Source organism: Pinus tabuliformis, chromosome 9 (assembly GCF_031772625.1).
Source record: "Pinus tabuliformis cultivar Carrire ecotype Pingquan chromosome 9, CPIR1, whole genome shotgun sequence".
Classification (NCBI taxonomy): Eukaryota; Viridiplantae; Streptophyta; class Pinopsida; order Pinales; family Pinaceae; genus Pinus; species Pinus tabuliformis.
This window is the reverse complement of record NC_142307.1, coordinates 246185907-246330085: the sequence shown is the minus strand read 5'-3', so window position 1 is coordinate 246330085 and position 144179 is coordinate 246185907. Positions and strand designations below refer to the sequence as shown.

At 39.2% G+C, this 144179-nt stretch overlaps 1 protein-coding gene, 1 non-coding gene and 1 pseudogene across 3 annotated transcripts; 1 reads left to right on the top strand and 2 right to left on the bottom strand.

Annotated features, from left to right (window-relative positions):
- Window positions 1–27400: 27400 nt before the first annotated feature.
- LOC149148109 (uncharacterized protein At2g34160 pseudogene) lies at window positions 27401–27823 on the top strand (annotated as a pseudogene).
- Window positions 27824–82031: 54208 nt separating this feature from the next.
- Window positions 82032–126491, bottom strand: LOC149148107 (signal peptide peptidase-like 1). 2 transcript variants are annotated; one of them, XM_089440077.1, is made up of 4 exons: window positions 126165–126491; window positions 124852–125713; window positions 108151–108351; window positions 82032–82539 (listed from the first exon to the last, which is right to left on the bottom strand). In XM_089440077.1, the coding sequence occupies exons 2-4, from the start codon at window positions 125647–125649 to the stop codon at window positions 82423–82425; spliced, it is 1116 nt and encodes a 371-aa protein (XP_089296203.1). In that variant the 5' UTR covers window positions 125650–125713; window positions 126165–126491; the 3' UTR covers window positions 82032–82422. The 2 variants fall into 2 exon arrangements, with proteins under 2 accessions (XP_089296203.1, XP_089296202.1); XM_089440076.1 differs by lacking the exon at window positions 126165–126491 and having other exon boundaries at window positions 124852–126146.
- TRNAT-GGU (transfer RNA threonine (anticodon GGU)) lies at window positions 122746–122817 on the bottom strand. The gene has a single exon. It is a non-coding gene; the product is annotated as a tRNA-Thr (tRNA).
- Window positions 126492–144179: the final 17688 nt, after the last annotated feature.

Below are 144179 nucleotides of genomic sequence, written 5' to 3'. Positions count from 1 at the left end.
TCATGAGTGAAGTTGAATGTACTTGTTTTACCTGCAAATATTCAATAATTTTCCTGAGCCACACAATTTATTTTGTTGCCTTAGCTGCTGCCACATATTTTGCCTTTGTTGTGGAATCTATTATAACTGATTGTTTGCATGATCTCCATGAGACAGCTCCTGAACCAAGACTCATAGCATAACCAGAAGTAGATACCCCAGTTTATTTTTCTTCATCGAAGTATGAATCAGAGTATCCAATCAAGCTGAAGTCACCCACCTGTGTATACTTGAGTCCAAAGTCTTGAGTTCCCTTCAAGCACTTTAGAACTCTTTTTGCAGTAGACCAATGTCCTTCACAAAGCTTTTGCATAAACCTGGAGAGGATTCCAACAACAAATGAAATGTTTGGTCTGGTAGTAGTTAGGTAGTTGAGACTTCCTACAAGTTGTATATACTTTGTTGCATCCTCAAATTATTTTCCTTCAATGGATGTGAGATTTAATTTTTGTTCCATTGGAGTAGTTGGAGGATTTCACTCAGTGATGCCAAACATGTTCAACAGATCTCCAATGTACTTATTTGAGAAAGGAATATAGACTTCGGATGTTGAGTTACTTCAATACCAAGATAGTAGTGAACATACCCCAAGTCAGTAATTTCACAACCTTTCCTCAATTCCTTCTTTATGGATGCAATGTAGCTCTCATTGTTCCCTATCATCAAAAGATCATCTACATATACCACAATATATACAATTGTTTTGCCAACTTTCTTGACAAACAAAGTTGCATCATCAAGATCATAATGTTTGAAGTTGAGTTTCAGAAGATGCTCAGTTAACTTTTCATACCAGGCTTGTGGTGCTTGCCTGAAGCCATACAAGGATTTCACAAGTTTTCATACTTTATTTTCATGTCCCTTCACAACAAATCCTTAAGGTTGGGACATAAAAACATTATCTTTCAAATCTCCATTCAAGAAAGCAATTTTTACATCCATTTGATGGAATTTCTAGCCATTCTGAGCTGCTAAGGAAAAGAGTGTCTCGATGGTAGCCCATTTTTTTGTGGGGGGAAATTATTCCTCATAATCGACCCCTTCCTTCTGTGCAAAACATTTTTCCACAAGCTTGGATTTGTTCTTGTCAATTAAGTCATTAGCTTTTGTTCTTGTAGACCCACTTGTAGCCAATTGGTTTGGTTCCCAATGGAGGATCAACCAGCTTTGAAGTTCCATTATTTATCAAGGCATCATACTCCTTTTGTATCTCTTCTTTCCATTCATCATGAGAAGTGGCTTCTTTGAAGGAAGTTGGTTCAAAATCTGTAACAGCCTTAGTGAAAATTCCATGTAATAAATGTTAAAAACAATAACCACAGATGACTGGGACACGTATTTCAAGATGAATGGTGGGCAGGACATCCTAGTGGGTGTTCATTTGGTTTTTTATGGCTAAGTAAATTGGCAAAGGCTATGGCTAAGACATTAAATAGGCAAAAATGTGTTTTGGCACATTTATTTATGAAAATAATGGAAATTAGGAGAAAAGGAAGGTGAAAGGTCACATGTTGCATGTGAGGATGAAATTGAAGGAAAATAATGAAAAGTGAAGAAAATAGAGGCATCATTAATAAAAAGGATTCTGAGGATCAGTTGGCTGTAAGAATTTACAGGGTAAGTTCCTCAGACAGAACACCAAAGGACACCGCTCACAACCAGATCGCAGATCAATACACCAGTATTTTTGACGTGGTTAAACCCCTCAAAGAGGGAAACAGTCCACGGCCTTAGCCAACGCGGCCACTTCAGGTAATTTATTAATAAAAGAATGAAAATTTACATAAGCTTCTCTCATAGACAGATTACCCTACAAATTACCCTCCATGCGCTTTAAATAGAAATCATGGACCAATCGGGTGTCAAGCCACGGATCAAGTGTCGGTAATACCGAGGAGAGAATGAACCGTCGGATCACTACATATCGTGACCGTCGGATTGTAAGTTACAAAATTTACAAGGTAAAGAAACACACTTTACCTAACTCTATACTAGACCAAGTTGTAATTAACTATTTCCTATGTGTCGGAATATCCTAACATCCCCCCTTAATAACAACTTGGGATAGGATTGAAGGATTTACAAATATGACACAATAGGAGAAGGAAGGAGGCACTAGAGCCTATCCCCCCTTAGTGACAACTTCCTGAACTCCGACCATAAATCGAAGTTTAGTGAACTTCGCCTCTTGTGAGAGCCTTTGTGAAGATTTCTGCAACTTGATCATCTGTTGAACAATATTGCACTTCAAGAACATGGTCGTGAATGAGCTTTCTGATGAAGTTCATGTGCAGTTCAATGTGTTTTTTGTGCTGATGTTGGACTGGATCTTTGCATAGTTGAATGGCACTTTCATTATCACACCAAAGTGTAGTCGGATGCTGCTGCTGAAAGCCAAACTCTGACAGGATCTGACGAAGCCACAAGGCTTCCTTACTAGCTTCTACGACACCACGATACTCTGCTTCTACTGATGAAAGAGAAATGACACCTTGTTTCTTGCAAGCCCATGTAATAGGTCCTGAACCAAGAGTGAACACATAACCAGCAGTAGACTTCCGATCATCAGGGTCACCAGCCCAATTGGAATCAGTGAAACCAACCAATAGAGGAGATGCTTCGGCACTGTAATGAATCCCAAACTGAATTGTACCTCAAACATAACAAAGTATTCTTTAGCTGCTTTCCAATTACTTTCACGTGGGTTTTGCGTAAACCGAGAAACAAGGCCAATGGCAAAGGAAAGGTCAGGATACCATGTAGGAATTTACAGGGTAAGTTCCTCAGACAGAACACCAAAGGACACCGCTCACAACCAGATCGCAGATCAATACACCAGTATTATTGACATGGTTAAAACCCTCAAAGAAGGAAACAGTCCACGGCCTTAGCCAACGCGGCCACTTCAGGCAATTTATTAATAAGAGAATGAAAATTTACATAAGCTTCTCTCATAGACAGATTACCCTAAAAATGACCCTCCATGCGCTTTAAATAGAAATCATGGACCAATCGGATGCAAAGCCACGGATCAAGTGTCGGTAATACCGAGGAGAGAATGAACCGTCGGATCACTACATATCGTGACCGTCGAATTGTAAGTTACAAAATGTACAAGGTAAAGAAACACACTTTACCTAACTCTGTACTAGACCAAGTTGTACTTAACTATTTCCTATGTGTCGGAATATCCTAACATTGGCAAGCTTCTTCCTTTAAATGTGAACCTTTGGTCAGTTCAGTTTTGGAGCTCTCTCATTATTCTCTCTCTCTCTTACTCTTGGTTACTTAGATTTTTCTTGAAGCACTCTTGGAGGGTGTGGCATACTTGGATTCTTGGAGAAAGAAGGCAAAGGAAGAGCAGGAAAGTGCAAGAAGGCATCGGCATTAGTAGCTACATCATATTTTCTTGCAAGTATCAAGTTGCATGTAGGATTTCTTCACTAGTTTTGGCATGCATGGCACATACATGTGGTTTCTTGGTTATGATTTGTCATTGGCATGGAGGATGGCCGAGATTGACAGTGGATTACCTAGCCTTGCCATTTCCTAAATAGCCATGGTGATTTTGGGTTTACTTTCATTGCTTTGTTTTGGTTGGTTCTCGTGTTTCCATAGCTTGGGTTCACTTACTAGTCCTGGAAGCCCTAATTGAACAAATGCTCTGGAAGCCCTGTAATAGCTTGGGTTGATTTACTAGTCCTGGAAACCCTGGTTGGACAAACACTCTGGAATCCCTTGGTGGGTTGAGTTACTAGTCCTGGAAGCCTTTGGTTGGAAAAACGCTCTGGAAACCCTATATAATCTATGGGTTGAGTTACTAGTTCTGGAATCCTTGGTTAGACAAATGCTCTTGAAGCCCTAGAAGACTTGGATGGAGACCAATCTGATGTTGGTTTTGGTGATTTCTGACCATGAGGTGGAATCACTATTTGATGGGTTGAGGTGGATGGCCTCTGGAAGCCCTATATGAGTTTTGATTGATGTGTTCTATGAGATCCCACATTCATGCTTGGAATATGGCACGGGGGTGAATGGCTGAAGAGATATTTGGCTCAGCCATTCAACGGTCAAGTGAAACGTGGTAGTCCCATCTCTGGTTGGTTCATTGCATTCATTAGTCATAAATCCATTCCCCTGATTTTCATGTGTAAAGGTACTAACATATTTATGGATTTGATGGCTAACATGTTTATTGTATTTATGTTCCTATTATGCTAGTTATATGCACATTTCATGACAGCAGCTACGTATGGCTCTCAGAATGTTTTTACCTGTATATTCATAGATAATGTGTTTATGAGTTAATGGAGGATAATGTAGCAAATGGCATGAGGGAGCAATGGTTCATAGTGATTCTCAGATAAGTATGAGATCCCTACACTTAATTTTGTTATTTACACGTGTAGGTTACATGTCGATGATATGTTTAACGAAATTCCTGTCATGGCTAGTAGGGGTCTCGTGATGATATTGTTCATATTATTGCTTTTGCATCATTGTTTCCTTGCATCCTTACTAATCCTAAGTGATCTTTCCATTCTGCGCAGTGTCTTGGGCTCTGGACCGAAAAAGGTGACTCAAATCCCGGAATGTTAGCATTAGTGTTGAGACTAACTCACCTGGGCAGTTTCTGGGAAGAATTATAAATCACCTGGGAAGTGTCTGGGGAGCGTTATTCTTGAAACTAACTCGCGTGGGCAGTTTCTAGGGAGACTTACCCTACCCTTAAGTCTCTCAAACAACAGTGGGACCCAAGGATAGGCAGTCTGAGTGGCTGACTTGTCTCCTGAATGTTATTTGGATGAAGTTGGATGACTGTATATGATGTTCCTTTGATTTCATTTCCTTAAAGTCACCAAGGAGGTTGAATCTTATCATAGTGGCCTCTCGTCGCATGTTTACCCTAGTTGGCCAGTCACTTGGGTAGATGTGGGAGGAGGGTGTTACAGAGTGGTATCAAAGCGTGCTTTCACTCTCCTTGGGCTATGTGTTGGTCATGCATTCATGTTGGTTGCATGTGTGTCTCTTGTGTTTCATTCAATGTTCTTGTTTCCCTTAGATGGTGTTCATCATGGTTGTAGTGATGTAATCATGTGAAGGTTGAAGGTGTTGTCGTGGAGTATGTCTTCATGTGTGTATGGTTGATTATGCAGTATTAGGCACATCAGTTTTCACATGCTATCAAGTTCATGTGAGGTGGTTTTTGTTGTCATGTATGAGTTCATGGTTTGTGTTGTTGATATCATCATGCATTGATGACTACACCATAGCTAGAATGATGTGTATATGGTTTTGTACTCATGTTTTATATGTATATATGCATTTTTTATGCATCTATGGTCTTGGTTATAGCTATGCATGAATAATAGGTCAAATATGACTTGTGAAGTCATTGTATGCAATTTAGGTCATCATGGTGCTATTGGCTATTATGATGCTAATGTGTTGGCTGAGATAGAGCAGGAAATGTAGATCATCATAATGATGTTGCAGCATTAGACCTTGGGAAAGAGAAGATTGTCATACAGGTATTGTATGTTGGCATGCAGGTATGTAAGTTAATGATTATTATATGCATTAGGGTTATATACATTAGGTTTATGAGCATGTATTTGATGTTATGGTTACATCCATGATAGATGTTAGATGATTAGTGTGGTTATATGCACATGTGTCAAATAGTCATGAATGATAGTAACATGCGGTTATATGCATTGCTATTTTTGTTTATGTTAGATAACTTGATGATCATGTTATATGTTGTTGATGAGTATGTTATAGGTTAACTTTTTGTTGTTAAATGATAGTTAGCTTGATGATTAGGGTTATAGAATTTATACCTTGATGTTATATGTATCGTGCTAAATTGGATTTACCTATGCAGATGGTTAGGGTTACGACTGTTGACACCTAATCCTTGTGATTGGGTAAATATATGTAAATAAATAAATGTGAAATTTGAACAGTCATCAGGAGATGAACTGAACAGTGTCTCCCTCATGTATATAATAGTCCTACCTGATTGAATGAAAATATGAATCAGTTTTATGCCTAATGGAGTTACTCCTGGCCTGACATGGTATCAGAGCCAAGTTCCCAAAATAGTTGTAACTCCCTTCACTGTTGCTGCTGTGGGTTGTACGCCTGTCTGTCATATGCTTTTATTTCTGAACGTTGTACGCCTATCTGTCATATGCTTTTTATTTCTGAACGTTGTACGCCTGTCTGTCATATGCGTTTTTTCTGAACGCTGGCCCTATCACAAGCGTTAGTCCTTTGTGTATGAAGCTATGTTGGTTTCAGTTCCTGAAAGAAGTGAAAAATAATTATTATTGGCAATCTTGCGTACGCTGGAACCTCTGTTGAGCATTGTTTAATGTATTCATTGTGTGTGAGTTCCATTCCCGTAAATGTCAGCCATTGCATTTTCCCACAGAACTAGACCATCCTTGCGCATATTGGCCATTTTGTTTTGAGATGTTGCTTCAAAAGCTAGGTATGTTTTTAGAATTTTGTGCAAGCTAAGACTTTGTAAGAAGTGGCGAGAAAAGAACAATTGTAATGTTGCAGATTTGTTATCTAGTATCATTTACAGCCGACTGTATAGAGTAAATGAAAGGCATCTTGAGCTATAATCCAATAGTTTGAATGGGTTCGTTATTCTGTTGGGTGATTAGCATGGAAGATTCTGTTTTCCTAGCTATGGAGTTATAAATACCTATTGATAATTAAATATGAGCATTTTGTTTTGTTGACTGCGCCTGGAAGTGTAGAATCAGGGACCTCTATTTGAATGATTGGCTCCAGAAAGATGTATGCGTTGGCTCAGAAATGTTGTCACTATGTTTTGAACATTGTACATGTTGGCTCCAGAAACGCTGTCACATGGTATATTCCTTTAAATAGTTGAACGTTGGCCTGAATACGTTCTCAGATCCGAAAGCGGTTCAGTCCATCGGAGGTTACAGCGATTCGAAGGCCTGAAAACTATTTTCCCTATTCGAAGGCCTGAAAACTATTTTCTACCTTTGTCTTTGAATGGCAGAGAACTATTGGCGCCACCCGGACGGGTACATTTGAATGGTGTTAAAAATTTAAAACAGTATATGCGTGTTAGTCTTTTTTTTCACATTGATGGACATGGCATATAATAGATTAAAAAGTTATATGCGGTGAATATTTTTATGACAGTGGTAGCATGATTATCAGCATTCCTTTCAATGGTCAATGATATATAAATGACGTAGCAGAATTCTATTCCTGCTCAGATTTTGGATGGTTTTGAATACACTTTCATATCAGAATCATTTTTTTAGCAGCAGAAGCTTTTTTTCTCCAGAAAAGCACATTTTTTTTGCCATCAGAAGTATTATTCTATCAACAAAAGTTTTTTTTTTTTACAGAATGCATTCAATCATATCCATGGTGGGAATAGTTCTCACTGGCAAGGAGAACTATCCTGAATGGTCCCGGATGATAAAACACACCCTCATTTTCAATGAGTTGTGGAAAGGAGTGTGTATCGGAGAAGGAGACAATGACCCAGTATAGCCTACCTTAGACAAAGAGCTCATCATTTGGGAAAACAAGAACAACAAAGCCTATGCATTAATCACAGCATCTGTAAATGAAGAGGTGAGTCGCCATATTTCGTCATATTCAACTGCCTTTGAAGCCTTACAAAAGCTGAAAGAACTCTATGACTCACATTCTGCACTTGAAGTTGTTCAACTCATGATTAAACTCTTCACTCTTGAACTACAAAATAATGATCCTCTTGCTCTTGCATCTGAAGTAAAGTCTATAATGCATGATATCAATTCCACTAAGGTTGAGCTGGATATCCCTCTTATTGCTTTTCTCAAGGCACTTTATCCTACTTACTCCAATTATCTTGAGTCTTTGCAAATAAATGGAAATCTCAAAGATATAACCTTTGACTCTCTTGTGAAAAAGTTTGCTGAAAGAGAGAAAGCTTTTGGAAAGAAGACAGCCCCTGAATCTTTTGAAGAGACTGTGTGCCTTGCTCATAAAGAAAATCATCCTGCTCATGATTATACAAGAGGAAGAGGTGGACGAAGAGGAAGAGGAAGATATTTCAGAGGCAAGGGGGCAGACATTCTCAAGGAGAAAAGACAGATTTTCACTGCATTCGCTGCAAAAGAAATGGACCATGGGACAAAATTGAGCAGAAAAGAAATCAACAGAAAGGTAAAACTAATGATACAGACAAAGGTAAAGCACCTGAATCTACTCACTATATTGAGGCACAATGTAACATTGGAGTAAATGAAGATTTGTTTGATGCTTCACTTGCTTCTTGGAAAATGATTGGTTGCTTGATTCAGGAGCAACCTGTCACATTACTCATAGAAAATATTTTTTTGAAGATTTCACTGACAATGTTGATGGAGCAGTATAGTTTGTAGATCAATCAAAAATCAAGCCATCAGGGCTTGGCACAATCAGGCTTAAATTGCCTGGTCTTCCAGACTTTCTTCTGGATCATGTTCTATATCTCCCACAACTCAAGAGAAAATTGTTGTCCTTGGTCCACATCGGCCAGCAAGGTCACTCCATTCATATGTTTGATGGCAAGCTTGAGGTAAGAAAAACATCTGACCACTCACTTGTCATGAGGGGAATAGAAGAAGAAAGGATTCTCAAACTGCAAGGAACCTCTGCTCATGCACAACATTTCTCATACAATTCTCATCATGAGGAAGGTACACTTCCATCAAGTTTATTATGGCATGCTAGATTTGGACATTTGAACTATGACAGTCTTCGCTTATTGAAGAAAAATGGTGTTGCTGGTTTGCCTACAATTCCTAGAAAACTTAAGAAATCTGATGCTTGCATTCTAGGAAAGCATAGCAAACAGTCTTTTCATGATTCACATTCAAGAGCAGATAGGAAGCTTGAACTTATTCATTCAAATTTATGTGGTCCAATGCCTGTTTCTTCTGCAAATGGAAATAAATATATCATGAAGTTTATTGATGACTACACCAGAATGTGTTGGGTTTATTTATTGAAGAACAAATCTGATGCTTTTCAAACATTCATGAATTTTCATAAATGGATAGAAAATGATGCACAATCTCACATTGGGTCTATTCGCACTGATAATGGAAAAGAATACACATCAAATGAATTTGAAAATTATCTTTTCCAACATGGGATCAAACATCAAACAATTGTGCCTTATAATCCCCAACAGAATGGTGTAGTTGAAAGAATGAATAGAACAATCTTGAATATGGTACGATCCATGCTTTTCTTCAAAAATGTAAAGATAATGTTTTGGGTTGATGTTGTTCTATGTGCTGCATATATAAAGAATAGATGTCCATCTAATGCTATAAGAAACAAGACTCCTTATGAATTGTGGTATGGACATGTTCCTTCGGTAAAACATCTCAGGGTCTTTGGTTCCACCTGTTATGCTTTGATACCAAAGGTACATAGAAACAAACTTGGTGCTAGAAGTCGTAAGTGTATCTTCCTGGGGTATTCAAACACCTCCTAAGCATACCGCCTCTATGATGAAGTAAATAAAAAGTTTGTTGTATCTAGAGATGTAATTTTTCTTGAATCATCCAAATCTGACAATGTTGTTGAACGACAACTTGATCGCTTGGATAGATTCACAAAAACAAAATCATTTCAAGAATTTGATAATCAGATTTCACATCTTGAAGGGGGGATTCCTATACTAGATCAACATGTGGAATCTTCTTCTGAAGAACACTCTCCCCCGCATGAAACTCCAACAACGGATGATGCTTTAAGTGACGTAATTGATAGAACTAGGAGACTCAATCTTGATTCAGTCCCAACTCAATCAACAGAGCAGCCTGGACCATCTCAGAAAGGTCCCCCAAAGTGGCTGACGAAGACACTTGAAAGTGTTCATCCTGATGAAATTGGAAAAACAGGAACCAGAAATTCAAACCGACAAAATGGAGGTGATGTAGATGACTCTAATTCACCTGTTGATATGGATGTTTCTTATGATTTTGAATTGAACTTGTCTACAGATTTTGAACCAACTTCCTTCAAAGAAGATGCTTCTCATTATGAATGGAAAGAAGCAATGCAAAAGGAGTATGATGCCCTCATAAAGAACGGCACTTGGAAGCTGGTTGATCCTCCATTTGGAACCAAACCAATTTGCTGCAAGTGGGTCTACAAGAACAAGTACAAAGCTGATGGCACACTTGACAAGCACAAAGTTAGGCTTGTAGCAAAAGGTTTTACACAGAAGGAAGGGGTCGATTATGAGGAGACTTTTTCCCCCACAGCAAAATGGGCTACCATCCGGACACTCTTTGCACTAGCAGCTCAGAACAGTTGGAAAGTCCATCAAATGGATGTAAAAACTGCTTTCTTGAATGGAGATCTAAAAGAGAATGTTTTTATGTCCCAACCAGAAGGTTTTGTTGTGAAAGGACATGAACATAAAGTATGCAAACTTGCGAAGTCCTTGTATTGCCTCAAACAAGAACCGCGAGCCTGGTATGAAAAACTAACTGAGCATCTTCTGAAACTCAATTTCAAACATTTTGATCTTGATGATGCAACTTTATTTGTCAAGAAAGTTGGCAAAACAGTTGTATATCTTGTGGTATATGTAGATGATCTTTTAATGACAGGTAACAATGAAAGCTAAATTGCATCCATAAAGAAGGAATTGGGGAAAAGTTTTGAGATGACTGATTTGGGCTATGTTCATTACTATCTTGGCATTGAAGTAACCCAACATCCAAAGTCCATATTTCTTTCTCAAAAGAAATACATTGGAGATTTGTTGAACAGGTTTGGCATGACAGAGTGCAATCCTCTTACTACTCCAATGGAACAAAACTTAAAGCTCACATCTATTGAAGGAAAGGAATTTGAGGATGCAACAAAGTATAGACAGCTTGTAGGAAGTCTCAACTACCTAATTACTACCAGACCAAACATTTCATTTGTTGTTGGAATCCTCTCCAGGTTTATGCAAAAGCCTTGTGAGGGACATTGGTCTGCTGCAAAAAGAGTTCTAAAGTACTTGAAGGGAACTCAAGACTTTGGAATCAAGTACACACAGGTGGATGACTTCAGCTTGATCAGATACTCTGATTTAGACTTCGATGGAGACAAATAAACTGGGGTATCTACTTTAGGATATGTTATGAGTCTTGGATCAGGAGATGTCTCCTGGAGATCATGTAAACAATCAGTTCCAGCAGATTCCACAACAGAAGCAGAATACGTGGCAGCAGCTGAAGCAACAAAAGAAATTGTGTGGCTCAGGAAAATTCTTGAAGATTTGCAGGTAAAACAAGTACAATCAACTCCACTCATGATTGACAACACCTCTGCAATAAAGTTGGCCAAGAACCCAAAGTTCCATGATCGAACAAAGCACATCAATACTAAATATCATCTGATTCGACATCATGTTGAGGCCAAAACAATCCATCTCCGTCATTGTTCCACAAATGAGCAAATTGCAGACATCTTCACCAAAGTGCTTGGAAGAGAAAAGCTTGAACACTTCAGAACGATGCTTGGACTCACCAACATCCCTTCAGATTAAGGGGGGGAATGTTGACACCTAATCCTTGTGATTGGGTAAATATCTGTAAATAAATAAATGTGAAATGTGAACAATCATCGGGAGATGAACTGAATAGTCTCTCCCTCATGTATATAATAGTCCTACCTGATTGAATGAAAATATGAATCAATTTTATGCCTAATGGAGTTACTCATGGCCTGACAACGACATTCAGGTATGAGTCGATTTATCATGTTGCATTGTGTTGTACTAATCTAGACCGATCATACATATGTGATTGCTATGCATAAATTATAATTGTGTATGAGTTATGATGTAAACATATTAGTTAATGACTTTTTGGATATCATGATCTTATTTATGTTCAGGTTAATATATTGTGAAGATATATCGTGCTAATATGGATTGATTGTGTAGAAAATATTTCCCCCTCTGAGATACATTAAGGTATGAACTTGTTTATGGCATCTACCTTGTGCTTGATTGTTTGATTATGACATCCATTTGGTGTTTGAGTGTTTGGTGCCTATTATGTCGTCTAGTTGATTTATTTAACATGGTATGCTTTTAAGTTGTTTGAATGTTTTATGAATTGCATAATATAAGTATGTGTTTCAATGATCTTGTTTTAAGATGATTGTACTAACACATAGGTGTCGAGATAGTTGATATGTACTTAAGTGTAGTAGGTGATAGTTGTAGCATTATGTCTGATGACTATGAGTTGACTATGGATTATGACATGATTGTTAATCTTGCCAAATGTTGATTTCAAATTGGTAAATATGATTGTCTTGATATTTGGAACATGTGGTTGACATGTGTGAGAAGTTGCATGAAACATTCTTGGTATTAGCATGACAAGGTAATAGTTGATGTGATGACATAACTAACAGTTGGATGATGTGATAGCGCATAATAAGACTTAATTGCAGCAAGGTAAAAAAGGTAAATAAAAGGAATTGGGAAAGAATTCCTTTGACTATGTTTGGAAACCCTAATTCCAAACGAATGAGTGCTTGGCATACAGGAAGCATTCTTAAAATTGATTTTATCTAACATTATGTGGATATATGGTAGATTCATGAACATGTACTTAACACATATATTAGCTAGTCTTTATCTACAGGTGGATCTGTTAAACGATTAGAGTCCCTTGAGAGATGGCGTGGATGTGTTTAGTTGCAAGAAGTGTGCTTGGCACAATAAGATGAGGTAACTGGTGTATTATTATGCTTAATTATACATTGACAGTTATGTGTTTATGGCAGCATGATGCAGGGAGTTGCATGGAAAGAGAGGTTTCCATGAAATCTTGAAGATGGCTCAGGTTGAGCTTTCCTTAGGAACAATGGGGATTGAGTCATGGTGTTTGTTTTTAGTCTTGTAATTTTGGTCTTTTGTTATTTGGTTGCACTTGATTTTCAGTTTTGTTATGTCTAGTGCATGATCATGCCACTTTGTTGTGGAGTCGTGTAGTTATTTGTTTTCATGGTTTGTTTCTTGTCTTGCCTTTTATGTTTTGAGCCCTGGGAATTGTTTGGGGAAAGAGGAAATTTGTTGGAGCTTGGGGGGAGCTATGTGGCACCCAACAAGTAATGCAAGATTCAGATGAAACTCTTTGCATGAGTAAGTGCGGTGGAAGGTAAGACTATGACAGTCGATTGGACTTGCTGGGTCCATTGTGGTAAATGGACAATGGCAGTACAATCATGAGAAAGGTAACTAGAAAAGGTAAAGTAAATGGATTTGAGGCGTCATATGCCTTGGCTATGTTGGCAATTGTTGTTCTCAATGTTGCACATGTGTTGCATGAAGAAAGGAAGTTCTCTCAACCTTGACCTTGGTATTTAGTAATTAGTTATGACCATGATTATGTTGATGTTTATACATGTAGGTGTGTATGTATGTCATGTTTTACAGGGTTGTCATGGATCATGATTATTAATGCTAACATTTATATGTATACATGTATGAGTGTATGTAGTTGACTGAATAGATCATTAGTATTCTATGTTGATATTTATGTATATAGGTGTGTATGTATGTCATGTTTTATAGGGTTGTCATGGATCATGATTATTGATGTTAACATTAATATGTATACATGTATGAGTGTATGTAGTTGACTGAATAGATCATTAGTATTCTATGTTGATGTTTATGTATATGTATGTATGAATCCATGTATCTATGTCATTGTCCGACAGGTTATTAAGAATAATTCTCGTAGAGGAATGATTGCTTATGCAGGAGGATGTCATGACGAGGTTCGTGGTCTTACGAGGAATCAATTGGGAAGAGTAGTCATGAAAAATATATGAGGTTAGTATCATGTGGTTATGAGTTGATATTATGTGATTATATTATGTCTATGTTATGGACAGGTTATACCAAGGGATACATCAGCAAAGTGAAAGAAGTGTGGTATGTGACATGCTAAGATAAGCATGAATAAGACACTGGAAGCAAGGTTTCTTGGTAAGGAAAGTGTGGTTTCCTATGTGTGGTACTATTGTTATGAATATGTTGTATATGTTGTACATGTTGCATTTGTGATGTTGTGCGCATGCAGTGTGGTGTATATTCAGTGTGTGTGCATGTTGTTTATGCAGTGTTATGTACAGGATGGTATAGATAGTGTTATATGAATGCTGCATATTCAATACTGGGTATAGATGGTGCTATGTACATGTTGGATATGTGGTATTATGTACATATTGTATTGTATGCATAATGGATATGTGATGTTGTGTGCATATGGTGTTATGTGCATGTTGGATATGCGTTGGTGTGTACAGATGATGCTATGTACATGTTGGATATGCAGTGCTATGTACAAGTGGTGTTGCGTTCATGTGGTACATTGGTACTATGTACATATGGTGTGGTGTGCATGATTGTACAAGTGGTGTCGTGTGAGTATGGTGTTGTGTACATGTTGTACAAGGGGCGTTGTGTGCATGTGGTGCTATGGACATGTCGTATATGTGGCACTATGTACATGTCGTGTCACGTTCATGTCGTGCACGTGGCACTGTGTACATGTGGTGATGTGTATGCATTGTATACTGGTGCAATGTACATGTGGAATTGTGTACACGTTGTGTAGGTGGTGTCATGTACATGTGATGTTGTGCACATGTTGTGCAGGTGGTGCGGTGTACCGATGGTACTGTGTACATGTTGTGCATATGGTACTAGTGTATGTGTGGTATTGTGTGCATGTCATCCACGTTGTGTTATGGGCATGTGTTATTATGTATGTGCATTGTGTAGTCATGGTATCATGACATATGCATTCATTGTTTTGTACCCTAGACACGTATTTATGTTAGGTTGTACATCAGGTGTAGGTGCATGTATTGTGTTATACACAAGATGTAGATATATGTATTGTGTTGTGTTGTACACTGGGTGTAGGTGTATGTGTTGTGTGTCAGGTGTAGATGCATGTGTTGCATGGAGTTGTATGTCATATTTGGTCATACGTGTGTGATGCACACTATGTGTATGTGCACATGGTTGTGGAGAAGACACTGGATGTTTGTCAGGTGTGGCAACCAATCCAATGTGTGTACAGAAAGAACAAAGGTAGAAGTAAGGATCAATGAAGGATAAGTATCAGTATTGTATTTCGGTTTTAGTATGCATGTGATTTATGGTTTTGGTCCATGATGATTACTTGTGATCTATGATTTTGATTTATGATGGTTACATGTCATTTATGATTTTGATGGTTATGTTTTGAGCTAACCTGATGTGATATTTTTATACATGTTGATTTGGTCAAATATGCTAGTTTGACTTGTTGTGACAGAAAGCGAACATGATTTCAAATGTACCTTATAGACGAGCTACCAATGAGGTATGATGTGAATTTATTTTAATTTATTTTAAAACTGATGGAAGCTATGTGTGTGGTATAGGAATCATGAACATGCCCGGTTGGGTAGTTGAAATCAACTACAAGAATTAGCAGCTTGATATGGTGGTTTGGTAGTTGATTTATGATGGTTTAGTATTTTCTTTATGTTGGTTTAGTATATGCTTTATGGTGATTGATATATGCTTTATGATGGTTGATATATGCTTTATGATGATTTGATATATGATTTATGTTGTTTGATACATGCTATATGATGTTTTGATATATGCCTTATGATTTTTTGATATACACTATATGATGTTAGATTCCCGTGTATGGATGTAAATACGTAACGAGTTGTGTTATAAAGCTCTCGACTATGCAGTATGGGTGTTATGTTATTATTCTATCATGTGATTATATTATCATGATGTTATGATTTCATATGAGTTTCTTAAGCAGGATGATCATTGTAAATACCGTAATGAGCTATGTTATAAAGCTCCACTATGCGGTATGTTGTCATATTGTCATGATGTTTTGATTTGAGCAGATCTTTCATTGTAAATACTACAACGAGCTATGTTATAAAGTTCCATGGGAAGTAAGTTTTGTTTTCAGTAGTCATGTTGTTTATAGGTGTCATTGACCACCAAGGATGGTGTCCCCCAAGGGGGAGGGTTCTGTAACAGCCCTAGTGAAAATTCCATGTAATAAATGTTAAAAACAATAACCACGGATGACTGGGACATGTATTCCAAGCTGAATGGTGGGCATGACATCTTAGTGGGTGTTCATTTGGTTTTTTATGGCTAAGTAAATTGGAAAAGGCTATGGCTAAAGCATTAAAGAGGTAAAAAGGTATTTTGGCACATTTATTTATGAAAATAATGTAAATTAGGAGAAAAGGAAAGTGAAAGGTCACATGTTGCATGTGAGAATGAAATTGAACAAAAATAATGGAAAATGAAGAAAATAGAGGCCTCATTAATAAAAAGGATTATGAGGATCAATTGGCAAGATTCTTCCTTTGAATGTGAACCTTTGGTCAGTTCAGTTTTGGATCTCTCTCATTATTCTCTCTCTCTCTCATACTCTTGGTTACTTAGACCTTTCTTGGAGCACTCTTGGAAAGTGTGGCATACTTGGATTCTTGGAGCAAGAAGGCAAAGGAAGAGTAGGAAAGCGCAAGAAGGCATCGGCATCAACAACTACATCAGATTTTCTTTCAGGTACCGAGTTGCATGTGTGATTTCTTCACAGGTTTTGGCATGCATGGCACATGCATGTGGTTTCTTGGTTATGATCTATCATTGGCATGGAGGATGCCCGGGATTGACAGTGGATTTCCTAGCCTTGCCATTTCTTGGATAACCATGGTGATTGTGAGTTTATTTTCATTGCTTTGTTTTGGTTGGTTCTCATGCTTCCATAGCTTGGGTTGAGTTACTAATCTGGAAGCCCTGATTGAACAAACGCTCTGGAAGCCCTGTAACAGCTTCGGTTGAGTTACTAGTCCTGGAAGCCCTGGTTAGACAAATGCTCTGGAAGCCCTTAGTGGGTTGAGTTACTAGTCCTGGAAGCCTTGGTTAGACAAACGCTCTGGAAGCCCTGTATAAGTTGTGGGTTGAGTTACTAGTTCTGGAAGCCTTGGTTGTACAAACGCTCTAGAAGCCCTGGAAGCCTTGGATGGAGACCAATCTGATTACGGTTTTGGTGATGTCCAACCGTGAGGTGGAATCACTATTTGATTATTTGAGGTGGATGGCCTCTGGAAGTCCTGGATGAGTTTTCATTGATGTGTTCTATGAGATCCCACATTCATGCTTGGAATATGGCACGGGGGTGAATGGATGAAGAGAGATTTGGCTCAGCCATTCTACGACCGGGTGGAACATGGTAGTCCCATCTCCGGTTGGTTCATTGCATTCATTAATGAGACATCCATTCCCTTTATTTTCATGTGTAAAGGTATTGGTGTATTTATGGATTTGATGGCTAATATGTTTATTGTATTTATGTTCCTATTATGTTGGTTCTATGCACATTTCGTGACAACAGCTATGTATGGCTCTCAGCATGTTTTTACTTGTATATGAATGGATAATGTGTTTATGAGTTAATGGAGAATAATGCAGCAAATGGCATGAGGGAACAATGGTTCATAGTGATTCTAAGATAAGTATGAGATCCCTACACTTAATTATGTTATTTACACTTGTAAGTTACATGTTGATGATATGTTTAACGAAATGCCTGGCATGGCTAGTAGGGGTCTGGTGATGATCTTGTTCATATTATTGCTTTTGAAACATTGTTTCCTTGAATCCTTACTAATTCTAAGTGATCAATCCATTCTGGGCAGTGTCCCGAGCTCTGGGCCAAAAAAAGTGGCTCAAATCCCGAAATGCTAGCGTTAGTGTTGAGACTAACTCGCATGGGCAATGTCTGGGAAGCATTATAAAGCACCTGGGCAGTGTTTGGGGAGCGTTAATCCTGAAACTAACTCTCCTGGGTAGTGTCTAGGGAGATTTACCCTGCCCTTAAGTCTCTCAAACAACAGTGGGACCCAGGGATAAGGATTCTGAGTGGTTGACTTTTCTCCTGAAGGTTATTTGGATGAAGCTGGATGACTGTATGTGATGTTCCATCGATTCCATTTCCTAAAAGTCACCAAGGAGGTTGAATATTATCATAGTGGCCTCTCGTCGCATGTTTACCCCAGCTGGTCGGTTGCTTGGGTAGATGTGGAAGGAGGGTGCTTGCTTGAGGCCATACAAGGATTTCAAAAGTTTGCATACTTTATGTTCATGTTCCTTCAAAACAAATCCTTAAGGTTGGGACATAAAAACATTCTCTTTTAGATCTCCATTCAAGAAAGAAATTTTTACATCCATTGGATGGAATTTCCAACCATTATGAGATGCTAGGGCATCGAGTGTCTAGATGGTAGCCCATTTTTCTTGGGGGGGGGGGTGAATTTTCCTCATAATCGACCCCTTCCTTCTGTGCAAAACATTTTTCCACAAGCTTGGATTTGTGCTTGTCAAGTGAGCCATTAGCTTTATTCTTGTTCTTGTAGACCCACTTGCAGTCAATTGGTTTGGTTCCCAACGGAGGATCAACCAGCTTCAAAGTGCCATTGTTTATCAAGGCATCACACTCCTTTTGCATCACTTCTTTCCATTCATCATGCGAAGTGACTTATTTGAAGGAAATTGGTTCAAAATATGTAGATAGATTCAGTTCATAATCATAAGAAACATCCATATCAACAGGTGAATCAAAATCATCTACATCACCTCCATTTTTGCCTGGTTGAATTTCTTGTTCTTGTCTTTCCAACCTCATCAAGATGAACAACTTCAAGTGTCTTTGTCAGCCACTTTGGGGGACCTTTCTGAGATGGTCCAGGATGCTCAGTTACTTGAGTCGGTATTGAATCAAGAATGAGTCTCCAAAGCTTTTCAATCAAATCACTCAAAGTATTATCAGTGGTTGGAGTTTCATGTGGGGGAGAGAGTGCTTCAGAAGAAGATTACACAGATTGATCCAGTATAGGAATCCCCCCTTCAAGATGTGGTATCTGATTATCAAATTCTTTAAATGATTTTTCATGTCTGAATCTATCTAAGCAATCAAGTTGCCTCTCAACAACATTATCAGCTTTGGAAGATTCAAGAAATATTACATCTCTTGATACAACAAACTTTTTATTAACTTCATCATAGAGACAATATTCTGTGGAGTTATTTGAATACCCCAGGAAGACACACTTATGACTCCTTGCACCAGTTTGTTTCTATGTACTTTTGGTATCAAGGCATAATAGGTGGAACCAAAGACCCTGAGATGTTTTACCGAATGAATGTGGCCATACCAAATTTCATAAGGAGTCTTGTTTCTAATAGCATTAGATGGACACATATTCTTTACATATACAACACATAGAACTACATCAACCAAAATATCAATTTTACATTCTTGAAAAACATCATGGAACATACCATATTTCATATTATCCTATTCATTCTTTCAACTACTCTGTTCTGTTGGGGATTATAAGGCACGATTGTTTGATGTTTGATCCCATGTTGGCGAAGATAGTTTCCAAATTCATTTGATGTGTATTATTTTCCATTATCAGTGCGAATAGAGCCAATATGAGATTGCGCATCATTTTCAATCCATGTATGAAAGTTCTTGAATGCTTGAAAAGCATCATATTTGTTCTTCAATAAATAAACCCAACACATTCTGGTGTAGTCATCAATAAATGTCATCATATATTTATTTCTATTTGCAGAAGGAATAGGCATTGGACCACATAAAACTAAGTGAATGAGTTCAAGTTTTCTATGTGCTCTGGAATGTGAATCATGAAAACACTGTTTTCTATGCTTTCCTAGAATGAAAGCATCAAATTACTTAAGTTTCCTAGGAATTGTAGGCAAACCAGTAACACCATTTTCTTCAACAAGTGAAGGTTTTCATAGTTCAAGTGTCCAAATCTAGCATGCCATAATAGACTTGATGGAAATGTACCTTCATTATAATGAGAATTGTATGAGAAATTTTGTGCACGAGCAGAGGTAACTTGCAGTGTGATCTGATGCTTTTCTCACCTCAACCTTGCCATCAAACATATGAATGGAGTGTCCTTGTTAGCGGATTTGAACCAAGGAAAACAAGTTTATCTTCAAATGTGGGAGATATAAAACATCATGCAGAAGAAAGTCTGGAAGACTAGGCATTTTGAGCCTGATTGTGCCAAGCCCTGATGGCTTGAGTTTTGATTGTCTACAAAGTATACTGCTCCATCAACACTGTCAGTAAATTATTCAAAAAAATATCTTCTGAAATTCATGTGGCAAGTTGCTCCTGAATCAAGCAACCAATCATTTTTCTAGGAAGCAAGTGAAGCATTAAACAATTCTTCATTTACTCCAGTATTACAATATGCCACAACATAGTGAGCAGATTCAGGTGCTTTACCTTTTTCTTTGGCATTGGTTTTACCTTGGGTTGATTTATTTCCTTCTCAATTCTATCCGAAGGCAACTTGAATGTGGATGCATCATGTGATCCATCTCTATTGCAACATATGCAACGAAGATTAGACTTTTCTCCTTGAGAGTGTCTACCCCCCCAGCCTCTGAAATTTATTCTTCCTCCTCCTCTTTTACCACCTCTTCCTCTGGAAGAATCTTGAACATAATTCTTCTCTCTATGTGCAAGACATACAACTTCTTCAAAATACTGAGGAGATGTCTTCTTTCCAAAATCTTTCTCTCTCTCGTAAAATTTATTCACAAGGGAGTCAAAGGTAATCTCTTTGAGGTTTCCATTTGCTTGTAATGATTGAAGATAATTTGAATAAGTGGGGTAAAGTGACTTGACAAAAGCTATCAAAGGAATTTATAGTTCAACATTAGTGACTTTGATATCATGCATAATAGATTTTACTTCTGATGCAAGAGCAAGAGGATCATCATTTTGTAATTCAAGATTGAACAATTTAATCATCAGTTTGACAACTTCAAGCGCAACATGTGAGTCATAGAGTTCCTTCAACTTTTGTATGGATTCAAAATCATTTGAAAATGGTGAAATATGGAAACTCACCTCTTCATTTACAGATGTTGCAATCAAGGCATAGGCCTTGTTGTTCTTGTTTTCAAAAATGGTGAATTCCTTGTCTGAGGTAGGATTTGCTGGTTCATTGTCTCCTTCTTCTACAAAAACTCCTTTCCACCGATCATAAAAAATGAGAATGTGTTTGATCTTCGAAGACCATTCAAGATAGTTGTCCTTCCCGTTGATAACCACTCTAACAATAGATGTAAATGAGTGAATTTTAAAATATGTGTACTGTAAAAATTATACTTTGTTGCCAATATAAACATTTGCACTCCTAAGATTAAAAAAAAATCAATTCAGGTGTAAGATAAAAATAATTCACTCTGATATATTAAAACAAGGGTATTATTTAAGGGAGGTGATATATGGGGGAGGGAGTATTTAGGGAGGGTTCATATGACAATGTTCACAAGGGGGAGGGTGTATATGGCAGGATTTATATGAGGGAGTATTCAAGTGATGTCGGCCAAGTTTTTAATACAACGACGAGGGGAGGATAGAGGGGCGACTGTGCAGGAGGGAGGGAGGGTTGTTCCGGTCGGGTTTTGTTCCAATCAAGGACCAAGGGTCGAGAAGCGTAGTGTGGAGGACCGAGGGTCTTAAGCTCAGTGCATATCATTTCATTGTGGCATGGGTTTCAAGAATCATATGGCATTAGATCAACTTGTTGGATTTCAACTATGGGAGGAGAAGCATTGGTATTACCAGTAGCTTTAGCAGTGGTAGAAAAAAGAAGACGGGGCATATAAAGAATATTACCAGTAGCTTTACCAGTGGCAAATAAAAAATATGGGGCATCTAAACAGGCATTTGGAGCAGATGAAAGAAGGGTATTATCCCCCGAAAAGAAGAAACCCTAGCTGCTGCTTTTCTTTTCCATGACGCATCATAGAAAACCTGCAACCTCACTGAGTGGTGCCGAATGAAATTTGAAAACTTGTGAACCTCAATGGGGTATTGTTTAAAAAACAACATTGATTCTCACCCAACTAACTACAACATGTATGAAATGATTCAAATTTCATTTAGGAACAACACACAAATAATTCCAGCAGAGGACACGGTCGTAGCCTTCACATTATACAATTCAACGCACAACTGCAACACATTAAAAATACCAAGTGATACCACCAAAAAAATACTAGGAATGCCAGAGTAGCCGACTGTGTAACGGAGGGCCGAACCAAGTGGGTCTTGGGACCTGTGGGTCGACTATGCAAAGGAGGAAGGCCAATGGAATGGTATGTGTTACAGCTTATGCATGAATGCAACACAATAATACTGCAACAAAACCTCCACCAACCTCCAAGAGAGGGACATAATATGTAAGAGAAATATGACAGGAGTTACACTATAGAAAACTAATTTCGAACTTGTCCTCTCATACCATGTCAAGCCAGGAGGTAACTCCTCAAATCAATTTTGTTTATTCATTAAGATTACTCATGGTTATATACATGAGGCAGTGACTCTTGGGTTTCACCTCCTGATGACTCTTCATTTTCCATTATTTATTATTTACATTATTTATAAGAGTTCACCCAATCCCCATGATTAGGTGTCAACAAATAGTTTTCCAATTTAACACAAATCTAAGCCAAATTTGAAAATTTATTCATGTATATTTTGATACTCTCTTTGAATAACATAAGGTGAATGTTAAATGTGAATGATGAATTAATTCTCAATGTTATTGTGACATTAATGTTGCTTGATTCATTCATTTGCATTTAACATAGATAAATTTATATTGCACCGAGATTTACATCTACACAAGTATTTTATTCAATGGTTGTTGTGAATTCTTCATGTCATTTTATTTTCTTGTGACACCTTATAGGAGAAAATAAAGCGCATGAACTTTGAACCTCATTTACAAATATGTACTTGAATTACACAGTTATTTTACCACAACACACTTAAGAGGACAATTTAAATATACGGTCTTATTTGCATGCATTTTGAGTCATCTACACCTTTGACCATTCTTATGCTAAGAACTATGAACTAGAACACTAAAGTCAAAGGGTTATGAAAACACATTGAATAATACTAGATACCAATAGATGGCCATATACACGTATTTAAATAGAATATCTTAAGGAAATAACAACAAGTAATATTGCACTAAGACATTCACAGGATCTCCATTACAACACAACGTAGTGTGACTCTGGGGACCCAACATGATCTATGGACCATGGATGCATGATCTGTTATTGAATGTTAGTTTTTTTGTGCTAATTTGAACTTCGGATTTATAAACAAATGCTTGTCAATTGCTTCATGTGCATAGGTTCCCTTATGGTGTTTGTGATTGAAAACAAGTAGATTTATCAAGTTTTATGTTAAGTTTATGAGAAAAATAGCAGGAAAAATAAGTGTTGAACAACATCAAGTAAATGTACAACAAACCATCAAATAGAACACTTAACATGGTTTTTTGATGGAGTTCACCCCTCCTTGGCTACATCTCCTTAGTCCAACTTCCATGGCTTGGGCCTCTGTATTAGCTCAATAATGGAAAAAGTGTTGTTTACAATGCTCTACTACTCCTGAAACCTGGTTCAATGTGCTCAGAATGCCCAAATAAGCTAGGAACACCTTTTCTTAATCTCAATTTGGTTGAATTCTTCTCTAGTTATGGTCAATATTGTTTTCCCTAGTAAACCTCCTCTAAAACTGGAGGAACTCCAGTTAATCCTGCTAAAACTGAAGGAATCTCTGAAATTGGTGAAATTGCCAAAGTCCGCTGAATTAAATGCAGTTTAATTAATTATTAAGCATTATTACTTAGCATTTAAATGTGGATTAGCACAACTACCACGCAGTTAGGCTAACTATCGGCTTGCAGTTTTCGTGGAGTGTACACATGTCATGGAATTAACTGTGAGCTGTTATGTTGGCCATCGGTTCTGCTAATTGTTGGCTTGTGGTTATTGAAACTGTTCACATGGAGGGGACTGGCCCATGGTTTGGCTCCCTCCCAACCCCCAAACCTCAAACTGTTACACAAAAAATACATGTGATATCCATAGTAGGTTAAGATCCAATGTTGTGGTGTAGTGGCAATACGTTGTGTTTGTTCGGTGCAGGTCACGGGTTCGACTCCACCGACCTGCGATAAATTTTACTGCGCACTGATAGACCAATCTGACCTTTGGGGAGGGACACATGGCAGCCTCCGGGCTTGCCACTTTTCCCCTCCTCATTGCTCCATTCTAAACCAATCAAAACATGCCATGTCACTGCATCTGATAACCAACCACGGGATGCCAGTTGTCAAACTCTAATTGAGTGTTGGGGAAACAAAGTGTAGGAAGGAGGAAGGACTTGAATTGTGCTTGGAGGATATTCTGGTCAAGGGTCTAGGGTTTGGCATTGATCAATAAGAAGCTTCAATAAGAGAAATTTACAGAAGGGTTTTCCTCTTAAAAGAAGAGAGGATTTGGCCCTGACAGAGAGCCAATATCTTGTGTTCTTGTTCTGATGTTTTCAGTAGCAGTTTGATGAAGTACACACAGTATTAATAAAAAGAAGAAGAATATTAAGCTAACAAGTCAAATTGTAAAAAGACTTCACAAATTGTTATCAAGTCAAGAAGAATCGTACTACACCTAATTTACCTAGATTCTTCAACAAAGGAGGCCTATTTGACTCGATTTGAATCACAATATTTTTTCTTTCTTGATATACAAAGCCCAAGAAGGGTCTATTAAATTATGACAAGGACAAGGACTCTTGACATAAACCCTAGAAGTGCACAATGAAGGCTTTGACCTAAAAATAAAATAATAAAGCATGAAACCCATGCTATTAAATAATTTTATAATAAAATGTATTTTTCATTCTTTTGACAAATATAATACATCTTGACTCAAATATAATTATAAAGGCCTACACTAGTTACATTCTTCAACACTTTTTCATCTTTTAACTTGTATTTAATTATATTCATTACCTTCATTTTTGTATCCATAATCCATTATTTTAGAAGAGTCTTCAAAGAAAAACTATATGACATTTTATCTATTATCCTTGTCAATACTCGCCCACCAGTCATAAGCTTCACCAATAGTACTTTCTCCAAAACAAGTCTTAAGAGATTCCTTTACCATCCTCAACTATTCCTTGGGATTGATTTCAATTTTGGATTCATCTCCAGTAAATTTAGGTATTGCCATAATTCTTGCTTAAGGTCACACCCAAACCCTCAACTTGAAACTTCAATATATTAATAATGATGATATCAAATAGTTATGATCATTTTCCAAATATATTGTTTTTTCTTTCCAATGGCTTTTGAGTCTCCTAAATCAGACATCCAAAGCAAAGGTATGATAGTTTTAAATTAACATACCATTTAAAACTCGATTCTAGAGTCTATCTTTCTCGTTGACTTGTTGCATCTTTGCAATTTTAGCTCTTATAAGTTTACAATTTATTTATATAATCCTCTAATATGTCTAAGTTTCTATCAGTGTTCCTATTCAATCCAAACCTCAAATTTGGTGCTCTTACCATATGGCAGACACTAATTAAACCAAGAATTATCATACTTTAAGGAATATCAGTGATATGGTATTTATTTGAAGATGTTTAATCTAATTTCCATTGTATTTTCAATACTACTCAATGTAACCTCCCTCTTAACATGAATATTCAATCAATTTAGTGTCCCTTTCTCTTCCAACTCACCCATTACCTAACCTACTAAGGCAATCTCTCTTCCCATCTATCTTGGCTTCTCTTTTCCTTATTTTGTCCTTTCTTCATATCTTTCCATTTTTCTCAAGACACCTATGGAAAGCCTCACATTTCCTTTCTTTCCTACATTGATGGTTTGTTCCCTCTAGGTTGTTACTCAAGCATAGTCTAACTTGAGATAAATGATCCATAGTTGGAATATTCCACTTGTCCCTTTAGTTTTGGTTGCCTCTCTAAGATTTTGGTTGTGGAAATCTCATTTTATAGCTTGCAACTATGATATCACATTCTCAACCATTCCTCCAATGTCCCCTTCCTCTCCCATCTTGCTTTCGCTAGCATATCCATGATATTTTCACTTATTACCTCTTGGTTTTCTTGGTTCAACCCTAGCATTACTACCTCTCACTTATTTCTTTCTTAATTAAATCCTTACATTATTTCCTCTTTATTATTTCCTTCATTATTTCATCCCTAGCATGACCACATCATATGCATTCCCATGTATGCTACTTGAATGTTGGCATTGTTGGGTATGTATTATATTCTTGCATGACTATCCCACAAGATGAAAAAATGCACGATGTGTAGCAGGGGGGTCATGGGGGGGTGATGTCCCTCCCCCCCGCTTCAAGGGATTCACAAGTGGGAGAACGCTGTTGGACACAGATTATCATTGATGTCAATATGGCAATATTTGAGGAGAAGATAGAGACGAGAGGAGCAGACAGAGCCGAAGAAGAGGAACTACGTCGAGAGGAGCTCCTAAGAGAGGAACTGCACAGAGAGGAACTGCACAGAGAGGAACTGCGCAGAGAGGAATTACGTAGAGAGGAATTGCGTCGAGAAGAAATGCGCCGAGAGGAATTGCTGAGAGAAGAAATATGCAGAGAGGAACTACGCAGATAGGAACTGCGCAGAGAGGAATTACGAAGAGAGGAACTGCGTCGAGAAGAAATGCGTCGAGGAATTGCTGAGAGAAGATATGCTACACTATTAGGAGGAAACAAGACGTGCAGCACGTACTGATTATCCTCAGGCTCCTTTAATTGGATATGGTGTTGATCCTGCTATAGCTGAGAGGTGAATGTGAGCCGTCGGATCAAAGAGCAGTGGATCCAACGGTCGTCACACGTGAAAGATGCGTGGACGATAATGTGCAAGAGACGTACAGGTAGGCGGTAAGCGGTATTCCCCGCACCGCCCACTGAGGTTCGGTGGTATACGTACAAGGGCCAGTGATCCCATCAAAATGCAACATGTGGAAGATGAAAACCATCACCCCTGCAGGTTAGCGCGTATGCAGGTTTCGGCGAGGAAAGGTGCGACTATCGTCCGATCGTGGCGTGGTTTGATCGAACAGTGAAGAGATGCATGAGGTTTAATGTGAAAGCAAAAGGTCGTAGCGACACGGGAACCGTTGGATGAGGGTGATCAACGGCTGAAATTACGAATGCGACAGAGGCTAATATGGGCGCGATTACGTGGGTTTTTGGAATAAAACAGTGGAGGCGGAGAAGTAACGCAGAGGTATTACGAGAGGAAAATTTCCTGAAGAGCAAAGCACAGGAACGATGGTCGTGGAAGAAATCACTAAGCGAGTTGGAAACATGGATCTGAATGATGTTCACAAGAAAAACAGGATTCAAGTCTCCAATACCAAGAAGCCGCTCTTCTTCTATGTCAACCTCGCCAAGAGGTATATGCAGCAACATGAAGAAGTGGAGCTATATGCTTTAGGAATGGCCATTGCCACAGTGGTTACTATTGCTGAGATATTGAACAACAATGGTCTAGCTGTAGAAAAGAAAATCTCAACATCTACCATTGATATGAGAGATGAATCAGGAGGTCGTCCCATCCAGAAAGCAAAGGTTGCAATAATACTGGGAAAATCAAAGCAGTTCAATGATTTGATGGCTATTGTTGCTGAAGAGAGGGAAGTTGAAAGATCAAGCAAGTCAGAGGAAACGACAGCGACTGAGGAGGAAGCCTAAGAGAAGATGTAAGCGGAAACGAATGGACAAAGGCATGGGAATGTATAAAATAGTAGAAACAGAGAATTGTTGGTGCGGTTATGGTGGTGAAGAACCTGAGGGTGAGATAGTAGAAGCAGCAGGGGGCAAAAGAGGCAGAAAAAGCAGCGAAGGTTGTAGAGGTAGCAGAAGCAGCAGAGGCATGAAAGCAGGAGCGAGACAACCTCAGCTGAATAGAGTGCAATAGCATACCTATTTATACGAAGGTTGGGTTGGAGCCCAAGAGGTTGGAGCCTCAGAACTGAAAAGGACTAAAGTCATTGGGTTAGGTGCTCCTAAGTGCAGAACCACTGCAAAACAGAGTTGGTGCTCTGGAGGTTGGAGCCTCACTGAAGTCCAAGTTGGAGCTTGGCAACTATTCACAATCAGATTTATACTTATATTGTTTTATTTCTTTGCACTATCTTGAGTTTTAATAAAAGCATTAAATTCAGTTGTTGATTTATGTGTTCTGTGTATACATATACATATCTATATAGGTTGTTGGCAATCACTAGAACAATTAAAAAAAATAGTAAGAAATATTGATTCACCCCCCCCCCAGTATTTCCAACAATTGGTATCAAAGCAGGCTTCTTCATACTAGCCTAACAGCGTAAAGAAGGATCTGCAGCCATGATGAGAAACCACGAAGCATCAAGAAGACCTCCTTTGTTCGATGGCACTAACTTTGGTTTCTGGAAGAAGAGAATGACTTACTACTTAATGTCCCTTGGACCTGAAGTCTGGCATTTTGTTCAAAATGAATACAAAACTACTTCCACTCTTCCAACAGACCAAGACGAGAGGAAATCCTACATCGCAAATGCAAAGGCCATGAACTCCATCACTAGCGGAATCACTGATTCTGAGTTTACAAAAATCATGCACTGTACCTCGGCCAAAGAAATGTGGGAGAAGCTAGTTGGCTTGTACGATGGAGACTCAAAAGTCAAAAAGGCAAAGCTTCAAACTCACAGAAGACAATTTGAAAGGATGGAAGATGAAGAAGATATTGCAGCATACCTCCTCTGAGTAGCTGAAGTGGTAAATTCCCTGAAAGGATTGGAAGAAAAATTTGAAGAAAGTACCATTGTTCAAAAGGTATTAAGGTCTCTTCCAGACAGGTTTGACTCCAAAATAAGCGCTATAGAAGAAGCAAAGGATCTAGATACCCTCAAAATGGATGAACTCTATGGAATTCTCACTGCCTATGAAATGAGGAAAGGTGGCCCAAGCTCCAAAGATGCAGCATTCAAGGCCTCAAGGTCAAAGAAGTGGAAAGAAAGGAATGACTGTAGTGATGAGTCAGATGTGGAATTCGAATTGACTCAATTTGTACGAAAGTTGAAGAAAGGATCTAAGCTTAAAGGAAAGTATCCTCTTATCTGTTTTAAATGTGGTAAAATAGGCCATTATGCAGCAAAATGTCCTCATAAACATGACAGTGATGATGAAGGAAATTATAAAAGAATGGCACATAAAAAGAAAGGGTTCAATAAGAAAAACTTCTTCTCCAAGCAAGATGAGTCTGATGAGGATGAGTTTATGGTCATCAAAAGGAAATCAGATGAGGAAAGCGATCATGATGAAAGCCAAGAATCATTATTCATGGCAATCGCAGATGATGATGACTCAGGGCTGGAAAGAAATGTAGATGAACTGTTAATAAGTGTCATTGAAGAAAATGAGAAACTACGGAACAAAATCATTTCTCTCAAAGTGGAAAACGAGGAAATAAGAAGGAGAGAAGACCTCTTGGAAGCAAAGCTTAAAGAAAAGGAAGAGACTTGTGAAGAACGCGAGACCGAAATAGTGTCTCTGAGAAAGGAGTTGGAGCAAATTAAAAAGGGCTGTAAAAGCTCTCAAATACTTGAGACTATTCTGAAAATCAAAAACCTCAACATGACAAGTCTGGAATAGGTTTCAAAGGAGAATCCTCAAGCACTAAGAATAATGCGAAACACTATGCCGATGCACTTTCCTGCAATCCAAAAGATGAAAAGTGCACCCCAGATCCCAAGAATGAAGAGAAAATTACTCCAAAGAAGAATGTGGAGTCGAATCATGGACACTACAGTAAATACAAACCTGTACTCCACCAGGGGCCCATCGCAAATCCAAAGAACGAGGGAGGAGTAATTCCCAGGAATGAACTTGACTCAAAACGTGGTTGCTTCAACAAGTACAAAACCATCTTTCTTGGACACTGCTTTCACTATAAAACCTTCGGTCATCAAGCCAGACATTGTATGGCTTGCAGAAGTGAAAAGACAAAGCTAAAGGATAGAATAATCAACTCATATGCCCCCAAAAGGCAAGTAAAAATCAAAATATTTAATTCATTTGATCCCTTGACCAAATTTGATCTGATTTTCTCTTTTTGATACAATAATGGACACTATGAACAAGACTGCCCACTCAAAGGAAGAAAGACGAGTAGCAAGAACTCCAGCATGGACAAATGCGGCATGGCTCTATATGCTCAAAATAATGGAAACCAGTGGTTTATAGATAGTGGGTGCTCTAGACACATGACAGGAGACAGAAGGAAGTTTGTCTCACTGAGAAAAAAGGAAGGGAATGTGTCCTTTGGAAGCGAATCTGGCAGAATTTCAGGAAAAGGAACAGTTACTCTAATCAATGGAAAAGGAAAAGCTCAAGATGCTCTGCTGGTTGATGGACTCAAACACAACCTCTTGAGTGTCAGCCAAATCTGTGATCAAGGACATAAGGTTGTTTTCAGCACCAAAGACTGTGAAATAAGGAACTCTGCCTCAGGGAAACTTGTGGCAAAAGGAGTGAGGAAACCAAACAACATTTACATTCTGAACAAGATTCAAGAAAATAAATGCTACCTAAGTCAGACAGATGAGAGTTAGTTGTGGCACAAGCGACTTGGACATACAAGATTTGAAAATCTGATCAATATCAGCAAGATCAAAGTTGTACAAGACATCCCAAGGCTGTTCAAACCAAATCAAGCAGTATGTGGTTCATTTCAACATGGAAAGCAGACCAGAATCAGCCACAAGACAAAGGAACACTCTAGATCGAAGCCCTTAGAGATCATCCATGCTGATGTATGTGGGCCAACTAGAAATCAAGCACTCCAAGGAGAAAGGTACTTTGTGTTATTTGTTGATGATTATACTAGAATGATGTGGATATATTTCATAAAGTATAAATCTGAAACTTTTGAGTGTTTCAAGAATCTAAAAGCCCTTGTAGAAAATGAAAGAGATTCAAAAATTAAGTGCCTCAGAATAGACAAAGGAGGATAATTCACATCAAACTAGTTTAGTGAGTTCTGTAATATTCATGGAATTAAAAGGGAATTCTCAGCTGCCAGAACACCTCAGAAAAATGGGGTAGTTGAAAGAAGAAACCGAACAGTCCAAGAAATGGCAAGAACTATGCTATTAGCAGTAGACTTACAGCCTAAATTTGGAGAGAAGCAGTAGGGACAGCTATCTACACACTGAATTGAACTCAATTAAGACCAAATTGTGATAAAACTCCTTATGAGCTATGGAAAGGAAGACCTGCTTCGGTGAAGTACTTCAAGATCTTTGGAAGCAAGTGCTTCATAAAAATAAATGATGGTTCACCAGGAAAGTTTGATTCTCGGGTTGATGAAGGGATATTTCTTGGATACTCTACACGAAGCAAGGCTTACAAGTGCTACAATTATTGACTGAAGAAAATAGTGGAAAGCATTGATGTAAAGGTTGATGAAGATCTTCTAGTAAAGGAAACTGAATAACATGAAGATGAATCTCTCATTGAAGAAGAAGAACCTAAAGAAGAAGAAATAGATGAGGAAGAAGAAGAAGAAGAAGAGGAAAGAGAACCACCTAATACCCCTTCTAAGACGAAGTATGTCCAAAGACACCATCCAGAAGAGCAGATCATTGGCGATAAAGATGAAGGTGTGCATACCCGAAGAAGGATAACAATTACACCCAAGAGAAAATTCATTGCCATCCTATCTATGATGGAACCAGAAACATTTTCAGAAGCAAGTAAGGATCCTCATTGGGTAAAAGCCATGGAAGAAGAAATGACCCAAATTGAGAAGAACAAGATATGGGAGCTGGTACCTCGTCAAAAGGACAAAAACATATTAGGAACCAAATGGGTGTTCAAAAATAAAATGAATGAGGAAGGACAGGTTATCAGAAACAAGGCAAGACTTGTCTGCAAAGGCTATTCACAAATTGAAGGAATTGACTTTGAAGAGACATTTGCACCAGTGGCCCGTATGGAAGCTATCAGGATGTTCTTGGCATTTTCTTGCTCAAAAGGATTCAAAATCTATCAAATGGACGTGAAATCAACATTTCTAAATGGGGAACTCAAGGAGGAAGTCTACATGGAGCAGCCAGAAGGTTTTGATCTAACAGCAGGAAAGGACTTAGTTTGTAAGTTGAAAAAGGCTTTATATGGGTTGAAACAAGCTCCTAGAGCTTGGTATGCAAGACTGGATCACTATCTACAACAACAAGGCTTCAAAAAGGGAGTGGCTGGAAGCAATCTATACATAAAGACAGATCAAGGTAAGTTACTAGTTGCTCTTGTTTATGTCGATGATCTGATTTTTGCTAGTAATAATGATGAAATGAGCCATGAATTTTCTCAAAACATGTCAAAAGAGTTTGAGATGTCAATGATAGGAGAGTTGTCCCACTTCCTTGGACTTCAAATATCTCAAACTAGAGCAGGATTGTGTATATCTCAAACCCAATATATAAAAGACATGCTCAAGAAATATGGAATGGAGGATTGTGCACCCATGAGCACATCTATGACCACAAACTGAAAACTGAGCAAAGATGATGACTCCCTCTAGTATATGCAACTCATTACAGGTCAATGATTGGAGCCCTTCTATACTTAACAGCTACACGACCAAACATAATGCAAGCAGTAGGAATGGTGGGAAAATTTCAATCTACTCCCACACAATCCCATTTATTAGCTGTAAAAAGAATTCTCAGATATCTGAAGGGAACTTCTGATTTCGGTCTTTGGTACCCAAAGGACTCAACACTAACTGTAACTGCATACACAGATGCTGATTGGGCTGGAAGTATAGATGATCAAAAAAGCACTAGTGGAAATGCATTCTTCCTAGGAGACTGTTTGGTATCCTGGCTCAGCAAAAAACAGTCATTCATATCATTATCCACAGCAGAAGCTGAGTATATTGCTGTAGCAGACTATTGTTCTCAGATACTATGAATGAAGGAAACTCTAAAAGATCTCAACATATGTACAGATCAACCAATTTCCGTCTATTGTGACAACACAAGTGCTATCAGTCTCAGCAAAAATCTTGTGATGCACTCAAGAACCAAACACATACCAATCAAGTATCATTTCCTCCGTGAACAAGTAGATGAAAAAAACATCTTCCTGGAATATATCAGTACTAAGGAGCAGATAGCTGATATTTTCACAAAACCTCTTCCTCGAGAAGAATTCAAACATCTGCATCAAAAGATGGGGGTTATTTCTTTATCATCACTCAAGTTCATTCATAAAGATGTAGCAGGACGGGGGGAGTCCATATGCATCCCTTTACCATTAATGTCAAAGAGGGAGAAAGCAGAAGAATATTGCCATCAATAACAAAGGGGAGATTGTTGGACACAAATTGTCATTGATGCCAATATGGCAATATTCGAGGAGGAAATAGAGATGAGAGGAGCAGATAGAGCCAAAGAAGAGGAACTACGTCGAGAGGAGCTCCTAAGAGAGGAACTGCATAGAGAGGAACTGCGCAGAGAGGAATTACGCAGAGAGGAACTGTGTCAAGAAGAAATGCGCCGAGAGGAATTGCTGAGAGAAGAAATGCGCAGAGAGGAATTACGCAAAGAGGAATTGCGTCGAGAAGAAATGCACCGAGAGGAATTGCTGAGAGAAGATATGCTACGCTATCATGAGGAAGCAAGATGTGCAGCAAGTACTGATTATCCTCAGGCTCCTTTAACTGGATATGGTGTTGATCATGCTATAGCTGAGAGGTGAATGTGAGCCGTCGGATCAAAGAGCAGTGGATCCAACAGTCATCGCACACGAAAGATGCGTGGACGATAATGCGTGAGAGACGTACAAGTAAGTGGTAAGCGGTATTCCCCGCACTGCCCACCGGGGTTCGGTGGTATACGTACAAGGGCCAACTATCCAATCAAAATACGACATGTGGCAGATGAAAACCGTCGCCCCCTCAGGTTAACGCGTATGCAGGTTTCGGCGAGGAAAGGTGCGATTGTCGTTCGATCGCAGCGAGGTTTGATCAAACGATGAGGAGATGCACGAGGTTGAATGTGCAAGAAAAAGGCCGTAGCGACGCGGGAACCGTTGGATGAGGGTGATCAACGGTTGTGATTGTGAATGTAGCAGAGGCTAATATGGGCGTGATTACGTGGGTTTTTGGAATAAAACATTGGAGGTGGAGAAGTAATGCAGAGATATTAAGAGGGGAAAAATTACTGAAGATCAAAGCACAGGAACGATGGCCGTGGAATAAATCACTAAGCAAGTTGGAAACATGGATCTGAATGATGTTCACAAGAAAAACAGGATTCAAGTCTCCAATACCAAGAATTCGCTCTTCTTCTATGTCAACCTCGCCAAGAGGTATATGTAGCAACATGAAGAAGTGGAGCTATCTGCTTTAGGAATGGCCATTGCCACAGTGGTTACTATTGCTGAGATATTGAAGAACAATGGTCTAGTTGTAGAAAAGAAAATCTCAACATCTACCATTGATATGAGAGATGAATCAAGAGGTCGTCCCATGCAGAAAGCGAAGGTTGAAATAATACTGGAAAATTAGAGCAGTGCAATGATTTGATGGCTACTTTTGCTGAAGAGAGGGAAGTTGAAAGATCAAGCGAGTCAGAGGAAACGATAGCGACTAAGGAGGAAGCCTAAGAGATGGTGTAAGCGGAAATGAATGGACAAAGGCATGGGAATGTATAAAACAGTAGAAACAGAGAACTGTTGGTGCGGTTATGGTGGTGAAGAACCCGAGGGTGAGATAGTAGAAGCAGCAGGGGGAAAAAGAGGCAGAAAAAGCAGCAAAGGTTGTAGAGGCAGCAGAAGCAGCAGAGGCAGGAGAGCAGGAGTGAGACAACCTCATCTGAATAGAGTGCAGCAACATACCTATTTATACCAAGGTTGGGTTGGAGCCTAAGAGGTTGGAGCCTCAAAACTGAACAAGACTGAAGTCATTGGGGTAGGTGCTCCTAAGTGCAGAACCACTGCAAAACAGAGTTGGTGCTCTGGAGGTTGGAGCCTCACTGAAGTCCAAGTTGGAGCTTGGCAACTATTCACAATCAGATTTATACTTATATTTTTTTATTTCTTTGCATTGTCTTGAGTTTTAATAAAATCATTAAATTCAGTTGTTGATTTCTATGTTCTGTGTATACGTATACATATCTATATAGGTTGTTGGCAATCACTAGAACAATTAAAAAAAAAAAAGTAAGAAATATTGATTCACTCCCCCCCCTCAGTATTTCCAACAAAAGCTCCCTTGCACAAGGGTTCAAGGGCAATGCCCTACAAAAAAATTGGGTGGTTTTTTGCTTATGTTTTTGGGGATTTTTAGTACATGATTTCTATATAAGCGGTTTTGTGGTGCATGGTGATTTTTCCCGTGATTTTGTAGTTTCAAGTAAGGATTTGTGGTTGTGTTCTCACCTAAGGTAAATGGATCGGAATTTCATGAATATCGCGGGATAAGTTTTTTAATAATGTACAAAAGAATACATATTGAAAAATATTTTTGGTTTTCTTGGTTTTGGGTTTCCAAGATGAAATATGTGTTAGTGCGTGTGTTTTCCATTTCATATTTTATAATTTAATAACGAATATGTTTGCAACAATTAATTATACAGGGTTAAAACCTACATTTGGTATCAAAGCAATTTTGGCTTCAAGGGGACACCTTTGGGGCTAAGGGGTTTGGCCTAGGCCTGTGGTAGACCTTATTATAGTGGGAGATCCATGAAAGTAATTCTTTTGGTAAAAAGGAACTGGTGAGTAGTTCAAAGATAGAGATTGAGAAATTCAATGGGAAGAGTTTTGAGTTGTGAAAACTCTAAAAAAAGGAATTGTTGGTGGACAAAGATTAGTGGATCGCTGTTGATCCACATGTTGCAACAACATGGATTTCAACAGAATATCGGAGCAAATTCAATCAAAAGGAAAAAATCACAATACAATTATGTCTGTCAAATTTAGTATTATTGAATGTTTTAGGGGAATCTACAACAAAGGCTTTGTGGGACAAGTTAGGGGCCTTGTATCATTCTAAGTACTTAGTGAACGAATTGTTCGTGTGGAAGAAATTTTATAACTAGAGGATAAAGGATGGAAACTTAGTGAAAGAGAATATGAATGCCTTCAATACAATGTTAAGTCAATTATTATCTATTGATATTAAGATTTCAAATGAAGATAAGTGCATCAGTTTGTTATGTTCTCTACTAGACCCATTGGAAAGTATAGTTATTTTCGTAGGTACTAATGCAACTGCTTTAAATTTCGATGAAATAGTCTCATCCTTGTTATCAGAGGAAGTGAGACAAAAAAAGGTTAGTTTATGTAGTAACAGACAAGTGTTCTAGTCTCAGATATGTCTAAGAGGCTAAGGACCATGATATCTCCAAAAGTAGAAAAGGTTTCACTAAATAAGACTTGGAGATGCCTTAATTGAATTAATTAACCATAATCTAATTATTTCCTAAGTCTAACTTAGGAAAATTTGTTAATTAAAGTTAATTAATTAAGGTAATCCAATTTTTCTCTAGAGAATTTATTGATAGAGTCAAAAAGATCTAAGCCATTGATCGAGATTAGATCTTGGCCATTGGTTACCAAACAAACATTATAAGAGCAAGTTGAGGGCTTGGAGAAGAGGTATTAGAGAAGATCAAAGTCGAGTAGTTCGACTACCCAGTTGCAAGTATTCAACAAGGGTGCAGTTGAAGCTAGGAAAAGCATCAGAGTGAGGGATCGACAAATATTCTAAAGGAAGATTTCCTCAGTATTTTCAATGTCTAGGACACAAAAAGAGGGAATTTGAATTATCTACAGAAGAGGCCCAATAAAGCATTGTGAATTAGCCAAAAACCCAGTGCAAGTTGTTGGAAGAGATCATTTTAATTGTCAGTTTCCATATCAATATCCTAGAGGTAGAGTGAATTGATACCATAGGAAGAGGGATGCTAGATGTCTCACCTAGAGGCAGTGTCAGGGTTGTACAAATTTATCTGTGTAGGCATTGTGCATTTCTCGACTGCAGAGTGAGCAACAGGGAAGTGTTAGTTTTCCAGAGAGGGTCGGATCATTTGCAGAGGGAGACAAGGGTGTTTTCTAGTTAATTTTTCCAGTAGAAGATTTCCGGAGCCTTGCCATATCTCATGCGCCCCAACCTCTCCACCAAATTTCATGGCTAGAGCACATCCGATGCTACCCCAAATCAACACTCCCTGTTAGTGAGGAGGGTGCTCTAGCAACACTCCTCATTGAGTATTACTCTGATCATATGGCATCGGTACTTGTGCTACTGTTAGGCCTTCCTGCCCAACATCCTCTGCATTGCTGCCTCATGTATTGTTGCCCATGGTTCTACCACTGCCACTACTGCATCTGTACGACAGCTCCCTCTGCATTCGTGCTATTGCTGGTCCTTTCTCCCAACACTGCATCTGCACTATGCCTCCTCTCATCGTGCTGCATCGTGCTGCCCACTGATGCCTTGCAACTCAGTTACTAAGAAGTAAGTAACTAATCTCCCAACTGACCTCCTTGTTGGGCTAGAAACACCCACTGATGTTGAAGCTCCCTCTGCCACTGACAAGTGCTCCCTCTCTCTGACCTCTGCACTACTACAAAAACTCCCTGCATCTCGCACAGTTGCACACCTGTCTGTGCCTTCATGCACTGGTGCAACACTCTTGTGCCTCTCGCACTGCTTCAGCTTGCTAGCTCTGCGGTGTCTCAGGACTCCTACATTGTAGCTCTCTCTGCCACTCCATTCGCATCAATCTCTACCTACTCAGCCAGCCCTGCTACACCTCGTCGAGGCTCCCGTAGCAAGGTCTAATCCAAGAGGTTGGGTACCTCAAGGATCCTTCCCCTCATCGCCTATAGTCCACTTGACTACAACTCGATGTCTCCCCACTTCCGCTCAAGTGGTGCGTGTGCACTCATGGCACAGTCATCATTTGTCAAAACTTCCTTCTTTGCCCATGTTGGCGCTGCCTTAGTCTTGGAAGACTCTCCCTTACTCTTCTTCTTTGGGCACTGGGTCACATAATGACCCATCTCCCCACAATGGAAGCACTTGATCTTGTAAAAATATTTCTTCTTCCGCTTCTCCTGCTTTCCCTCAGATGCTAAGGCCACATCATCCTCCTCCTGCTTGACCTTGATCCCTTTGCTTCTGCTACCTGTCTTTGACTTTCATCTAATCTCTTCCTGGCGAAGAGCTGCCCACATCTCGTCTCAAGGTAGGAGAGTCCCTTTGCCCAGGAAACTCTAGACAAATACTTCCCACTCTTCTGAGACAGCATTCAGGGTTGTCCTCACCATAAGCTCTTGATCCAGATTCGCTCCTATAGCAATCAACTGGTCTCAAATCTCATTTAGTCCTCCAAGGAAGTTGTCAATCAATTGACCCTTCTTCATCTGATACGACCTCAACTGATTCTCAAGTAGCATTCTTCTCTGCACAAAAGTATGTTGGTACAGGTTCTTGAGAGCCTCCCACATCTCAACTATCATTTCCTTCTCGGTTATATGTGGTACCACATGATCCTTGACCCCATCAAGAATAATTCACTTGGCCCTCGCCATTGCCTACTCATACTTATGGTTATCATTGGGGTCGACTAGGATAGCTATAACCTTCAAGGTGAAGTTCTTGACACAATTCCTGTCAAGCACTGATAAGATTTTTTCCTTCCAGACTGCGAAGTTCGATGCTCCGTCTAGTCTATCCTGGCCTCTTACCCTGTGTAGTGCCATGAGGCTCCTCTACTTCCTTCATGGAAGTTCTCTGTCTGACTCCTATGAGTCTCTACTTCCTATCTGGAAGTTCTCTTCTGGACTCCCTCTGAGTCCTAATTTCCCTCCTGGAAATCCTTCTACCACTTGTCGAGATGCCCCCTACTCTTATCGTCTTGTGCAACTACACTAGTGATCTGTGTTCCTTGGCTAGAAACCTCAATAACAACTCCTCTAGTCTTGCTTTGTCAGGTATTGTTCTGACTACAGTGCCTCACCAACTCCACTCTACAATATTCCTGCAGCCTTCTAGACCCCAGCAACTGCCTCTTTGTGAACTGTGGTAGCCCCTCTCTACCTCACGTTGGATCTGTGTCACCCTAGATGGGTCTGTGTCAGCCCTGGGATGCCCTACGTCAGCGCTCTGGCCCTCTGTGTCAACGGTTCTGGCCTCTCTGAGGCTCTGCGAAGTTCCTGACTTCTTATGCGTGGCTCTGGCTGGCTCTACGTCACACTTCCTTGGCTTCTGTGTTGCTAGAAACAACTTATGTCACCTCGGGGCAGTTGTTTTCTGCTGCTATTGCTTCAATTGGCTGATGTCTTTTAGTCCTCCTGTGATCTACAATCACGCTCTGATACCATGTTGAAGTTTCTAAGTTTACTTAATTTAGAAACCCTTCATGCATGTTTTCTGATTTATTCCTACCTACTTGTTATTTTTCTTTAACAGGTTATTTACAAAGTAAATACTGAAAATAAACACCAGTGCATTCTCAACATATTACAGATTAGCAACTAAAAGAAACAAGAACAAACACACCACATGACACCATTATTTTTGGACCAATGTCCCCGAAAAAACCCAATGTGTGAAAATCGGTGTAGTGATCTGAGGGTTTTCTTACTAAGCAATATCAAAGTACAATCTGGGTGTCGTAATTGGCCTACCCAACAGAGAATTTCCTTAGCATCGATACCTCACAGTTTGAGAGAAATATTCTGGCTAAAACCTTGGAAAACCCTTCCAGCAACTCCTCAGCACAAAACTGCTCCTGCAACCCCAGCGTCTGCACAATCTAGACTGCGTCAGCCCCTCTCTGTTTCGTGTTGGACCTACGTCAGCCTTTCTTGGCCTGCGTCAGCCCCAGGAGGCCCTACGTAATCTCTGGGAGCCTCTGCGTCAGCTACGCTGGCCCCTCTAGTGCTCTGCGCAGCACTTGGCTGCCTCTGCGTGAGCCCTTGTTGGCTCTGTGTCACCCACCTTCGTCGTTACGCTACTCTCCCGACGCAATCTCTGCCTTCTTTGTTTCTCTTTACTCAATTCCCCTCAGCGTCTTTCACGATCACTTATTCTATCGCTCTTAGCAAAACCCGCTCTAGATAATAAAATAATTGATCATCTGGTGTGTTCTCCAACTGACCCTCAAGCCTCCTCCTATACTTTTCCTGTTGACATCTCAAGGGCTGAGATTAAGTCCCTAATCAACGGCTAAGATTAGATCTGGCTTGATCCATGTCTTTTGGACCACTCTAACATAGATTCATATTAATACTCATTAATATTTATTTTCCCTAAGTTTAGACTTAGGGACTCCATTAAAAATATTAATTATTTTAATATCTCATGATCTGTTTAGAATCTGCCCAAACCCTTTCTAGGTATTGGAGATCTCATGTGCCCCAACCTCTCCACAAAATTTCATGGCTAGAGCACATCCAATGCTACCTCAAATAAACAGTACATTCATCCAAGTAACTTATGGGTGAGACACACTTCCTAGTTCAGAGCGTCTATGGAGTGACTTCACTTAGGAGGTGCTAAGGATCAATCTCGTAAATAGTACCACCAGCAGCAGTGGCAATGGACCGAAGGTAGAGAAGGAAGAATAAAATGTCGCTCTTGCAAGAAAGGAAAAATAGAATAAGGATCCCAACTAGGGATAGGACACTAAAGGAGAGAAGAAGAATAAGAAGAAACACGTGTCGAAGATCAATTGTTTCGGATGTGGTGAACTTGGTCACTATGTCAACTAGTGTCCAAAGAGGAAGAAGGAAAAGTTGGAGAAGTAGACAACAGCTTCGGAATATATTGATGACTTGTCCACCAAGCTAGACGATGAGTTCCCTATGTTTGCATCATTATCCTCAAATGGAGGAGTATGATATTCCAGTATCCCAGATTGGGCAGGGTCTGAGGGAGAAGCAGCAAGGAGGTCTAGATCTAGTCAACGAGGGATTGATCAGTAGATCAAATCCAGTTGTTTTGTATTATTCACATGGATCAATATCGTTGTGAAAGGAGCCCACAATAGTAGAGTAGCAGGGGGATTGAAGTGTAAGCAAGGCGCAGTTGGATACTTGAGAGAGAGTGCAGAGCTAGGGAGGCGTAGTCAAACACTCAAGGGATAGTTGCAGAGCCAGTTGCAGTGACATCGTAGATCAGTGAGAATTTGAGACTCAGAGGCAATCTAGCCTCAGAGGGAGCAACCTTATGGAAGCTTGATCTTTAGGTTCTGAGAGATCAGTGCACGCAGGTGCAATAATGACTTCATTACATAAGCACTTGCAGTGTGAGATCATAGTATAAGCAGTAACATGGTGGACAATGACAGATCGTGTAGTTTCTTCATAGTGATTTCCAATGGCAGGGAGTCAAATCATCTTGAAGATATGAAGGACAGAAGTATCACAGATGTCAGCACCAGCAATGTGGATTAGTTCCACTACACCATGTTCCCATAGAATAGTAAGTGGTTGTGTTATCACCCAGGTTGTTCCCTTTGACTCCTGAGGGAATACGGCCGAGGTAACCACTAACCAATCTTTGGATTACAGGTTCTAGCCAACCTGTAATCAGAGAGGGCTCTCTCTTTTAGTTTTAACTTTGTTCTTTGAGGATTTTAGGCTAGTTATGAGGTAGGAGTTTTGATTTAAATTTTGGTTGAATGATGTCTTCCAGTAGCTAGAATGAGATCTTCAGAGATTTTCAGTCCATTGGGCGATGGAGTCTGTGATTATGGGTTGTTTGGGGTATTGAGTAAGATTTGCTAAAACTGCAGGGCCATTTAAATATATCATGAAACAAACTTAAAATTGTGAAAATGAGATATGTCTAGCCAGTGAAAGGCAACTAAGAGTTTTTCACTAAGCTGGTGATGTGAGAAAGAGATATATCACCCAGGAGCAGATTTGAATTCCTGAATAATAGTCACTGTGAAGTTTTAGTCTGAAGGTGAAGCAATTAAGAATTACACTTCCATAACTAAGACTGGAGGAAAACATTCATAACAGCATAGACTGAGTTCAGGTTATTTAATGAACAAATCCTGAAACTATTCTTTTTCTGTGCTATTTAACTGTGAAGTATAGAGCATGAACGGATTATGATAGAATGAAACACATAACAAGAAGGTTAAAGAAACTTATTGTGCCATGAAATATGCAGGAATCCTGTAGCAGTAAGCAATCATACTACAACGCATCAAAACAACTCAGAACTTTGGAAATTCCATCAGCTCCCTGTATTAAAACTCTGAAATTTTTAGCATAGGTTCTTTAGAAGAGAAAATCAACAACCCCTGCAAGCTTATGCGAGGGGAAATATATACAATCAGTTTTTACAAAATATCTGAACGCTGAGTCATTTACTCAATAACTGCGTTCACCAACTTTCAGAATAGCAGATAAGAAAGTTATTGATGTCTTAAATTTACAATGAATACCCTTCAGTTCTGTCAGAAACCTTTTTTACTTTTGGAGGCCACTGAGTCGGTCGAGCGCTCTGCATTAATTCTGAATGATATGCCTTTATGGCTTTGTCGTGTTGTAGCTTTCTCGGCCCTGTCATCCACATCTGTCAGTGTTGCTTTAGTGGTCGAATGGGTTTGCTGAGTTGGCTCAGTCCACTCTTCTCCAGTGATAGTAAATATGTCAACTATCTGAACCTGTTTATTCGTATTTTGATGTAAAAATTTGATGAAGACCTGTTTGTTCATAGCAATGTCTGTATCATGCTGGTCCACCATTCCTGTGTAGGCAACTGATGTCTCAAAATTGTGCCTAGTGTTTCATCTGCCTCAGTATATTTGTAGTAATTAGGAGGCACTTCAAACAAATGTCTGATTTCATTCATGATAAAAAATAAATTTTCTATTTTCTCATAGAGGCTCTGCCCAGATGTAGCCCTGCTTCCTCTGGGGTACTTGATCCTGCAGTGATCTGGTTAGTGGCAAATGTATTTACCCTTTTTGCATAGTTTTCATGGGACAGCAACCTACCTGCACTGTTTAGTAGGCTGGGAAGGCCTCTGCTATGCAATGCTGTGAATTTATCTGTGAACTTGTTTACTTCTGTTTGCATTTCCTGGCACCTTTTATCCAATGTCTGCACCAGATTTCTCAAAGTGAGGACCCTCTTTATCAGTAAGATGGTGTCAGTTCTATTGGTGATTCCTATTGCTGCCAGCTGAGGGCCTGTGCAGTTATTGAGGACATTGATCATTCTATTGGCTATCTCAGGCATAGTGCCTAGAGATGCCCTTGCCCTTTGGCTTTCCTTGTGTGCCATGCCTATGAGCTCCATGTGCTCATGAATGGTTTATATGTACTTCCATTGATCTGTTATAGATTGACCAATATTGGCCCACAAAACTTTCTTGATCTCAGCCACAACCTTGTCAAGGGAGAGCTCTTTCTCCAGTTCTTTTATCTTCTTCTCCGGAGCTCTAACTTCCCTTGTTCTTTCAGCGACAGTTTGCTTCGATTTGTCGTATTTTTCATTAACTGTGGCCAATTTCTCCTTGGCTTCATTTAGCTCTGCCATCTGGGCCTCTAGAACTTGAATCTCCTTCATCATTTTCTGCATATCAAGGCTCGGAGCTTGTTCTGAGGTTGTTGCTGGTGCTGATGTTGATGGACCTGTTTCAGTTGTCTGTCCTGTGGGAGGAGTGATGATTTGAGGAGGCTCCTCAAGGTTAATGACTTGCTGAGGGGGTTGAGATGGCTGGCCTCCCTCTTTCTGCTTCAGGGCTTCCTGTAGTGCAGCCTCTATTTCTACTAATTTCCCTTCTGTTTGCACAAACTGTTTGTGTAGTGTTAGCAGCATGGCTGCTACATCTTGGTCCTTCCTCTGTTGAGCAACATCTTCTGTTTGAGGGTGAAGGGTTGCTGGGATGTTTACCATCTTCCTCAAAGCTGCTATGTCTACCTCTTTTTCTTTTAGCAATGCCTGTATAGCTTTGGGATCCTTGGGATCATGCCCAAGCTCTATAATAATATCTTCCAAAGACCTGATCCTGTTTTCTTTGGCCTGAGAGGATGCCTTCTCCAATTCAAGTTGGGCAGTTGTATTATGCAGACTGTTTTGCAATTTGTGTGCAAGGAAGGTCTTGTCTGCAAGAGTTGAATAAACCATCTCACCCGTTTACTTGTGAAGCTCTATCTGGTACATTGGGTGGATATCTTTTGCAAGAACCTCAAGGTTGGTCCTTATATAATCTGCAGCTAACTGTGGCTGCAGCATAGTAGGCATGAAATGACTCATAGTCATTTTCCCCTCTGTTATGTCATATGCTGACATAAGCCTCTGCTGGTTTTTGGGAGCCATTTTGAGCAAGTGATTATACAGCTGAAGTCTAACTCGCTCATTTCTCTTCTTGATATCAATGAATTGATGTTTTATGCCAGATTCATCCCTCCTTTGCTGACTTGAGGAGCTGACCTCTCCTCCAATTGTTCTTTCTTGTTCCTGCTGAAAGGAACTAGCAGATGCTTCCATACTAGGGGGGCCCTCTTTCCATCCTAACAGATTGGCATATTTTTCAATGTGGGGCAGCCTGACATGATCATAGCTAGCCAATTTATACTTAACCCTTCTAAGGCTAATAAAGTGATTTGGATCATAGGGTATCCAGAGGAAACTAGTTTGCAATCCAAGGCGTTGCAGGATCTTGTCTGCTTCTTGCCATGCCTCTTCTCTTTTATTATAAATGAATGGGCCTAGCTGATTTCTAACCTTTATTTGTACCTTCTTGTTTTTGTTGTGGAAATGGACCATGTCTGCATTTCCAAACTACCTGAAATACTCTAAGGCAAAGAGTCTCATAGGGACATATCTTGGAAGCCTATATGGGGCTAGCTCACAGCCATATATTCTAATCACTGTATGGTTTTGGTAAAAGTACCAATCCCCAATGTTGTAGGCTTTTGAGAGCTAGAGAATCCTTTGCATCTCATCTGTTAATATTGGAGGAGGGGCACTCAACAGCAAGGACATGGCTGGATGGATGAACAGGTCAATGAATTCACAATAGTTTTATGGTGAAAAACATATCAGATGGAAAACTGAGGACCAAAACACTACAGACCTTGGGTTCCCTTGTGCATCAAGCCTCTTGAGAGTAATAGGGAAGCTATGAGGCTGTTAGAATAGAAACAGGTGATAGATATAAGAAGTATACCTAAATATCCTCTCCCTCTCTAGATTCATCAATTTCTCATGAATCTTATTGGAAATGTAGGCAGCATAATCATAATGAACAGCAGGAGGCTTTCCAGGGGAAAAGATGGACAGCATGGCCAGAATGGTTTCATCAACATGCTCAGATGTTCTGTATCCCAGGACATAACTGATCATATCCACAAGCAGTTTGCCCAACTCATTTAGGTATGCATTTTCAATAGGGGGATACCTCACAGTTTTAGAGCCTGATTGAATGAACAATTGATTGATTTTTACAATTTGGGCACTGGACAGCTTACCTCCTTCCTTTATCAAATCCATGATGGAGAGGGGAGTCAATGGCCTTAAAGAATGAAAGTGTAGCATTTCATTTATAGCCTCAGGGGTGACATGGAACAAAACTGAGCCTGAGGAATTGAGGACAGCTCTCTGACAGGGGTCATAGTTGGCACTGCATCTGTGTATCAAGTCTGGGAGGATATTGACTTGAGGAAGATTGAAAATGGGCAAATTGGAGTCCCAAATCCCTAGGATATCATTACCACTGAGATGCTTGGCTTTAAGGTCATTGATTACATGAATGTTATATTTGGTGTCCATTGAGAGCATTTTTGCCATTTGGTAATCTCTGTCAGCCAGGGCCTGCCACTCTAGCTCTCTTTGTGGGGCATTAAGAGGTGCAACATTCAATGCAACTGGTGTTTCCATGGTTTTGGTGCTTTGAATTGTGTTTGAACTTGTTCTTCTGGGCACAATGATACAGAGCAATGAATTCTGCAGAAGCAAGGCAATTTACAGAGGAAACAGGGTGAATTATGGTAAAAACAAGTTGGAAGGCTCCTGAGAAAAGTTTAATGAGCAAGTACTGGGATTTAAGAGTGGTTTTCCCGGTGAGCTAGTGCAGCAGAGGTTTTAGTTTGCGAATGCGCAAACTGACTGTAAATTGATGGAAATTTGGCTCAATGTGGACTTCTGTAGGTGAATTCGACCTTATAGCTGAAGATAGATGGTGGTCACCGAGGATTTGCTGGTAATTACAGTGATTTCTCTCTCTTTTCTCACTTGTTTTGGTGAATTATACAAAAAACCAGGCGCGGAGGGGAAACTTGGATAAATACCTGGTGAACTCTGGCAATGGTGGCAAATGCAGGTGAATTGAGGGCGCCCACGGTCTTTAAATCGATTTCTGCAGGTTGGTGACGAAATGGTCGTAAATTTCATGCAGAGAGCACAATAGTTCTTTTGGTGAAAATATGAGAAAAATGCAAATTTTGGCGAAAATATGGACATTTTGGGCTTTTGGCGCGTTTTTTGGATGACGTCAGCATGACGTCATCGGGTGGGGTCGGGTACGGCAGGGTGACGTGGCGGCCTGTGAGTGGTCCACGGGGACTGGTGAGGTGGCAGACAGAGTGGAGCAGTGGCAGGCTTGGCGCTGATGCGGGGCCGACTTGGCATGACGTGGGCGTGACGCGAGCAGGCGTTAAACCAAAGCGGTAAGTGGTTCCATCGGACCGCTTATGGTACGAGGGCGGTATTGGTAGGCGGCCTCCTGATACAATTTGGGAGCGACGCGTGGCCGAGCCCTAACGTCACCCTCTGACATTTTTTGGGTGCTATCATCCGGACATCGGGGGCGGCCCGATATTGATATGGGCCGTCGGATGGGAAAGCCCAGATCCGACGATTGACGGGTTACAAACATGGTAGGACGATATGGCAGCGGGGCGAGCAATAAATTATTATATTTCTGGAAATGCGCGCCAGGGCGGAACTTTAGACTTCGGCGGATTTTTGGGTTTTTCAGTGTTTGTTTATTGTGAAATGCGCTTTGTAGCCAAAACTTTGGATAGGCGGCAAAAGTGGGTTTTTGATATTTTTTGCAAAAGTGGGGTTAGGGTTATAAATCAAGCGGATCTTGATTTAATCCCAAGACACTATATTAGCGCAGTTTTGCCTTAGCGCTTTGATTTCTTTGTATTTCAACCCTTTAGGACTATTAGGCTATATTGCCTATGGGAAAGGGAATATACATATTTTTTGGGGTTTTTATACACAATAGTGCTATAGTAATAGGGAAAGGGGAACATATGGAATTAAGCATAGATAGAGTTAGTAGTTAATGTGAGATGGAAGATATGGAGAAGAGGGAGCAAAGACTAAGTTTTATAGGAAATAAACTTAGTTAGGAGAGTAGATCAAAATGAAAAGATTTTTACACAGGAAATGTGGCTCTTTATGGAACAAGGATCAATCAATGAGTTTGTTTCCTCTCATGAACAAAGGTGGTATTGGGATGTTAGCAAAGAGTGTGATGGGGAATGGTTGGGAAGTTAGATATGCTTCATTTTGCTGCTACAAAACTGCTGAATAGGAGGATTTGCACTGGCCACCATGTGTTTCCTTTGCTTAGGCCAGTGATATGGAAGAAATCATGCTTCTGCAACCCCGTCTACCTACCCTTTCTAGTTCCTAGCATTTTTTGTTACTTCAAGGAGGGTGCACTTAGACTTGCAAACCCTCATGTGACTTTTCTTTTCCTTTTGATTTTCTTTTGATTTTCTATCTAAAGCTAGCCTTATTACTTCCAAGGCCCCAGATTAAACAGTTGAGAACCTTCATTCTCTACCTAACTACTTATCTGCCAAGATTGAACAGTTTGGACAGATTTCTTTCTCTAGTCTACAACAATAAATTGAAATATGGCATGACCCAGCCTAAACTGTTGGATCATCCATTCAAAAGTAGGACAGCATCAACCACCTGCAGATATGTGTTTTCCACAAAAATATGAGATCTTTGCATCACCAAAGTAGATCATATTGGCACTTCCCCTGCCAATCATGAAAAATGAAACCTATTGGTATAGGTAGCTAACAGTGGCTCCACTTGGGGATGGTTTTTCTACTTGAAAGACCAAGAACAGTAGGTCAGAATGCCTTGGCTTTTGACTTTTTCTCAAAACTTGCAAACTTGTCTCTTTGGACCTCAAAACTGGAATCTGTCACCATTGTGGAACTTGCTGAAATAAAAGCCTTTTCCTGCTTATTTACAAAGCTTCTTAAACTGAACTATTTATAGGCTGAAATAAAATAGTATATACAACTGATTATGTACAGGGGGAAAGCCATGCTATATACATGGAAAGTAATCAAAGTAGTGCTTTAACATCCAGCCATTTACAGGGCCCTCCTCAGCTTCAGTGCCATCCAAATTCTTCAAGAAATAAGTGTTATTTCCTTGTATTGCTTGAATAACAAAAGGCCCCCTCCAAAGGGAGTCAAATTTGCCATGCTTTCCCTTGTCTTCTCTTCTTGAATCCCATTTAAGCACTTTATCACCCATAAAGAAATCTTCAGCCTTGGTTCTTCTATCAAAGGCTTTTTTCAGTTTTTCTTGTAGGACCTGAACTCTGCTGTACACTTGATCTCTAGTTTGCTGTAAACAGATAATCTGATTGATTCTTCTTTGCATGTCATTTGGTTCAGCTTGACTTTCTTGAAGTAGCTTCATGACAGGGACCCCTAAGGATGAAGGGAATTTGGCTTCCATTCCATAAACCAACTCATATGGGCTGACCCCAATAGATCTCTTGGTTGATAGCCTGCCTGCCCACAAAGCATTTACAAGCTTCTTATGCCAATTTTTCTTATTCTCTTCTAGTATCTTCTTAATGATGTTGATAAGACTTTTGTTGGATGATTCAGCTAGACCGTTTCCCTGAGGGTAATATGCAGTAGAATGGCCCAAAGTAATGTGGAATTTGTGACAAAAGTTCACCATCTTCTTGGATCTGAAAGCAGCAGCATTGTCTGTTATAATCTTGTCAGGACAACCAAATCTGGAGAGAATATTGGTTTCAAGGAACTGAATGATAGTAGAATCATTTGCTTGTCTGCATGGAACAGCCTCAATCCATTTAGTAAAGTAATCTGTGGCTGTTAGAATCCATCTATGTTGGCCTGAGGATGAAGGATGAATTTCCCCAATGAAATCCAAACCCCATTGCTGAAAGGGCCTTTCTGTTGCAATAGGCTTTAAGGGAAGTGGTAGTAACTTTCTTTTTCCCTCAAACACTTGACACTTGTGACATGAAGTGGTAAATTTTTTAACATCAGAGAAGAGAGTGGGCCAATAGTAACCTGCCCTCAATATCTTATCCACAGTGGACTTCCAGTACAAATGTCCACCACAATCCCCTGCATGAAATTCTTTCATAACATTGCTTGTTTCATCCATAGTTAGACAATTCAACAATATACCTTCATGATTTTTCCATAATAAATTACCATCTATAACACAGAATCTTGAAGCTTTCATTTTTAGAAATCTAGATTTGGTTCTGGACAACCCTGTGGGAGCACACAGGTTTTGCAATATATAACAGATATCAGAATACCACAGGGATTGTTCAAAGGCTGCATTGATCTTTGGAATCACCAGCTCCGGTTCATTGTCCAGTTGGTTAATGTCCAAGGCTTGGAAGTTTGCTTCAGACATTAATTTAGCCAAACCTTGCCCTTTTATCAGTTTTGTAGGTCTTATTTCAATGTCAAATTCTAAAATGTTAGCAATCCATTTTCATCTTCTGCCCTATAAGTTTTCTTGAGTCAGTATGTCTTTCACAATGGGATTTGGTACATAAGCAATAACATGGGAGTATAGGATGTAGATCATGAAGTCTTTAATGGCTTTGACCAAAGCATAAGCTTGCTTTTCCATGATATGATATTTCATAGGTGCATCTCTAAGGGCTCTACTAAATAAAGCAATGGGTTTTTCATTCCCTTGATCATCTTTCTGCAATAAGACAGCAGCAATGGTATGTTGGGAGGCAAAAGAGAAAATGATAAATTCTCTGTCAAATTGAGGATTTGTTAAGACTAGGGTTTGAGTAAGGGCCAATTTAATACCTTCAAAAGCTTGATTTGCTTCTACTGTCCACTTCACTTTTGAATCCTTCTTTAGCATGGTGTTTATTAATCTGATCAGTTCTGCTAAGTTTGGGATAAATCTCCTTAAAAAATTGATCTTTCCCAGGAAGGCTTGTAATTCTTTAATGTTTCTTGGATGGGGCATTTGCAAGATGGCCTGTATTCTGTCTGGGTCAATTCTAATGCCATCCTTTGAAATGATATGACCCAATAGCTTACCTTCTTCCAAACCAAATAGAGATTTCTTAGGATTTAAGGAAATTCCATATTTCCTACATGTTATGAATATTTGTCTCAAGTGTTTTAGATGTTCTTGGTCAGACTTTGAGAAAGGTGTGAGATCATCTAGGTAAATAAAAAGGAAGTCACGAATCTCTTTAGAAAAAGCAATATCCATTGCTCTCTGAAACATAGCTCCAGCATTTTTCAACCCAAAAGGCATTTTAACATATTTGAAATTTCCCCATGGGGTTGTGAAAGTTGTTTTATCTTGATCATCAGGGTGAACTAAGATCTGATTGAAACCTGAAAATCCATCAAGTAATGAGATTCTTGAAGCCCCCACCACTCTTTGGAGAATATGATCCATTTTTGGTAAGGGATAATTGTCTTTAAGGGATACTTGATTCAAATTCCTTAGATCAACACAAAGCCTAATCTCCCCAATTTTCTTTCTTGTGGGGACCAAGTTTGAAATCCAGTCTGCAAACTTGATTGGTGCTATGATACCAGCCTTAAACATTTTTTGCACCTCTATCTCAATTGAAGGGAGAAGCATAGGATTGATTCTTCTCAATTTTTGCTTGAATGGCTTTTGATTAGGCTTGAGAGGAATAGTGTGTTGAATAACAGAGGTGTCATAGGATTTCAAATCCTCATAACTCCATGCAAACACATCTTGGAACTCTTTAAAGAGGTCAATGTATTTAGGCTTCTGGTCAGGGGGTATAGAGGCAGACAGTTTTATTAATTTGGGTTTTTCAGTAATTCCAATGTTGCATTCTTCAATGGCAGCATTAAGGGGTTGCAATTTTGGTTTTCTAGGAACATCATTTGAGTCAAAAATGTCCTCTAATGGGGTTAGGCCTGTTGGTAGAAAATTGTCTTTTAGCTCTATGACCTCAGCCTCTGCCTCTGTTATTTCATCAAAATGCAATTGTTTAAGTTCTTGTATATTTTCCTTGTCAAAGATTGTTGGACAGAGTATTTGATTTGCTATTTTGAGTGATATTGTTGTTTGCTCCTGTTCATTCAATGGCTGTGTGTCTTTCACAGAATCAACATCAATGTTCAAGCCTGAAAATTCATGCTGCAAGGTTAAGAAATTATTTATCTGTGTGTCATCCTCAAATACCTGCCAATCTTTGACATTGTTTGGGACAGAGGGTCTGTGTTTTATCTCAGCTGTAAAACAATGGTTGGGTTCAAAAGGCAATTTGCATGTACTGGCAAATGTAGCTAAACTATGTGCATGAAGGTTGTGGGTCCTAGGTATCTTGGTCATTTGAAATTCAGTGAAAGCTTTGAGTATTTCAATAGTGGCAGACCTATATGATCTTAGTCTTTTGTCATTGGTGACAAAATTGCCTTTTACTTGTTGAATAATGAGGTTTGAATCTCCCAAGATTGAAACTTTTGTGGCTTGTAAGGATTTTACCAGTTTGAGGCCTAGCAGAAGAGCCTCACACTCTGCCATATTATTAGTGCATCTGAATTAAGCCTATAGGCTCGACCTTCTGCATGATTGCTTTGTTTGTTATGAATCCAAACTCCAGCTCCTGCCCCTAATTTGTTGACTGATCCATCAAACTCAAGAAACCATAGTTCCTGTTCCATCTCTTTTTCTTTACCTTTGCTCGCCGCCTGAGGAGTAGTTTTACCTGCCTGTTGGGGGGCTGTAGAGGATGAGGCAGCTGGTCCAAGTTGTACTTGATAATAGGAGGAAACCTGCCCACAATTTTCCAAGTCAGCCTCTTTCTCAAGATTCTTTGCTTCTTTTTGTAGAATTTCCTCTTTTTTACTTGCTTCTTCTAATGTGCCCTCTTTCCATCCTAACATATTGGCATATTTTTCAATGTGGGGCAGCCTAACATGATCATAGCTAGCCAATTTATACTTGACCCTTCTAAGGGTAATAAAGTGATTTGGATCGTAGGGTATTCAGAGGAAACTAGTTTGCAATCCAAGGCGTTGCAGGATCTTGTCTGCTTCTTGCCATGCCTCTTCTCTTTTATTATAAATGAATGGGCCTAGCTGATTTCTGACCTTTAGTTGTACCTTCTTGTTTTTGTTGTGGAAATGGACCATGTCTGCATTTCCAAACTACCTGAAATACTCTAAGGCAAAGAGTCTCATAGGAACATATCTTGGCAGCCTATATGGGGCTAGCTCACAGCCATATATTCTAATCACTGTATGGTTTTGGTAAAAGTACCAATCCCCAATGTTGTAGGCTTTTGAGAGCTGGAGAATCCTTTGCATCTCATCTGTTAATCTTGGAGGAGGGGCACTCAATAGCAAGGACATGGCTGGATGGATGAACAGGTCAATGAATTCACAGTAGTTGTATGGTGAAAAACATATCAGATGGAAAACTGAGGACCAAAACACTACAGACCTTGGGTTCCCTTGTGCATCAAGCCTCTTGAGAGTAATAGGGAAGCTATCAAGCTGATAGAATAGAAACAGGTGATAGATATAAGAAGTATACCTAAATATCCTCTCCCTCTCTACATTCATCAATTGCTCAGGAATCTTATTGGCAATGTAGGCAGCATAATCATAATGAACAGCAGGAGGCTTTCCAGGGGAAAAGATGGATAGCATGGCCAGAATGGTTTCATCAACATGCTCAGATGTTCTGTATCCCAGGACATAACTGATCATATCCACAAGCAGTTTGCCCAACTCATTTAGGTATGCATTTGCAATAGGGGGATACCTCACAGTTTCAGAGCCTGATTGAATGAACAATTGATTGATTTTTACAATTTGGGCACTGGACAGCTTACCTCCTTCCTTTATCAAATCCATGATGGAGAGGGGAGTCAATGGCCTTAAAGAATGAAAGTGTAGCATTTCATTTATAGCCTCAGGGGTGACATGGAACAAAACTGAGCCTGAGGAATTTAGGACAGCTCTCTGACAAGGGTCATAGTTGGCACTGCATCTGTGTATCAAGTCTGACAGGATATTGACTTGAGGAAGATTGAAAATGGGCAAATTGGAGTCCCAAATCCCTAGGATATCATTACCACTGAGATGCATGGCTTTAAGGTCATTGATTACATGAATGTTATATTTGGTGTCCATTGAGAGCACTTATGCCATTTGGTAATCTCTGTCAGCCAGGGCCTGCCACTCTAGCTCTCTTTGTGGGGCATTAAGAGGTGCAACATTCAATGCAACTAGTGCTTCCATGGTTTGGTGATTTGAATTGTGTTTAAACTTGTTCTTCTGGGCACAATGATACAGAGCAATGAATTCTGCCGAAGCAAGGCAATTTACAGAGGAAACAGGGTGAATTATGGTAAAAATAAGTTGGAAGGCTCCTGAGAAAAGTTTAATGAGCAAGTACTGGGATTTAAGAGTGGTTTTCCCGGTGAGCTAGTGCAGCAGAGGTTTTAGTTTGCGAATGCGCAAACTGACTGGAAATTGATGGAAATTTGGCTCAATGTGGGCTTCTGTAGGTGAATTCGACCTTATAGCTAAAGATAGATGGTGGTCACCGAGGATTTGCTCGTAATTACAGTGATTTCTCTCTCTTTTCTCACTTGTTTTGGTGAATTATACAAAAAACCAAGCGCGGAGGGGAAACTTGGATAAATACCTAGTGAACTCTGGCAATGGTGGCAAATGCAGGTGAATTGAGGGCGCCCATGGTCTTTAAATCGATTTCTACAGGTTGGTGACGAAATGGTCGTAAATTTCATGCGGAGAGCACAATAGTTCTTTTGGTGAAAATATGAGAAAAAACGCAAATTTTGGCGAAAATATGGACATTTTGGGCTTTTGGTGCATTTTTTGGATGACGTCAGCATCACGTCCTCGGGTGGGGTCAGGTACAGCAGGGTGATGTGGCGGCCTGTGAGTGGTCTACGGGGACTGGTGAGGTGGCGAGCAGAGTGGAGCAGTGGCAGGCTTGGCATTGATGCGGGGCCGACTTGGCATGACGTGGGCGTGACGCGGGCAGGCGGTAAACCAAAGCGGTAAGTGGTTCCATCAGACCGCTTATGGTACGGGGGCGGTATTGGCAGGCGGCCTCCCGATACGATTTGGGAGCGACGCGTGGCCGAGCCCTGACGTCACCCTCTGACATTTTTTGGGTGCTATCATCCGGACATCGGGGGCGGCCCGATATTGATATGGGCCGTCGGATGGGAAAGCCCAGATCCGACGGTTGACGGGTTACAAACATGGTAGGACGATATGGCAGCGGGGCGAGCAATAAATTATTATATTTCTGGAAATGCGCGCCAGGGCGGAACTTTAGACTTCGGCGGATTTTTGGGTTTTTCAGTGTTTGTTTATTGTGAAATGCGCTTTGTAGCCAAAACTTTGGATAGGCGGCAAAAGTGGGTTTTTGATATTTTTTGCAAAAGTGGGGTTAGGGTTATAAATCAAGCGGATCTTGATTTAATCCCAAGACACTATATTAGCGCAGTTTTGCCTTAGCGCTTTGATTTCTTTGTATTTCAACCCTTTAGGACTATTAGGCTATATTGCCTATGGGAAAGGGAATATACATATTTTTTGGGGTTTTTATACACAATAGTGCTATAGTAATAGGGAAAGGGGAACATATGGAATTAAGCATAGATAGAGTTAGTAGTTAATGTGAGATGGAAGATATGGAGAAGAGGGAGCAAAGACTAAGTTTTATAGGAAATAAACTTAGTTAGGAGAGTAGATCAAAATGAAAAGATTTTTACACAGGAAATGTGGCTCTTTATGGAACAAGGATCAATCAATGAGTTTGTTTCCTCTCATGAACAAAGGTGGTATTGGGATGTTAGCAAAGAGTGTGATGGGGAATGGTTGGGAAGTTAGATATGCTTCATTTTGCTGCTACAAAACTGTTGAATAGGAGGATCTGCACTGGCCACCATGTGTTTCCTTTGCTTAGGCCAGTGATATGAAAGAAATCATGCTTCTGCAACCCCATCTACCTACCCTTTCTAGTTCCTAGCATTTTTTGTTACTTCAAGGAGGGTGCACTTAGACTTGCAAACCCTCATGTGCCTTTTCTTTTCTTTTGGCTTTTCTTTTGATTTTCTATCTAAAGCTAGCCTTATTACTTCCAAGGCCCCAGATTAAACAGTTGGGAACCTTCATTCTCTACCTAACTACTTATCTGCCAAGATTGAACAGTTTGGACAGATTTCTTTCTCTAGTCTACAACAATAAATTGAAATATGGCATGACCCAGCCTAGACTGTTGGATCATCCATTCAAAAGTAGGACAGCATCAACCACCTGCAAATATGTGTTTTCCACAAAAATATGAGATCTTTGCATCACCAAAGTAGATCATATTGGCACTTCCCCTGCCAATCATGAAAAATGAAACCTATTGGTATAGGTAGCTAACAGGTTGAAACACTCACAAAGGCTCAAGGGAGAGTCAAGTTCATCTATTTCAGATAATAGATGGGTATGGTGGAGAACACTTTCCTCACTAAGAGAGAGTGTTAGTTTATGTAGCAGCAAATAGGTGTTCTAGTCTTAGATGATGTTTAAGAGGATAAGGAACATGAGATCTTCAAAACCCATAAAAAATTTCGCGTGATTAGACTTGGAGACGCCTTAATTAAATTAGTTAGTCATAATTTATTTATTTCCTAAGTCTAACTTAAGAAAAATGATTAATTAAAGTTAATTAATTAAGATAATCAGATTTTTCTCTAGAGACTTCGATTGATGGTGTCAAAGTGATCTAAGCCATTGATTGGGATTAGATCTTGGTCGTTGGTTACCCAACATAAGATTATAATAGCAAGTCAATGGCTTGGAAAAGAGGTATCAAAGAAGATTAGAGTTGACCAGTTCGACTACCTAGTAGTAGGTATTCAGCAAGGGCACAATTGAAGCTAGGGAAAGCATCAAAGCAAGAGATCAATAAATATTTGAGAACAGATATTTTGGAGGAGGATTTCCTCAGTATTTCTAGTGTGTTGGAGATAGGAAATAGGGAGGTTGAATTATCTGCAGAAGAGGTCAAATACAACAGTGCAAATTAGTCAAAAACCCCAGTGCGAGTTATCGGAAGAGATCATTTCAATTTCCAGTTGTCGAATTAGTGTCTTGGAGGCAGAGCGAATTGATTCCAAAGGCATAGGGAGGCTAAACATATCACCTAGAGACAGTTTCGAGGTTGTACGAATTTATCTGTGCAGACAGTGTGCATTTATGCACTGTAGAGCGAGCAACAGGGAATTGTGAGTTTGCCAGAGAGGGCCAGATTATTTGCAGAGGGAGATAAGGGTGCCTTCCAGTTGATTTTTCCAATAGAAGATTTATGAAGCCTTGCCAGTGTGGCAGGAAGATTATTGTACTCTTGAATTTGCTAAAGAAATAATAAAACCCTCATATGTTGCATTGGTTTTCCCTTCAGGGTTTTTCTAAGGGTGTTTGTACAAAAATAATTGTGTCAATTTTTGTATGTGTGCATTTATTTCTTAGTTTTGTATTTTATATTTCTGTTGCATTTTTATTATGAAGAAAGTATCAGTGATTTAATCGTTATTTTCCAAATAATAATTCAAAAGATAATTAAATTACTAACAGTTATAACATTAAACTCTAGTTGTTTCATTCAAGGAATTTTCACAAAAAAACATGGAATTTTGGAACACATGTGCCTTGTTTGTAAGGGAAATTGCCACAATAAAAATAAAATAAGTCCTCAAATGGGGGATCTAAATCTAGAGGAAGATACGAATCTCCAAGGAAGTTCATAAAGGTATCTTGGCAGTTGTGGAAAAGAAGGGCATTAAAGATTTTCAATCTAAATTTCACGAGAAAGGGAAGGGATTTGAAGATACTCCTTCTACAGAAGCAAAACCTCCCCAAATGAAGGAGGGTATGTGTACTTGGCTTCTTCAATTACACGTGTAGATCATGAGGCATGGTTGGTCAACTTGGGTGCCTTTCGTATGACTCCTCATAGGCAATGGTTTTGTGAGTATGAAAGATTCAAAGGTAGTGATATTTTCTTAGGAGATGACTTGATAGCCATAATCATAGGATGAGGAAAGATGAAGATCAAGGGTGGGAGGATTAGAACGCTCTCAGTCGTTCTGTACATCCCTGGATTAGCCCAAAAATTGATTTTTATAAGCAATATGAATGATGTCGGTGTAAAAATAGTGTTTGAAAATGATACTTGCAATATGGTTCGAAGAGCAATGGCATTGCTGAAGGGAGTTTGGATTGGAACTATATATAAATTGTTGGGAAACATTGTTAGTAATGGATGAAACAATTCCATTATTCTTGAGAGTGGAGAAGAAGAAGACAAAACTCATGTAGCTTTTTGGAAAAATGATTACGTTGTGGCATCAAACACTGGGACATATTGGAGAGAAGGGACTTCAAGTACTACATAGTAATTGTACAGTAGAAGGCATGTATAATTTTCTCTGGATTTTGATTTATGTGAAAAAAAATTATACAGAAGTGAAATGTAGTAAGATTATCCTCTCATTCTATGAGACCAGAGGGAATATTACAGTTAGTGCACAGTGATGTGTTTGGACCTATGTCAGTTCCATCACTGGGTGAATCTCATTTATAGATGACTTCTAGAGGAATATATCAGTTTATTTCCTCCATAAGAAATCTTAAAGTCTTTGAAAAGTTCAAAGAGTTTAAGGCTCTTGTGGGCAATCAAATAGAGAAGAAAACTAAGGTGTTGAAGACTACTAATGGTGGAGAATTCTATGGGAATGAATTCAAAGAATTAAGCAAAAATTGTGGTATAGCATATCAGAATACTACTCCATACACACCTCAACAAAATGAAATTGTAGAAAGGATGAACAAGACATTGATGGAGAAAATAAGTAGCATGCTTAGTGGTGTCGAGTTAGGACAAGAATTATGGGCACAGGTAGTGGACAATGTGTTATCTGGTAAATAGATCACCCTCACCAATGTTGATTGACAAGACTCCACATGAGGTATGGACAGGGAAGAAACCTTCTCTTAAACATCTCAGGTATTTCGATATGATGCTTATGTACACATTCCAAAGTAAAATAGGAGCAATATGAATAAAAAAAGTTGAAAGATGTATCTTTATTGGATATAAATCTGACACGAAAGGTTATAAGCTTTGGAACCCATAAACTAATACGGTTTTGTATATTCTAAATGTGGTATTTAGAGAAGTCAAAGATGTCAAAGAATTCCTACTAAGGGAGAAAGAACCAGACAAGATAGAGTTTGAATTGAAGGATGATGAATCTGACTCTACAAAAGAACATGAATAAAAATAAGAACCACGGACTCTGTAATCGAGGAGATCACTTTCAGAAAGAAGGTATCTAGAAAGGTATACTTGACCTGATTTCCATTCAAACTTTTCTTTGTTTATTACTATGAAGGATCCTATTGAGAAATCCATTAGGGTTGCATGTATTCTTAATTTCTCTCACTTGGCATTTACTTGTGATATTATATTTGCCTTATGTTGATTATATTAGTGTTCTCATCATCAAATAAATGCCAAAACATGAAAATCATACACAATGAAGGCACTCATCCAGGCAAAAACCTCTATGAAGTGGAAAACCCAATCAAACTTGTTGAAATATGTAACTAGGTTTGGTCTTCATAATGACAGATGTAATCATGATTTTATGTATTTAATGAAAAGAGAAAAAATAAATTTATTATTGTGAGTCTTGAGGCATGGGTTTCATGCTCAAGAGAAATTATTTTATAGGTCAAAGCACTCATAGGTTTGTTATAAATTCATTGGGTAATTAACATGTATGAATGACCCTTTCAGGCATGTTACATATTGTAAAGAAAATTATTTGAGTCAAATTATACCCTCCAAGACCAAGTCAATCATGCAAGCATCAAGTCGGGCTAATTGAGCAACAAGTCGGCCTAATAGGATGCTCAAGGAAGCCTATATATATGGCACTCGACCTCCTTTGGAGAACACACTCACACTCACACAAGTTCGATCATAAAGAAGAAAATGAGTATAAAGAATAGGAGGCTGAACAAAGAAGAAGTCGAAGTTTTGGGTTTTGTTTTGGGCTACTTCTCTCCACACGTGTGAAGGAATTAGGGCACATATTGTTGTTGTAAAGCCAAGTTGCAGAAGCGAAGTTAGGTCACCAAAAAGAGTTGTTCTGAAAAGTTGAATTCTCTAAGAGAAATAATATACCTAAGTAGAGAAGCAAAGTTGCAGTTGAAGCTACAGTAGAAGTTTCAATGAAAGTTGCAGTAGAAGTTGCAGTTTCTAGGCAAGTCGAAGTTGCAGTTTCTGAGCAAGTCGAAGTTGCAGTTTCTGGGCAAGTCGAAGGTGCAGTTGTAGGATAGGTCGAAGTTGTTGGAAAGAGGAGCTACTCAAAGGAGCATTGACTTGGTCTTGGAAGGGTTCTTGGTCAAGGGTCTAGGTCTTGGAATTCATCAATTGAAGGTTCTATAAGAAAAAGAATTTGTTGGGTTTTCCTCTCAAGCTTGGAGAGGTTTTGGCCCTAGCTGATCACCTACATCTTGTGTTCTTTGTCTCATTGTTCTTTATGGTTTGGTAGTTGTTTCATGAAGAAATAACACATAATAATAATCAAGTACAAGAAGAACCTAATTAATAAAAGTAAAAAGTCCTCATAAGAAATCATCATTATAAGAGAAATCATCTAATTTCTCTGCCCTACATTTCTCAGCATGGTATCAAAGCTAAGCTAACAAGTCAAGGAAGGGCAACTCAATAAAGGACACTAAAGGATCAAATTTTGAGAAAAGTATCAAGGACATCAAAGCATCAAAAAGATTCCCTAATCTCCAAGACATTTCAAGGACAAGGATCACATCATCATCTTGAAGAAATTCAAAACCCTAGTTCGATCAAAGGAGCATTCTTGCGATTCGCACTCAATCCTCACCTCAGAGGAGGAGACCTTAAAGACCCTATCTCTACTCAATAAAGGAAATACTTGGATTTGAAGCATCTTGAAGACTACTCATCCAAGGGTAGCTATATAAAAGACGTTGTCATCATCAAAGATATATAGGCAATCTCCCTCTCTTTGAAGCAAAGGATTTCATCTCAAAAGAAAATCCTTATCCTTGAAGAAGATCATCCAAGAAGCATCAAGACATCATCAAGAAGTCATCAATCATCATCAACAAAGGGATCAAGTTGAAGAGTTCATCTTCACTTGAAAAGTAAGTATCTTTATTTCTATAATTAAATCCATTAAAATGACATTGTTTTGCAAGGAGAACAAGTTGGTTGGGTCATCAAACTTCCTTACATGGAAAAGGAGGATAGACTTAGTCCTCAAGGAAAATGAAGTTATTGATCATGTTAATGGAAAAGTCTCCAAACCATCTGAAGGGAAATCATTATCTAAATATATGAAAAAGGATCTAAGGGTTCAAAGGATTCTTAAAGAGTCCATCAAGGATTCTCTCGTCCCCTATATAGCAGAGTTGGAGACATCAAAAGGGATATATGATAATCTTGTAGAACTATTCTTTGAAAGAATGACATGAAAAATTGTGTCACTAAGATTTGATCTATACAAATTGAAAGCATCAAAGGATCAAGGGATATCTTCATGTCTCACAAAGCATCTCAAATAAGGAATCAACTTCAAGATCTAGGAGAAATGATATTCGATAAAGAAATGATTACCATTGTTCTAAAATATTTAACTGATGAACAAAGAAACCTTGTATCAAAGGCCTATGAAGAGGAGAAATCTATCCCATTCAATAATTTGTGGTCACTATGCAAGATCGAAGAAAACAAGTTGAAGGCAAAAAGTGATATAGGCTCAAATGAGCAGGGTCAAACATTTGTTGTCATGTCAAGAAGAAAAAGGATATTTGGCAAGTTTGGTCCTCAGAAAAAAGAAGAAGATCAATATATCGCAGATCCAATGCTATGGATGTCATGGATATGGGCACTACAAGAGAGACTATCCTAATATCAAAAAGGAAAACAACAAACAAAGAAGGGAAGAAACCTATATCATTGGAGAAGTGGAAGAAGTTTAAAAGAAGAAATTCAAGAAGGCAAAAGAAAAGATCTCTATATTATTAAGATAAGTTTTTCTCACCTAGTTCTTCTCAAGTTTATTTTTTTTGTTATAAAGTAGAAGCATGATGGGATGCATCATGTTAGGATATGGCATCATAGAAGCATGTGATTGAAAACAAGAGCTCATGACACCATCATAAAGAAGCATGAAAGATAGTTGAAATAGAAGTTTATGGTTGTCATCTATAAAAAGATGTAGCTCTTGGTAACCTCATTAGAAGCATAAGGAGCACTTATGGGAAAAAGAAAGTCATCTAGCATAAAGCTCATCATACATCATTCAAGAGGAGCATTTCCGGGATGAAGATGGTCAAGATCCTTTGTTGAAATCTTCATTGGAAGGTTCACCTACTGAAAGAAGCAAGTGTCTCTTCGGGAATTCCAACTTGTATGGGACTCATGGACTGATGGTATGATGTCGAAAGAAGTGAAGCAGATTAAGGAATTGAAGTTCTTTCAATCAAAGAAGTTGTTGAAGAAAGTCTAGATGACCTAAAAGGATAATGAGGTATATATACTTGTATTTGATACAATAGAATCATGTCATATAATTGCAAGTAACATTGATAAATGCTCTATCTCGAGAGCATGATCAAAAGGAAGGATGAAAGGACGCAGGAAGGCATGGGTCACACATTGCCTAGATGAAATCAACATAATATGTCTTCATATGAAATATGAGGTGGTTGACAATATTTGTAGGAACTCTAATTGAAAGTTCCTGGAAAGGAAATGTGTGAAGAAAGAAAGAGATCATGAAATATGCAACTATGGAGAAAGCAATCAACATCCAAGGACTAAAAGGTTTGACAATGATATCTCCATGAAAGATATGAAGACCTTGATGAAGTCTAAAAAAGAAAGAGACCCTTAACAGCATATATCTTTTGGAGATGTGTCAATATGTATGCAGGATGTTGATGCTCACAGGAAGATGTCATGATGAAAGACCATCACAAAGATAATTTTGATTTAATGTTCATTTCTTATTTTTGAATAATATCTGGATGGGCTTATGCAGGGCTTCCAAGGGAAGAGTTGTGGATGTATTCCACAACTAATGCCCATGTAGCAGGATGAAAGATCCTTAAGGAAACATGGCACGAAGAAAGCAGCATGGCATGAAGGAAGACCAGATATGGACTAATGGATTAATTTCCAATGAAAGGAATGATGACATGATTGACTCATGGATGAAAGTGATGGATGGTTTATGCCCTACGAAGAATTCATGAAAGATGAGACTCTATAACAAAGAAGAAATCCATGACATCAAAGGAAATATTTCTACAAGCAGTTGGTTGTCCCATGATCTCCACTTGAATAGCTGCTAGAAACAAGTCCCTGATCAAGAGGGACCTTGGGTACATTTCTTTTATGAAATGGGTTGGTCATCCTAGTTAAGAGGGAGTGACAGATATGGTTCTCTACTTCATGTGTCATGCACTAGACCAAGACTAACCGTCATAAGTCTTAGTGAAGGCCATGAGAAGATATAGATAGATCATTCTTGTCTTCACCTAGGAATAAAGAATGGAAGATTAGGTAAAGCATCTAGCATCTGATACTCTTTGAGGATGTGGTAGGGCATCCAAGATAAAAGTAGTCATAGAGGACCGATATTCTTTGAGGATTGGGAATCCAAGATAAGAATAGCCCTGGTGGAACACTCTTGAGAGAACATAGGTGAGGTATGTTCTGAGAGAGACAATGATGAAGGTGTCTATAAATCATTGGTCTCGCCAACATTGTGCTTTGATCTTGTGGAAAGATAGAGTTGTTAGTCAAGGCCTTGTTATGTGACAATGTTGGAGGATATGATGCTATACAGATGGGTTACCAATTCGACTCTTTTTATGAGAATTCTTCAGATTGAGAATTTCCAAGTACCTTGTATGGATTGTAAATACTCCCTAGTTAAAAGGGAGTGTTGAATATGTAACTAGGTTCGGTCTTCATAATAAGAGATGTAATCATGATTTTATTTATTTAATGAAAAAAGGAAAAATAAATTTATTATTGTGAGCCTTGAGGCATGGGTTTCATGATCAAGAGAATTTATTTTATAGGTCAAAGCACTCATTTAGTGCTTCTAGTTTTGTTATAAAATCATTGAGTCATTGTCATGTATAAATGACCCTTTTGGGCATGTTACATATTGTAAAGAAAATTATTTGAGTCAAATTAGAGTCAAAATACCCTCCAAGACCAAGTCAATCATGCAAGCATCAAGTCGGCCTATTGGATAAATCAGTCAGCCTAATGACAATAGAAGGCTCAAGGAAGCCTATATATAAGGCACTCAGCCTCATTTGGAGAACACACTCACACTCACACAAGTTCGATCATAAAGAAGAAAAGAAATGTGAAGAAGAGGAGGTCGAAGGAAAAAGAAGTCGAAGTTTTGGGTTTTGTTTTAGGCTACTCTCCACACGTGCGAAGGAATTAGAGCACATCTTGTTGTTGTAAAGCCAAGTTGCAAAAGCGAAGTTAGGTCACCAAAAAGAGTTGTTCTGAAAAGCCTAGTTCTCTAAGAGAAAGAATCTTCCTACGTAAAGAAGCACAGTTTTAGTCAAAGATGCAGTGAAAGTTGCAGATGAGGTTGCTATTTCTAGGCAAGTCAAAATCGCAGTTTTTGGGCAAGTCAAAGGTGCAGTTGCAAGATAGGTCAAAGTTGCTGGAAAGAGGAGCAACTCAAAGGAGCATTGACTTGGTCTTGGAAGGGTTCTTTGTCAAGGGTCTAGGTCTTGGAATTCGACAATTGAAGGTTCTATAAGAAGAAAAATTCGTACCCTCAACTCCTACAACACTTCAAATCTTAAGACATTTTCGACTTCCTTAGATTAGATATAGGTCTCATTATCTTTCCTTATGACTTTCCTTCCTTTCTTTAGTTATTCGCATTCCTTCCTTTTCTTGTAGATTGCAGATCAACTTATTCCTTGGATTCTCTCTCAATAGGTCGAATATCACTTGTATATATATACTTATCTTGTGTGAGGATGTGACCCTTCAAAGAGGCTCACTGGACAGTTGTCAGAGGCCGACTTAAGTGCTTGAAGCTGACTTGATGGTGGAGGGGTTAACATGACTAAAATCAATTTCTATCTTTGATACAATGAGCCCAAGAAGGGTCTTTTACATAATTCCTTTGACTTTAACTTAGTACAAAAACCTAGAGCACTCAATGGGTACTTTGACCTATTGACCATTGACCCAAACATGAAACTCGTCCTTTAATAAGTCAATTTATTTTATAATAAAAAAAATCATTTTTCTTTCTTTTGAAAAATACAATTATGAAGGCCGACACTAGTTACATTCTTGAACAGATCCTAGAATTATTAGGGAGGCATTGGATTCATAGGATGGCAAACTCTGGAAAAAGACCATGGTTGAAGAAATGGCAACCTTGTACAAGATTGAAGCTTGGGATGTAATGGAGTTGGCAGCTGGAAGAAAGCCCATTGGCAACAAATGAGTGTTTAAAAAAAGTTGAATGCAAGGCATAGTGGAGAACCAGAAAGCTCTATTAGTTGCAAAGATCTTAGCAACCACTGCAACATCGATGGTCATACAAAGGAGAAGTGTTGGAAGTTTCATCCATAGCTTAACGCAAAGAACAAAAAAAACGACAATAATAGGAAGAATCACAAGGCCATTGTTTCAAGCAACTAGGTTGAAAGTAACTAAGATGTTGATGAGAAGATTATTTGTACGCCAGTGCAAGAGGAGGTGACTCTTAGTAGTCTTAAATGACCAAACTCTTCCACATAAAGATACAGGGCAAGAAAACAAAGATTGATGCTCTGTTTGACTCAATATTATAGGTGAATCTCATCGCAACAGAGTTGGTCATCGGCATTGCTATTATGCTTGAGTGAGTCGCATTAACAAATCTTGAGGTATGTGTCTTCTTTTGAATTATGTTATGTGAAGTCAAGTTCCGCAACAAGGATATATTGATGTCAAGCCTACAACAGTGTATCAAAATCACAAGGAGTTGCACAGAAGTTGAATGTGAGAGGTGTTTGTGAGTTCTTGTAATTGGGTCATTGTCCCTAGTAGGGGAGCCCGAGAGATTTGTATTTTGTCATTTATTCTAAATGGTGGCAAGATTGTTAAGATATGGTATGTTCTATGCTTATAACAGTTTACTTCTTTTTCTTATTATATTCCACAGATTAGAAATCACATGTACATAAAGTAAAGTGTGGATAGAACATTCAACAATCGACAGAAAACAAGCCAAGACAAGAGACACAAGATGTGGCGGCTAGCCAGGGACAAACCCCACAATGTGTGGGGAAACCCTTTGATCAAATCTTCTTTTATCTTCAATAATTCAGCAGAGAGAAATAGTACAATAAATATGATTTATATCAACAGTAGCAAACCCTAGATCAGCGACAGCAGCATTAGCGGCTTCATCATCAAACTAGGGCAGACGATATCTCACAAACTGACCGTCGGATCGGCTTGATTCCACCACCAAAAGTTGCGGCTTCCAGAGGAGGTTCAAATGAACCTACAGCGCAATTCAGATGAGGAGATCTTCTGGTCCACACAAGTCAAACTTCACTTCTGCAGTTGCAGCTTCAGTTTCTGCAGCTTCCTTCAAACTAGGGCAGTTGATATCTTGCAACCGTCCGTCGGATTGACTTGATTCCACCACCAAAAGTTGCAGCCTTCAGAAGAGGTTCAGATGAACCTACAGCGAAATTCAGATGAGGAGGTCTTCTCGTCCACACAGGTCAAACTTTACTTCAGTTTCAGTAGCTTCCGGCTTCACATGTGTGAGGGAGAGACCCTTTTCTGTGCAGTATAGAAGAGACTATTTTCTGCGCAGTATAGAGAGAGAGACGTGATGAGATGAGTGAGTGCAAATGAGAAAAAATCTTCATGTATTTATACACAATTGTTGATGTTTGAATAGATGCGACTGTTGGGCCTCTGAGCCTACATGAGTTGTAGATTGGCTTGATAATAATTCCATAATCAAAATAAATTCATATCTCCATGAATACTTATCGGAATCGGATGATCTTTAGATCAATCCTACACCTCTCGACGAGAGGAATCTAATGAACATATTATCAACCATGAATAATATGACCCACATGAAGTTTGGCCCTAGTTTCCAATTTTAACACTCCCTCTCAACTTGGGAGAACTTCATCTGCAATCTGTCTGTCGGTCGCTACTATTCATCCATCAAATGCACTGCCCTGTACAACCTCACCCTTGCCATGTTCTACTCTATTCTGCTTATTCTGCTTTGTCTTGTTCTACCCTGTACTAATATGTACGGCTCTGCTCAGTTATGCTATGCTCTGCTTTGTTCTGTTCTGCTCTGCTTTTGTCTGAATTATGAAGAAGAAGAAATGATCAAGGATGTATTATATTGACTCAAAGTCAGTGTCAGAGTATGTACCACTGGTCCCAGACCAGTCTCAACCAACCCGAAATCAACGTCATAGTGAGTACAACTCCTACCACTAGTCCCAGGCCAGTGTCAACCAACACGAAATCAGCGTCATAGTGAGTACAACTCCTACCACTGGTCCCAGACCAGTAACATCCTCCACTAACTCAAAGTCAGTCTAAGAGTGTGAACCACTGGTCCCAGAGCAGTCTCAACCGACCCGAAGTCAGTGTCATAGAATGTACCACTCTTACCACTGGTCTCAAACCAATATCATTGATCCCAAATCAATGGAGGTCATCCTAGCATAGAGAGCATGGTAAATACAACGATGCGTCTATCGGTACTACTATGGTCCCTAACTTCATTTCCCTGCTCATTGATCATATGAGAGGTACTTCCCATGAGTCCTGGACTACATGGGTAGGATGTCTTGATAGGAGAACTTAATCAATCCCGTCCTCACAGGAGAACACATCAATCCTACTACAATCACCATGGAGAACACATCAATCCAGGCCTCATAGGAGAACACATCAATCCTACTACAATCGCCATGGAGAACACATCAATCCAGACCTCACAGGAGAACACATCAATCCTGCTACAATGTCGCCACGGGGTGTACATATATACCACCAGGGGATAGTGAATCATCCTGTGGTCATATGTTGCTCCAAGAAGTACCTCGCACCCCCCTGGAGCTCCCAAAGCTCAATGCATCATACATGACCCTCATCGGAGGGTCTTTGAACAACTCCAAGTTGTTCTCGAAAAGTCAGAAATTATACTTTCCCAAGGGGTTTTGTCAGAATGTTGGCGACCTGTTCATCTGTACAGATATGTTGGAGCCTTATAGCTCCCCACTACACCATATCTCGAATATAGTGGTATCTGATATTGATATGCTTGGAGCGATTATGAAATACGGGATTCTCTAACAAACGAATCCCACTCTGGTTGTCACAAAGGATCACGGTGGTATCCAAACAGCTCACTAAAGATCTTTCGCAACCAAACTGCTTCACAAGAGGCCATGCTAGCAGCAATATACTCTGCTTCGGCGGTGCTCAAGGCCACCGACTTCTGCTTCCTGCTCATCCAAGATATCGAAGTAGATCCCAAGGAGAAACAACACCCGGAAGTGCTCTTATGGTCCTCCACATTGCCTGCCCAATCAGCGTCTATGTATCCAAATAGTCTCACATCTCCGGCAATGTATCTTAACCCATAAGTGATAGTGCCACGAAGATATCTCAACAGATTCTTGGCACCAATCTGATGTATGTGGTGGGGTTCAACCATATGTTGACTCAACGTGTTGATTGAAAAGCATATATCTGGACAAGAGTTCACTAAGAACATTAATGCTCTGATGAGTTGCCGATACTCGGTAGTATTTCATAAAACAGGTCCAGCAGCACTACCGCTTAACTTCTTGAAGTCAAGCTCCATCGGGATAGTTACAGGCTTGTGGTCCACCATACCGAATCTTTCCAATATCTTCACCACATATTTTCCTTGAGATAGGAAAGTTTCCCCTGGCTTCTACCACACTTCAAGTCCTAGGAAATAGTGCATCAGTCCTAGGTCCTTCATTTCAAATTCAGAAGCCAACTCCCTCTTACATTTGTGAATGAGAGGGTCTGCACCTGTTAGAAAGAGGTCATCCACATACAGCGCCAGTATGAGAGGCTTGTCATCTTCAACCTTAAAGTAAAGGTTAGGATCGGCTTCACTCCTAGTGAATCCTAGCTTCATCAAGTAGCTATCAATCCTCTCATACCATGCTCGGGGTGCTTGCTTCAGCCCATAGAGAGCCTTCTTCAACCTGCATACATGAGATTTTCGATCATAAATCTCAAATCCTTCGGGTTGCTCCACGTAGACCTCTTATTTGATTGAATCATGCGAGAAAGCGGTCTTGACAGCCATCTGATGTAGGTTCCATCCTTGTGAAGCCGCAAGGGCTATGATCAAGTGGATGGTTGTATATCTGGCAATGGGTGCAAATATCACATCATAGTCTAAACTGTCCTTCTGAGAGAAACCACGAGCCTTATATGTTTCCGTACTTTCATCTGCTACATGCTTTCTCTGGTAAAGCCATTTAGAAGTGACAATTGTCTTGTCCTGGGGTCTGGGAATTACTTCCTAGACATAATTCTCCATAATGGTCATAGCATCCTTCCATACTTGATAGTTGGCGGCATCTGACAATGATGAAGGCTCATTTTGTATGATCGTGCTCATGATGGTCATGTATCCCTGATGCCTGTTAGGTTTCTTACTTTCACGGAAGGTTCCTTGGGGTGTAGCATGTCCTTCAGCATCATCAAGTAACCCCCTAAGCCATGAAGGCCTCTTCCTAGAAGAGGAAGGCTCATGTGGAGGAGGATCAATCGGATCCATGGGTTCTTCTACATCAAGCATTGATTCATCATCCTTTCTTTCGGTTCCCTAGTGTTGGCTTCTTGAGAGCTCCTCAAAGTCGGAAGATTTTCCACATCGCTGAGAGCCATATCTTCGTCAAAGGTGACATCATGACTAATCACGACTTCCCTTTGACCGGCTACATAGATTCTATAGCCTTTAGTATTTCCACCATAGCCCACGAAAATTCCCTTCTTTCCAGATGCGCCCAATTTATTTCGTTTCTCTTTCGGCACATGAAAATATACAGGGCTTCCAAAAATTATAAAATGAGAAACATCAAGGTTCTTACCGGTGAACTTTTATTCAGGGGTCTTGGAACCCAATGCTTGATGAGGGCATCGATTTTGTACATATACGGCGGTGTTTGCAGCTTCAGCCCATAGAAACTTCGAAAGTCTTTGATCATGTAACATGGCCCAGAAAGCTTCCATAATCGTGTGGTTCTTCCTTTCCGCCACACCATTCTGTTTAGGAGTATATGATGTAATAGTCTCCCTCTTGATGCTAGCGTCTTTACAAAAATCATGGAACTCATTAGATTCATATTCAGTGCCATTATCAGTTCTTAAGATCTTGATCTTCTTTTCGGTTTGATTCTCGATCAGGGCTTTGAAGTGTCGAAACCAAGAGAACACTTCATCCTTCTTTTTCAAGAAGTATATCTAGGTCTTTCGAGAATAGTCATCTATAAAAGTAAGATAATATGAATATCCTCCCAAGGAATTCACAGTGATAATACCAGATATGTCTGAGTGAACTAGTTGTAATATATCGAAGGTCTTGCTTTGACTTGAGGGGAATGGTCCCCTTTTGAGCTTTCCTTTGGCACATCTCGGACATACACCTTCTTTCTCTACTTGGAATTCGGGCATCCCTGTTACCATTTGTCTTACATCGGGTAGAGCTTTGTAGAAGGTGGGCAAACCTCTTATGCCAAAGTTTGGACTTAAAAGTTGTGTCACAAGACATGACACCTAGCGAACTTCCACCGACCTGATATAAAGAATCAACTCAAAACCCAAGAGTGAAAGCATTTTTAACATTATTTTTCCATATACGTACCTTGTCGTCGCTGAAGGTTACCTTGTAGCCTTTGTCTTCCATTGCCGAGATGGACCCCAGGTTCTTTTTGAGGTCAGGTGCATTTAATACATCCTGGAATTTCTAGCCTTCTTGAATGGTTGTCCTCTTCCTTGATTCCTCCTCTTACCTTTGTTATTGAATTTGGCATTCCTTTGATTGCCATCAGAGGGATTTTGATCATCGTCCCGGTGTGAGTCTTTTCTATCAAGGCATTCCCTTGCATAGTGACTTGCTTTATTGCAAATTTAACATCGTCCTTTTCTTCCACCCTTAGGTCCAGCCTTTATTTTCGATTTAGACCAAGAAATATTTCTTTTCTTAGCATGAGAAGAAAAAGCAGCAAGAGGACCTTTAGGCAAGGGCATTTCTTGCTCTTCTACCCTTGTTTCTTCTTGAATGCATCTAGCCATTAATTCCTCGAAACCAGAAATTACATTATTGTTTAGAAGAGTAGTCCTGAACACGTACCATTCGGATGGTAATCCTCCAAGAGTCATGAGGGACATTTCTCTGTCAGTAATAGTCTCCCCAATAGATAAGAGATCGTTCTTGATCTCGATGATTCTTAAGAAGTATGCTTGCATACTCTCATCTTTACCCTTCTTGATTTCCCTCAGCTTATTTCTAAGAAACAAAACTGGATTTGCATCATTAACTTTAAATAAACTCACCAATCTATCGTAGACTTCCTTGGAAGTGTCCAGTTCAGAGATGTAGGCCACCAAGTGCTTGTCGATAGAGTCTCGAATGATCTTTTTCGCTTTAACTTCTTCGTTCTTCCATTTGTTCCTGGCAGCAGGAGGTGCATTTGATGGAGGCTCAACAATATTGCCTCTCGCATGATCCAACACTCCTTGATCCTCAAGGGTTAGATCGATAGACATCTTCCATCCGTGATAGTCAGCGTTCTCACGGAGCTTGTCCTCAGCAGGAAAGAGTGATGAGGACCCCATAGTTCTTTTAGGATAGCCTTGCCAATCTTCTCTTCGGTGATTGCTCTTGCTCTTGCTCGGGCTTTGTCTTCACCTCAGCTCCGATACCATGTTAAGATATGGTATGTTCTATGCTTATAACAGTTTACTTCTTTTTCTTATTATATTCCACAGATTAGCAATCACATGTACATAAAGTAAAGCGCAGATAGAACATTCAACGATCGACAAAAAACAAGCCAAGACAAGAGACACAAGATGTGGCGACTATCCAGGGACAAACCCCACAATGTGTGGGGAAACCCTTTGATCAAATCTTCTTTTATCTTCAATAATTCAGCAGAGACAAATAGTACAATAAATCTGATTTATATCAGCAGTAGCAAACCTTAGATCAGCGACATCAGCATTAGCGGCTTCATCATCAAACTAGGACAAATGATATCTCATAAACTGACCATCGGATCGGCTTGATTCCACCATCAAAAGTTGCGGCTTCCAGAGGAGGTTCAGATGAGGAGATCTTCTGGTCCACGCAGGTCAAACTTCACTTCTGCATTTGCAGCTTCAATTTCTCCAGCTTCCTTCAAACTAGGGCAGTCGATATCTTGCAAACCGTCCGTCGGATTGACTTGATTCCACCACCAAAAGTTGCAACCTTCATAGGAGGTTCAGATGAACCTACAGCGCAGTTCAGATGAGGAGATCTTCTAGTCCACGCAGGTCAAACTTTACTTCTACAGGTGCAGCTTCAGTTTCAGCAGCGTCCGGCTTCACATGTGTGAGGAAAGACCTTTCTCTGCACAGTAGAGAAGAGACTCTTTTCTGCGCAGTAGAGAGAGAGATGTGATGAGATGAATGAGTGCAAATGAGGAAAAGCCCTCATGTATTTATGCACAGTTGTTGATGTTTGGATAGATGCGACTGTTGGGCTTCTAAGCCTCCATGAGTTGTAGATCGGCTTGATAATAATTCTGTAATCAAAATAGATTCATATCTCCATCAATACTTATCAGAATCGGATGATCTTTAGATCAATCCTACACCTCTCGACGAGAGGAATCTACTGAACATATTATCAGCCATGAATAAGATGACCCACATGAAGTTTGGCCCTAGTTGCCAATTTTAACAAAGATCATGCTAGGGAAAGAAATTGTAGCTTCCCTTGTAATATATATATATATATATATATATATATATATATATATATATATATGAATCAGTAGAAGAACAATTTCTAACTCGATGAAGCCAGAAAATGGTGAGGGTTTCTGAGGGTAATTTCTGCAACGGAGCCGCACTTCAGACCAAGCACATTTTGATCGTCATTAGAGATCGCGGGTTGGGAGATTGGCGTCTCCACCAAGTGCGCACGACTTTGTCACATCAGTTAATCGATATGTTCCTCCATGTTGTAGATTACGATCCCTCAGTGGTTGCTCGGCCTCTCCTTTGGCTAGAGCTGACGTTTTCCCTCCTGATTCGAGGCGTATTGCATAGATCGGGTCATCGTCTACCATATCTAGCCATCTAGTTAATAGATCGGCCTCTACTTTGGCCAAATCCGAAAACCCTTTCTCTCTCTGGCGTGGCCCTCTGTCGATTGGATGTTTCACAAGGAAAGCACAATGGGGGTCTTTCTCTGAAGGATCACGTAGCGATGGCAAGTGTCTGGAATTTTCGACAGCTCGCCTCCTCTTCAAATCAATCTCTCCCACACCTCATAGATCCCTGTCTCAATTATGATATGGCTGAAACACTGTATTATCCTCAAAATTGGGAGTCAAATCAAGGAAATAACTCAGCATTCCAAATATGTATTAAAACCCTAGAAGGCAAATCAATTATTTTCTGGGTTCGAGCCTCTAAGAACGTCTTCCATCTAAAGCAGAGCATTTTTGACTCGCTGGGTATTATAATGCCCTTCCAAACCCTGATCTACGAAGGCAAAGCTATGCAAGATGAGTTGAGAATACGAGAGTACAACATCCTTCTGTCATCCACCGTCATATTAAATTTGCAGCTTAGGGGAAGCTCCCTTGGTCCAAGCAATCTAAAAGGATCTGATGGAGTACCCAAATCTAGTCTCCCCAAAGGATCAGAATCGAATCAAGGACCAATACTTGGAGGTCTTTCATTCAAAGACATCCTAAAAGGAAAATCTGGAGTTACAACAAAACCAAAACAAGCCCACAATCTACCCAGTCCCTATATAGTGGAGCAACTGAACCAAATACTAGCTATGACTGTAGATCTTACAGAAACAATTGATCTATGCACCACTTATGAATCACAAGCTGTTATATGCAGATTCAATGGATTTTGGCCAAAACCAGTGGATCTTTTTCATTGGATTCTCACAACATAGTCAATAAATTGTGTTTTCATCTCTGTTCTGGGGGCTTCTTCATAGTAAAGTTTGCATCATCTGAGGAACGTGAATATGTACTACGAGAAGGCCCATGGTTCTGAGGTTCTGTGGGACTTTTTGTCACCCCATGGTTCCCCATTTTGATGTCAATACAATGGTGGTATCAAGAATGCCAGTATGGGTTAGATTGCATAATCTCCCCCTACATTTTTGGCACCATAAAGTGCTTGAAGGCATTGGGAACCTCTTAGGGAGATACATTAAGACAAACACACAAAGAATTGAAGAATGAATTTTCACTTTTGCTAGAATTTGTGTGGAGGTGGATCTCAGCAAAGGATTGTCAGATCGTATTCTCCTTACACATAACAAGTAATGTTGGACACGATTTCTAGATTTCAATAACACGATGTTTAGATGTCGAACATGCCGACAAACAAGACATTTACAAAGCAAATGTCATGATAATCAAAAAGTGCCCCAAAGGAACAAGAAACCAAGAAAATGGCCCAAGGGATGGCAATTCCCACAACAGCGACGTGGAGATGAAGAGGAGGAAGAAGAAATGACTCCCCCTACCTTCAAAGAAACTCAAAACCCACAAGACAACATAGAAAAGGAAGGACTAAATCATGAAGACTCAGGAACCCTAGCGCACTCTCCAAGGTTGATAACCATTACTGAAGCAAAGGAGACAGGGGGCTCTAAATGTCATCATCTAACTAATAGCTCAGACTCAGCTAAGGATATTTCAAGAAAGATTGAAGGATTCCAACTAGCACTTGTATCAACCACTCCATCCCAAAGAGAATGGTGAAAGGTAGAAAAGAAGAAATAGAGAAAAGCATAATGCTTATTTCCATTTCAAAGTTAATGTTTTTGGCGATGTGAACGCCAGTTTAGACTGGTCTGATTGAATGCATTATAAGCATCTACTACATGTAATTTTGTTTTCATTAATCAAATTATGATTTTTCTCCAGAAAAAAAATAAATATATTATTCGAATATATATTGTGTTCCTTTGATGTAGATGTTATTGGTTAATGCATTTGATACTCAATTGTAAAGAAAAGTGAAACAATGATTCACCCTCCCCACTCAATATTTCTAAAAAGACTCACTGAGATAAGTTGGCTATTAATTGCTGGAAATTTTCCTATGTATTTTTTTGTAATTTTTTTGTGAGCTCAATAAAATTTCTCTCTTGTGACTGGTTTTTTCACCAAGGTTTTCCCAGGGACATTGCCTAAAATGTGTGCCAAATGGTGTGATTGTTTACTGTTATGTCCCGCTGCAAATATTTTCCAGAATTGGTCATTTGTATTTCTACTCCTAAATGACAGTTGAATGTGTGAAAATTCATAATTATTGCTAAAAATTCATTGAGTCAAAAATCATAGTGTGCCCAAGTGTTTGACGAAATTTCTACAAGAGTTTAATAGCTTGTAGGTGAAATTTCCACATTGTGTGAGCACATGCAGCAATAGAGTTGTTTCCAAGTTGGAAAGCAATTGATCTCCGCAGAAGAATGCAGTCCACACCTCCAAGTTACTGCTTCGTTGTGTGTTGGCATATTGATTGTTGAGATCTCACTTTTGAACAAGTGTTGTGCAGACATAGTGAAAAAACACATTGAACAGTAAACAAGGACGGACCAAAATTCAACTTCACTTTTGTTGGCTGCCAAGATAGCCTGCCCCATGTCCAAGAATGAAAGAGACTTGAATAACAATGATGGGAATGAATCCTGATATAACTCTAGAATTTGAAGATTGTTGATAGCAAAGAACCAATGTGTAGAATTTTGCACTGCGTAAGCCAAAAGCCAAAGCAATAAATCAAAATCAAACATTAGCCATGAGAAATAGAGGCAAAATCAAAGCTATAGCCAAACGTCGATGTCGGGAGTCATGTTTCAAAAAAGCAGACAAGCACATTAACAAAAAGAACTCAGTTTCCTAAGAAGCTTTTGAAAAACAAAATCCTAAGTGGGAAAGAGTGATCGCTATAGATTCAATGAATGGTTAATGGCACTTCATACACAAAACAATGGACAAAATCGAGGGTTGAATAGGCAATGCAAGTGAAAAGCACAAGATGAGAGCATAGGAAACTTTAAAGAGGAACATTACCGATAAAGGATAAAATGGTAGAAAAGAACATTGAAGGGGGGGAATAAAAGGACAAGAATGCTTGGACTTCCATCTACCTCAGTGGTATCTATATGCCCTACCAATCTATCTTAGATATGGTCTTATGGGTAGAGCGGAAGAGGATTAGAGGAAAATCTTGGATTATTAAATCGCTAAATGATCCAGAGAACCATGAGATTACATTGTAAAGCTGTAAAGTTTAATATAAACACAGAGAATCACCATTTAAAGCTAATCTTTCCTTTTCAATTTCTATTGTTAAAAAATTCTTTGTGACCAGTTTAAATTCTATGTTGCCAATGAATTGCCGTGTGAATGTTTCATTTTACAAAACTTCGACATTCCATTGATTTAATGAGTGGAATCCATTGTAGTACTGAATTGTTAGTTGCACGACATTAAATTATTGTCAAACATTCATTCTTCACTTGCGTAGACTAATCAATAAAGGCATCGAAAGCCCTAGCCACATTGATAGCATATGAGATAATAATAAAAAAACTTCCACGGTACACCCTCTTAACAATGGTTGTGCTCCACTTGGATAAAAAGTATGTTCATTGTTGAAATATTGTTTTATATATATTTCATATATCATGCCTTCAATCAAATTGTTACAAAGTTAATTTTTTCGTTTTTAACACAAACCTAATAATTTCCATCTCCAACATCAACTTTTATTTTCCAACCTTTGAAGCCAATATTCTTGGGTAGGTTTATATGGTTAAGCTGAAATTTATTTAACTAGTTTAATTATCCATAGTAATTCTCCAATAATAATCCCCTCCTTAAATTAGAAGATTACTTGAATGATTCAAGTTACATATTTTATTGGCGTGTATTATAATACTATTTTTAAATGCATCAGTAATCAATCAATAAAATAAACACTTCACACATTCCATCCCAATTGCAATGACAATATAGAGAAACCTTAGGCCCTATTACCCACATGAAACTTCCATAAATTAATGGTTACATATGTATTTCCAAACCATAATACTCCTTGCATGGATGATGGCTGTGATTTATAATTCCAAAATAATGCCTTCAAAGCATGGCACCATCCAGGAAATTTCAAAATACTAGTTCATTCTTTACAAAACATTTCGTTAATTAATGATTTTTATAATATTCTAAAAAAACATTTATATAACCATTAATATGGATTGAGGAGAAATACTTAACGCCATTACAAATTAAATAAGTCATTTTATTTTTGAGGTTGTGTGATCATCCTTAAGCTTGGCTGCTCAAGTCATGGTGTACTAGTAAAAGCGTTGCTGTTGCTTAGGAAAAGTTCAAAGTTCAAATCTCATACCGATTGTCTCAATGCGTGTATACCATATTAATGCAAAATTGTAGTTATAACTCCCCACAAGCAATCAAAACTGAAATTATTAATCAAAAACATGCTCAAATTCATGCCAGCGTCTCATGCTCGCAAGGCAATAGCAATTTGCTGACCCCCCATTGAGGCATGCAACTCGTGCCTTGAAAGCCCAATAGCAATTTGCTGATCCCTGTAGCATTAGCCCCAAGGTACATAAAAGTCATGTCATATATGCCCACATATCATGCCTTCCATGTCTATAGTGTGGCTACGAGGAAATGTGGGTTTGGTCAAGCACATCCATGGATGGTGGATTCATGTGTAAAACATATACACACAATTACGAAACATGTAAAGTGATTACCAGAATGCAACACTTACGGTGTGGGATGGGAGGATATAGGAGAATAAGTCCTCGACTCTGGCCAATATAAGAGGTATTATTGTAATTTTTAAAAAACAAAAATATAAAAGAAACCAGCAAAACAAAAACCAGGGGACATTCTTGTGAGTTTTGATGTGGTCTCCCTTTACACGTGCATCCCTATAAATGAGGCCATTAAGGTTATTAACCAGCTCACGGACCCTGATACCGCTCGGTTAGTTGAGATCTGTCTCACTTCCACTTTTTTCAACTTCGAAGGCGAGTTCTATGAGCAGACATGTGGTGTTGCCATGGGCTCCCCCCTGTCTCCTGTGGTTGCTAACCTTTTTATGGAAGATTTTGAATCCAAGGCTTTGGCCTCAGCCTGTCTCTTGCCCAAGCTCTGGAAAAGATTTGTGGATGACACTGATGTCATCTGGTCTCATGGCCAAGAAGAATTGGATCTTTTCTTCAAGCATCTCAACAATCAATCCCCCGCCATTAAGTTCACTATGGAAGAGGAAGTCGATGGATGCCTTCCCTTCCTAGATGTTCTTATTTCAAAGAATAATGATGGCTCCTTCTCCCACAAGGTTTTCAGGAAGAAAACACACATTGAGCAATATCTTCATGCCAGTTCCAATCATTTCCCGGCTCAAAATTTGGGCGTTCTTAATACTCTTGCCACTCGTGCACTGAGAATCTCTGCTGAAAAGAGGCTCGATAAAGAGAAGGCCCACCTCCTTAATGTAAGCACCTAGGTCAGAAGGCTTTCCTTAAAGCCAATAAGAATTCATTGGTCAAGAAAAACCCTAAAGATCGAGTCTCAGGGGTTCATCTCCCTTTCATCCAAGGGACCACTGATAATATTGCCAGGATTCTTAGAAAGCATAATGTTCCCTCCACCTTTAGACCCCTTAACACAATCCGTAGCTCCCTCCAGTCAGTAAAGGACCCAGTCAACCCTAAGGACATGAAAGGTGTATATGTTATTCCTTGTTCATGTGGAACCCCCTATATTGGTGAGACTAGTCGTTCTATCAATCAGAGGATTAATGAGCACTCAGCAAACTTAAAACATGGGATCCTCTGCCTTAGCAGAGCATGCTGAGAAGACGAAGCATCACGTTTGTATTGAGGAGGCATGTGTTATTGCTAGGGTTTCTTAGTTTCACCACCGCAAGTTTATGGAAGCAATTGAGATTTATGGAAGCAATTGAGATTGAAAAAAGGTCGAGCAATCTCAATAGAGATGACGGTTGGAAAATTAGCAATTGTTGGATCCCTGCCCTCTCTTCCTAGTCGTTTCCCCTCCCCCCGCTTATTGTGGTGTTCCTCTCTATGGAGCCTTCCTATCTTCCCCCTCCCTCTCTGATCATCAGGGTTTCCTTTTCTGTTGTAACTGTGTTTTTTATATTTTAGATTTTAAAAACAACTTTGTTTCATCACAAAACAACAAAGAACCCAAAAAAATTCTTTTTATAACTATTTCTCTAACTAAACAATAATGAAATTTGTTTAAGATTAACTAACCAATTTAAAACAAACTTCTTCATTTCTTTCTCCTCATTGATTAGTTAAATGTTGGAAATTGTGCCGCATATCCTAGGTCCATTATTCAACTATTGTAATAAGTTATCAATTTAATGGATTATTCCTATTATAATCTCTAGATAGTTTTTGGTTTTTGGTTTAACTTGACTTTGATAGTTTTATTAATAGGATCTAATAATAGGTTTAACAATAGTTATTTGTTATGGCAATATTAACTTACAATTAACTATGTATATTTAACATTAACCCTTTTTGGATTAAATAAAATTAAAACTAACTTACAATTAATTAACTAGATACTTAATTATATAAATTTAAAATAATATTAAATATCTAATTAAATTATTTTTTTATAAATTTAATTTTGATTCATATTAATTAAATATGTTACCTTATAATAATAGATATTAAAATAAAGTTTAATTAACCATTAATTACATATGAGTTTAATATTAAACCCTTCTAATTAAATATAATTAAAACTAACTTACATTTAAGTTATTAACAATTAATTAAATAACTCTGTCTATATAACTCTTATATAAGTTTAATATCGGTAAATTTGATTCATTTTTATATATAATAGATATTAAACTAACTCTTAAATTAACTAACTTAGTATTTATATATATAACTTTTATATAGTCTAATTAATTCCTATATACACATTCCTTATTTAAATATGGTAATAGGCATATAACTAACTCTCTTATTATTTAACCAATTTTGTTTTCCTATCCCTATCCCTTGATCCAGTCCAGCCAAGTAGCTGTTTCCCAGTCAAATATAGTCGTTAGCAAGTCTGGTTGCCCAGGTCAATATAGCCGTTGCCTGGTCAAATTTAGCCGTTGGATGTTCTGCTCTATCTATTTATCATGCAGCCAAGATCTGATTCTTCAACTTGTCCTGATGATGAACCACACTTGTTGGTTCGAAACGCGTCGACAAATGCATTCTAATGTGATTTACGCCGAAAAATCTTCTCAAAACTTGATATGGATCACAAAGGCCTCAATTCCACAAAAAGCATGATGTATACATTTTTCTTATACATGCTAAGGCCCAAATGGCATCCCCTGCAGGCCTACAAGGCTCATCCTATGGACCAATACGACATTTTTAGTATCTTTAAAACCAGAGAGGAATTGACAGCTACTTGTACAAATTTCTCTGTTATTTTATAGATAGACTAGAGATTGTAGACATGTATTCTCCAATTATGCTACCAACTATATGAATTGTTCCTTGGTCACGATTCTCTTCTTTTTGCAATTCTCTTATTCGACAACTCATTCCCGCATAACTCATGCTTCCATGGTAGCTTTCCATTCCAGCATAACTCATGCTTCCATGGTAGCTTTCCAGCTATTCTAGTCTAGTTGACTTGATGTTCCAAAAACAAGAGTGGTTATTCTATCTTTACTCGACCCCCTTCAATTAATGGTTTGGAGAAGCTTTCTTCCTCTTATCATACATTGCCTGATATTTTCATTAGTTAACAACTAAGCAATACTGCAGGCACTCTATAAAAAACATCCCTGACTGCCTGCAATGGTGCCACTATAAATCTTCCTTATGGGGCTTCTAATTCCTTTATGTAAGGCTATGCTATCTGAATCGGACATCAGCATATATATGCAATGCATACAAGATATGTTTCGCCCATGTGGATCTTGTGATATTATCTTGAATATTTTGTCCCTGATCCAAGCACAAAGGAAGTGCTTCATCGAGTTACTATTGCAACAACATATACATTATGATACACACACCATTCTGTTATTGTTAGCTATGGTTTCCCTTTCAAACCAGTGGTGAACACATTGGTACATCTGAACCTCAGTGAGAAAAATAAAACCAACCCGGCTGTACCAACCAACCAAATGCCCATGTGGATCACTGCGATATGTTGAATATTTCTTCCCTTGATCCAAGCACAACGGAAGTGCCTCATCGAGTCACTGTTGCAACAACAATATACATTCTGATACATACACCATTCTATTCTTGTTGGCTATGGTTTCCCTTTCAAACCAGTGGTGGGCACATCAAAGCATCTAAAACTTAGTGGGGAGAATAACTCCACCAAAGATCTATCAACCAACCAAGCGCCATTGACAAAAAAAAAAAGTAATTATGATTGAGAATAATAAATAATAATAATAAAATACCTAATGTATAAGTTTGTAACCATTCATACTCAACTTAGTGGTCGACAGTGGTTTATTGAAAGTTGCATAATGAATGGAGCATTAAACTGGCATGGACACATTGTTTCTATAATTGCATTGGAAATGTAGAACTCATGACTGCGCAGTGTTTTCCTAGCATTAGTCCAGTTGGATTTTGCGTTAAGCATGACAGTAGTTGCTCATAATTTCTACTTCTATGTGCAACTCTTGGATCCATGTTTTTTGATAACTACTTCACTTCTTACAAGAATCTTGTTCCAGTTATCAACTGACAACGAGTCATGCTACTTTGCAGATGGTGGACATCCTATTAATAATAAAGTGACCTGTTGACCTATGGTAAAATTTTGGGTCATGAACTCATCCAGATCTCAGTAACACTAACCCTAGCAGGCATTCTCTTTGTCATCTAGAAATTGCTCCCAGATACTTGAATGTAACATTGTGGACTGTCTGGATAAATGGATTCTCACTTATTAACATTTACAGAGATACGCCAATAAAATACATTAACACAAGAATCCCAGATTCATTGTCTCTTTTCCATCAGTAAATGCCATGTGCATCTCATTTTTCAATCAAGAAAGGTTGTTGTCTGTGCGTGTGAATCACCACAGCAATTAAACTTATACAATTTTCCATTTAAGAAATTTGTCGTATTTTTATTCAGTGAAATGAATTTATAAGAAACCAACAGAAACTAGAGCTCATCTGCATTACATATGACTCTATAAGAAAAAATGTATGGCCATTACGCAAGCAATGGGGATTCAAAACATCAGCACTGTGTCGTAATTATTTCTTGATTATCTTAGACTTGCCCTTCATTCTTCTCGTCCTATTTAGATGATCCCATTAATATGAAGCCAGTGCACTCTAAAAGATAAAATACAAGGTTAAAACACATAAAATTATGATTGTTAGAAATAGATACCCGAATGCAGGAGAATATGTAAACTCTCCCGGCAGGTAATCTTTCCCATTGACTTGGTAGAAGGATTCCATATGAAAACTTGCCGTAACAATTAAACCTCCATTAGACGTGTTTTATCATTTACAATTGGTCTTGGTCCATCCCAAAGTTCATTCAGTTCACTTCTGACCCAAGAAGTAAAAATGACAGGTCCAAGAGTGGAAGGGACCTGCATCAAACAAGCCCATAAAATCCGTTGTGAGTGTATTTGTAATATAGGTCTGGAGATAAAACAGATAAGAGATCATGACACATCAATTTAAAACACTGTGCCCTCTAAATTTCTGGCACAACTAATACAACTCAAGCGTGTGGCTGTATTTAAAATGCTTCAGGAATAAATTGCTATTCCCGAACCTGAATACTAGTTAAATCTGTTTTCTCATTAATATGATGATTTTCGTTTCTCTTTGCAAAATTCAATGCTGGGTCCAGTTTCTAGATCTATCAGCCATCATTATCGCTTCTGATCTAGAAGGTATAACCATCTAAGACAAACTTTACTTTGTAGACAATGTATCAACTAGAAAATGGGTGTTATACTGCCCAGCAGAACCATTTTGGCAATGTTGAATTCACATGGTAAGCAAAAGAGCACAGGTGTGTAACCGAACATAAGGTCCTCTGACATTTATTAAGAACAAACATGATACAAAAACCTTGCAAATATCCATGATAGGAGGTTGATGTTTCACATATTTTGAGAAACAAGCATATCTAACACACAAATGAAAAGGAGAATCTAGGTACAAAAGTATGAACCTATCATATGCCATAACAGAGACACGGGAATAAAATTCAAATAGTTGGATTTCTCAATCTCACATTCTTGATTTCCATCCAAATTACAAAAACTGTTCAGAGCTCTATTTACTTGATCAAATGTATGGCACAACATATTCTTATAGAATGAAAATATTGCAAGAGATGGCAAATAGGATTTCTTAAACTCAATTCCTGACTTTTATCCAAATGTCAGAACTTGTTGAAGAACTCCATTTACTCGTAAAAATGGAAGACATAAATTATTACAAAACTACAGTCCATAAGGACTGCAACTTCCTTGAGAAGCTATAGACGACAACTCAGGCCCAAATCCAAATGCAGTATGGAAGCTGCACCTGACCAAGAAAAGTTAACAATAACATATTCCTCTCAAAGACCCCTATTGCAGTACCTAAGCCCTTTTTATAGCTAATGATCCCACTTTAGCTTCTTTTTATATTACATGTGAATTAACTAGTATTGACACCTAATCATAGGGATTGGGTGAATAATTGTAATTAGTGTAAATACATAATAAAGGAAATGAAGAGTCATCGGGAGATGAACTGAACAGTCACTCCCTATTGTATATAATAATGAACAACCTGAATGAATAATACGATTACATTTGAGGAGTTACCACCTGGTCTGACATGGTATCAGAGCCAACGCCATTTTTGGCTTCATTCTCTGATTTGTAACTCCTTTCTGCATATGTTCTATCTATTTTACAGAAATGACCACAGATGTGCCTCTCTCAAGAATTTGATAACCTTTCTATAGGTTTTCCCCTCTATGGCAACTATTGCAGACGTTCGGTTGGTTATCGGGTATTTGTTCTATTTATACAGTTTATTTATAAATCACCGTAAATTAGTGTTAAGCGCTAAATATTGAGTTTAAGCGTCAATACTAAGTTTAAACGTTAATACTAAGTTTAAGCGCTAAACCTTTTCTTAAGTGCCTTTATATGAATTAAGCATGTGGGTGGTATTGATAAGTATAAGTGGTATCTCGCGCGCCCGAAAGGCTGTAAGCGGAATTCCAAAAATTCACGCGATTAACCTTAGCGGGCGACACGTAGCACAAGAAACCACTTTTCTCGCACGCTCTCAATTTGTTAGGCATCGTGCAAGTTTTCATGCGAGATTTCGAGATAACTGTTGGATCAAGCGGGATTGATCGACAGTGGAGATTGACCAAGCAAGTTGGCAAGTGGGTGACGCAATAGTCGTTCGATTGGCCAGTTCAGATCTGACGGTGATTGCGTCGGAAGATGCATGTGAGTTAATTCAAATTTCGGATGTGATAAGGTTTTATACAACAGGTTTCAAACCTCATTGAGTTCCAGCCATCAAGACCATTCATTGGTTGATTGATCGGACGCATATCGCTTCCGAAAGTGCGCGCAAGTTAATGTCAGAAACGGGCGTGATAAGGTTATAAAATGGAGTTTAATTCCTTTTGGTTCCGTTGGACGCGATATTCGTTGGATCTAAAGAAGTGAGATCAACGGTGCGGATTACAGCACTTGACAAAAGAAAAAGTCAACGAAGGACCCATAGGGATTAGTCAGATAAGAGGGACCCTCAAGGGAAAATCCACGTACAGAACCGGATTTAAAGCGTCGCTGATTGGTTACAAAGTTAACCAACAGTCGAATTACACAGTACACATTTTTGAAATGCATTCGTTGATATCTATTGTGGGAGTGGTTCTCACCGGGAAGGAGAACTATCCTGAATGGTCGCAGAAAATCAAACACACTCTCATTTATAATGAGTTGTGTAAATAAGTGTGTGTTGGAGACGGGGACAAAGAACCAGAACAGCCTACCTCAGACAAAGAATTCGCCATTTGGGAAAATAAAAACAGCAAGGCTTATGCAGTGATTGCAGGATCAGTAAATGAAGAGGTGAATCGCCATCTTTCGCCATTTTCAAATGCTTTCGAAGCCTTACAAAAGCTGAAGGAACTCTATGACTCACACTCTGCACTTGAAGTTTTTCAACTCATGATTAAATTGTTCACCCTTGAATTACAAAATGATGATCCTCTTGCTCTTGCATCAGAAGTAAAATCTATTATGCATGATATCAAAGCCACTAATGTTGAACTGGACATTCCTCTGATAGCTTTTCTCAAGGCAATTTATCCCTCCTACTCAAATTATCTTGAGTCATTACAAGCAAATGAAAACCTCAAAGATATTACCTTTGACTCCCTTGTGAAGAAAATTGTTGAAAAAGAGAAAGCTTTTAGGAAAAAGAAGATTGTTCCTCAGTCTTCTGAAGAGGTTGTGTGCCTTGCACAGAAAGAAAAGAATCTTGCTCAAGATTCTTCAAGAGGAAGAGGTGGTCGAAGAGGAAAAAGAAGATATTTCAGAGGCAAGGGGGGCAAACACTCTCAAAGAGAAAAGTCAGATTTGCACTGCATACGCTACAAAAGAGATGGATCACATGATGCATCCACATGCAAGTTGCCTTGGGACAGAATTAAGAATGAAAGAAACCAACCCAAAGGTAAAGCTAATGAAAAAGAGAAAGGTAAAGCACCTGAATCCACGCACTATGTTGTGGCACACTGTAATATTGGAGTAAATGAAGACTTATTTAATGCTTCACTTGCTTCTTGGAAAAATGATTGGTTGCTTGATTCAGAAGAAACTTGCCACATGACTTTTAGAAGAGATTTTTTTGAAGAATTTACTGACAATGTTGATGGAGCAGTATACTTTGCAGACAAATCAAAACTCAAGCCATCAGGGCTTGGTATAATCAGGCTCAAGTTGCTTGGTCATCCAGACTTTCTTCTACATCATGTTTTATATCTCCCACAGCTGAGGAGAAACTTGTTGTCATTGGTCCACAGGACACTCCATTCATATGTTTGATGGCAAGCTTGAGGTGAGAAAAGCATCAGACAACTCACTTGTCATGACAGGGATAGAAGACGAAAGACTTCTCAAGCTACAAGGTACCTCTGCTCGTGCACAAAATTTCTCATAAAATTCTCACTATGAAGAAGGTACATTTCCATCAAGTTTATTATGGCATGCTAGATTTAGACACTTGAACTATGACAGCCTCTGCTTGTTGAAGAAAAATGGTGTTACTGGTTTGCCTACAATTCCTAGGAAACTTAAGGAGTGTGATGTTTGCATAGCAAACAGTGTTTTCATGACTCACATTCCAGGGCACATAGAAAACTTGAACTCATTCATTCATACTTATGTGGTCCAATGCATGTTCCTTTTGCAAATGGAAATAAATATATGATGACATTTATTGATGACTACACCAGAATGTGTTGGGTTTATTTATTAAAGAACAAATCTGATGCTTTTCAAACATTCAAGAACTTTCATCCATGGATTGAAAATGGTGCACAATCTCATATTAGCTCTATTCGCACTAATAATGGAAAAGAATACACTTCAAATAAATTTGAAAACTATCTTCGCCAACATGGGATCAAACATCAAACAATTGTGCCTTATAATCCCCAACAGAACGGAGTAGCTGAAAGAATGAATAGGACAATCTTAAATATGGTGCGCTCCATGATGTTTTTCAAAAATGTAAAAATGATGTTTTGGGCTGATGCAGTTCTATGTGTTGTATATGTAAATAATAGATGTCCATCTAATGCCATTAAAAACAAGACTCCTTATGAAATGTGATATGGGCACATTCCTTCGGTAAAACATCTCAGGGTCTTTGGTTCCACATGTTATGCCTTGATACCAAAGGTACATAAAAACAAACTTGGTGCAAGAAGTCATAAGTGTATCTTCCTGGGGTATTCAAACACCTTTAAAGCATACCGTCTCTATGATGAATTCAATAAAAAGTCTGTTGTATCTAGAGATGTAATCTTTCTTGAATCATCCAAAACTGACAATGTTGTTGAAAAATAACTTGATTGCTTAGATAGATTCACAAATGCAAAATCATTTCAAGAATTTGATAATCAGATTCCACATCTTGAAGGGGGGATTCCTATACTAGTTCAACCTGTGGAAACTCCTCTGAAGCACTCTCTCCCCTGCATGAAACTCCAACAACGGATTATACTTTGAGTGATGTGATTGATAGAATTGGGAGACTCAATCTTGATTCAGCCCCAACTCAATCAACGGAGCAGCATGGACCATCTCAGAAAGGTCCCCCAAAGTGGCTAACAAAGACACTTGAAAGTATTCATCTTGATGAGCTTGGAAAGACAGGAACTAGAAATTCAACCCGGCAAAATGGAGGTGATGTAGATGACTATGATTCACCTGTTGATATGGATGTTTCTTATGATTGTGAATTGAATTTGTCTACAGATTTTGAACCAACTTCCTTCAAAGACGTTGCTTCGCATGATGAATGGAAAGAAGCAATGCAAAAGGAGTATGATGCCTTGATAAAGAATGACACTTGGAAGCTAGTTGATCCTCCATTAGGAACCAAACCAATTGGCTGTAAGTGGGTCTACAAGAACAAGTATAAAGTTGATGGCTCACTTGACAAGCACAAAGCCAGGCTTGTGGCAAAAGGTTTTGCACAGAAGGAAGGGGTCGATTATGAGGAGACTTTTGCCCCACAGCAAAATGGGCTACCATCCGGACACTCTTTGCCCTAGCAGCTCAAAACGGTTGGAAAGTCCATCAAATGGATGTAAAAACTGCTTTCTTGAATGGAGATCTAAAAGGAAATGTTTTTATGTCCCAGCATGAAGGATTTGCTGTAAAAGGACATGAACATAAAATATGCAAACTTGTGAAATCCTTGTATGGCCTCAAACAAGCACCGCGAGCCTGGTATGAAAAACTAACTGAGCATCTTCTAAAACTCAATTTTAAACATTATGATCTTGATGATGCAACTTTGTCAAGAAGGTTGTTCAAACAGTTGTATATCTTGTGGTATATGTAGATATCTTTTGATGACATGGAACAATGAGAGCTACATTGCATCCATAAAGAAGGAATTGAGGAAAAGTTTTGAAATGATTGATTAAGGCTATGTTCATTACTATCTTGGTATTGAAGTAATTCAACATCCAAAGTCCATATTCCTTTCTCAAAAGAAGTACATTGGAGATCTATTGAACAGGTTTGGCATCACTGAATGCAATCCTCTTACTACTCCAATGAAACCAAACTTAAAGCTCACATCCACTGAAGGAAAAGAATTTGAGGATGCAACGAAGTACAGACAGCTTGTAGGGAGTCTCAACTACCTAACTACTACCAAACCAGACATTTTGTTTGATGTTGGAATCCTTTCCAAGTTTATGCAAAAGCCTTGTGAAAGACATTGGTCTGCTGCAAAAAGAGTTCTGAAGTACTTGAAGGGAACTTAAGACTTTGGAATCAAGTATACACAGGTGGGCGACTTCAGCTTAATTGTATACTCTGATTCTGACTTCAATGGAGACAAAGAAACTAGGGTATCTACTTCAGGTTATGCTATGAGTCTTGGATCAAGAGCTGTCTCCTAGAGCACGCAAACAATCAGCTCCCGCAAATTCCACAACAGAGGCAGAATATGTGGCAGCAATTGAGGCAACAAAAGAAATTGCGTGGCTCAGGAAAATTCTGGAAGATTTGCAGGTAAAACAAGTACAATCGACTCCACTCATGGTTGACAACACCTCGGCAATAAAGTTGGCCAAGAACCCAAAGTTTCATGATCGAACAAAGCACATCAATACAAAATATCATGTGATTCGACATCATGTTGAGGCCAAAACAATCCATCTTCGCCACTGTTCCACTAATGAGCAAATTGCAGACATCTTCACCAAAGCGCTTGGAAGAGAGAAGCTTGAAAAATTCAGAACGATGCTTGGACTCACCAATATCCCTTCAGATTAAGGGGGGGAATGTTGACCCCTAATCATAGGAATTGGGTGAATAACTGTAATTAGTGTAAATGCATAATAAAGGAAATGAAAAGTCATCGGGAGATGAACTGAACAGTCACTCCCTATTGTATATAATAATGAACAACCTAAATGAATAATACGATTACATTTGAGGAGTTACCTCTTGCTCTGACAACTAGAATTTACATCAAACTCAGTTAACTAACAGAAGAGTACCAACTAGCATGACATACAATTTATCTTAACATAATGTCCATAGATAAACAGAAGAATTATAAATTTAAAAATACAATTTATGAGCCACGCCAAAGTACCAATAGCTAAGCACTCAAGCAGGTTGTCTTCAGGCATTGTAACATTGGGAGTGTGGGGAAGAATTGCCAACCAACAAATCCGTAGTGCAACTTCTGCACTAGATTTGTAATTGGTACTGTTTCTTTTTGATGTAACCATTTTGCGCTGTCCTGACCTCTTGCTTGGTTGCAATGATCACCATGTCTACGAAGAGATATATGATGCATACCAAAATTCCCACAGCTTAACAAGGAGAATAAGACATACAGTTTCAGTATACCTCTCCTCTTTTTGGGTAGTACAATAAAATTTGGTGATAGATCACTAGACAAGCTGTCTTGTATGTGATTGGAATAAGATTAACAAGCCCCAGAAAAAGTACTATAATAAGGATTGCTGCTATAGATCAAATAAAGTAATGGATATGATTATTGACATCTCTTTTTTTTGTAATATATACCTTCTCCAGCTGCAGTGGATCTGACATACCCCAAAAAGAGCATCTTCAAACAAAAGTTGAGCATCTAGCAGGATACCTTGACAATGGAACATCTAGACCTCATATTCCAGTAATGGTGGTACATGGAGTTTAATCTAATTCAAATTCACCAGATGATATATAAGATGAGTAGGAGGATACAAGCAAAAAAACATTAGATTCAAAAATCATGGTGTTCCATGGACCACATGATAGATTGAATAGGCTTCAACATGTGATGTCACTGCTTGAACTGTTGATCATCCATCCTCAGCCATACTTGTTATCACTAACCTAGCAATCATGTGGCACCTAATCTTTGGCATGCGATGTCATATACTTGGCCTGTGCCTATGAAAGAATATTCTTAGTACCTTGGCAATGTACTCCACAAATAAGTCGCTTTACCTTGCTCTTTCTGTCAACGAGGCTAAGATGAAGCAAATAAAACAACTTACAACCTTACAAGTAAGATATTGAAAACCATAGCATATCTATAAAGGAGAATGACATTCAAAAGCATGGGTTGCTCTGTTTTAGCTATATAAACTAAAGCACGTGAGGATTATCGTCCCACAAATTACTAGAGCATTGATAAATCCAATGTGCAGGAACAAATATCCTATTAATTACCTCAATTATCCTATAGCTATAGGGAACCATGTTCAAAAATTGGGTAGCTGTGGTTGGTATTTTCATCATGTAAAGAAACTGAAAATTTGAATTTCTAATTTGCCTCCAAAATATTTTGAAGTTGGCTTCATATTATTTTAGGTTGGCCAGGCCCCCAAGAAGCACCCATTTGACCCCCTCCTCAAGTCTATAGATAAGAGACATTTGCTCCTCATTTGGATACATCGAACTGGTCATGTACATCCCTGATCCAGCGAAATTGCAGGGAGGGCCGAAATTTCAGAAGCTTGGTTTTTGTCATGGCACTTGATCATGATTTTGGTTACTGGTTTGGCTATTATTCTTCTATTGTTATTTATGATGTATTGACGTATCTGGAAACTCTCTCTCTCTCTCATAAGGAAGGACTTTTTTCTGGGTTTTTCCCTGGCTGTGAGTCTAATTTCTGTTTTGTGGCTCATCATTTCTTAATGTTTCTACTTTGATTTTTAACTGCTCTTTTATGCTTATAAACGATTATTTTATAACTGTTTAAAGAATTAATTACATAATCCTAATGATGATTTGAAGCTGTGAAAAACAAGGAAATTGTTCTAAGCACTGCCCTCATTAAAAAATCAGCATGGTATCAGAGTTGGGGGGGGGGGGGAGACCAATATTTGATTAAAAGTTTTTGTGAATTGTCATTTCATAATCTGGGCTCAATTCTGTGGCATCACGTATTCATTTATTTCTCTGTGGATTCATGTGAGCTAATCTCTCTGTGCAAGCATCTCTGCAGCTTCTCTTATGTGAGGTCTGTGGCATCCGAAAAAAAAAATGCCAGTTCTGTATGAGGAAATCCAAGTTTATTCTCTGTGATAAAAGGTGAAAGATCTAAGCTTATATAACTAGGCTGAGACCTAGTCTGAAAACACTAACTTGCAAATCTGAGCTACCTCAGTGGCATTTATGGCATCTTTTAACATTTCTGTGGACCAGCTAGTATGCCAATCCTGTGACAAAGGTCCATACATTCATGCAAGCTGTTATTGTTCTGTTCTATACAAATAAGGAATGCATGTTTGAAGTATTCTTAAGAACCGAATTATTCTTCTGTGGCAGCTATTCATGCAAAGGTCTGTTCATGTGAAAAATCCTATGGCTCCTCTTCTGTGGATCATACCATATCCTTCTTGTGACACTTTTTTATTAATGTTATTCTACTAATACTTGTGAGAAGCTCGAGTCCTTTGAAACTCGTCTCTGTGGAATAAAGGTGCAAAATTGCAAATAAAGCAAAGTGTTGTCATCCATCTCCTTGTCCTGCAAGAATGTAACAAATCCGTCTATTGAGATAGAGGTCTGAAATCTGAGCTCCCATTATATGTCACAATGCCCCGGCATCCAAGGTTGACAAGGTCCGAAATTGTCTCAGGTATGGTTCGAGCTCATTGCTAGCTCGTGGAAGATTTTGTTCTGTGGTATAACAAAAAAAATTATGCAAATGGCTCTATCTTTGTATCCTTGTGAAAGCATATGAAGCTCCCTCATGAAACAATCTAACAAGGTCTGAAGGTAATGTCTCAAGTCCATGACATTCGAGGCAAATAATGAAGTTTGTGATAAGGTTATTTTTCAAAGAGTCTCCTCCCTGTGGTCGTGTTACCCACCACCTGTGGGTGACCCCATAGGAGAAATTTTCTCCTAGCTTTGTCTTCAGCCAACAGCCAGCAGCCCCTGACAGCCACCAATGTAGTCGATATTGTGTCAGATGTCTCTGCTCCCTGAGCCAGTGATTTGTCCCCTCAACCATCTGTCGAAATCATATGTTTGAAAGTGCGTCATCCAACCCTGAATATATGTTTTTTCATTATGTAATTGGGTGTTTATGCTTGTTTTTCTTGGGCACACTTGGGTATGGATAACTGGGTGACTTGGAAGGAGGAAGGGCTTTGATTGTAGTCTTGTTCCCTCACCTTAACTAGGGGGTTAATCCTCAACCCTAGTCCTGTGGGGTCTCCCCTATTGGCTTACAGCTTTAGGATGGACACTACTTAGGAAACCCCAATTTTGGTAGCGTGGTTTCGTTTTCCCGTTCCACATTTTTTGCTCCCCTCTGCACATTATATGCCCTATTTCATCATCTTCCCTCTCTGGGTCCACACGCCCACTGGGGTCCCACAATGCTCTGGTATCCCCCTTCCCTTGTCCACATGTCTGTGTCGGACCTAAAATGATACCCCAGAGGTTGATGCAGCTAAAAATAAAAAAGATAAAAGCATGATATCGCCACATACAACAAGAAATGTACCACAAAATGCAAAAGATGGTCGGGACAATAAAATTTAGAACGTGGGAAAAAGCCAAACACGAGCTCTACCCCTTATCATTATGGCCATCACCCTGGGTCCTAGGGCCCTTTAGTGCCCCCTGCATCATTAAAGGTGGGCGTTGAACTCCCCTACCTTGAGGGGATAATCAATGCTATATCATACACATCATGCTCTCATAAACTAGAGCCCGAGCAATATAATAAAGAAAAATCAATAAAAAGCAAACGAAGAAAGGTGGAAAACAAAGGTCGGGGTGGCTCATGTACCAAAATTTCTCCCTCCTACATTCATACACCCAAATATGTTGATATCCCTCATCATTACCACCCTTGAGCCCATGTCATTTCCCCTATGTCTCAAGCCACCTTATCATTATTTACGTGACACCTACCACTTAAAGGATGTGCCTTGGACATGTCCTTCACTTTAGGGGTTGGGAACTGTTATCAGCCCAAGAAAATCTCCTAGGTTGTATCTCAGAGATGCTCGGAAACATTATAAACTCAACAAAATGTTAGAAATGGATGAATGGAAGGAATGATGCATATTCAAGCCAAATAACCACTCCTACTATGCTTAACTCTAGACATGGGTGAACACCCCCAGACTACAAGGCTTTAGACCACCAATTACTCACAGTTTGAGGATTAAGCGAACATGGAGAATACTGACCACACCAGCAGATGCAAAAGACCATGTGATGGCCGGCTGCAACCACTAACGAGGTCTGCAAATCTATTTCCGAATGCACAGACAGGATGACAGCTCTCTGGCACTAAGTAAACAGAAACCTGCATAGCACATTCAATGATACATATTATATTCTAACACAAAGGTGGGATGACAGCCCCTCTAATGCTAAACATCAAGAGCACATGAAAAATACATAACAGGCACAACCTAGAACAGAGTAGAAATGGAAAATGAACAATTAACAGCAAAAGAAGCTTGTATTAGCTGAAAATGAAGACCAGACGCTGCAAGTATCACAGTAGTAATAGTCTTTAGAAGTTAAACCTTACATCAAAACTACAACCATCAACCTTCATCACATCTTTTTTCTGGGTCTATATAGTGTTTGATTACAAATATATGTTGTTGTGCTATGCGTGGAGGGGTCATAATGGACCACCAACCACCTTAACTCTCTGATGGAGTCTCTGCTACAATCTGCTTGCTTTAATGAATGGATTTGATCTTTCTGCTGCTCGGTCGTCCTTCCTGAACAAGTGGAGTGTAATATGAAACAAGCTCCATAACTGATAAATGCATTTAACTGCTCGAGGCTTGTCCTCTCGTTCTTCGGCCACTCTGCTCTTGAATGCAGACGTTGAGGATTTGCTGCAAAAGGTACCGAGAACTGGTTATGCTCGTCCTTCTCCCTCTCGGGTACACAATGTGTTGAACGCAGTAGTTGAAGTGGTAGTGCACCAAACACTAATAGATAGTCGCTTCTGTCCTTCGGGTGCATGTTACAGGTCGAGAACATGGAGACTTCATGGCAGACGAAGGAGCAAGATGGGAACAGATAGCAGTCGTTAGAACACATGGATGGACGGCGGAGATCTAGCGACGAGAGAGAAGCGGGAACAAACAAGATCAAAACAACGTGGGCCGTCGGATCGCGGGCGGACAGATCCGACGGCGATTGGGCGCGAAAGATGCATGGGAGATAACGCGCGGGAGAGAAGACAAGGGCGGTAAGCAGTATTCCCCGCACCGCTTTCGGAGGATGGCGGTAATCATACGCGGGCTCGCGATACGATTCATCGCGCGACGCGTGGCAGAGGAAAACCACTTTCCCCGCGGGTTAACGGGTGGGCAGCTCGCGCAATCGGGAGGTGCAAACGCCGTTGGATGAAGCGACGGACGGTCGGACAGCGGGGGAAACAAACAGAGTTTAATGCGCGGGGAAAAAGGCGGAGATCGTTCGATCAAGCGGCAGATGATCGGACGGTGGAAGCTTGATCACACAGATCTTGATTGATGTGACGGGAAAGGGCCCACGAACAGTGCACTATCATATGATCGCAGTTATGTGACTGTTTGAACTCGGCGCCCGGGGCTAAGGAAATATGGGTTATGCAGAGTTTAAAGGAACAAAACAGAGGCAGCAGGGTGAAAGGAAGTAAGCAAGGGAATAGGGAAAGGTGAAGATAACCAGTGTAGACCATCTCTGAGCCAGCAACCAAGGACCGAGCTTATTCCTCCTCGAAAATCAGCAACATGTAGCAGAGCTAACATTGGCTCCTTCTGGGGATGAGATCCTCCCTGTGAGGTCTCAAGAACTACAATCAATGCCTTCATACAAAATAAGCTTAAAAACATTACCTAGTATCCATTGGGCATGGAGACTAATTAAATCTACGCTAAAAACTTGTAAAAGAACATACTTACAATCATTAAGGCCTGAGAACCTAAAACAACATAAATCTTCAAAAACTGGCCATCTGCTGGGCCATCAAAACTGTTTCTCCCCCTCTCAACCGGTTCATCATAGATCAGCAAAATTGGGTTGATTTGATCCTCTACCTCAAAAAGTTTAGGGCATTTGACCTTATCTGGTAGATATGGATCAAATTTCATTCCCTTTCTGTATATTCTCTTCCTTGGATGCTCTTCATGGGAGCCTTTGTACACCTGATGAATAACAACGGTAGTTGTGTACTTGTCTGTGTCATTTGTGGCCTGCACAATTAGTATGAATGGTGAACCAATGTATTCTTGTGCGGGGGACACAGAGACCTCATCTGCTCCTTCATCTTTCTTAGAACAGTCCACATCCAAGGAGGAGTCCCAAGACTGTGCACCCTCTTCCTCTGTCATCAGGCAAGCTGCCCTTTCAAGCTGTGTGGAGGCCACCTGGGCAGGCAACAGAATATCAAGACTAAGATGATCAGTATCAGCCTTGGGCATTGAGTTATGGCCTGCCTCAATGCCTAGTGGGCAACTGTGAGGGATTGTCACTTGAGCAGACAGAGGGACAGAAGATGATGGGGAGCTTTCCTCTCCCTTTTTGATCACTGTGCTGGGGACAAAAGCAGGTTGGGTAATTTGCAGATTTGCATAGTCATTGGAAGATGGGCCAGCTTTAGGCTCAGCTTCTTTGAGGATGGGAGGACCTGCTACTGATTGCTTCTACTGATAAGCTTGTTGTTCTGTAGGTACAACAAACTCACGAGCAGTGCCTTTGGATAATGCTTCTTCATATGCAGCTCTTGTTAAGAAAGGGGCACTGCCCTTATCTTCCAAACCATGGACCTCCTCCTCTTCTTCAGGCTGCTCTTCTTCCATGACTATATTCTGAAAAAGGGTCTTCACCCTTTGATCTTCGTTTGCATCTTTGTTTCTTTGCAAAATCTGCAACTGCTCCTGTGCTCCTCTATATGGATTTGGCTTTGGAAGAGTAAAGGAACAAGGAGCTCCTGCTTCCTGAGAATACTGCTCAGCCTCCAATCTAGAAACTTCAGAGGCCAATAGCTCTATCATCCTGGCCAATTTATCGATCTTAGGATCAGAGGATGATGAGGACTCACCTCCCTGTCTTCTCCTTTCAGCATTATCTTCGAGCCTCTCTGCAGCTATGATGTTTGATTCTACTTCAAAGGTTGCATCTTGCATATCAGCCAAAGAAGTACATCTTCTTTCTTTTAACAGCAGGCAGAACTGAGAATCGAAGGCACTGGCATAAGTAAACATAGCAGAAGTAGGGGTGGGTTTGACTTCAGCTGGTATTCTGTTGTACATATGGTTGAATCTCTTGTTGAAATCAGACAGCAGCTCACCATTCTCCCTCTGCAAGTTCCCAAACTCAGTATAATAAAAGAGCAGATCTTTATTATCCCCCCAATGCTTTAAAAACACATCATCTAAGGCCTCAATGTCTGCAATAGACCTAGGGGGTAATTCTCTAAACCATTTTCTAGCCTCCCCATCTAGGCTTTGGACAAAAACCCTCATCCACACATCCTCTTCATTGATATCTAGGTTATCAGCATAGCTATAAAAAGACTCAAGGTGCTCTTCAGCTGTTACTCCTTCTGTACCAGTAAACTTAGGCATATATTCTTGATAATCTCCTGCAGGCATAGCGTTCAAAGGGACAGGCAAGACAAAAGGCCCATACCTAGCAGCAACGATTCTTTCTATCTTTGTAAGAGCTTGCTAACTTGCCATGACTAGGGTATATGAAAGGATACTGGTAAACTGAGTGGTATGGATCAATGAAAAGGATGACAGAGACAGAGGAATATGATGGACAGCATGGAATGCTTCCTTTGGACTGAAATCCAAAAGGGAAATGAATGACTAAGGAGCTTTACGAATCTCTGAAAGTGATTTTCACTAGCAGAGATACATGGGACTATTAAGGCTTACCTGATCCTGATGCTCCTTTCTGCAAAGTTTTCTTCTGCTTATCTATCTTCTCAGGGTCAGGCACTGGTTCAGCTGGTAATGTCTGAGGATTTCTTCGAGTGTGTCTCACAAACTGAGCCAGGACTATACTGTAGAGTCACCAAAGGTTGGTCTTCCTCCAGTGGAGTCGCCAGATAGATGATTACAACCAGAAATGTGCCCAGACCTTGTCTATCATCAAAATCTGGAACTGTGTCGTTCTCCCAGGGAAGCTGAGCTTCAATCTCCTCTCCCCGGCAACGGTGCCAATTAATGTTATCACCCCAAGAAACTCTCCTAGGTTGTATCTCAGAGATGCTCGTGAACATTATAAACTCAACAAAATGTTGGAAATGTATGAATGGAAGGAATGATGCATATTCAAGCTAGATAACCACTCCTACTATGCTTAACTCCAGACATGGGTGAACACCCCCAGACTACAAGAATTTAGACCACCAATTACTCACAGTTTGAGGATTAAGTGAACATGGAGAATACTGACCAAACCAGCAGATGCACAAGACCATGCAATGGCCGGCTGCAACCAATGACGAGGTTTGCAAATCTATTTCCTAATGCACAGATAGGATGACAACTCTCTGGCACTATGTAAACAGAAACCTGCATAGCACGTTCAATAATACATACTAGATTCTAACACAGAGGTGGGATGACAGCCCCTCCAATGCTAAACATCAAGAGCACATGAAAAATACATAACAGGCACAGCCTAGAACAGAGTAGAAATGGAAAGTGAGCAATTAACAGCAAAAGAAGCTTGTATTAGCTGAAAATGAAGACCAGACGCTGCAAGTATCACAGTAGTAATAGTCTCTAGAAGTTGAACCTTACATCAAAACTACAACCATCAACCTTCATCACATCTTTTTTCCGTGTCTATATAGAGTTTGATTACAAAGATATGCTATTGTGCTATGCGTGGAGGGGTCATAATGGACCACCAACCACCTTAACTCTCTGATGGAGTCTCTGCTACAATCTGCTTGCTTTAATGAATGGATTTGATCTTTCTGTTGCTCGGCCGTCCTTCCTGAACAAGTGGAGTGTAATATGAAACAAGCTCCATAACTGATAAATGCATTTAACTGCTCGAGGCTTGTCCTCTCGTTCTTCGGCCACTCTGCTCTTGAATGCAGTGGTTGAGGATTTGCTGCAAAAGGTACCAGGAACTGGTTATGCTCGTCCTTCTCCCTCTCGGGTACACAATGTGTTGAATGCAGTAGTTGAAGTGGTAATGCATCAGACACTGATAGATGGTCGCTTTTGTCCTTCGGGTGCATGTTACAGGTCGAGAACATGGAGACTTCATGGTAGACGAAGGAGCAAGATGGGAACAGATATCAGCCGTTAGATCACATGGATGGACGGCAGAGATCTATCGGCGAGAGAGAAGCGGGAACAAACAGGATCAAACCAACGTGGGCCGTCGGATCACGGGCGGACAGATCCGACGGCGATCAGGCGCGAAAGATGCATGGGAGATAACGTGTGGGAGAGAGGACAAGGGCGGTAAGCAGTATTCCCCACATCGCTTTCGGAGGATGGCGATAATCGTACGCGGGTCGCGATACGATTCATCACGCGACTCGTGGCAGAGAAAAACCACTTTCCCCGCGGGTTAACGGGTGGGCAGCTCGCGCGATCGAGAGGTGCGAACGCCGTTGGATCACGCGACGGACGGTCGGACGGCGGGGGAAACAAACGGAGTTTAATGCGCGGGGAAAAAGGCGAAGACCGTTCGATCAAGCGGCAGATGATCGGACGGCGGAAACTTGATCACACGGATCTTGATTGATGTGACGGGAAAGGGCCCACGAACAGCGCACTGTCATATGATCGCAGTTATATGACCGTTTGAACTCGGCGCCCGGGGCTAAAGAAATATGGGTTATGCAAAGTTTAGAGGAACAAAATAGAGGCAGCAGGGTGAAAGGAAGTAAGCGGGGGAATAGGGAAAGGCGAGGATAACCAGTGTAGACCATCTCTGAGCCAGCAACCAAGGACCGAGCTTATTCCTCCTCCTCGAAAATCAGCAACATGTAGCAGAGCTAACAGGAACACCTAATAAGGCGGTTTATTAACTACTCCTACCAAGGGAGGTAACACCATTACATGCTCAAAACCCAAAATCTAGAAAGGAAACCCACTATGAAGTGTCCATTTCTGCATTTGATTAGCAAGCTCATTCACTCAATTGCACTAATGAATTATTGTATTGGAAGGTGAGGGGACGCACTGGATCTTATACAAGCTTGGCAGGTGGTTTCACTTTGGGCTTAGCCTCCATATACGGGATCCAAGCCCACTAAAGGATCATATTGACACTAGTGGGAGATGTGTTGAGAGCCATGGGTTTCCATCATGTGACAGAGCATTATCTCATGCCATGGACAGCCTTAACACCTTCAGCAGCTTGTTCATTGCCCACATTATATGAGAGATGATGCACTTGGACCAGTAGTGCATACAGGGTTTGGCAGTTAATCTAAGGCCTAGAGGAGGTTTGTCTCATCCTTTAGACATGGGAGGGCAAGCACCATCTTCTGTGCCCTCATTTGGAGCAGTTTACAGGCTTATTTTACACCAGGAGACCCATGAGACCACTACTTGTGCCCCAAAGCCACTTTGGAGCACCACATGATGTTTTACTTGGAGATCAAGGGGCCACCCCCTTGACCATCATTCATGTAGCCCTCTTCTTCATCATGGCACACTGAGAACTTTATTACATCATTTTGGCTTCATTTGAATGGCTTATTACACTTTGTGAGCAATTTGGTGGGCTCATCACCAAATTAGTTTTATTTTGCACATTAAAATATTGTTAGGGGCATCTTAGGCTAATTCAAAATCTTAGAGGCTCATATAAATAAAGTAGAGTCTCATTTGTTACAATCATCATCATCACTTCTTGGATTAGCTCCTTTGGAAGAATTTTGCACTTTCTCTTGGTTGTCTATTGGAGATCTCTTAATGCATTTCAATATTTTTGGAGCTGAAATTTCTTCTTTCTTGGAGCCATCTTCTTGATCTTAGATTGGATAAATCTCTTGTTATCTTGTAACTTTGTAAGTTATCTTGTTGAAGATTTTTTACATGAAAAATGTCTAATGTGTGGAAATTTTGTAACTAGCTCTTTCTTTTGTGCCATAATTATTGAATATTATTGTAAAAGATTGTTAGATTGCAAATTTGTGCATGTTACTCATTGATAACAAGTAGATGAATGTTCCTAGTGGAGTAAAAATTGTTTTTCTTCCATAAGAACCCATAGATCTTGGGTAGGTAAATTTTAAAGAGTGCTTGCTAGGGCATCACTTTTTAGCCTCGTTGAAGACAATTTTGGCCAAATTTTGAATCACATAGACTCCACACCCCAAAGGTAAGACACTCATCCAAGCAAATTTGGTGATCACCCCTTTTTCCCTTCTCTTTTTCTCCTCCTTCAAAATTTTGGCTCCTACCTTCGACAACCAACTAGGGCCTCTTACGAATTGCATTAGAAGGGAGCTCTTGCAAAACCACTTGGATAGGTTGTTGCATTGGTGTTTCCTCTAGCTCTCCTCCAAATTTGAGGGAATTCCCACAATTGGATTGAGAGAAAACTAAAGCCCTAGTTGTATTCATGAAAATCATCTTGAAGTCTTGGTGAGAGGGAGGTCTTCTTGAGGGTTTTTGCACATATTATTCAGTCAAATAAATCATTTAGAACCCTTTTCCCCACGCTACCTTGACCTAGAGAGCTCCTTGGAGGGTCTCCTCCCATAGTTATTCATGAAGTCTCGTGTGGTCCCATTCTAGGCGCAACACTTTTATCTTCTTTCCAGTCAAATTCTCCACTAGAGCCTTGAACTCTTTGAATCGACCAAAAACCTCATCCTTGGTTTTCAAAAAGTAGATCCAAGTCTTCCTAAAATGGTCATCGATGAAGGTGACGAAGTATTCGGCACCACTAAGAGCTTTTATGGACATCGGTCCACAAATGTCTAAGTGTATCAATCCCAGAACACTCTTAGCTCTATTGTTACTTCTGGAAAATGTTGCTTTGGCATACTTGCCTAGAGTTCACCCTCTGCATACATCATCTCATTCGGTACTTAGATCTGGAACTCCTGATACTATTTTCCTGAGAATTTTCAAAGCCCCATGGTGTAAGTGTCCCATCCTCCTGTGCCATAGTTCATTCAAATCTTTATCCCCATTGCTACCTATCAGTGCCATTGGAGATTCTAGCTGTAATCTATACAGCCTGTTACTTCTGATTCCAATCTATGCTTTCTTTTTCCAACTCCGGTGTTTGACATATAATTTCTCCTTAATGAAGAAAACATCATAGCCCTTGTTTTGATGTTGAGATACAGAGAGTAAGTTCATCCCCATGGTGTAAGTGTCCCATCCTCTTATGCCATACTTCATTCAAATATTTATCCCCATTGCTGCCTATCAGTGCCATTGGAGATTCTAGCTGTAATCTATACAACCTATTACTTCTGATTCCAATCTGGGCTTTCTTTTTCCAACTCGGGTGTTTGACATATACTTTCTCCTTAATGAAGAAAACGTCATAGCCCTTGTTCTGAAGTTGAGATACGGAGAGTAAGTTCATCCCCAATCCTAACACATGCAGCACATTGGTTGCTCGAAGCCGCTCTCCTGCTTCGGTTTGAAAGACTACAATACCTCTTCCTACAGGGATACACTTTGCCTTATTTCCCATGGTGATCTGAAAATTCATCCTTTCTTCCTGAAAATCTGAAAAACATTCTCGAATTCCTGTCATATGCCAGGAAGCTCCACTATCTATATACCAAACCTCAGAGGAGGCAGAACTTGCTAGGCAAGCGACCTCTTCTTCCAGTCTTGAAGCTAACATAGAAAAATCATGATCCATGTCCCTTGTGTTATATTCTAGATATTTGCGTGAGTCCCTTTCAGTTGATGCCTCTGGATCATGCTCTGGACCCATAGCCAATTCTTCTCTCCTGTTTCCAGATCTCTGCTCTGATACCATGTGAAAATTTCTACTACAGCTACTAATTTCTTTCACCTACCTATTCTTCACAATAAGTTATTTACGAAATCCCTTCAGTAAATATTAAAATAAATTCTACTACAGTTATCACATAATTACATAGAGAAAATACATACTCAAGAACCAATCACATCAACACAGTTATTTTTGGACATTTGTCCCCGGAAAAACCCAATGTGGGAAAACCGATGCAACAGACGAGGGTGTTATTAATCTCCAACAACAATCGTTTTTACAAGGAATGATTTTACAGAGAACCTGAGAGAAAACACCTGAGACTTTCCCTTGGAATTCCTGACACTTTGGAGACCCTTCTCCCACTTCTGCGTCACCTCTGCATCACTCTGCGTGGCTCTGCATCTTCCTCTGTGTCAGCCTGCGTGAGGGCTACGTCTCCCCTGGATTGTGTCTTCCTCTGCGTTGTCTCTGATTGTCCCTGCGTCATCTCCTCCTTTGTCACTGACTGTTGCTGATACCCTCTGCTTCCTCCACCCTGCAACTCTCCCTTTGAAATCGATCTCCTTCTCTTGAGAATCAATTTTCCCTGAGATACTGAGTATCTGCTGGTGTTTCTCCAAATGATCCTCAAGTCTTCTCTTATACTTTTCCTGTTGATGAATCAACTATCAAGATTAAGTCTCTAATCAACGACTAAAATTAAAACAAACTTGATCATCGTCTCTCAGAGGCTTCTCACCCATCTTTATTAATACCCATTAATATTTTTATTTTCCTAAGTTTAGACTTAGGAACCCATTAAAAATATTAATTATTTTAATAACTCCTTATCCAGGTGGAATTTCTCCAAACGATTTCTGAGTCTTGGAGATCCCATGTGCCTTAGCCTCTCCACCAAATTTCAAGGCTAGAGCACAGCCGATGCTACCAAAAAATCAACAGATTTGCATCTTTAAAATTTACCTCCAAGCATAAGCTTCGTTGAATAGAAATTCTAGGAAAACTTTCTCCAATATTCAATTTGATAGGCTTGACCCTTGAGCAACGGTTAAAACAAGTGACTTTGCAGTTCTCTTGCGATCAAGTCCCTTGTATGAAAGGAGGCACTTAGGTTGCTAAGTCCCAAGTAGATATTGTTAATGAGGCCGCTGCCTCCTTTCCCAGCACTTCCTTCAACAACCTTGTTCCAAGACTAGTCTTGACAACTGAGGAGAAGGCCTTCACCTTAGAATAGGCATTTTAATTAAAATTTTCCAAGATCCTTGCATCACACGTAGTTTAGTCTTGCATTCATTTTAACATCATCTCATTTGGCACATTGTTGATTTGTGAGAATTTATCTTTACTTGCAATACTATATCTTTTTGTATTTGTAATTGGAATTACTTGATCCTTGTCCTTCAATATTGATCCATCTATCTTGAGCATCTCTTTGAAGTAGAAGTACAAATTTCTTTCATTTTGCAAGTTATATTTTACTGCTCATATTTCACTTTTGTGTTATCATCTTGTACTAACATTTGTCTTGCAACATTGCCTATCTTTGTAATTGGAATTACTTGATCCTTGTCCTTCAATATTGATCCATCTATCTTGAGCATATCTTTGAAGTAGAAGTACAAATTTCTTTCATTTTGCAAGTTATATTTTACTGCTCATATTTCACTTTTGTGTTATCATCTTGTACTAACATTTGTCTTGCAATATTGCCTATCTTGGGACTTGAAGCATCATTCTATTTTGCAAGTGTTATATCTTTATTGAGCATTTCTTTAAGGCATTGGTCTCTTATCTTTATATCTTTTCAATGCCATATTGATTTAATCAAATCTATCTTCTAACAACATTGCTCATTAACTTTCATACTTGCTAATTAATCTTAAATCGAGTTACATAGAGAGATAATTGCCTTGCCCTTAGTCTCCTAGAACGTGTTATTTCTAGCAAGTTTTCCTTTCCAAACCATCTTTAGGGACTACTCCCCTTAGCTTACCTAGGAGAGAGCTCAAACAAAGTGAGTAGGGAATAACTGGCAGTTTGTGATCTCAGCGTTGCACCATAAATATTATACCTTGTGGTGTTGGAAACTTTTCCCACAATTACGCGTACAATTTAGTCGACAGCATGAGGCATTGATTGATGTCAAGTATCCATGATAATCCATAATTACCACTTTCTACCCTTTCCCTTGTACCATCTCCCTTCTTCAAGTTGATTGCTTACTACTCACATTCCTTGGTTTCCCATATGTGCCATGTCTTTGAGTAAGGACCTTGTTGTTGCTTGAAGTGTACACCTAAGGCGCAACGCTTAGAGCAGGGATTGTCACTCTAAATCCCTATTCACTCCATTTAGACTCTCTCCTAGCTAAGTCAAGGGGGGTAGTCCCTAAGGATGATAATGAAGGAAAACTTGTTGGAACAACAAGTCTAGGAGATTAAGGGCAAGGCAATTATTATTAGTGTAACTTGATTATTAATTAAAGCAAGTGTGAGAGTTTATGAGCAATGTATATTAAGACAAATGCAATTAGGATCAATAAGGCAGATACAAGATATAAATGTAACAAACCAGTGCCTTACAATGCTCAATGGAAACTTAGATACTTGCAAGTAAATAGACACTCCAGTTACAATATTAACAACGTTGAGTTAGCACAGAAATTTAAAGAGCAAGATAATCTAATATATGAGCAATGAACGTTAAAGAAAGGCAATTGCAAGAAAAGATGATATTTCCATATACAATAAACTTGCAAATTATAAATTTAGCCCACAATTCCAATCACCAATGATAAACAAGGAATGAATGCAATATCTAAGCTAATGTGAAATGTAAAATCTTGGTTGATTTTAATTAATATGCCTAATTAAGATGAATCTTTCCTCCTAGTTGTTTTGAGGCTAGTCTCTAGAGCAAGTTGTGGAGAGAAAGCAAGGGAAAGAAAGATATGGCTTCGTTAACGATCCCTCCCCTTGTGATCTAACCACCTGATGCCTTTGGTGCTGCAGAGACTGTGGCTCTAACAACTACAAGGTCATTGTGTTAACTACTAAAGAGGGTCTATCCTTTGGAAGCTACAAAGAAAGGTGGTCCTAACTTTCTTTCAACTAAGCTTAGGCTTGGAGGTCAAAAAAATTAAAACTATGTAGGTTTTAACTCTGTACAGAAATTACCTACAAACGAATTCTTCAAACAAAAAAATAAACAATGGCGCGAACCAAAAACAAATATACACAGATTTTCCCCTGGATCCCAAAATCAAGACTACCAAATTGATTTTTCATTATATTCCTTTCAATATTACAATACATGTATATACATGTTGAAGCATTTAGAAACCCCAATCCATAACCCTGGATTAAAAAATAATCGCAGTTCCCTTGACCGGATCTACAAAATACCATGGGCAGAAAACCACCATGCCCAAAACCATGTGCAAAACCATGGGTAGGTCTGCCCACCATTTGTGGGTTTGCCCCCCCCCCCATCTTTGGGTCCGCCCAACTATTATTGGGTCCACAAAAAAATTCTCAAGGTGTTGCCCTGGACCCCGACAAGGGGGCAGCAGCACCTGACACAACATACAGCACGTGGAGGTAGTCGTGGAAAGAATATAACACACACCCAACAAACTATGCAATGCAAAAGCAAGTTAGTAGTCATAAATGAGTTAGTATGTTAGTTATTTAAACATACTAAGATATTGTGGACTATGTTTATTTTGAGGCTCTTTTCATCCTTTTTGGAGGAATTTGACCTACCTTAGGTTTGTATAAATAGGATGTCGCATTCACTCCATGGATCATCACAACACGTTCATTTCTCTTGTATTGGATTCTCCTGAGCTAGTGTTGGAGGCATAGTTGCGCAACTAGGCCAAGGGTTTCTCTTCTTGTGGATTGAGCTCTTCTCAAAGGCTTTCTTGGTGAATCTTGGATCTTGCATGCATTGTAAAGTCGTTTATTTACGACGTTTGCATAATTTTCACTGCAGTTGTTGCTACTTTTGTTAAGTTAGGTTATCTTGACATTTTTGTGCATGTCCCTTGTTGAGTTTGTTATTATTTTCTAAACAGTTGAAGAGGAGAGCAAATTAATTCTTCTCCCTTGAATCTCTAGAGAATCAAGAACCCTAATTTAAACCCTAGGGCAAGTAGGTTCATTTGCCCTGGTGTTGGAATTAGCTTTTCCTTTTAGATTGCCCTAGGTGGAGAAGGCATTAGTCTTCCTTCATCTAGTGGATAGGTTAACTTTCTTTTAATTTTGTAAAACCCTAGTTTAATTCACATTCGCTTTTCATTTTATTACATTGATATGGGGGATAATTTTCACCTAAAAAGTGTTTTGTTGGTTTAATAATGCTCCTTGATGAATGTCCTAAGGTGTAGAATCATTTTCAGGTGCATTGGAGAAGCATAATCTTTGTTTTTCATGCAATCTTCTGCAATTTATTAGGGCTGTCATCAATGCTTATATTTCTTTTATTTCGAAATTGAACCATGGAAAGTTGTTGAATTTTATTTCCTAAATTGCTAATTTTCTAATCTTTTATTTTATGTACTTTTTGTGCATTTTGAATGGTTAGATTTGCTTCTGTAATTAAGTTTTATTTGCTGTCATAAAGTGAAGATCTTGCCCTTATATACAGCAGCCTTGTGTTTTGTATGCATTGGGTGTGTTCTATGGCTATTTGAGACTCCCAATGTCCAGGAAGCCTTAGGATTGACCCATAAACACTGTGAACCCCATTGCTTGCATCACATTTCATCTCCACCAAAACCTAGCATTTACAAGCATATGAATTGGTGGGCTAGTTTGTAGGATCCTTGCGGGTCACTTAGCTTTAGCCTTTCTAGGGTTATTTGATCCCCATGTCCTCTCCAGAAGCCTCCCTTGTGGTGGCTGGTTGTCACCACTAAAATAGAAGAGGGGTAGTTGTTGAGGCGACAGTGGTGACACCCATGTCTTGTTGCACAATTTCCTTTCTTGATGAGGCTTTGCACCAAGGTGTAAAATTTTGCAGCAAAAATTCCCTGAGGCTGCAAGCAGTCCACCAAAATCATATCCATTGTTTCCTACAAATGATTTGCCTGTAGATGAGTCTCAACATGTTTTGGTAGATCTATTTCCTTCACATTATCATGTAGGTCCTCTTCTTGATCCTACAAGTGTTTCCTCAAACACTCCTACACTAATTGGATAGAAAGATGTTGATAATGAGGACCTTGTTTATCACGTCCAAATCCTATCTCTATACCCTTGCAAGTATCTTCACCAGCTTCTATGGTCGTAATGGTGTGGGAGTTATGGCATTCAAACTGGGCAAAATATAATATCTTCTCTATGTGGCACATGTTCAGCATTAAAAGGGGGATGTGCATCTTGTGATGTATTCTCTGTGAGGCCACTTGTTCAAATTAAAGGGTGATGTTGAAAATAGGGGTGCAATCTTTGGCCTTATAATCATTATTATATTTCTAGATTTGGTCAGGCTCCGTGGTTGAGCCGGCAGGAAGTGATCCTTTTTGGTAGACCTGCCTGGTACAAATATTCCATGTATGTAGCGGTTACCGATCTCCAGGGACCGCGAACCACAGAGAAAAAAAATACCAACATAATATAAATCGTAAAAAAATATTTTAAGAGTAAAATAATAATATGTATTACTCACATAATAGCCATAATAATACAAGTAGATATTAATGAAGGTATACCAATATATATTATCTTATATAGCTAGTGAAAACAAACTTGCGAGGCCTCAAGCCTTCGTGAGGGCCTCATTCTCAATCTCTGCCACCCAAATAGGCAACACTTGAACATCCCCTGTGGGGGTTGATAGAATAATTAGCAAGGAAAAGTAAAGAGTGTGGCCATTGGAGATGAAAGCCTGTGAATTAAAAGACAAAAACTGAAGTGTGAATCCAAGCGATCTCACACTTAACATCACAGATGCAAGAAAAAAATTCAGCTAAGAAATTTGTAAAAACATCATGGAAAAACATACCAGATACAAAAGAGCAGGCTGTGGAGACTGTGTCAAGACACCAGCTGCAAGGGCAGCTATGAGGCCGGCTGCATATCCTGAGAGTGCATACCATATGTATTTGCGACCCTTGACAAATGGCACATCTATGACATTGCCAGTATCCCTGCTCTTACGATGATCAAAACAAAGCACCAATGCAAGAAGCATCCCAGGAATTGCCTGCATATTTATCATCAGATTAAAAAAAGACACTGACTAAAAACTTGAATCCAAGCGATGAAACTAATGATTGAAATAATTCTCGAGATGTTCCTTTCAGAAATTGTTCTAAACAAAGAATCTGTTCAAACACAAACAAGCTAGCAATAGAAACCCAGAACATCATGAGACTCATTAACGACTAATCTGCGTTTCTTTGTGCTCAATTCCCCATAAAAGCACAGATGCATAAACTAAACACTACTAAAATGCAACCAAGTTCTACCAGCAAGAGAAACCCAAAACACTAAGATAGCTCAAAATGAAAGTGGGGCCTACTATTTAAGACATGATGACAGGTATTTCTCCGGAAAGAACTCCCATAAAAGAATAGCTCAACAAATCAAAATATTTAAATATAGGATAAATATACCGTTATTATCTATAAAGGGCATGTAAGATCTACCATTTAAGACATGGTGATGCTGATGGGAATTTTTCTGTCTATAAGTCCAAAAAAAGCAAAGGTATGTAGGGAGTTTTATTAAAAGTTGCCACTGGTCTATACAGATAATGCACACATTAGATACCTATTTATTAATATCGATTTAACCTTTATGAAGGTAGAAAAGAAGTAATGACGAAGAAGAAAAGTTTGCTGATATGTTAAAGTCCATGCAACTTCCTAGTCAGAGCTAACCCGAATGAGCTTTAAGGTTTTCAAGTTTCAACTACTCAGATGATGTTTTCTGCTTCCCATGGCTTCTCTTGGCTAGGGGGAGCAGCTCCCTCTACACGACCTCTTCATCCACCTTCCTTTAAAGAGGGCTATGAGGCATTCAGTAAGATAGAAAGCATGGCTGCAAGCAAATCTATAAATCCTTCCTCTAATAAATGGAGAAGGTTCACCAAAAAAATTGGATCAGATCCCCAACCTGAAAAACCCTAAAAGGCACCAAATTTAAAGCCCTACACTTTTCTAAGAAAGCCTTGATTGGAAAACTCACCAGAGCATGGCCCCCTACCAAAAACTAGAGGGTTCCCAAAAAATGGATGTCGCACCTCAAATAATCCCTAAAACACTACTTTTGGAAAATAGGCTACCAGCTATCCACTTTTGACCTCAAGGAGAATAGGAACTTTATCTTCCAAAATGGCCCCTAGTTTATGGGGTCACATCATTTATAGCTATGTCGCACAAGGACCTACTACCCCTCCATTAGTGGCGACATATATTTTCCCAGTGCAGTATTCACCACCATTGTAAGCCCAAGGTCACAAGTTAAAGCCATGTAAAAACCATGTGACTCTGTAGTAGGCATCCTACACTAGTGTCTTGTTCATTTGACTTCGATTTGGTCAGACCATGTCCTATCCCTTGAAAGTTTCTGAGGCAATCTAATCCCTAAAAGGATTGGAGGACCTCGGTGGACTTATCATGTGGACCCATGGCTTTAGAGGAACCTGCATTTGTAGGCGTGATTCCAGGTGTATGGGCAAGTCCAGCCTGTGTCAAGGTGCACCTAAGTCATCCCACATGGTTAGAGTCTATAGAGTCTATAGGTCACCTTGGCCTTGGTGTAATGTTCCTCATCACAGCTCTCAAGGCATAGCAGCCTCTTGTGACAGTTTTCATGTTTCCCAAAGCAATTCACAGTTCCCAGTGCAAAGTGGTCCCGATGGTCAAAAAGTCAACAAGGTCCCAGATTGTAGAGGTAGAGAGATGAAAACATGCCACATGGTTAGAGTCTATAGAGTCTATAGGTAACCTATGGCATTCAGTAAAATAGAAAGCATGGCTGCAAGCAAAGCTATAAATCCTTCCTCTAATAAATGGAGAAGGTTCAACAAAAAATTCGATTAGATCCCAAACATAAAAAACCCCTAAAAGGCACCAAATTAAAAGCCCTACACTTTTTTGAGAAAGCCTTGATTGGAAAATTCACCAGTGCATGGCCCCCTCCCAAAAAACTGGAGGGTTCCCAAAAAATGGATGTCGCACCTCAAATAATCCCTAAAACACTATTTTTGGAAAATAGGCTACTAGCTATCCACTTTTGATCTCAAGGAGAATAGGAACTTTATCTTCAAAAATGGCCCCTAGTTTATGGGGTCACACCATTTATAGCTATATTGCACAAGGACCTATTACCCCTCTGTCAGTGGGGGCATATTTTCCCAGTGTAGTATTCACCACCTTTGTAAGCCCAAGGTCACAATTTAAAGCCATGTAAAAACCATGTGAGAGTCTGTATTAGGTATGCTACACCAGTGTCTTGTTGATTTGAGTTTGATTTGGTCAGACCATGTCCTATCCCTTCAAAGTTTCTGAGGCAATCTCATCCATAAATGGATTGGAGGACCTTGGTGGACTTATCATGTGGACCCATGGCTTTAGAGGAACCTACATTTGTAGGCATGGTTACCAGTGTATGGGCAAGTCCAGTCTGTGTCAAGGTGCAACTAAGTCATCCCACATGGTTAGAGTCTATAGAGTCCATAGGTCACTTTGGCCTTGGTGTAGTGTTCCTCATGACAACTCTCAAAGAATAGCAGCCTCTTGTGACAGTTTTCATGTTTCCCAAGGCAGTTCACAATTCCCAATGCAAAGTGGTTCCAGTGGTCAAAAAGTCAACAAGGTCCCAGATTGTAAAGCTTAGAGAGATGAAAACATGCCACATGGAAATTTTCCAATTCGAGCATCAAGTGAACTGTTATGGCCACTCAAAAGTGGTCCAACGAGGGTGCGCAACTTCCACAGGGCATATCAACTAGAGTGTTCCACCTTTTTGGACATGTATTACGTCTAAAAGCATCTACTTAGCGAGAGGAACAAAACACACATTTAAAAAAAAACTATCTTAAGCGGTTTTGAAAATCTCAATTTTGACCATGTTGATGTGGCAGTGATTTGGACATTTTTCAGCTAATTGAGTGTGACGTGCCATGATGGTCAAAATCGTATGGAACACTAGGCCTAGAAGGCCAGCACTTAAGCACATGAATTGGAGATGGTCAAATTACATTGTTATTTTGTGCATAAAGGTGAAATAACGTAAAAAGATGTCGTTGGAAAGTTAAGTCAACTAGTTGTTGGAGCCTCATGGACTAGAAAGTCAAGAGGGGTGTTGGAAGCAAAGGACATGTTGTGCATACTAGGACTGAAGAACTTTCTCTCTGTCTCCATAATTGAGGATAGAGGATATGAGGTCTTGTTCAAGAATGGGTAGCTGCTTATTCATTCAAAGAAGTCTAGTCCAAACCAATATTGCAAGAAACGTCCCCCCCGGATCTAACCCCGAAACGCGGTCCGTACGGATGTGTGGGGGAAGCGCCTCCTGAAACGCGCTTCAGAAAATCGGAAACGCATTTCAACACTTCCTGGAAATTTCAAGAAGCGTCTGCCCGAACTGCGCTTCGGTTTTTTCCAAACCGCGTTTCGGTTTTTTCCGAACAGCGTTTCGGAAAAATTGAAACGCGTTTCGGACGACGCTTCGGCCGTACGAAGCATCAAGCTTCCGAAGAACCCAAAAAAAAAAAAAAATTAAAAATTAAAAAAATAATAATAATAATAATAATAAATAAATATAATAGCAAATGCTCCCTCGTGGTAATGTTAAATTCTTAAAGTAGAAGGATGAAAATGAAAAATAAAGGAGAATGTCACTTTTACTTAAATTCTTAACATTACCATGAAATGACTCAGGATGTTTGAGAGTGGTTCCAGCCTCATTGGACTTCATATGGAGAAAATAGAATTTCATATCCTATTCAAAATTCAACAGACTTAACAATTTTTAGGAATTCAAGATCAATGGGATTGTGGCATTTCATTAGATTATATCAAGTATGAAGGTATGCGATTAGCATTTAATCAAGAGCACAATTAACACTACCCTAGTGTTGGTAGTGTTAATTGTTGAACTCCTTTGTCACGCCCTTAGCAAAAAATTACCTTTCAATCAAGTCAAAATCATCGATCAAGCATGTTAAGCTTTTTCTACCATATTTTAAGTCTTGGATTAGGTAGTTTGATCAAAATTGGCCAATGTTGACTAATATCTCTAGACAATCGAGGTAGGGGCAACGGCTAGACAAGAGGAGAAGAATCTAGATTCTAGATGGTTGATGCATCTAAATGGTTGATGCTCGAATAATTAATCATTAATGTACAATGGATGCTATATCTATCTTGATTTATGCAAAAATATGCATGTTTTCATGTCTTCTACAACTAATTTGGTATTTGGGATGTTTGTTTTGAGTATAAAGGAAAAAATATATATATATAGTAGATGCTTCGCTTCCTAGATTTTTAGAAAATGACGCTTCCGCATCCCCGCTTCCAAAAAACATCCCTGTTTCCTCCCCGCTTCGTGCAACATTGGTCCAGACACAACAATGGTTATGGGGTTAGATAAAGCAACTTATACAAGTTGACAACCCAAACAGTTCAGGCATTAGTACATGACAGTGACAACCTATGTGAGCTATGGCACAAGAGGATGGGACACTTGCACTACAAGGCATTGTCGATCCCACGGGAGATTGTCACTCGTCTCCCAGATTTCAACATTAAGCAACATGGCATGTACAGAGAGTGTGCACCTAGTAAGAAAGCCAAAGCTACTTTTCCAAGTAGATAGAGTAGGTCCATGGTGATCTTGGATCTCATTCGCACAAAGATGTATGTGGCCTAATGCCAATGGCAATAATACAAGGAGCACAGTACTATGTCACATTTATTGATGGCAATTCCAAGAAAACCTAGATCTTCTTCATGAAGTGTTACGATTTTGTACCTCATAAAGTGAGTAGCCCTCTTTAATGCATGGCCTAGCATTAAAGTGAAATGGGCAAAGACGACCTTAACAGTTGATTTTGTGAGATACAAAGTCAATGTGCTTTTATAAGTGAAAAGTATGCTTTTAAGAAGACACGAGTGTGTTTCTTAAAAAAGCACAAGTGTGTTTTCTCATAAAGTGAGATTTAGTTATCCATGTGAGCATGACATGGATCATGATCTCAACCATCAATTAAGATTTAATCTGAGCCATTGATTTCTTATGAGAGCCTATAAAAGCACAATGAGGGTTAGAGGCAAATTATTAATGAGAGAGTCATTAATGAGGGCATTCATTCATGAGAGATTCATGTGATGATGAGAAATTAATGAGAGAATCATTAATGAGGAGAGAGATGAGGGTTTGAAGCTTGCTTGGAGGAGCTGAATTTTCTAGAGGTGGAGGCCGAATTTCTGGAGGATGAGTTTTTTGATGCAGTTTTGACACAAGGATCGTACAGTGTTGACAGCAGTCGTACGATACAATGACATCATCTGCATTTATTACTAGTGCAAAACCAAGAACACTGGGCAGAAAATATGAGGAATTATATTCTGTTGTACGATTTGCTAGCACGAATTCCTGGGAAAAGGACACTGCAATTATGACAATACGATCAGGCTCTGCTGAGTAATTTCTGTTGTAAATTTCTCATTAATTCTGCTGTAAATTTTCTGATAATTATGTTGTGTAAATTCCAGGAAGAAGAAGAAAATAAAGCCATCATTCTTTGGGTTTTCCCCTTTGGGGTTTTGCCCCGATCATTGACCAAAAATTACTTGAGTACTTTGTGTGATTGAGTATTTATTGTTTTCAGCTAAATCTCTTAAAGATTCTTGTTGTCAAATGAGTAATTAATGTTTTCACTATAATTTTACATCAAGACCAAGGATGAGGTCTTCAATCAATTCTATAAGTTCAAGGCCTAGGTGGTGAAGCAGACATGCAAGAAGATCAAGGTTTAGAGGTCAGAAAATGGGGGAGAGTGCACCTCTAGTAACTTCAAGGATTTCTACAAGGAGGCAGGGATAAAGAGGGAGATGACAGTCTCACACAACCCTCAACAGAACAAGGTTACAAAGATAAATAATCAGCCCATCATCAATTTTGCAAAAGCTATGCTACATGACCAAGAGTTGCCTATGTTTCTTAGGGCAGAGGCGTGTAACACTATAGTTTATGTGCAAAACAAGAATCCTCAGAGGACACCAGGAGACAACACCCCGAAGGAGGCAATCACTAGGGTAAAGCCAAAGATAAGATACTTGAGGATTAATGGTTGTCTAGTATACATCCATGTTCCTGCAGAGAAGAGAACGAAGCTAGAGTCGTCAAGAGCGAAGGGCACATTTGTTGGGTATAGCGAGACTTCAAAAGCTTACAGGATCTTCATACCAATGTAGAGGAAGACAATAGTAAGTAGAGATGTTTAAGTTCAAGGAGAACTTGGCATCTAGAAAGTCTCATGAGTTGCCACCAACAATGACAATGGACAAGGAGTGGGTGGCTCCAAAGGTAGGGCAACATGCAGCGGCTTCTTGTTCAGGAAGTCAACCTTTAGGAGGGGAGTTAGTAGTTCCTTCCAATTATGTCAGGACACCTAGGTGGTTTGAGCAAACATTAAACCATGTTCAAGAAACTTTAAAGAAGTTTCCGAACTACATGGCAATACTAAGTAATGTCGTCAAAGATGCAACAGACCAAGAGGTTTGGAGGAAAGCCATGGTTTAAGGATATGGATGGAACATTGGGCCAAGACCAAAGGGAAAACCAATTCTAGTTGGCTCTTAGAAAAGTACATTCCTCACTATGAGGGAGTGTTGATGTTTGTCACATCAGTTAGGTACTTTTGCATAGGTATAAGTGTCTAGACATGTGGAAGTCGCATGATTAACCATTAACCTTAACAACTACTTTAATTATTAAAACAATTGACATTTTAAGATAGTGAATTAATCTAATGGAGTGCAAAGATTGTTTGCATTAGTGAATTAGATGAATCTTGAGTGATATTGAGATCTAATCTCAACCGTCAATGACTTTCAAGATTAGGATTGTGGATATGATTAATAAATCAAGCTTATAAAAGGATTAGGCTATGGGAGAAGACACATTCTTGAGCATAAGACAGTGACATTGTGAGGTCTCAGTGATTGGGTGAAGAACGGCTTTCATCCAAGTGTGCAAAGTTTGAGGAAGCGTGAAAAGAGAGGCAAGGGAAGGATCTAGATCAGCCAACAGATTGAAGGACATGCCAAAGGTTTCATCAATTGGATCATTTCCAAATTTATCGTTGTATTTTTTGTTTTTACTCAAAGGGCCATTATCACTGAAAGGGAGCCCTTTTATGTTGTAGATTATCATTATGAATGAAGCAATATATATTGAAGGGCAAAAATTTGTGTATGTGTATGAGATTAGTGCAATCATTTTGCTTCCATTGTTATATTTTGTTTATGTGTTAAAATCTCAAACGTGTTTTTTTTTTCTCTATAAAAACTAATTCTATTAAGAGGAAATATTGTACAATAAGAAGTTACATCCAAGAGAGGCAAGAACACAGGCTGCCGGTAAGGATATGCTATCCACCTCAGCCCCTACACGAAGAAGAGAAGAGAGCTGAACTGAGCAAGGGAGAAACAAGAAGAACAGAAAAGCGAGAACAAACCAGAGGATTCTACCCAACGTGTGTAGAATCAACTATTCAGCATTTTTTCCCTTTCTTTTTCCCAACTTTGACCCAATCAAGGGGAGACTGATCAACCGGCATGATTTGCAAACTGAGCTGAGCTGTCGGGGAAGGCTCCTTGTCTGAATCCGAGGTGGAGGATTCATGAATTCTTTTCTGTGAGATTGATGGGACGGATAAATCCTTAGGATCAGTCGAAGGCGGATCCTGAGCTGGCATCGCTTCCATTCCTTCCACTTCCTCTTCCTCTTCATCCGAGTTGAAATCAAAGTCATCCATGGGGGGAGGAACATGAGGCTTCCAGCTTTTGGATTTCTGCTTAGGCTTTACTTTCTTCTTTTGGACCTCCATCGTGGGACAAGAACTCTGAAGGTGCCCTGTGAGATGGCAGTTTCGGCAGCGAAAGGTTGTGTTCTCGTAATCCAAGTTCTGAGTCCAATGGAAGTCTCCGATTTTGAGATTGATCTGGTTAGGGAGACCTTTGCTTATATCTATTTTTGCACAGATTCTGGCAAAGGTGTATAGGCCCTTTTCCCCTCTAGAGACGTCTGTGTCTAGAAAGCGTCCTAGAGAATTGTCGATCCCTTGGAATACAGCAAAATGCCATAGGTGTGCCGGAAGATTTGGAAGTCTGACCCAGATAGGGAGCTTGGTGATGATTGCTGTAGCGGGATCGAAATCTGGGAACCAAGGGGTGAGGAATAAACCTGCTGAGCCCTAGAACCATAGGCCTGCAGTTAAAGCTTTTTGGTAATCCACATCAAGAGCAAACACTACAATGAAGAAGCCCTTTGATCATAACAGCAACTGGCAATCGTTGGTCCAGTTAGAGTGAAGCCATTGGTAGAGGTCTGCTGTGCGTGGCCATAGCCCATTGAACCTACAAATGATGGCGTGATCTGCAAGATTTTGGGTTAGCTCATCTAGCGTTGGGTGCATGATTTCGATGGAGGGGGTTTCCTCCAATTTGTCCACCAAAAAGGGCTTGGGAGCCTGAGCTGGTGGAGCTATTTTCTTAGGCATCTGAGCATGGACAGCTTCTTTGTAAGAAAACGACTTAGCTGAGGATGACTGTCCTGCAACTCCCCCTCTCAGACGTAGGGTAAAAATAATGGATGCATTTCTCTTAATACTGTAAAAAGACAGGGGGAGATGATCCTCGAGTTGTTTACCTCCGTGGAGAAGTCGTTGAGCTGCAAAGGGTATACCCAGCTTGAGATCCAGAGCATGTTTGAGGTCCATCACAAGATCCGACGAGCTCACCCACTGTAGCCGAGTTTTTCCAGAGATGAGCCTGATCAGGATTTGGATTTGGATCACCTGAAGCGACATTCTTCAGGTGGGTGGGGTCTTTAGAGTAGCATTCTTTCCAGTCTTTAGGGATCTACATGTAATAGGAAAAACAAATGAAATTCAAAAATTAAGCAATAAAGATGCTTAAAAATTGCAACTTACCACTCCAAAATATTTCAAGGACTCCTATTAAGCATCGAAGATGGTAGAAGTTTGTAACTTAGCAATCCACAAAGTTTCAAGAGTTCTTGACCCCCTAGACCACCACCCACCCCACCCCCCTTTAGGGGAAGGCACTTGTAACATAAGAGCTTGAAGAAAGATTTCAAAGAAAATCCCAACGAGACCAGAATGGCAAAGCTCTATGGAGGCCCTAATCTTAAGGTTCCAACACCAATTGATAATGAAGACACACACAAGAGAATAAAAATGCAAGTACAAGATGTGATTCTTGAAATTGTACACACATTATACACTCATTTGTATTGTTATATATATGATACAAAACTGTGGGGAGAGTGATTGAAGTTGATCAAGTCTAATGAAATACAATAAAGTGGGTAAGTGATCAATCTAGACCAAATAACCCAAATGAGATAAAGATAAAACACAATGTGTATTAAAGTACAAAATAGAAATGTACAAATGATATACATGTCCATGCATGTTTGCAAGATTAAATATCATCACGAAACGGTTCACCATACTGGAAAGAATGCTACTCTAAAGACCCCACCCACCTGAAGAATGTCGCTTCAGGTGATCCAAATAGCACCCCCCCCGCCCCCACAACACAACAGATGGAACCCTGGGATGGAAAAATGGTGAGGGAGAACCTTCTAAAGGTTGATATGGTGCCACAAAAATGTTGAGTAGGTCTCATGTCTAATCTCCCTTCAACCTCTGAAAAAGCATGAAAGGTCATTCTTGGAATTCCTTTATCTTATCTGCTTCATGTCTTGGTTCTCCACTTGTAAACATATGGGCAGTAATTACATGCGGAAGTATGTACGCGTTGAACAAGATAGAATCTGGTCCTAGTGTGTGAATCCTCTAAGTGTAGATCTCAAAAATTCTTGTAATCTATATATTATTCTCTTGAAATATAATATTAGTATGTACCTGTTTTTCTGAGAGAGAGAGAGAGAAGGATCAACTGAAAATATAAAACAGAAACAATTCTCCATGTGAAAGCTACAAAAAGCTCAAATCATAACCATTTTATGGTAATATAATGTAAATGCAAAGGATTGCTCTATCTTTTACAAAGTGAAGCTTGAACCCACCAGAATGAGACCACAGGTCCTTGAATACAATTGATATAGAAAAGCAAAGCATGACATGTCAAATCATAATTTTGTATGCTCTCTAGAATCTTCTCAGTTAAATCATCTGACAAACCTCAGATGGCTTGTTGCTTCATCAGCAAAGTCTAAAAGCCTAAAAGGCCTACAACATTGGAAAATTTTCATTAAATGCAAAAGAGGCTTGTGATCATAAGTTTATTTCATTAAACTTAAAGCACTTATACAATACTCTCTATATATAAAATGAACTTAAACACCAAAAACAGTTCTGGTTTATATCATGACTCCCAAATCATTTGTTACAACTTCTATTCCCATCTAGTCAACACTGAGTATGACACAATGATATGGGAAGACTGTGCCTAACGGAGTATGATCAATGCCCCCTTAAATATGACAGCCAATCTGTATACAATTCACCAACCCACTTCTTCACTTGTCTCTACCAATACAAAATACTTTCAAGATCACTTTTAATAATGTATGTTGGACTCCTAAATTTAGCTGCTGTTTATGGATACTTTATTGTGTTGTCCAATTACATAAAATCACCAATTGCATGTACCTGAACTTCTATGCCAAATTTTTGCTACAAAGGTCCAAATTCAAAACCAAGAGTACCAAATATTCTTTGAGATATATAAATTAATACAAAATTTAAATAGCAATTCTATGCTTTGTTAGTGAGATTGGATTTCAGTTCCACACTGCTTGATATATCTATATGGATAATTCCAAGGAAGTATTTCTGCCCAATAATTGGCACCAAGTACTGGCTGGCAACCAAGTAAACGATTCAAATGGGTGACTCTTAATATAAATGCTTGCTGCTGTACCTGGCTAGTTTACTTTAATAGCTGATCCAACTTCTAAATGCTGATGATTGTTTCACAAATAGTACAGCTTGCCCAAAGAGAAGATATGCAAAGAGAGACATTTGTAAGCTAAGAGTGCACAATTGTGCATCCAAAACATGCCAGGAGGCTCATGAACCATGGGGAAGAAACCTCCTCCTTTAAACATATGACAAAATCCTTGAGGTGAATGTAATAGGTCATTAAATGAAATCAATTGAGTTTTGGCCATAATTGTCAGGGACAACTTGCAATAAGAAGGAATAATAAGTAAATTCATTGTAAAAATAGTCATACTGCTAGAACTTGAAGTGAAAGATAAAATTTTAATCAAACAAGATCAGGCAAAAGCATCAATATTGTTGAACCATCTGACAAAGTGCCCAATTATAAATAAACCAAATCATTGGAATAATCATGGTTTTAAAACCGCGTCAAATTGATAAACCAAAACATTGGATTAATCATGGATTTAAAACCCGGTCAGATTAATAAACCAAAACATTGGAATAATCAAGGTTTTAAAACCCAGTTGAGTTGAACCGGTACCCAGTCAAACTGGCTGGTTCATTGGGCTCTGAGGTCAACCCAACCAATGACCCCGATTTGGGGCAAGGAACACCCAGTTCAATATCAAACCAGCATAAACTGGTATGAACCCGCTGGTCCCATCATAACCTGGCCAGTTTATGAAACAGACCCACATGTGTGACTGTGGACCCACAGATGGCAGATGGCGGTTTTAGCTGCCTGTCAGTGGTTTTCTGGTAAACTAGAGGCTGATTCCCTGACAAGTCTAAGCCAGATGATGTTTATGTAGCTCCTGTTGATGATCCCGTGTCTAGTAGTGGTGATGAGTTTGATGAGGGGTGATCATGCTGATCACTGATATGTAGACTTGTAGTAGGCCAGTGGCTCAATAGTTGATAGGCCCAGAATACAATTAATCCGGCATGAGCCACGTGAGCCCCAAGCAATTTACCCGACAAATTGATAAGTCGGGCATTACCGGCCCACCAAGCGAAACCAGTGGTTTCTTGATCACAACCAGCTAAAGCTATAGTTCCATTAAAGAGCGTTTCCACGGGGTAGGACCTCCTCAGGGAATATAAGGTTTTCATGAGGTTGATCTTGAGCCACCATCCAAGCACGAATACCTTTGTTCAGGAGAATATTTTTTGTGTAGAAAGTCTCAAATTCAGGATCTTCTGCTGCACGGATCTCCTGGGAAACAAAATCATAGGCACGTAAGTTTAGAGCTAGACCAACTACTCCAATGGCACTCATCCATAAACCGGTCACTGGCACAAATAACATGAAGAAATGTAACCAACGTTTATTGGAAAAATCAACCCCAAAAATCTGGGACCAAAAGCAGTTAGCAGTGACCATGGAATAAGTCTCTTCGGCTTGAGTCGGGTTAAAAGCACGGAACGTATTTGCACCATCACCATCTTCAAATAAAGTATTTTCCATGGTAGCACCATGAATAGCGCATAGAAGAGCAGCACCCAATACTCCGGCAACTCCCATCATATGAAATGGATTCAAGGTCCAATTATGAAAACCTTGAAAGAAGAGGATAAAACGGAAAATAGCTGCTACACCAAAACTAGGTGCGAAAAACCAACCGGACTGTCCCAATGGATAGATCAAAAATACAGAAACAAAGATAGCAATTGGAGCAGAGAACGCAATTGCATTATAAGGTCGCAATTGTACAGATCGAGCAAGTTCAAATTGACGTAACAAGAAACCTATTAGACCGAAAGCACCGTGAAGAGCAACGAAGGTCCATAGACCACCTAATTGACACCAACGAGTCAAACCTCCTTGTGCTTCGGGACCCCATAATAGCAGCAAAGAATGTGCTAAACTATTAGCAGGAGTAGAAACTGCCGCAGTTAGGAAATTACAACCTTCCAAATAAGAACTGGCCAATCCGTGAGTATACCATGAAGTCACAAAGGTTGTACCCGTGAACCATCCACCTAAGGCAAAATAGGCACAAGGAAAGAGCAATAGACCGGACCAACCCACAAAAACGAAACGGTCTCTGCGTAGCCAGTCATCCACAATATCAAATAAAGTTTTTTCTTCTTTAGAAGACTTTCCAAGGGCTATAGTCATAGCGATCCTCCTATTTCACTATTTCGACCATTTCCGAGCACCCTATATGATCAAAAGGTATACGATGAATTGGGGACAAGTTTTCATCCATCATCCTTTCAAAAAAAATAGGGTTCCGAAGATTCGTTGTTGGAACAAATATTTGAAACTGGACCGAACCGATTCAATATAGGTAAATGCATGATCGCTCGATCCCGAGTTTTCAGAGTTCCTATCTGATCCTCGAATCACCTATTGAATAACATCGATGGAACAATTTAAGGGGAGGGAAGTGCGCTTTTTGCCTTCCATTGACCAGATTCTATTCACAATATATATTCCATTCAATATTTTTTATTCATTCTCGTCTTGAACCTTCTGCAATGCAACAAAATGAAAAGGAGTATTTCTATTCTCTCTCATCCATCTCTATGTATACTACATCGTGGTCCGATACGAATGAGTCTACGGGCAGGAACGAGTCAATTTTTTCATAACTCGTAGAGCTAAATGAAATGACTCCAAAGTTCTTCTCCTTCCATAGCAAGAAGTTATATATTGAACCATTGTGATCCAAAAGTGAAACCCTTTTTTTCCCTTTTGTTTTCTCTTTTCACATCTTAATTTCGATCCGTTTCTCACCGGTGTAATCACCATACAGTACATTCATATGAAAATATTTAGTACATCGTAACAGAATCACATATTTTATTTGTGTATCAATTTTGTCTAAACAAAGAAAATATGTTGTCCGTAATTCGGCTCGGAATGGACTTACTTCAGGATCTATATCTCTTTCTGTCCACGGAAGGGAGAAGAGATCATAAAAATCGATCCGACGAAACATTCAATCAACAACCAAATAGGGAGTTCGATCAACTAAATAAGATCGATTAATTTCGGATAGGAAAGGTCCACTTTCCAAATCTCCATCAAATTTCAATACCAGAGTAGCTTATATATTCATAAGCCAATGGGTCAGGTTCACTTACTTCTCCTCCATTTTTTCCACTTCTTTTGAACACTGGTAATTTGAAATTACCAGGTATCCATAATACCTCTGATATGTTCAAAATTGACAAAGATCGAGTAAACTATATACTGATCTTATAGTAGCAGGATGAAGAAGACTATTATTGATAAAAATATAGTGGTCCTCCCCCCATATTAGTTGTGAGACTCCGTCATAACAAATGTTTTGCCTAAAACCTATCATGACGGATAATTTTCGTCCCTAAAAAAGGGTTTTCATCTTGAAAAGATGTGGATTATACGATGAGAAATGGACACCCGAGCCTTCTTTCTTCGTGGGAAACATGAGCCCTTTATCGGACTTGAACCGATGACTTACGCCTTACCATGGCGTTACTCTACCGCTGAGTTAAAAGGGCCCCCTCGTCATATATGAATGAGTGAGTCTACTATGGTAGATGGACAACAAATTGGATATGGAGGATCCTTCTATCTTTATAGATATCAAGTTGAGAACATATATTATAGTAGCTCGTAGGGTAAGGATCGCTATACTGGAAACTCCAAGCTGAGCTGATACGAAACGAATGGAGACAAGTTATGCCTGAGAGCATTTGCTGAAATATGTTCGTGAGTCCTTCCATCTCTTTTATGGCTCTATCGTCATGTTAGGCCCGTGGGATTGACAGAGAGGGTAGGGATGGCTATACTGGAAACTCCAGGCTGAGCTTATATAAAGCAAATGGAGACAAGTTATGCCTAGAGATGATGCTGAATCAGCCTTGTCCACAAGGGAGCTATAAGTAATGCAACTATGAATCTCATGGAGAGTTTGATCCTGGCTCAGGATGAACGTTGGCGGCATGCTTAACACATGCAAGTCGGACGGGAAGTGGTGTTTCCGGTGGCGGACGGGAAGTGGTGTTTCCAGTGGCGGACGGATGAGTAACACGTAGGAACCTGCCCTTGGAAGGGGAACAACAGCTGGAAACGGCTGCTAATACCCCATAGGCTGAGGAGCAAAAGGAGGAATCCGCCCAAGGAGGGGCTCGCGTCTGATTAGTTAGTTGGTGAGGCAATGTCTTACCAAGGCGACGATCAGTAGCTGGTCCGAGAGGATGATCAGCCACATTGGGACTGAGACACGGCCCAGACTCCTACTGGAGGCAGCAGTGGGGAATTTTCAGCAATGGGCGAAAGCCTGACGAAGCAATGCCGCGTGAAGGCAGAAGGCCCACGGGTCATGAACTTCTTTTCTCGGAGAAGAAAAAATGACGATATCTGAGGAATAAGCATCGGCTAACTCTGTGCCAGCAGCCGCGGTAAGACAGAGGATGAAAGCGTTATCCGGAATGATTGGGCGTAAAGCGTCTGTAGGTGGCTTTTCAAGTCCGCCGTCAAATCCCAGGGCTCAACCCTGGACAGGCGGTGGAAACTACGAAGCTGGATTACGGTAGGGGCAGAGGGAAATTCCGGTAGAGCGGTGAAATGCATTGAGATCGGAAAGAAGACCAACGGCGAAAGCACTCTACTGGGCCGACACTGACACTGAGAGGCGAAAGCTAGGGGAGCAAATGGGATTAGATACCCCAGTAGTCCTAGCCGTAAACGATGGATACTAAGTGTTGTGCGTATCGACCCGCGCAGTGTTGTAGCTAACGCGTTAAGTATCCCACCTGGGGAGTACGTTCACAAGAATGAAACTCAAGATGATGTTTATGTAGCTCCTATCGATGATCCCGTGTCTAGTAGTGGTGATGAGTTTGATGAGGGGTGATCATGCTGATCACTGATATGTAGACTTGTAGTAGGCCAATGGCTCAATAGTTGATAGCATTGTTTTTGAACTCTAGAGGCCATTTAGAGCCTCATTGATTATGTATTTTGCTGCTCATTATTTTGCTGCTGATATGTATTGCCCGCAGTGCCATTTTGATATGTTCACCCTTAGATATGTTCACCCTTACATGGCATATAGATAAGCAAATTTTGCATATTTTGTCTCTAATGATTTGGAATCATGGTTTGAAATCTTAAAAATAATTGTTTTCATCAAAAAAATCATTTATACTTTTCTAAAGACTGGTACATTGAAATCTGACATGTCCAGTTTTTTCGGTTCTGATTCAATAACCGGTTTGATAGGTGGACTGTACGGGGCCGGTTCCCCGTTCCGCTTTTAAAACTATGTGATTAATACAAAAAACAAGTGACCAGACATATCCCAAACAAAATTCCAACTTCTTATAAAGAAAAACTCAGGACAGAGGTGGTGAAAAAAAAATCAGTCTTGTCACAATTGCAGCAGCTAAGAAAAAGCCCAATTATACTTAAACACTAGAGCAGTCAAAACAGACACCAATCATACCGAATTCTGACCACAAAACAATATCTTAGGCACTGACGTATGAAAGATTCTAGAAAGTTCCATCAGATTGAGAAAAAATACAAACCATGTCACCGAGGCCCAACATCATGAATTCTATTGCAGTATTTCCAGGCACCATACCACCTAGCAAATTTCTTGGGAAGACAAGTTTAACAGGAAGCTCCAACTTCTTGGTTATTGATTGCAAGCCCGGAAGATTAAGCGTGTTTGCAACTGTGTGAACTGGATTTGAAGCCTGCTGTGTGGCAACTGAAACCATTACATTGGCCCCAAAAAATCGCTCTGAAAAGAACACCCAGAAAATGTCGTACACAAATAAACAGACGAGAAGCAGCGAGCAGATTTTGATATTTGGCAACCGAACATGGCTAACAAATGCGATACATATAGAAATGCCCAAAAGGTTGTTTAATATCCAGTGTCCGGATACAAGCCAGGCAATCACTAAAGCTGAGCTCACCAACACCAAAATTCCCTGCATCCTAGTGAACGGCCGGCAGCAGCATCGAGTAACCATGGGATCGACCGACCCAAGCTTAGAATTTATGTAAAAAACATAAGGGGAAAGGCAGAATGCAAGGGAAGATGCCGAAGCTACTGCAGTAAAAGCTGTCACAAGATGTGACATTGAAGCAAATAGATAGAACATCAAAAGCAGACTGCACGAGCTCGCGATAGGAATCATGAGTGCCTGAGAACTGTCCAAAGTGATTGAAGATTCTGAAAAATCGCGGTTCCTTTCCATCTCTTTCTCATAATTAAGCGCTCTCTGAGCCGATGCAAACACCACAAGAACAGCGGTAACAATAAGCGCAAGCGATGCAGGCTCCAGAAGGTATGTAAGCTTCCATAAAGGCTCCATATGGGATACAAGTTGCAGTTCAGATGACAACTTTACACCTAGAATTACATATAACCTCAAATTCCTGTTTCCGGTATAGAGAATGCCAAAGTCATGGAGACATAACCAAATTGTTCAAAGATATCAACTTGACTAGATAATAATAACAATTAAATAAATAAAACACCCCAATGGATTTCTAGGTTTTGAAATAAAGGTCAAGGAGGTCCAACCGGGAACAACACCAGCCCCCAACCTAAGGGATATTTGCATATAATTTTCACCAAAACATCACCAAATGCTGAAATTCTTGCTTTCTGGCACAGTGAACTTCTTCTATGCATATCCCCCAACAATTTATATTTCTGCTTTGTCGTTTTAAAATAGGACAAGCAGGTCTGCTCAAAATAGAACCAAAAACTTTGAACAGATTTCTGATTTGCCAAAATATCGGCATAAATTATAACTTTTTTCCATTTACAGGGTTTTATTTTGCAAACCCTGGCTGGAAAATCTTTTCGAAAAAATATCAGTACCTGCTCCTGCAGGTTGTTATCCGGGCTTTAGCTTAGACTGTCGGTCCATGTACTATTCGGATTTAATACAGCCGTAATTCATGGCGAAAACACACCTATACCTTCCAGGGTTCAGTTTCTTCGTGATTCTGGGACCTGTTTTGCTTGGATCCGTGCTCAAATTGAAGACAGCGATTGCCAGAATTCAAATTTACTCACTGCAATAACAAAGCTGCGAGACTTCTCCCGCAAACAGGGCTGGAGTCCGGCGAAATGCTTGTTAAATTGGCGCCTAGATTCGCATTCGAAAACTGAAACCCCGTATACGGTGGTTGCAGAGGATGAATTAAGAAAACGAACGACAAAGGACGATTTCATTTAAACAGAGTGATGTTACGGATATAACTTTCTGTTAATAGACGGTGGAGCGGATTCACGGCAATTGACGGGAAATGAGAGGTCCAACATATTTTATTTTTCGAGGAATTTTTTGAAAGAAAACATTGGAATACGTGAATATGTCAATGAATATATTGATTAAGAATTTAGTCTTTTCGTGTGGAATTAGACAACAATTAAATTTCAATTTCGGTTCACCTGGCTCGAAAATATATATATATATATTTATAGGATAGATATCATTTTTGGGATATGTTTATAATGGTGAAGAAATGGGACCGAAATTAGTGAAATGAATCACATAGCATCAATCATCACTTCCACCTTTGGTAATCAAGATTTCCGGGAGTTCACCCATCCAAGATGGACTCTAGCTCAAGTGTGGTTAACTCTAGAGTTTTCCCCACAATCAAGCCCACTTAGCTTGCTACCCCATTTGCAAAACCTTAACAAGTATTGTGCCTCATGAACCATTCAAGTAGAGATCCCTTCACTCTTTTTGAATTTAAGTATAGAGGGTTTATGCAGTGCACTATTTTTATGATGTTTAGGGTCTATTAATGTTTATTATGTTTAAGTTGAGTTAGAGATCTCTGGTTAACTCTAGAGTTTTCCCCACAATCAAGCCCACTTAGCTTGCTACCCCATTTGCAAAACCTTAACAAGTATTGTGCCTCATGAACCATTCAAGTAGAGATCCCTTCACTCTTTTTGAATTTAAGTATAGAAGGTTTATGCAGTGCACTATTTTTATGATGTTTAGGGTCGATTAATGTTTATTATGTTTAAGTTGAGTTAGACATCTTCAAATAAGTTGCAGAATATTATTTTAATATTTTTATTAAAATTTAATATTTAAGTTTATTATATGGGAAAATGTTAAAATTGTCTTAATTTAAATATTTCAATTAGATTGAAAAAGAAATTTATGAAATGATTTCTTCTTCTTTTTCCTAAATATGTGTGTTTGTTTTTTTATTTAATTGTAATTTTTCTCATTTTGTTATCTATTTTGAAATTTTTAATTAGAATAAAAGTGTATTTTTTAATAAAATTATTAGTGATATGGTGTATTTTTGTTTTAAGTATTTTGTAACATTGTATTTAAATTTTATTAACTTATATAGGATTATAATAATATATTTGCTATTTGTTTATTAGGGTGATTTAATTGACCATTATTATGTTCTAAAGTATTAGGTAAATCATAAAATTTGAAGTTTAAGTAAAGCTAACCAAGATATATTAATATATTTGTTATTTGTTGTTATTAATTTCTCTTTAACTTATACCATATTTCATCTTAAAAATGAATAAATTATATCTTTATATTTAATTAGTGAATAATTTAGAAGTTTTATTACAATTTTTTCAAAATTTAATGTCATGTGTATTGAAGAATGCTTATCACTTTTTCATTACAATATTTGTATTATGATTCCCCCTATGAATGTTACCCCAATGTGGGCCCTCCCCACCTGCTTTGACATGGCGACAGATCATACCTTCAAGAGTTGCAACATGAATGTCACTCGCCTAGTGACTAACCTATGCGTCATCTTGGTAATTCACTTCGACATGATATTTTGTCTTAAGCATTACTTTTTGTACCAAGCCAATATAACCTGGCACATAAACATGCCATGGTTGATGGTGAAGACTTTGTATCATAATGCTGATATGATGGTTGTTATTGATTGATACAACACCCCTAATCACTTCCCCGAGGAAGTAGCCACCATGGAAACCCTAAGCAGCAAGAGCACTAGCACGCAACACAATCTCCATCGCAACTCCAAGTAGAGCACAACATCCTTAAATCATGCCTAGTGTGCCTTGAATAATGGTAATGTGATCTCCCTCAGTCTTAGCAATATTATGTGTTCCAATACTCTTATGTGCTCTTACCATGACCATGCAAAGTTATTTAAGATCAACATCCCTTTTAGCTAGAGCATACAATTCAGTGCAGGTTGCAATTTGTGTCGTAAACTTGGTGATTCAGCTTCTTAGCGAAGGCCTCTTGGCCTTCTAGCCATTCTCTACCTTCAATAGCTCTCCCTCTCTAAGCTTTTGCCCGGATTTTCTATTACCCTCTTCTATATTCATGCATCTCATCCCTTCAGCCTTTTTCCAAGCTTCACATCCTAATTGCCTCTCCTCTCTCGCCTCGATATACCTATGGAGACAACCGTAGTACTTGAGTACCAAATGCCACTCAGAATCCTTGATACCCAACTTAGTGTGAAGGGTTTGAAAAATATTTGTGAACTCTAGCACGTCTTTGTCCCTTCCCTGCAGCAGTGTGGTCCACTTTATGTACTTATCTTCATAGCTCCCGACAAGGTAATACTACTCCTTGATGGCATCTCGAAAAGAGTTCCAAGGGGGCGTGGCTGAAAATAGTGAGGGTTCCCTCTCGTCCTTTTGCTCACAATAGGTTTCTCATCAATCCTTGACGTGGGGGGCGACTTTGAGGAGTGCAAAAGTAATTTTTTCCCTATTGGAAAAATTGTGAACCGAAAAATACCCTTCCAACGGATTTAACCATCTATATATGACATTTGCATCTATTTGGCCTTCAAATATGGGAATGTCAAAGTTGACTTGTACCTTAAAGGGAGTGGTGCCTCTAGAGTGGCTGCAAGATGAAGATGTGTGGCTTGTGGGCATCCACCGAAGGATATGGGCAAAGTTTTCCATCATCGCGTTCCTTTGTCGCTCAAGGGCTTCTTCGAGCAACATTTTGAAGGGATCACCTGTTCCCTCATATTTCTTTTCTTCTGCCATGGAAGTTCGTCGGGGTTTGCAAGGTTGGTCTTACAAAGGTTCAACCAGTTCGATCCCTGACTCCTTATACCCTTACCTCATTGGGGAAATGCAAAGAAAAATAGAGAAAGAGCAAACAACTTTGATACCACTGATCCAGACTTATGCAAGAACGCAACAAAATACAAATATAAACATAAATATAGAGATGCAACAGAAATAAAACTTAATTTCATTAATATCAAAGAACTGAAATATACTTACATACATAATGAAAATAAACTAGCTTGGGTGATGGTAGCTTATCTCTGAGAAGAGATGTGGCAGCGACATGCATCTGAACTGTGTTACAATGATGCCCGAAGACCTATTTATTATTAAGAAACAATGGAAAAATCTAAACATCCAAAAACCTAACCTTAGGAGATGAAGCGCCAAAATATGGGCCCCGTTGGGGTAAATTGGTACATCAACTTCCCAGGGTCTTAACTTTGGCATACGATATTCGTTTGACGTGCATAATACCTCATTAGAAAGATCTATCTGAGGACTATAAATTTCATCTACAAATGTCTACCCAAACCCAAGGTTTGCCTATTTTCCAAAAAAATTGTTGTTTAGGGCCTCAAAACGGCACTAGAAGTTCAGGACCTGAAAAACTACTAAAAATAGTAAAGCTTGCTAGAATTATGGAAAATAAAAGAAATAATGATACAATTGTGGGGGTCCAAGTGGAATAGGTAGGTGGCCACCAATATCCACCTTGATCAGTCCTCCCCTTAGGAAGAAATGGACACCATTGCATTGAGTGCCTCCATGAGATGGGGAAACTTCTGTTGAACTTGGTCCCTGGTGAGCCACTTACCTTGGTGCGGGAGTTGGCTAGCTTTGACAACCCGATATAGTTGGATGTTATGTTGGCGAGTGTTCTTGATTTGCGTTTCCATGAACTGATCAGTTGTAGCATGTTCCATGCAGTCTGGCTTTAGCTTTGTTGGTGTGAGTTGTTCTACAATGTTTGATGTGTCCAGTAATCGTGGAAAGTATGGCCAAAGGTGGTCCACATCAAACATTGGGTGCAGGCCAAGGAATGGGGGAATGTTGAGCTCAAAATCATTGTCTCCCAAAACCTTAGTAAGGGTGAAGGCCTATATTGGAGTGATTTGAGCTTCTGATGGGCTCTAGTAAGGAATTCTTTCTGCAAATGTAACCAAACTTTGTTGCCCACTTGAAACTTGTCTGGCACCTGATGTTGATCATGCCGATGCTTGTAATTTTCATTGGACTTCTCCAAGATGTCGTGAACCTGCTGGCGAATGTATTGGATGCGTTTAATAAATTTGGTTGCTTTATCAACCTTAGAGAGTACATGCATGGATTATGTTTGTGTGGTCGCATGAGGCATGGCAACATCAATCAGACACAATGGTTGAAATCTTAGACCCACTTGAAAGGTACATGTCTTGTTTCTTGATGATTGGCTTAGTGATGGTACATGCAGTGCAGGATCTTATATATTTCCCAACATCATGTCAGAGTTTTGGAAAATAAAAGTACTTTTGAAGTACGACCATAGTTTTCTCCACACCAAACTATCCCGCAACCCGACTATAGTGCACCCCACAAATCAGCTTGGCACGCTCGCTTTAGGGAACACAAAGGTGGCCCATGCAGCATAATAATGTGTCCTAGAGGTGGAAATCAACAACTTGCTTTCCATCCACTAGAATATGGTATGTGGAGGTGAACTCTAGATCATTTTTGTATATAGTTGTGGCTATCCAGAGGTCTCGTGGCCATAAGAGTTGAGAACAGTAGTCAGTGCTGCAACTGGGGGTCAGCTGAGGCAGTCTGCAACATGATTGGTGTTGCCCTTTTTGTATTTAATGTTCAAGTGGAATTGTTGCAAATATGTAGACCACTTCTGATGGTGATCATTCTGCAACTTCCCTTGTGTCTGTATAAATTGAAGAGGTCGGTGATTGGTGTGGATGACCGTCTCCTTCCCCAGAATGTAATGCTTCCTTTTCCGACAAGCCTGTATGATGGAAGACATCTCTTTTATCATAGGTGGGGTACTTCCGAATTGTATCGAAAAGTGTCTCACTATGATAGGCCCCTAGATGCTCGTGCTAGGTGAGGACTGCACCAATAACATAGTCGAAGGTGTATGTTTCAATTTCAAATGGCTACTGCAGGTCTGGCAATGTGAGTACCGGTGCAGAGGCGGTGCTTCAACTCAATGAACACCGTATGTTGGGACTCTGACCAGGAAAACTTTGTTTTTGCTCTGCCCTTAGTAATCTAACTCAAAGGCCAAGTGATATGGGAGAATCTTAACACGAACCTCTGATAAAAATTTGCAAGGCCTAAAAAGTTGTGATGCTTTGTTAGAGTGGTCAGGGTTGGCCAATCCCGAATGACTTCGATCTTAGTCGAATCCACATGCACACCTCACTCATCTATGATGTAACCCAGATATTGGACCTGGCTCATGCCAAAGGTGAATTTCTCCAAGTTGGCACACAGTTTGTATTGTCGCAGGGTTTGAAGGACCTGCTGAATGTGTTGCAAGTGTTCTTCCCAACTCTTGTTGAAGATGAGGATGTCGTCCAAATAAACAACCATGAATGAGTTGGTGAAGGGCCGCAATATGTCATCTATTAGCCTCATAAAAGTAACAGGGGAATTTGTCAACTTGAAGGGCATAACCAATCATTCAAAAAGGCCTTCCTTGGATTTGAAGGCAATCTTCCATACATCCGTGGGCTTGGGTACCTGTTCCTGACAGTGATTTTGTTTAGTTCCCGCTAATCAAATCAGAGACTCCAGGTCCCATCCTTCTTCTGTACAAGTACTGTGAGGCTCCCACAAGGCGAGGAACTTGGTCGGATGTTCCCTTTTTGCAACAACTCCTGGATTTTCCGCTTGATCTCTTCATTTCCATAATAGAGTGGCGATATATCATTATGTTGGGTATAGGTGCTCCGGGACTCAGATCGATCGAACGCTTGACCTGACAATGCAAGGGTACCCCTGTGGGTGAGGAGAAGATGTCCCTGTATTCTTGCATGACCTTATCTACCTACTTTTTTTGCATGGAGGAACCCTTCCTGGTGGCCATTGATGTGCCCACAATCTTCCCCTTACTTTGAGAGCGAATCAGAAAGAAAACAAATTTCCTAGTCTAGGAGATGATCTTACTCAATTGCTTAGCAGAGATCAAAGAGATGGCAGTAGGCGGGGCTACCTCTATTATCGTGTATAACTTGTTACCCAAAGAAATAATAACAGTGCAAGGCCTCGACTCATACACAACATGACACTTCCACAAGTATGGTGATGGGCCTCAAAATTAGACAAAATCTAAGGCCCATCTAACCTTTCCTAGGCACACGAAGGCTATATTAAACCTCTTCTTCTACACTTAATAATGTTTTTTAACTTTAATATGTTCATTAGGAAGGTTTAGAGATAATTGTGTATTTGTGCCTAATATTATTTATTTTTGTATAATATTGTGAGAATATTAGGCAGATTATGAAGATTTGGAGGAGATAATTTAGGGCCTTGCTCCCTACTACATGAGGATCAATTTTGGATAATAAATAAAAAAGATATCATTAAATCATGCACAAATTCTGGAGTTCCAATGATTGCAAAAATATAAGAATGTGTTCCCTGTGATTTAATGCAAATTCCTAGTGTTGGGAACCAGATCCACTATTTAAGGGATCTTGGAGGGGAAAGCTTCCTCCTTTCAAGGATAATGCTTCCCTATCATTTTGTATAAGTACCGATTCGAATTTGCCTCTAAGGGTTGGTTTTTCTTAGTCTTCTTGTGGAGATAACTTGTCTTTTTGCAGCTTCACTTTCATTTCTAGCAGGGATATACTTTGATTGATTCAAATAATGAAGATTGGTGCCACTTTTATGTTCTAAAGCTTGGTCTCCTTCATAGGAATCTGAGTATCCTTAGGCTTGGCCATCTAAGGAGCCTGAAAGCCCTTTTGTATAATTTACTTTTTTTCTTTTCACTTCTTATTCACATGCATCCCTTGTTCTTGTTTTTCCTATTTCTACATTTAGTATTGATGATTTCTTGTTGTAGGATTGGGTTAAATGGTTGAAGTGAGTTATTTTGCAAGATCACAAGCATGATTTCATCCTTGGAACAACTTTGGAAGGTCATAGTAATCATTGAGTTACTTGGATTATTTTTCTTATTCACAAATCTAAAAATTTTGGGAGTCCCTTGTAGCAAATAATAATAATTTTTTGCTATTTTTTAGAACATGCTAATGAGCTTCATTTGAGTTTATTCCACTTACATTAGATCATAAAAACATTAAAGTTAATAACAAAATTTACCCCATTGCATTTGCACTTGATTAGGTTAAGCATTTGATAGATTAACAAGCTCACAAGTTCTCGAATTTGTAGATTTTAGACTAGTAATTTTCCGTTATTTTTTAGCACGTGTTGACAGGGATATTTTTGAGTGATTCCACTTGGAGTGGAGCCTAAGACATCCTATTCAGTAAAAAAATATCTACCATCCCATTTGGATTTGATTTACTTGTTCATTCGGTGAATTATATCTTCCTGTAGCAAACTTGTAACTTTTTGTAACACTCCTCTAGCACGTCTAAACTTGACTAGATTTGCTCAAAACACTTGGTTTTTGTCTCTTAAGGTTGAATAACAACCTCTGGGCTCTATATACATGATTGAGGAAGAATGAAACACCAATTAGGACATGTCTTTTTAGGAAGTATATTAGGCCTATTTATTTGAATTCATCCTCTTAGGATTTCAATTATAAATTGTTGTTCTTACCTAGGATTAATTTCTTTTCAAAGTAACATTTTCATTTATGCAATTTGTTTAGGATTTGATTTCATTACATTCACTCCATTACATCATGACAGCAAAAGAATGACACATTGTATGTTGCACATATAGTGTTGATACCTCTTAAGTTTGTACAAACCCCGGGTTCATAATTAAAGTTGGTAACCTTGGGAGTTGCAACATTCTTGTTGGAATACTGAGGCTCATCACTTTTTGGCGCTGTTGTTGGGGAGGTGTCAAAGTATGCATTGTTTTCTTCCCTAGTTGATTCATTTCTTTTTACTTTTTGCAAAAACAAAAATTTGCATTAGGCATCTTTCATTTCAAGAACATAAAATTGCATTGCATTAGCATTCTTATTCAAGAAAAAAGACTGCAACACCAACCCCACCATTTGATCACGTGGTACAGTAAGAGCCACATCACCATTCATTTTTGAAAGAAGAATAAGAAGAGGTGACAGAGAAGGTAGGAGAAATGGATGGATATGATGACAATGAGGAAGATCCTCTTGGATTTCCCATTCAAGATATTGATGTTAGTGTGCACATGAAGAACATCCCTCCATCTTTTCTTCCAAACTTTCATGGTCTAAGGTTAGAGGATTCAGAAACCTTTCTCTTTGAATTTGAAATCCTTTGTAGATCTTACGGTTACTTACTAAACACTCAAAAGTTGAGATTGTTTCTGACAACATTGAAGGGTAGAGCTCTTAAATGGTTCATGTGTTTAGGGACTAATTCAATATGATCATGGAATGATATGAAAAAGATATTTCTAGAAAAATATAAAGATCACAATCTTAAAAAAAAAATATTTAGAATGAATAAAAAAGAAGATGAGAACCTTGGGGATCTAATAAAGAGGTTCATGTATAATGTTAATTGGACAAAATTACATTATTTAGGATCTTACACACTAAAAGCCCTCTTACTTAGAACAATTAGGGATGAGCGGATTGATCTCCTTGATCTCATAAGTAAAGGTGATATATATCAATTATCATTTGAAGAAATTTGTTAAACATGCAAACACATATCAAGAGGAAGGGCAAGAGTAAGTAAATCAACATCAAGATCGGTAAGTCAAGCTAAAATTGGAAATTTGTTTGATGACTTTAGAACAATAACAATCTAAGTGAACAAGTATAAATGTTAAGAATGCAATATGAAGAAAAAGAAGATGTTGATATTTGTGTTTTCCATTTAGAATCACATGCTACTAAATATTGCCCATCATTACCAAGGTTGAAGGAAGTTTACCAAGAGGACAATGGAGCAAGTCAATCACCAAAGCAACTATGTTATGTAGCTCCAAGAGGACCATGGCAGCCTAGTCAACTTAGTATGATGTAAGAACCTAATTCAGAATTTTAAGGTTATGCACATCCATCTCAAAGTAATTGGAACATACCCTTTCCTTACAAACCTTGGCCATCTCAACCCCAAAATCAATCTTGGCAACAAAGTAGGCAATGAACTTATGGGAGAAATCCACAATATCCTTCCTCAATATCCTCCATACCCAACTCCATTTTATCCCTACCATCCACCTCCACCACAACCACAACCCCAACCGCATCCATCTCAAACATCCACTCCCACTCAATTGTTGAAGAATCAAGGGCTAGTATGTATATTAGGATTCTTCTTGAGTTGATAACAATTTGTGAAGCACTTTTACAATTATCTTAGCTTGATATTCCTCTTATTATTAGTGTGTGTGTTTCATTAAACTGCTACCAAAAACATAAAGACAAGAACACAGATGTTGGCTCTCTGCCAAGGCCAAAACCTCTCTCTCTTAGAGACAAAAACCCTTTGCTAAATTTCTCTTATTGAAGCTTCTTATTGATTAATGCCAAACCCTAGACCCTTGACTAGGATGTCCTCCAAGCACAAGTCAAGCCCTTCCTCCTTTCTGCACTTTGTTCTCCGGCACTTAGCCTTCCTTCTTACAACACTTTCCTCCCCAACACTTTGACTTTCTTCTTCATTCCTTGTCTAGAGATAGACCTTGCTTATGTGAGCTTCTAGATGAGATGTTCCTTCTTCAATTCTTGGTGATGTCCTTTCCTTATGGAGACACCTTTTTCTTTCTCCAATGAAATACTTCTTGAGATATATACGTAAACTAATACGATTGTACAACATCCCTAAATTCTCGCACGTGTGATGGGTTAGCTTGTAGTTTAGGCTCTTTTTATCTTCACTTCGGAGAGGGACTTCTTTGCTTGAGTGATAGGCCGTGTGGGCTTAAGATCTAGCCCAAAAAAAGATGGATACATGACTGTTATGTTGTTGTTGTTATACCCGCATACAGTCCTCCATTTTCTTCACACGTGTGACTATTTCTATCCCTGGAAATAGTCCAAAACTTTCCTCTTCTTCCCTTATTCTTCGTGGCACTTGGAGATCCTTAGACTTTCCTTTTGGTACCCTTTACTCGTCCTCTATCTTGCTGATTTTAGAGATGATTATCTTCTACGTTGAGAAGGTCTAATTGCTCCTTATATAGGAGTCAGTCTCCTTCTTTTGAGTCGACTTGAGGTCGACTTGTTTATTTCTTCACCATTTTGCTGCTTGAAGGCTTTCTTTGTAAGGAGATGACTTTGACTTTGCTTGGAGGTATTCCTTTTGACTCTAATAATTATATACATAGTGTAACATGCCCTTTAAGGGTCTTACATAAATACATTGACCTTTTGACTTCCTAGAAACACTTAAGCATGTGCTTGACCTACTTCAATGAGAAAGAAACTCATTGACAAATAATATAAAAAATTAATTTCTCTTTTCTTGAATAAATACAAATGTCAAAATTACATTTATGAAGACAAAACCTAGTTACACTTACTTCAACACTCCCTCTTAACTAGGGAGGTATTCATACAACATTACAAGGTGTTTGGCTATGTTTCAATCTTGAAGAATTCACATAAGAGAAACCAGATTTGCAATCCATTTGTTATGGCATCATAATAACCAACATTATTTCCACAGCAAGGCCTGGACTGGCAACTCTATCTCTCAATAGATTAGAGCACAATGTTGGCGAGACCAATGACTTATAGACACCTTAGTCATTGTCCCTCAAGGTACATACCTACCTGGGTGTTCACTGAGTATGACCTTTTAGGACTATTCTTATCTTGGGTTCCCAACCCTCAAAGAATATCGGTCCCCTTGCCTACTCTTGTCTTGGATGCTCTACACATCCTCAAAGAGTATCAGATGTCAGATGATTACCTAAACTTCCCATTCTTTCTTCCCAAGTGAAGACAAGAATATTGTGTCTATCACTTCCTCCCAATTGAGGAAGACATGCCCAAGAATCCTATGATAAGGTACTTGTCCAAGTTCCTTTGTAATTTGGAACTTGTTATAAATCTCTCTTAGCTAGGGACTTGTCCATTCATCAACAACTTCTTTTTTGTGGGTCCTCCAACTGCTTGATCTCCTTCCTTCCTTTGCTGTCATGACGTCTTTGTTCGAACTTCTTCTTGGTAGGGCACCATCCATTGATCACTTTCATTCCTGGCTTGTCATGTCATTTCTTCCTTCATGGAAAGTGGCCTTCTTGTCACATATCAGGTTCTCTTTTCATCCAGTTGTTCCTTGTCATCTTGCCTATGCTTCAGACTACTCTTCACATGGATGCTTCTTTGTACTTACTTGTTCCCATGTTTTAATCTATTGTCCCTTCATGACTTCATCCTGATATTGCTTCAACATTAAATGGTGCTTTAATTGGATAGTTTCTTCATCACGACATCTTCATAGAGTAGAATCAATTATCTGCACCTTTCATATCTCCAAGGCCTTCACAGGTGTCAAGGGTCCTTTGATCTTTTTCTTCCTTTGTCAGATTTGTCACGCCTTCTTTTGGGAGATGTCTTCAAAGTATCTTTGTCAGATAGAGAGATTCTTTGTGATCATGGTGTTCTTCACATGCTTTATCTCTTTCTTCATTTGACTGTTCATGGATAGATTGATCAACCACCTTATGCTCCCTGTGGGAGCACTTCTTCATTGCTTACTTCTAGGACTAGTCAACATTCCTTCTTCACTTGCTTATTAATCAGCCATCTTATACTCCTTATGTGAGTATTTCTTTTGTTGACCTTCATTGCATTATAGTACATGCCTTTGAGCATTTCATTGGTGAAAGATATTCTTTTCTACTTTACCATATCATAGAAGTATTCCCATGACTCAATAATATACAAATGATAACATGACTAAAATTTGATGCATACATACCTCATCTTGATTCTTCTTTGATCATCTTAGCTTCATTTAGTTGTCCTTGGTGTGGTCCTTCTTGCTTCATATTATCTTTCCTGCATATCATCCTTTTTCCTGAATCCCATGAATGGGATTCCCAATGAGACATTTGCTTTTGTTTATGAATCATCTTTTGAAGATTCCATCATAGGATCTTGAAAACCCTTACCCTGCAAATGTTTCTTTCCTTCTGATGATGGAAGTCTTCTAAGATTTTTAAGCATGATCAATTTTCTTTCATTATGGACGAGGTCCTATTCTAGGCATGCTCCTTCTACATGAATATCTTGAGCTATATCTACCATGCTTTATATTCTAGAAGATATTTCTAACCATGCATTTTGTTCTCATTTATAAATGCTCTTTCTGCATGAGTATTTAGAACTCTATGTACTTAATTATTCTAGATTCTAGAAGATGTTTCTAGCCATGCATTTTTATTCTATTCCTACATGCTCCTATCCTACTCAAAAATTTGAAAGAATACTTTAAGAGTTTGACTTAGTCATAGTAGAGATCCGGAGGATCTTCCTTCTTTTGCTTCTTCTTCTTATTTCACCTCTTGAGTCATGTGAGCTTCTTCATTTTTTCTTTTGGTGTTGTTGTCCTTGTTTATTTTAGGACGATTCCTTTTGTAGTGTCCATATTCTTGGCATCCATAGCATTGGATTTTGGACATATCTTTGTTGCTCATTCTTCATGGACCAAATTTGCCAGATTTTCCCTTTCTCTTGGCCATGGTAGCAAATGCTTTATCCTTTGATCCCACATCTCTCTTTTCTTTAAGCCTTGTTTCCTCCGTCTTGCATAAAGACCAAATTTCACTTAGTGGGGTGGCTTCCTTCTTGGCATGTATGCTTGATGTGAAGTTTCCCCAATCCTTAGGTAGATCATTGAGTACTAAAGTTGTCATTTATCTGTCATACATGACTTCCCCTAGCTCTTGAAGTTGATCCCTCATTTCAAAGATCTTCATGAATTAGGGGGTTATTCCTTCCTTTGATATCTTCATCTTGTACAACTCATTTTGAAGATATATCACTTCTCCAACTATGCTTACTAAGAATAGCTCAACTAGTTTATCATAGATTTCTTTTGATGTTTCAACTTTGGAGACATAAGGAATGAGAAAGTCTTTGATATATTCTATTAGAATCCTTTGATCTCTTTTCTCATCCTTATTATACTTGGCTAAGGTTTGAGTTTATTCCTTAGCAGGAATAGTGACATTCCCTTTGATGTGTTATAGGAGTTCATTCTCCTTGAGAAGTAAATCAATCCTCTTCTTCCATGCAAGAAATTTTTTGGTTCTTGCCAATTTGTTGCTTTCCTTGCAAAAAGACATTGATGTATGTTCAGAAGGGGACATATACTTACTTGATTTTGAGATCTAGTAGGCTTGCTTTCTCCTTGAAGACTTGATGGCTTGCCTTCCTTAGACCTTGATGTTCTTCAAGTTGCTTTCTCCAAGTGGGCTTTCTTGATGATGAGATTTGCTTAATGACTTGTAGCTTGATGTAGCTCCTTCTTTGATATACTCTTATTGTAGGTGTCTTTATGTAAGGCTCCTCTTCTTGCTTTATAGTCTTTCTTGATGAAAGATAGATGGTAGACCTTCTTGTCTTAGATGCGTCAACTTTTGTAGATGTTCTTCCTTGACGAGTGTTCTTGAGATGCCCTTTCCTTGATCTGTCACCTTAGCTCTGATTCCATGTTGAAGAATCAAGGACTAGTATGTATATTAAGATTCCTATTGTGTTGATAACAATGTGTGAAGCACTTTTACAATAATATTAGCTTGATATTATTATTATTATTAGTGTGTGTGCTTCATCAAACTGCTACCAAAAACATAAAGACAAGAACACAGATGTTGGCTTTCTACCAAGGCCAAAACCTCTCTCTCTTAGGGAGGAAAACCATTTGGTAAGTTTCTCTTATTGATCAATGCCAAACCCTATACCCTTGACTAGGATGTCCTCCAAGCACAAGTCAAGTCCTTCCTCCTTTCTGCACTTTGTTCTTCAACACTTAGTCTTCCTTCTTCTAACACTTTCCTCCCTAGCACTTTGACCTTCTTCTTCATTCCTTGTTTAGAGATAGACCTTGCTTATGTGAGCTTCTAGATGAGATGTTCCTTCTTCAATTCTTGGTGAAGTCCTTTGATTATGGAGACACCCTTTGCTTTCTCCAATGAAACACTTCTTGAGATATATATATGCAAACTGATATGACTATAAAACAGCCCTAAATTCTTGCATGTGTGATAGGTTAGCTTGTAGTTTAGGCTCTTTTTATCTTCACTTGAGAGAGGGACTTATTCGCTTGAGTGAGAGGCCTTCTATGCCTAAGATCTAGCCCAAACAAAGATGGATCCTTGATTGTTGTGTTGTTGTTGTTATACCCGCATACAATCCTCCTTTTTATTTGCACATGTGACTGTTTCTAGCCCTAGAAACAGTCCAGAACTTCGCTCTTCTTCCCTTCCTCTTTGCTGCACTTGGAGACCCTTATACTTTCCTTTTGGTACCCTTTACTCGTCCTCTATATCATGATTTCAAAGATGATTATATTCTACATTGAATAGGTCTAATTTCTCCTCATATAGGAGTCGATCTCCTTCTTTTGAGTCGACTTGAGGCCGACATGAAGACTTGAGGTCGACATGTTTATTTCTTCACTATTTTTTCTGCTTGAAGACTTTCGTTGCAAGGAGATGACTTGGAATTTGCTTGGAGGTATTCCTTTTGACTCTAATACAATTATATACATAGTGTAACATGAACTCTAAGGGTCTTACATAAATACATTGACCTTTTGACTTCCTAGAAGCACTTAAGCATGTGCTTGACCTACTTCAATGAGCAAGAAACTCATTGACAAATAATAATAATAATAAAATTCTCTTTTCTTGAATAAATACAAATGTCAAAATTACATTTATGAAGACCGAACCTAGTTACACTTCCTTCAACATCAACTATTTGTACCACCATTTCAAACCCACACAAGGAAGTATTTCAACCCACTTACAATGTTGAGGTACAACACTTCCTAACTTCTTCTCTTGATCTCAATGGTATTCATCTTAGCTCAGGAAGAGTATTACAAAAAATAGATTCTCTTGATGTCATTGAAGGACAACATCCAAAAGAAGAAGATTCAAAAGAGGAGACCAAACGATCAAGGCTACACTTGATGGAGAGAAGACATCAGAATCAAAGATTGAGGAAGTTATATCATGTTCACCATTAGAACCTCTATGTGTTCAAGAGAATAATCAGAAAAAAAAAAAAAAAAAAGATCTGAATTTCATGGAAGAAAAAGACATCCAAGATGATCCAAATCAACAAGTGGACTAGGGGCATCACAACTATATTGAAATATGGTTCCAGAAAATTGTTAGGTTGCAACAACACACTCTTCTTCAAGAATTTTTTATCCCATCTCGGTCAAAGAAGTTGGTATCTCAAATTCAAGTACATGTCAAAGCATACATTTCGAGCCTACACATGAGTTTATTTGTCATCTTGATGTGCACATGGCTCCATTCGAAGTATTCCTATACTTGAAAGGGATTTTGTTTTTCAAGTAGAGTAAGATAGAAAAAGAGAATAAAAAAAAGATGGAAAAATAAGAGGAAAAATAAAATCTTAGGTGAAAACATCCTTTGAGGTGTTTGAGATTGGCTCATTGATTGAAAACCTCCATGAGGCGGTCAATGGGTTGGAAAAAGAGAAAAAAAGAGAAAGAAAAAAAAGATCCTAGGTGAAAACCTCCTTTGGGGCGCCTAGGCAAACCTGCTAGTTGAAAACATCATTGAGGCAACTAGTAGGCCTAAGAGAAGAAAATTATTTTCTCCATGTATCTCTCTCTGATGAATGCAGGTGCTCTCCAACCTTTGCAAGTAATAAGAACACTTTAATACTAAAATGAAAAAATTGATAAAAAAAACTAGTCAAAGGAATTCAAACTTGGGCTTTCTCCTACTTTGCTTAGATGCTCCAAAAGGACCAAGACCATTCCAATCCATCACCCTCATCTATTTCCACCATCCATCCATCATTCCCAATCTTTTCCCATTCATTTTCCTTGTTTTCCTAAAATTCTACAGGAGAGCTCTGTTTTGCTATAAGAAGCCAAAATACACAGAGCAAAAAAATGTTTTTATCATATATTGAAATTCGTGTATCACTTTGTTGATCTGTTTCATGGGGAGATGCATATGGATGATGGTAACATACTCAAGCAATTTCACAAAATTCCAGTGCACACTTTTTGAGAAATCGACCTCCATCACCTACATCCATTTTTATCTTTTCTCCAGATTCGTGCATCCATCCGACAAGATTTTTTTATGGGGAGGTGCATAAGGATGATGGCAATATGCTCAAAAAAATTCAGATCAATGTAGTATACTTGTCCTGAAATGCTACAGGAAGGACAATAATTGCTACAGAAGCTCACCTACAAGCTCTCCTCCATCCTTCCATCTATACCATTTCATATACATACCCCTCACTCATATAACCATGTCTCTCCACCCTCTAATCAACCAGAAAGTCAAATTTCACCTCCTTACTATAATGCTACATGAGATCTTTTAATGTTACAAGAGGAGTTTGTGCAGCTACAGGAGGGAGATCCAACGATAAAAAACAACCCAAATGGCCATAATGACTCGAGGAAATGATCAAGAAGGTCACCTAATGATTTACTAATCACCCATCCACCACTCATCCACTCCATTTCACCTAAAATTGCTCAAAATGTTCACTTTGTCCTACCTACAAAACACACAGAGAGCATTGTTCTCCATTTTTCCATTCTTCACATTACCTCCTCATGACTCCAACCTTGTTTACATGGCTTTTCATCACTCCCCTCAACACCACCATGCCAACTGAAGACTAGAAGAAAGGATCAAAAGGCTGCTACAAGAAGAAACTCCTCTTGTAGCAACATATGTAGTCAAAAGAAATCTATGATATTTTTTTCTCCCCACCAACAGGAAGTATGAAGGAGCAATGTTTGCACCCAATAAGGGACTCATCACCCTCAGAAAATCACTCCACCAGTAGATGCAACCCATTCATGAGAGAAACACCTGCACACACACAGGAACATCATCAGTCAAGGTGCAATCCAGTTCAGAAGACATGCACAACAACCTTACCTCTGTTTAGAAATAATATATGATCAACTACAACACTCACATCAAGAGCATATCAAGAGTAGAGCAACAACAACAACAACAAGAAAACCTAGAGGACCTCCAACAGATTATCACATGAAACTTCAAGATCATTAGTAGCAGCTTCAAGACCACCAAAGGCAACTTCAACATTCATATCAGCAACCTCATTGTAGGTTTTAACCCCGTACAGAAATTACCTGCATACGAATTCTAAAAATAGAAAATAAACAAAGACGAGAGCATAACACATAAAACAAATATACACAGAGAATTTCCCCTAGATCCCGAAACCGGGACTACCAGATTGATTTTTCATTGTGTTCCTTTCAATGTTACAATATATATATATATATATATATATATACACATGTCGAAGCATCCATAAATCTCAATCCATTAACCGTGGATCAGAACATAACTGTAGTTCCCTTGACTGGATCTACCAAATACCATGGACCGAAAATCGTCATGCCCAAAACCATGTGCGAAATCCATGCACAAAACCATAGGTAGGTCCGCCCCCCTAATATA

Bases quoted from the DNA above. Each gene is read 5' to 3' on its own strand.
- LOC149148107 (XM_089440077.1), bottom strand. From the start codon at position 125,649: ATGGAGCCTTTATGGAAGCTTACATACCTTCTGGAGCCTGCATCGCTT. The intron at 108,352-124,851 runs GTTTGTATTTTT...ATAAATATGCAG, and splicing joins TGTTGGGCCTCGGTGACATG to GCAATTCCTGGGATGCTTCT. The intron at 82,540-108,150 runs GTATGTTTTTCC...TGTTTGATGCAG, and splicing joins AGCCTGCTCTTTTGTATCTG to GTCCCTTCCACTCTTGGACC.